The sequence below is a fragment of the Dermacentor andersoni genome, chromosome 3, assembly GCF_023375885.2.
Source record: "Dermacentor andersoni chromosome 3, qqDerAnde1_hic_scaffold, whole genome shotgun sequence".
Classification (NCBI taxonomy): Eukaryota; Metazoa; Arthropoda; class Arachnida; order Ixodida; family Ixodidae; genus Dermacentor; species Dermacentor andersoni.
The window spans coordinates 14,603,983-14,744,266 of NC_092816.1; the positions used below are offsets into that span (position 1 = coordinate 14,603,983).

The 140,284-nt window shown below is 46.3% G+C and overlaps 2 protein-coding genes and 1 pseudogene across 2 annotated transcripts; 2 read left to right on the top strand and 1 right to left on the bottom strand.

The window, feature by feature from the left end:
• The first annotated feature begins 3,692 nt into the window (after positions 1-3,692).
• Positions 3,693-101,320, top strand: LOC126520892 (scoloptoxin SSD14-like). The gene is made up of 12 exons (XM_050169693.2): positions 3,693-4,046; positions 36,157-36,866; positions 55,638-55,859; positions 60,871-60,993; positions 72,522-72,619; positions 79,126-79,318; positions 81,632-81,798; positions 82,800-83,071; positions 83,901-84,055; positions 87,297-87,522; positions 90,906-91,019; positions 92,545-101,320. Exons 2-12 carry the CDS (start codon positions 36,694-36,696, stop codon positions 92,671-92,673), a joined length of 1,872 nt encoding a protein of 623 aa, XP_050025650.1. The 5' UTR covers positions 3,693-4,046; positions 36,157-36,693; the 3' UTR covers positions 92,674-101,320.
• On the bottom strand, positions 43,613-45,024 carry LOC140216263 (uncharacterized; annotated as a pseudogene).
• A 14,101-nt stretch (positions 101,321-115,421) lies between the features above and the next one.
• Positions 115,422-135,782, top strand: myd (stromal cell derived factor mayday). Its single transcript, XM_050169727.3, has 6 exons — positions 115,422-116,156; positions 116,395-116,531; positions 116,853-116,960; positions 125,250-125,405; positions 127,172-127,335; positions 132,945-135,782. The coding sequence occupies exons 1-6, from the start codon at positions 115,825-115,827 to the stop codon at positions 133,119-133,121; spliced, it is 1,074 nt and encodes a 357-aa protein (XP_050025684.1). The 5' UTR covers positions 115,422-115,824; the 3' UTR covers positions 133,122-135,782.
• Positions 135,783-140,284: the final 4,502 nt, after the last annotated feature.

A 140,284-nucleotide genomic window follows, 5' to 3' on the forward strand; every position in this document is an offset into this window, starting at 1 on the left:
GATATTATGAGCGTCCCCTTTGGAACGGGGCGGTGAGTTGCGCCACCAAGCTCTTGCTACTATACTGCCTAATATCCTACCTAGGTAAAACAATGAAAAAAAAAAAAACATGAGCTACCACGCCCAAATTTTCTGATCCCCTATTGCGAACTGTGCTTTTGTACGTCTCCGTCTTTTGTCGTTTCCCTGCTTATCTTCCACTAATCCTCCAGTCGCCTCTTACTAATGTCTATTGCGGACATGTTTGCTTTACCACTGCTCCCACTGAACCCAAGGGCTTAAAGGAGGCCAGTGGTGCCTAAATCGACCGCTGGGTAGACGTCTTCACATTGTAATAAAACATGCTCCGTAGTTTCCCTAGCTTTACCGCAGCAAGCACATGCTTCTTCTTCCTTCTTATATCTCGCTTTATAGGTGCGTGTTCTAAGGCATCCCGATCTCGCGTCGAAAAGTAATGAGCTTCCCTTTGAGTTATCATAAATGGTTTCTTTCCTAATTTCGTTTTTTCCTCTTAAGTAGTTACTCATGGCAGGTTTCTTTTCTATTGCCGCCACCCATGAGATTAATTCAGCCTCTCTGACTTTCCGCTTGACCTTCTTTGTTGCTGTGTTGTCCCCCCTACAGGGCGCATGCTTGCTGGTAAGCTTCCTAGTTCTCTTCCTCCACTGTGAATCAATGTTTTTCCTGTACAGATACCTGAACACTCTCCCAGCCCATTTACTTTCTTCCGTATTCCTCAGCCGTTCTTCATACTCAATTTTACTGCGAGCTTCCCTCACTTCAAAACTAGTCCAGCCCATATCACCCTGCACAGCTTCATTTGTAGTCTTCCCGTGAGCGCCCAATGCGAGGCGACCCACTGACCTTTGGTTCCCGTCGAGTCCTGATTGTACCCCTGATTTATAGCAAACAACCGCATTTCCAAAAGTAAGTCCTGGAACCATTACAGCTTTCCTCATACCTCGGAGGACCTCGTACCTATTGTATCCCCATAGCGCTCTGTGCTTCATTATGGCTGCATTTCTCTTCCCCTTTACTGTTATGGTTTTTTCCTGTGTTTCCATATATCCATTGCCTTCGTTTATCCATATATCAAGGTATTTATAGTCTGTTGCACGAGGTATTTCTTGGCCCTGTATCTCCACTGTCTGTTCACTGTTTTCATTGAATACCATAACACCTGATTTTCTAACACTAAATTTCAAACCTAAATTGTTGCCTTCCTGTCCACAGATATTAGCCAGACGTTGCAAATCACTTTGCTTGTTAGCTAGCAACACAATGTCGTCCGCATAAAATAAACCTGGGAGTTGCTGCTCTATTACTGTACCCGCCTGTTTGTATGAGAGATTAAACCCGATATTACTTCCTTCTAGCGCCCTCTCCATCCTCACCATGTACATCATAAACAGCAGCGGGGATAAAGGGCACCCCTGCCTCAGTCCCTTGTTGATATGAACTTTCTCCTCGCTCCTCATCCCTTCCCATTCAATGCAAACGGTATTTTCTAGGTAAATCTCTCTCAAAAGCTGTAGACAATCGTTACCTAAGCCTCCCCCTTCCAGAATATCCCATAAAATGTTGCGGTCTACGTTGTCATAGGCTCCTGTAATGTCTAAAAAGGCCACATACAACGGTCTGCTTTCTGCTTTTGATATTTCAATACACTGAGTAAGAACAAACAAATTATCATCCAAACGCCTACCTATTCTGAAGCCATTCTGAAGCTCTCCCAAAATGCCATTATTATCTGCCCATGCTTGAAGCTTTAATTTGATTGCCTGCATTGTTAACCTGTATATTACCGATGTAATGGTCAACGAGTGTAATACGAGTGAATTCTGACACCAAGACACAAAGACAAAAGCGCCACCTAGAAAGCGTCAACCCTACATAAATATGCATTCAAAATTCATGACCTAAGATGAACGAGAGCGCATGTGCGACCTCAGAAAAACCAGTTCTTTGTCTTTAATGCAATTGATGGCTTACTAACTGAGTCACCATCGGTAATCGCTGCTGCTTCAACGATAAGTCTGGTACATTCATTAGAATGTACCAGACTGTGCTTGCCCCAAAATGTGGAAGACGCCTTGCGACTTCCACATTTTGGGGCAAATTAGAGAACAGTTTAAGGGCAACAGATTCGTGTCGGACGATGACGTGAAAGAGCCAGTTGCAGATTTGTTGAAGCAGCAACCTAAGGAGTTTTATGAGACGGGAATCACCCGACTCGTTAGTCAATGGGATAAATGTCTAAATGCTTATGGAGACTACATTTAACTTAACTACCCCGTTTGTCATATGTTTGCATTGGCTCACTTTCATTTGACTCGCCCTCGTATATTTTGCAGAAGGGCTTTATATAGGTGCTCTCTGTTGGGACAATCATTTCATTGTAATTACTCACGATACACGACCGGTGCTCCTGCGTAATACATTGGAATAAATGACAGCGTCATTGACATTTTTCACTGGCCGTTGCATATGTACAAAAATGTAAACAAGGTTGTTGAATGACAAAGTTTCATTAATATATTTGTCCTCAACTTGTTCATTTCATGGCCTTTACATTTTTCATATCAGTGGCATGCACTGCTTTGCTGGTTTCGAACTGATATAGTTCGAAGGATCGTGTGATATTTTCTTTACTTGTTAAATAGACAAAAACATGGAAGCATTGATCTCAGTTATTTTGAGCACAATTTATGGCACATACGAGTATATCTTTTTATTAAAAAATACATATATTACTTGTTTTGACAGTGCGTAGAGTTCAAGAACTCGTTTGCAGCATCTTTGGCAATGGCAATGCAATTATTCATGTATTTGATCTCTCGACAAATTGTTTACGAGGAAGCTTTAGCTCGGGCCCAACTCCGACGCGGCCTATTCAAATAAATGTAGAACGCAGAAACGCTTTTCTGAGATAACCCCTGGATCACTTTTAATGGAATTTGTTGAACTTGAGAAAGTTATTTTCTAGTATCTGTTGGGAGCGGAAGTTCAATTTAGGACCTGAATTTTGTTTAAAATATTTTGAAAATTTTGGAAGTTCGAAAAAAAATAGAAGCACAACGTTTACAAACTGAAAGCTCTTCATCAAAAACAGATATCACGGTTCTTCAAACGGCATCTATTATAAGAGTCAAAGAGGACAAATTCGGTATGTCAATTTGTACCTTACGTGAATTAGTTACGTGGTGTACAAGGGTTCTGCAAAAGCCGTATTTCGGTAATGCTAAATTGTTTGAGATTCATTTGTAACATATCAATTTTGTCCGCTGTAGATGTAGTATTTGATGCGATTCACAGAATTGTGATACTATTTTTTATTGTTGAGTTATAGTTTTAAACGTGATAGTTTCGTTTTCTGAAAATTTGAGATTTGTGCCAATTTTTAATAAAAATTGAGAACCTAAATGAGAAATTCGAAACCAGAAGACAGTAGAGTTAAAGTTTTTCTTTTAAATGCAACAAGCCTCATCAAATTTTGTGGAGTGGTTGCCGAGAAAAACTAATTCACCTTCTACGTGTATTTAGATAGGGGCATCCGAGATAAAGCTTCCTCTTAAGGAAGAGGCCAAGCTGCAACGTGAGCCCCCCCCCGAACGAAATTTCTGGCTGCGCCACTGCTGGAGAGGTAACTTCCTGGCGCCTTGGTGTACCCTATCGGGGATCGAGCTGCTGGATGTGGGGTGGTGATTGGCCTAGGCAAAGCATACTGATATCTACTTCTTCTCCGACCAGGCAATGCACCAGGCGACCAGACAAGCCGACACGGCTTGTCTTGCACCTCATGACTATCCCATTGAACTTGCTCAGCAGACTGACCAACCTTCCTGTGGCCCTTGTACCGTCCAATGGAGAGTCAATGTGAATCAAAGACCCCAAAATGCATTCAAGAAGAACTTCAGAAGGCGACACCCCACTACCAACTGATTACCGAAGTACGGCAGTTTGGTCGCGGTGGCATTCTCTGCTCTTCGACAGGCCAGGCCTGTATCACTGGCCTTCTCAAATGTACAGCGTTCGCCTCACATCCGGTGAGCTTCTTCATTCCTGCTCACTTAGCTTGTGTTGAAGGACTAGTTCGTGGGGACGACTCTATTCTTTCCCCTTCAGAAATTTTAGACGTGTTTTCTGTCGCCGGAGCCGTGTCCGTATTTCGTTGCCCTCGCTTATCTAAGAACAAGAAGATCCCCGCAGAATCAGTCATTGTTACGTTCTTTGGAACAACTAGTCCGACAGAGATTAAGGCGTGGCCATTCATTTACCGGATTGAATCGCTATCTCCTCGCCCCCTTCATTGTATTAGGTGTTGGCGATTGGTGTTTTAATGAGGAGAAAATCACGAATTAAAAGTTTGTTCATCACAGGAAGAACGGTGTTGTCTCTGCAGTGGTTCTCACTCAGCTGACCATACTAACTGCCCTGCGAGAGCACAGGAATTACAAATTTTAGAAATAATTTAACAAAAGAGATGCTCAAGACGGAAGCCCGTTCTATCATTGCGGAGCGATCTCGCGGGTATGTCGGTGCAGCAAATCGACTATCTCATGCAATTGACTCATCTGTTCCTGATGTCATAGCTTCGACAGTAGAGAGGGCAATGCAGAAGGCAATGGAAAATCTATTTGTGAGCCTATCGGAGTCGTTAGCACAAATGGTTATCACCCAAATTGCTCAACTCCTTCAGGTGGTTGCCCGCCCTACCATGGCCTCTAAGCTTCCAGTGCCTTCAAATGCGAATGACGCAGAAACATCGAACCCAGACCCTTCTAAAATTCGACCTAACGAGACCTCTCCTCTGCATCATGCAAAACAGGAATCAGATTGGAGCTCAGATTGTGGCTAGCAAGAAACACGCATGGAGATTGACTCCTGTGCTCGTAAACGCCGCGCATCTCTTGTCGCGCAGAGATCTGCAATGACACATAACATGAAGACTAAAAAGGGCCAGAAGGAGAATATTTCCAAAAAATATTTTTTGAAGGGTAGCATCCTCGACAAGGCAGTTTCTGCTGCCGGTCTTAGCACAACATAGGTACGCTAAAAGTTTTACAGTGAAATTGCCGTTCCACCTATTCCGCTGCTATTGATGCCAACACTCACCTGATATCATTGCATTGCGAGAAACCTGGTTATCAGCAGAAAAGGCATTTTATCTAAAAAGTTAGCAGACATTTCGTCTAGACTGTCCCTCTTGTGGTGGCGGCTTAGCTATCTTTATCTCTTCAAAAATTGCGCACCGGGCTAAAATGGCTTACCAGCTTATGACATCAGAAAACGAAATTCTAGCTATAGACATTTGTATTTCAGGCCTCATCCCTCTGACTTTAGTTAATGTTTATTTCCCCGGAGGTATCCTGAATACTAGTGTCCTAGATACAGTAATTACGTCCTGCAGAAAAGAAATCATTTATGCCGGAGACTTTAACTCCCAGCATACTTTGCGGAGGTAGAAGACCGATTCGTGTGGCAAACGTTTTTGGGAATGGGCTGCCAACAATAATTTATCATGCATTAACGCACAAACATCCACATTTATTTGTAATAAGTCACTTCTCGCAATAGACCTCACTTTCGCTAGTTCTAACTTGTCTATCTCCTCTTGGTCTGCTGTAAACTCGGGGCACAAGCAGTGACCATCTTCCTATTCTTTTTGAGCTCGTATGCCCATTGACTCAATTTACTGTGCATTCAAATACTTTTGTTAACTTCAGCACATTCAAAAAAGGTCTTACACATGGCTTTATCGAATCAACAATTGAGTAATGAAGAAGAAAAGGCCTAAATTTGTAGCATGTTTTGAAAGTGTCTGTAAAAAAAATCTCAACTCACCGTGCACTCCACTAAAAGTGGGTCTTCTAACCCTTGGTGGAAGGCAGAGTGCACATGCGATTACAGGATAAAAAAAGCTAGTGTTGTAAAAGCTACTTCATAACCAGCGTCCTAGTAATCGGAAAGACTAAGTTCGCGGCAGCAATATTTAAAAGATCAGTTGCAAATGCGAAAGACAACTTTGATTGTGAGCACTTCGAATTTCTTCCAAAGGCTAACAATAAAAAAAGCACTTTTTTCGATTTCTGAGAAATAAAAAGGTCTTTCCGACACAAATAAACATATACTGTGTACGTTCCAACACCTTGCGAATTGGCCAAAGCACTGGAAGATACTGTTAAAGGTCTAGAATGTCGCTTTAAGTTGATTTTGCCCAATCGCGCTACGCCGCCTACTCATGGTGAAAACTTCGAAGAAGTTACGATTTCGAAGCTTCAAAATGCATTAAGCCAGCTGCCTATTTCGGTGCCAGGCCCCGATGGCATTACTACGGCAATAATACAAACTTTATTTAAGATATCATCGCACGCATTAACCATGGTAAACCATTCTATTAAAAATTCGTGGATTCCCCCAGAATGGAGACTTGAAAAAGTAATCCTATTATCCTTGCCCTCAAGTTTTTGTACAAAAACTATTGGACCCATCAAATGTTCACGTATGCGAGGTCGCCTTACTAAATTCCTCGGTTCAATTTGCTAAAATTGAGTTTGATGATATTTTGCCAAATAATACGAAACATCTTCCCTATCAATATCTGAATAGTGTTTTGGAAGACCACCTGGCACACCTGGACACAAGAACCGTTATAGAAACTGATGCTTCCGTCTGTGAAGAAAAGGCAGATGTGGGCATTGTATAACCGCATCTAAATTGGTCTTTCTTGATTCGGCTAGCTGACTTCACGCCTATCTTTCAGGCGGAATCACAATCTTAGCTTTACGGAAAATACCATCATCTCTGTCATCAGCCGTAATCGTAATTGATTCAGCCTGTCTGTCTGCTCTTCGTTATCCGCACCCAAATTGTCAGATTCATTAGAAACTTTCTATTCCCTTCTCCAAAGACACTTACGTCTCGTTCGTTTAGTGTGTGTGCCAGTCCACAAAGGTCTAGCTTTATACGGATATGCAGATGCACTAGCACCCCACGATGGTCGTATAATCCCCATTTTACTTACCACTGTTTTCATCACTGTGGCGCGATCAAGAAAACATACTACTACAAATAACTTCGCGCAATTATCGTTGGCAAAGTCTGATTTCCCGCATCTTAGTTTTCCTTGGAACATCAAATGGTGCTCCTCTAGAAAAATTGAAGTAACGGTTACAAGATTACGGTGCTGAGTCTCCCCATTGAACTTTTACCTCCGCAGGTCTGGTCTGGCTATATCGCCTTTGTGCTCTTTACGCAATGAGAGTGAATCTCTGGAGCACTTCTTTTTGACATTCCGCGGTTTTATTATTCAATGGAAAGGATTTCTAGAAGAACTCTTCCAAAAGCTTGGCTTGAATTTGACTCTTCCTGTAACTCTTTCCTTTGGGGCTACCGTACGTGGTCACAGTCACATGAACGTTTGTGAAGCCCCCTGCATTTTTCGGCGTGAGACAAAACGAATTGCAGGTTAGAATTCTTCTAAATACTTATTATGCTCACAAAATTTACAAAATATCTAGATAATTGATTATTCATACCTGTAACAGTAGACACCTTAAACCCCAATTGCAAGATACTTATTTCATTTCACCCTAATTTATTAAAAAAGATGCTAACAGTTCCTTCACCGCCCGATTCATGGCTGATCCCCCAGAGTGGGTTGCGCTATTTCACGATGGAACAAGAAGAAGAACGAGAAAGTCACGCTCCAAGTGATTGCACTTCCCAAAACGAGCGATATGCTGCCTCTGTGATGGAAACCGTCCGGTTGATTACTCGAACTGTTCAGTCCGGGCCCAAGAAGAACAGGTACTCGAAGTTATGGCCAAAGTCGTTGCTCTAGAAGAGAAGCTATAAATGTTGTAAAATAAAGAACAGTTGGCTATGTTGCAGTTGCAGCTAGGTCGTCTACAGTACCTGACCTATCTCTTACTGCTGCCATAGGAAATGCTGTTCAAAAGGTCGTGGCTAAGGCATCATCTGTTGGTGAACCTTGGTGAGATCATCGCGTGGGCTATTTCTTCTCAGATTAATACGCTAATGCAAGCTACTGGTCTATGCTTTGTTGCAAATGAGCTCATAGGTTTGGAGCAATAGTGTAGCGTTGGAAAGAAGGAGACAACTATCACTGGTGATGTTAAGCGTTTACTAGTTCCGCTCCCGCTCACTCTGCTTCTGACAATCACATTGTACAAGATTCGGAATTGAAAGACGCAGACCAATAACGCTCGGGCTCAAGAAAGAGCTATGTCGACTATCAATGAGGATTCTTCCTCATTTCGCAATTCGAAATCTAAAAAATGCCAGCCTAAGTTTACTTTGAAGTAAAGTGAATCAAAGACGTCTTTTACGACTGCACCATCATCATAGGATCGTTAAAGTACTTCAGTTGAACTGCCGCTCAATATTATCAGCGTCTATAGATCTGTTTTCTCTTACTAACCAACTTAATCCAGATATAATAATACAGAAAACTTGGTTCACAACGGAAAAAAATTTCCATTTAAGATTATACAGATCTTTTCGGCTAGACCGCCCTACAAGAGGTGGTGGACCAATTAAATTTATTTCTGCTGAATTGTGTCGTAAAGCTAAAATTATAGTTTAACTGATTGATCCTGAGTGCGAAATTCTAGCTATAGAACTCATTCTTCCTGGATGTTGTACACTTTATATCGTAAATACTTATTTTCCTTCCGGCGTGCACGACACTAGCTTTTTTGACAGTGTTCTAGCTAGCTGTGGGCGTGATCTGTTTCTTACTGGGGATTTGAATTCGCATCATTACATGGGGTTTAAATACAGATTCGTGTGGTAACTGCTTGTCGAATTGCAACCGCTTGTGGACCTTGTGAAAATTCTGCATCAACAACAATTGTGCATGGCCAGAATCAGTCTGCAATCGATCTCACATTCCCCAGTCGTAGTTTCTCTGTGTCTTCACGGTCGACTGTTGATTATGCCTCTAATGGTGATCATCTGCCACTATTCTTTGAAATAACCTGCTCTATTACAACTACGGATAACCAAGTTGGAACTTTTGTAAACTACAATCCCTTCAAGGAGTATTCGCGGTCTGTGCTTTCGTACCTGTTAGATGCTTCCAATGAACAAAAAAAAATTATTTGTTCTGCCATTGGAAGTTCTAGCAAGCAGCCGGAATTTGCAGTTCGATCTTGTAACGGTTACTCCTACAGCCCTTGGTGGAATGCCGACTGTTCTCGTGATTATAAAAGAAGGAAAGCAGCCTGGAAAATGTTGTTATATAACCAGTGTTCCAAAAATTTGAGTGATTATAAATTCTACAGAACTGTTTTTAGACATAGTTTCTAAAGTAAAAGACGACTATGATTGCAAACATTTCGATTATTTATCAAAATCTGAAAACAAGAGTGCACTTTTTCAATTTTCTTCGTAGCATAAAGATAGTTCCGCGACAAGTAACATTGACTCGATGGTGTTCACTGGAGAAGAAATGACACAAATGATAGAAGAAATCCAAAATGCTTTAGAAAGTCGATTCACTTCCTTGTTATCCCCCTGTACCAAGTTACGAATCCGTTCAGATGACTTTAGACAGATCACTATGCTGGAACTGGCAACGGCAGTGGAAAGTCTGCCACATTACGCCCCTAGTGCAGATGGAGTAACGAAAAAAATGTCAAAAATTTTATTCAAGGAGTCTCCCGATGACCTTTTAGACATGATAGACTATTATATAAAATTTTTGTGGATACCTTCCAGTTGGAAATTCGCTAAACTTATTCCGGTTCTTAAAAATGATGATGACGGATTCTGCTGGACAATATTGGACTAATTGCCCTAACCTCTAATATAATTAAATTAAAAGAGGATTCTGTATGGTAGTGTTATAAAATTAGCAGAAAACAAAGATGCACTCAGCCCTTGTCCTATTTGGCATGCTCATGTGGACCTGGAAAGCCGGATGAAACTAGCATGAGGCCAGAGACAGATTGCAGCTCTAGTGACTTTAGATACATCAAAAACCTATGACAGTGTAGAAAATGAATTATTATTGGATCGATTAACTAACCTTGCTTTACCAAAATATATAATAAAATGGTTTAATGAATTTCTAACTGACAGATAATTTTATTGCTCTGTGAAAAGATGTTCTTCAAGCAGACATCGACAGTCGCGTGGGGTTCCACAAGGAGCTGTCACTTCACATTTACCAACATATTACTAAGCTTTATACCTTGTAATATTGTCATATACACATATGTATATGCAGATGACATTGCATTCTTTGCATCAGATAATGACATCCACTCTTCATGTAGTCGATTGCAAACATACGTGTGCGCTATAGAAACCTCGTTAGAGAACATTCGTCTCTCTTTAACGTCAGAAATGCTCAATTATAGTTTTTCTTATAATGAATCCAATACATACCATAGGTGGACTCGGTAAAGCACCTTGGAATAATATACCATAAGCTGCTTAGTTGGTGCAAGCACACTGAATATATAAATTAAAAAAGCCGGCAGATCCCACGCCGTGGGAATCGACGTTATGCGAAGCAGTGTGCGGGGAGCCCACCAAGTTAACGAAATGACCATGAGAGCACCAAGACGTAGGATGGATGGATGGATGGGTGGATGGATGGGTGGATGGAGTGATGGATGGACGGACGGACGGACGGACGGATGGACGGATGGACGGATGGATGGATGGATGGATGGATGGATGGATGGATGGATGGATGGCTGACTCGATGGGGGTGTGTGTGGATGAATGTGTGTGTGTGTGTGTGCGCGCGCGTGCGTGTGTGCGGATGGATATGGATGTGTGTGTGTGTGGATGGATGGATGCTGTCAAAGTTGCAAATGTTCGCTAAAAAATGCCTCGCATCTAAGAGGAGTGTGCGCTGTTGGAATGCTAAGTCTTGGCAACAGTCGATCGGAGATACGGAGACACAATCTTGTGACGATTTAGAAAATGTACGTACGGCCGATTTTGGAATTTCGATGCGTTCTATATTCAGGAGCGCTGGCACATGAATTACATCCCCTCGTTTTCTGTAACGCGCAGCTTTACACGTGTACCTTGGTTTACCAAAGTTCGTAGCCAAGAATGTACCCTACCTAGAAGCACGCTTACCATCTCTTTTCTGTAGATTTCGGCTAGTAACTGTCCAAACGTTCTTAAAGATGTATGAATCCCCTATAAAATTACAGATCGTTTTTATATCTCCGCCTGTAATATTTTTTCAATCTTCCTGGCCGTGGTTCCACACTCCTCAGGTCGTCTTCGTACAAGCAATTGTAAGTCCCCTAGATCTACGGTTATGTGAGGTCCCTCCTATTGGCAGCGAGAGAGGGAATCTCCAGATTAATTGACGACAGATATCCAAATAATGCGAAGCACCTTTCTTGCAATATATTAAATGGGCTGTTACAAAATCATTTATTGGAGCTAAAAATGAACGCTGTCATAACGACAGATGCATTGCAACCACAAAAAAAAAAAAAAAAAAAACGGGAATTGGAATTCCCCGGTTTTGGGCTTTTCGACGACTGGATGACATCATCTTCGAGCATTTTCTTGACTTGCTGCTGCATTGCTTCACGCTCTTTTTCAGCCACGCGATAAGGATGCTGCCGGATGGGTATTGCTGTTTCCTTCGTAATGATGCGGTGTTTCGTCAGTGGCGTTTGGCGCACTCGGGACGTTGTAGAGAAGCAGTCCTTAAAATGGTCAAGCAGTTCTCTGAGCCTTTGTTTCTGTTGCGGCGCTAAACCTGGGTCAACGTCAACGACGGGTGTAGGTGTAGGTGGCATCGTATCGGTGGTTGATTCCTCTTTTACAGCAAAGCAGTGTTGGACGTGGTCAATTTCGTCAACGTATGCCACAGCGGTGCCTTTACTGATGTGCCGGCGTTCGCTGGTAAAATTTGTCAGTAGTACCTCTGTGCGACCGCCGGTTAGGCTGACGATAGGACGAGGAAGACCACGAAGTGATCCTGTTGCTGAGTGTTGTTCTCCGTCACCAGCATTTTGTGGTAATTCTCGCTTTCTTCCGGGGAACACTGTTCCCTGCTCGACGGGAATGGAAGTGGAGCCACCCGCACTCCCACCTGATGTTGCGACGCCTGCGTCGACAGCCTCAAGGAAGCGGAACAGCCTCTCGAGCGACAGCGAGGCTACCCTGATAGACTCGACCGAGAGCGACGACAGCTGCGACGACGACTACGTGACTGTCCTGAGTCAGAAAGCAAAGCGGCGGATGCTTAGGGCCTCTGTGGACACATCTACTATGAGGACTCCGCAGAGTTCGCCGAAGTACACCATCCTTTTCTTACCTGTGCTACCCTCCGACAACATGAGGTTCCTCAACAGGCAAGTTGCATCGGTTGAACTCGAGAGACTGTTGCCAAATGGCATTGAAGACGTACGAGTCAACCCTCGGAAGAATGTTGTCGCGGTAGACGTCGCCCATGCGTCGGCGTTAGATTCTCTGCGAGCTGTCACTGTTCTCGGTGGCATGAACGTCCGTACCACCATCCCCATGGGAAAAGAGGCTACTACAGGCGTCATATATGACATTGATGCGGCCATCTCAGGCGAGGATTTACCGCTTTTGATAAAGCCTGCCAATCATGGGACCCACATACTGCAGGTGGCCCGTCTCGGAACTTCCAGATGCGTAAAAATTGTCTTTAAAGGTGACTGCCTTCCATCGCATGTGAAGGTAGGTCATTTCCGACATGCTGTCCGGCCCTTTGTTCCCAAGCCGCTTCAGTGCAGAAACTGCCAGAAATTCGGTCACGTGAGCGCCGTCTGTGGAAAGTCTGCTATATGTTCCCGCTGTGCAGCACAACACTCTGCAGGCAACTGCCAGGCAAAAACTTATAAGTGTCCGAACTGTCAAGGGCTCCACGATGCCTCATCAAAGGAATGTCCTAGAGTTAAGCGAGAACTCTCCATCTTGAAGAAAATGGTGAGGGACCGGTAGACTCATCGTGAAGCAGCTGCTGACGTCAGGCGACGTCGTTCTCGTCGCAGACGCTCATCAAGGAATTCTGCTCTCCGCACAAAGAATACGCGTGCCGCAAAGCCTCTTGCTGTTGAATCTGCTCCAACCCCAGTGCAGAATGTGTCCAAACCGCGTGTAGATAACGGAACAGCTGAAAAGAATGCCGTGGATGAAGAATGGCCACCACTGCCAAGGATAAGCCCTGTGGAAAAGCCCCAACAAGGAGAGGCACCACAATGCTCCACCCCTCACCCAGATGAGCTAACAAAGCATGACCGCCGAATTGTAACAATGCTGAAGTCTTTGATAAATGCGATTCGCACGCTTGTGGGCAACTCGAATACGCCAACAGCTCGAAGCGCAGTGCAAGTGTTGGATGCCCTGAGCCCAGTGCTTGCAAATCTTGCGTAAGCACAATGGCTCTTCCACTGCTTTCACTCCGTGATGAAGTGCGTAGCGCGACGATCTTCCAGTGGAATGCCAAAGGACTTAAATCACGGATTTCATGTTTCCGCCAATACGTTAATTTTTAGGAACCGATTTCCTGTAGTGGTAATATGTGAACCGAACGTGTCAAAAGCGCTAAGACTCTCTGGATACGAAACATTTATGGCGTCGACGTGCGGGCAATCCTGCAAAGTAATTGTTTACATCCGTACAGAACTGACTTACATTCACCACTCGATGCAGCCTCATGATGGAAACCAATACGTGTGTCTCCGCATTACAAAGAATAAAGTGGCCTTCACCCTTATCGGCGCCTACATCTCCCCATATAGTCGGTTCGACGGCGACCGACTGCGAGACATCCTGACGGCGACTTCTGGACCCTGGATTATCACGGGAGACTTTAATGTTCATCACTTGGCTTGGGGAAGCTCCAGAATAGGTTCCAGGGGCCGGAAACTTGTGGAATTTGCTTCCGACCATGAACTCAGCATTATGAACGATGGCAGTCCGACGTACTTGCGTGGTTCGAACTATAGCAGCTGCTTAGATTTAACTTTGGTGTCACGGCAACTTGGTCAAAATGTTCGATGGTTCTCTGACATCGAGACTCATGGCAGTGACCATATTCCCACCTACTTAAGTATCACTGGATTTCGAAGCTTCTCCTTTTCTACTTCCCGACAAGTATATATAAGGTGGTCAACATATAAGACAAAGGTGGAAGAGGCATGCAAAGGAGGATTTACCGGCACCATTGAGAACCTTATTACAAGTTTACTGGAATCGTCTAAGTACACATTTACATCCGCTAAAGAACGTACGGATTTCGACATGGAACTTGAGCGACTTCGAACGATTCGCAGAAGGGCCGAGAGGCGATACAGGCGCACGAAGTCAATTCATGACCTTAGAGTCGCTCGACGTATACAGAAGAAAATCCAACGTCGTATGGACAGGCTGGAGGAACAACGGTGGAAGACTTTCTGCGAATCACTTGACCCCCGCAAGCCACTGTCTATCATATGGAGGACGTTGCGCGACCTTGGCTCGTCTCCACAGCAACGACACCCGTTCTCAGCCCTAGCCCTCCATCAAGGCCGCTCACAGGTCGATATAGCCGAAGATTTCTGTGTAAAGATTGCGGGCAGTGTGGTCACCATCAATAGCGAAATTCTGGGTGAGGTTCCTGCGACACGCTTCCCAGAGTTGAATGTGGCCTTCTCACTTGAGGAATTGGACGCTGCTCTGGCCACATGCAGGCGCTCATCGTCGCCAGGACCAGACGGCATCACCTACGCTGCTTTAGGCCACCTAGGTGAAGATGGCCGAAGCAGACTTCTGGAATGCTATAACCAGTCATGGAATGATGGCGTCGTTCCTGAGCGGAGGAAGTCCAGCCGCTTGATACCACTCCTGAAGCCGGGAAAGTCGCCACTTGACCTAGCGTCCTACCGACCCATTGCGCTGTCCAGCTGTGTTGGGAAGGTCATGGAAAGAATGATTCTCACCCGCCTAGAGTGGTATTTTGAGCGCCACAACGTATACCCCGAGGCCATGGCTGGTTTTAGAAGAGGCCGTTCCTCTACTGACAACGTCATCGACCTCGTCACGTCTGTACAACGAGAAAAACACCAAGCGTATATCGGTTGCACTATTCCTCGACGTGAAAAGCGCCTATGATAATGTAACGCATGGAGCCATCATAGATGCCCTGGAAAATAATGGAATTGGTGGACGCATTTTTCGGTGGATTCGGAGCTATCTATTCCAAAGATCCTTCTTTGTGCACAGTGCAGATGGCCGAACCGCTGACCATTACACTTGCCGTGGCGTCCCTAAGGGTGGGGTTCTTAGCCCCACTTTATTCAACCTTGCAATCCTTGGACTTGCCGACGTTCTACCACATACAGTAAACTGTTCCATATATGCTGACGACATATGCATATGGGCCTCGGCAGTTACGCGTCTCCAGGTGCGTGCACGGCTCCAAAAAGCAGTGTCCCTAACATCATCGTACCTGCGTGCTCAAGGCCTCAACATTTCGACCGAGAAGTGCGCCTTAGTCGCTTTTACCCACAAGCCCATTACCTGGTACCCCATTTCTATTGACCACCAACCAATTTCCTACGCAAAAACTCACCGATTCCTAGGCGTTATTATAGACAGAGACCTTTCATGGAGCCCCCACAGCTCATACTTGAAGAAGAGGCTTACTTCTGTCTCCCATATACTAAGGTTTCCTGCCGGTAAAACGTGGGGCACATCCGTGGCATCTATGCTTCAACTATACAGGACGCTCTTCCTGGGATACTTGCGATACAGCACACCAGTGCTGTCCAATGCTAACAAAACTAATATCCATGTCCTACAGAGCATTCAAGGCCAAGCCCTTCGAACATGTCTGGGGCTACCTTGAAATGCTTCAACTGTGGCAACAATTGCCACCGCGGGAGACTACCCAATATTGACCTATATAGCTATCGACGCACTCCGGGCGCATGTTCGCCATATATCCAGAGTGCCTGACCACCATCTCGCTCGCTTGCCTGAGAAAAGACCCAAGGCAGCGTTCTCCAGATCAATTGCGGCTAACCGGCACTCTTTGTCTTTGAGGCACTCACCCGCAACAAGAACGCCATCCCCTATGTGGTGCTTGAAAAAGCCTCCTGTGTACCTTGCTGTTCCAGGAATAGTGAAGAAAGCTAGCCTGACCACCGCGGCTCTCAAGCAGATCACATTGGAACTTTTGCATCGTTCATACGCTAACCGAATCCATGTTTACACGGATGGTTCCGTCTCGGAAAATTCTACGGGTGCCGTTGTCCTACCATCTCAATCGGTCGTCATCAAGTTTAAGACTTCACACGTAACGACATCTACAGGTTCCGAACTGGCTGCTCTTCGCGCTGCTGTCGAATATATTGAAAAAGAACCACCCAACAAATGGGCTTATTTTGTGACTCGAAAGCAGCCCTCCAGAGCTTGCGAAGTTTACGACGTGGCAATTATGAACAGCTGGTGTCACAAATGGACGAAACCTGCCATTGTGCTTCTGAACGAGGACATGATATCATATTTCAGTGGCTGCCGGGACATTGTGGCATGGTTGGTAATCACCTCGCCGATGACTCTGCCCGACGTGCCCAGGCTGGCTCACCGACACTCCTTATACCTTTATCGAGAGTCGACGCTGCAAGAGAGCTTCGTAGCCTCGCTCGTACCATCACGTTAAGTTACTGGCATACACCACAGAACTCTAAGTGTCGTTTATACAGCCTCGACCCATCACTGAAACCTAAATTACCAGCGAATCTTCCACGACATGACGCAACACTGCTGTGTCGGCTGTGGGTAGGAGTAGCATTCACCAACTCCTGCAGCTATCGTATTGGAATGGCGGATTCACCAATGTGCGCTAAGTGCAAGTGTGAAGAGACCATCAGTCACCTTCTGTGCCACTGTTCTCGCTTCGATAATCAACGTGAGACTCTCCAGTGTGCCTTGAATAGACTGGATGACAGGCCATTTACGGAAGCGAAGATCTTGGGAGCCTTGCCCCAAAGTTCATTAGCGCAGAAAGCAGTTCGAGCGCTTTTTCACTACCTGAAGGCAACAGACTTGAGTGCCCGACTATAGACATCCTACACCTAAGTTCTCTCTCTCTCTCTTTCACTCCCCATTCCCCTCCCCACGTGTAGGGTAGCAAACTGGACTCAATCTAGTTAACCTCCCTGCCTTTCCTTCTTCCCTTCTCTCTATCTCTAGGCTGACGATACCCCGAGCGATGGCAACACCTTGATGAAACAGAAGTGCAGTTAGTTGTTCAGCTACACCGTCCTTGTTAAATTGTTCTCCGCAACTTACGGAGACAAGACTGCATGATAGTGGTGGTATGCAGACGTCGTCGTCGGTGACATGTAACGATGTACGCCGGCGCTCTTCGTCTTGGCTCGTGTCTGTGCTACTTGACAAGGTTATCTCGCCGTCCCGTATGTTAACCACGGCGCCGTACTCCCGCAATAAGTCCATTCCAAGGATGATTGATCTGCAGCACTCTTTTAAAATCATAAAAGTGGCGACAAAAGCTGTATTTCCTATGTGGAGCCGTGCAGTACATTCTCCTGTAGGTATCATTATCTGGCCCCCGGCATTTCGAATATAAGGGCCCGTCCATTGCATTTTGACTTTCTTAAGCCGGTGTGCCAATTAATCACTCATTATCGAAAAGTCTGCGCCAGTATCAACTAAAGCTGTCGCGTCGTGCTTATCAGTCGTTAAGAGTAGATCGGCACTTACAAATTCGTCGGCGTTCCGTTTCTCCGGGTTGCTCTGCTCCTTTCTCAGTAATAATGGGAGATTTTCGGAGGTTCGACGACTTGCAACCTTCCCCCCGGAGGACGCTGATTTCAGTTTCCCCGCCGTGGGCTTGGAGAGCGGCCTCTTACCACGTCGGCGAAACTCCGACGGTTCGGCGAAGAATAACGTAACGGAGATGGCGAGCGCGACCGAAGATTAGCTGAGCTGCCTTTTTCCCGAGTGACCCTGTCGTCAAAGCGTGGATGTCTCTCTGGAAACTGGCGCGGAGTGGCAGGTGACATTTCCTGGATGCCACCCTGGCGATGAGGGCAAAAACGATAAATGTGCCCTGGTTCGCCACAGTGAAAACACAATGGTCGGCGATCAGCAGTGCGCCATACGTCGGTCCTGCGAAGCTGGGGTCGCCTGAAATGCTCCCTCTGTATCCAGGCAGCAACAGGTGGCCGCTGGTAGTGCTGCTGTACTGGCACGGTAGAAAGCGGGCGACGGACAGCGTCTGCGTAGCTATATGCGCGTGGTTCAAAGCGCGGCTCGGGACACGGTTCAGGGAGTGGCTCAGGAGATGTTAATGCTTGCCGAATTTCTTGGCGAACAACTTCAGCGACCGAAGTAACAGTAAACTCCTTCGGTGTCACAGTTTGCTTCGCAATCTCCTCGCGCACAATGTCTCTTATCAGTTGACGCAGCGAGGTCTCGTCTGTCACTGTGAGTACTGCGGCTCCTGCAGGCGCATCGTTAGCCAGGCGTTCGTATTGCCGACAACGCTGCTGGAGCGCCCGCTCGATTGCTGTGGCCTTCTTAATGAATTCTTCCACTGTTGTAGGCGGGTTACGCACGAGACCAGCGAATAGCTGTTCTTTGACGCCGCGCATGAGATGGCTCAGCTTCTTCGAATCCGGCATGTTGGGATCCGCGCGGCGAAAAAAACGACACATGTCCTCGGCAAACATGGAGACACTTTCGTTGGGCTTCTGAATGCGCAACTCGAGAAGGCGTTGTGCATTATCTCGGCGATCAGTGCTTCCGAAGGTGTCGAGTAGCCGACGGCAAAATTCGTCCCACGTTGTCAAATGTGCCTCGCGGTTTTGGAACCACGTCCTTGCGCTACCTTCAAGAGCGAAGTACACATTGGAAAGCTTCTGTTCCGGACGCCACTGACTGACCTTAGCTACGCGTTCGTACTGGTCCAGCCACTCTTCGGCGTCTTCATATGTGTCACCGTGGAAGTTTGTGGGGACTAGATTGTTTTGGACAGTCACCTGTGTTGGACTTGAAAGCGCCATTTCCTGAGCCGGTGAGGTCGCTGACAAAGTTCGTTGCAAGAGACTAAATTCCGGGTATAGACCTTGCAGGCACTGCAAGGTCTGTACGGCACTGCGTTACGCAAGATAAGTGCGAAAACCGACAACCGCTTTTCGCCTCGTCCGAAGGGTCACGAACAGACATCGTGGCCTCAAGGAGGACAACCTGCTTCGGCTCATCAACGCCTTTGTGCTGTGTCACTTCACCTACACGGTGGCCATGCACAACTGGCTTAGAGCCAAGCGAGAAAAGCTTAATTCCCTCATTAGAAAATTTGTCAAGAGAGCCCTCGGGCTGCCCGTCAGAACGCATACCGAGGACCTCCTTCGGCTCGGCATACACAATACAATGGAGGAGATAGCCGAGGCTCAGGAACGGGCCCAGCTAACTCGGCTGTCCACCACGCCGGCCGGCAGGTGTATCCTCGAAGAGATCGGACTCGCACCCACCAAGAACTTGGCTGAAAACACCCAAATCCCCAGAGAAATAGGGAAGATCGTGGTCGCCCCTTTGCCCCGCAACGTTCATCCCGTTAACAACGCACGTCGTCGCAAGGCAAGAGCATTGGATATACTAAAGCAAGTAAACAAGCACAAAATCGCAGCAAGCTTCGTGGATGCAGCTGCATACCGAGACGGCAAGGCTTTTGCGGTTTCCGTCGTGGACACGCTGGGCACAGTCATCAACTGTGCTTCCGTCCGGACGACGAACCTAAAGGTGGCCGAGCAAGTGGCCATTGCCCTCGCCATGCAAGATGGTCGGAGAGACAGGGTGTATAGCGATTCGAAAGCCGCCGTCAGGGCATTTAAGAAAGGCCGGGTAGCCCGGCAGGTAGTTCAAATTCTGAAAGGCGCCAAACACGGCAACACCTCCATACACTCGATCCTTTGGTTCCCTGCACACGTCGGGGCGACGGGGGGGGGGGGGGGGGGGGGGAGGGGGTTCCTCTGAACCTCAACGAGTCTGCCCACGAGGCTGCGCGTGGCTTTACCGACCGCGCTGCCCTCGGATCGGGCGACTCTCTCCCCGGACACAGAGACGCTGCTATCACGCACAACGAAATCGCTAAATTTTTTTTATTTGGAGAGAAGGGTTTTCCCCTCGCCTCACTCCAAGCTAAGCAGGCCGCAGGCGGTCACACTAAGACTCCTGCAAACGAACTCCTACCCAAATCCGGCGTCCCTTAATAGCATATATCCCGAGATTTATCCGAATTGTTGTTGCGTGGCCTGTGGTGAGGTTGCTACTTTGCCTCATGTGCTCTGGGACTGCGGGTCGCTGGGCCCGAAGTTCACCAAGGAAGAGTGGGACGCGCTCCTGCGAAGTCCCGTCTTTGAGGACCAAATCCTGCCCGTCCAGCGCGCCCGCGATCGGGCCGGCAGACTAGATCTGTCAGTCCCGTCGTTGGATTAGCCGGGTGCGCGTTTTATCGCGTTTTGCTGGACCAAATAAAAGTTTATTCACTCACTCACTCACCTTTCAGGCAGCGGCTTGCGCGGTGCACAGGTGTCTCGACGCGTGGATGATGTCTTGCAGGGCTGGATGCAGGGCTACTCGCAGGAGTCGTCCCTATCATTAGGCGATAATGCGACACCCAGCACGTCCACCAGTGTCACGGCTGACTTGCGACAAAAGCGGAGAGTGGTACTTAATCTAGACAATTAGATTTTGGTTTGTTTTGGTGCCTGTAGATATAGCACAACCCACTACGAGGGATTGGCCATGAATCGGGCGGCAGTGGGTCGAAAAAGAATAAATACCTAAATAGGATTTTTTTTTCTGAAAATGAGATATTAAATGAAGTCTGATCGTTAATAACAATTTTCATACTATAGTTTCTTAAAATTAGAAGTTAATATTTTTGGTTTCTTGTTGTGGAAAATAAAACAGTAAAATTAGCATGGAAGTCTCCTTGTTTAAGTTGATGATGATGATGTCCTTGATGAGATTGGCGCTTACCCACTCGCGGGGATTGGCCAAGAGTCGGGCAGACTTTGCTTATGTGTTCAGAAAATGGGGGTAAGGATCTAAAATTTTGTTACATGAATTTAGGCGAGGGAAAGTCGAAACGGTTCAGTAGATTGTCATGCTACGTAGAGGAAAAAAAATTATCTGTAATATATCAATGAGTCAATAGAGGAGGAATGAATAGAATAATATGGTCATCAATGAAATCGGTTTGATTCAATAATAAATTTTTCTAAGGCGAAGCACACATTCCTGTGTGAGTGCCCAAGCACAGACGCTCCGAAAGACAGTAGTACCGGAGTGTTCAATGGCAGGCCAAGCTGTCGCACTGTAATTTCTAGTGTCATTTTTTTCATGGGGGAGAAACGCCGGCATTCCAGTAGGTAGTGCTCAATCGTCTCTAATGCATTACAAAAATGGCACAATGGGGATATTGCCAGACCAGATCGGTGCATGTAAAAATTTAGAGATGGGACTCGACAACGTAGTCTCGTTAATGTAACTTCAGTTTGTCTTGTTTTGCAAAACTTCCTGCTCCAAGGGAATTGTAAGTGGCGTAGTTCCAAGGATGATTTGAGGTTCGATTGAGATGTTAAATGAATGTATCTTCTGAACCTGGCGGACGTGATAAAGCCCATCGTTGGAAGAAGGGGAAGCACTGGACCGCTGATAGAAGCCTTGGCCAAGCTGTCTGCCACCTCATTCATAAATATGCCTTTGTGCCCAGGTACCCATATCAATCGTAAACTTCTCAAATGACTTGGAGCCAGGGAGTACAAAGTTTTCAATATGTGTGTCTCGCCGGGAGCAGTAAGTGTGGTGCACAGCGACAAAGAATCTGTGATTATTACCGCCGTTGACCTGAAAGATTGTAGCTTTCGTAAAGCTAGGACAACAGCTAGGAATTCCGCTAGGTATATTGGAGTGAAGTCGTGAAGCCGAATAGAAAAAGACCAGTCCAATGATGATGAGAAGATTCCAACTCCTGCCTTTTCTTCACTCTGCGAAGCATCCGTTGCTATAATTACGTTAGTGTGGAGTTGATTCAAGTGATCCTGGAGTAAGCCGTTAAGAATATGCGAGGGAAGCTGCTTTGCATTACTTGGGTATAGGTCATCATAAGTAATAACTAGTGAATTCGAGATGCTGTTTTCCGTGATTATATCATTTATATTTACGTCTAACGGATTCAATAACGATTGCGATACAATGACTTGTGGCGTGTGAAACCGTGGCCATCTGACTCCAAAAAATTGGACTCGTTGTTTGATGAAGATGGACTGGGATCTTCTTAGTGGGGATTCATAGAGCCTTATGAATGTTTGAACGGTAAGTATCTTAAATCTCATTTCAAGGGAAGGTAATCGTGCTTCCTTGTAGAGCACAGCGTTGGCTACAAACTTTGGTAACCCCAGACATAAGCGAAGCGCTTCCCGTTCCAGCAAAATTAGTGGGCGTAGCTTGTAAGCCGCGGCGCCGGAGAATAACACACAACCGAACTCTAGTATAGGTCGAATGTACATGCGGTAAATCATTATGAGTGTGTCTCTGCGCATGCCCCATCGATAATTACTTATCCTTCGTAATATCCCCATTGCACGAGAAGCTTTTGAAGTTATATGTTCAATATGCTGACGCCAATCAAGATTACCATCATAAATAATTCCAAGGTACTTGACCTTTTCCACTTGTGGGATAGTGGAGTGACGGTATGAAAGGGATATAGTAACTGGGTCTTGTAGGGGAAAGACAAGAACGGCACTCTTATTCACATTAAGGGACAAGCGAATATTGTCCAGCCATGCTTCTAGCTCGCATAAGTTAAGCGTTAAGTTTAGGCTTCTTCTTCTCTAGCACCCTCGCCTGCACACACGAGGTCGTCTTCTTCGTCGTCAGCGTGCTTGAGCACAGATGGCGTCGCGGCAAAGAGAGAGAGAGAGAGAGAGAGGAAGCAGGGTGCGTGGCTCCCACTTCTGCCGATACTTTCCCTGTACAGGTCTGCTGCCTTATCACCTCTTCTTCTTGGCACTTGACATCGTCTGGTGCAGGTCACTTCGGTTCCAGGTGGTCCAACTTCTCGGGAATCCTGGTTTACAGGCTGCGGCCCAACAGTAGCTGCGCTAGGCTGAACCCTGTAACGCTTGCAGTGTTTCTGTACGACAGAAGAGCCAGAAAAGGATAATCTGCTTTGGAAAACAATACTTCCGGCAGCCTTTCCAGGAGACAGAGAAATGATCCCTCAAGACGAACCCTTACCACGCAGATACCCGGAAATGCTCACACACTGCATACTGGGCAGAAGAATCGATACCAGGCCACACCTGAAGCTCTCGAAAGATGACGCGATAACCTAGAGACAACTACAAACCAACACTTTCCCACGCAGCACCGAAATACCATCTCATTTATAACCCAGTCTTTACGAATACCGACTGCCAATTCTGTCACACGCCAAACACCCAGTACCTCATGTTATGGGAATGTGACCGAAACACCAACATCCCCCCTATCCCCCGCCCCACACCGGAGCAGTGTCACAGCTCACCGGCCTCAACCCTGATGATCAGCGTCAGTTGGTGAATAGGGCACGGCAGGCGGCCAGGTCACATGGCTTCCAGGACTGAGGAGGCCACCCGCAAGGATGGCAACTAAACAACTTCGTCTGCCCCCAATAAATTTCGATCATCATCATCTCTCTACGTAGCGTGCTAGGTATCACGAGGAATGGACTGGGAAACGTGGACCGATTTCGAAGGCGCGGTCGGTAGTGTAGCACAGCGTTCCAAAGCGCTGGCTGCCACGAGGGAAGGTTGGGAGAAATTGGCACGCTTGTTGCTATGCGATGGTATGCACGTGAAAGAGAGCCGGAAAGTTGGCGATTAATCGCGCGTTCTGTTTCTACCTTTGTGAACAAAAAACTGTCGGGCGCGCTCCAGTGCCCTCCCGCGCATCTACTCTGGATGGCAATGTGACGCACGGGCCACCTGCCTCAAAGAGCTAGTTAGCGTTGGCGTGGGAGTGTGCCGGCTAGAGATGGTGACTTGCAGCCGGTGGCCTGCACGTGTATTTTACCAAGGTTAATGGACAGTGAGAGCCTGACGCACTGTTAGCAGGACTGGCGACACTGGCAATGTGGGTCTAACACCCGACATCTGCGGAAGGTAGACATGCATGCGCATTCAGTCGAGCTACATTGTGCAGTGCGAGCTTTTCTCCGATCTTCACATCCCGCGGCGGTGCGCTGCGGCTATGGCGTTCTACTGCTGCGCATGAGGTGGCGTGTCCGGTGCCAAGTTGCTGCGACCGCATTTCGATAGGGGCGAAATCTGCATGTCGAACCTAGCCCGAACCGAAAAACCATACGCGAACCAGAATTCTAGCCGGAACTGAACCCGAACCTATACTCATAAAACGTGCCTGACGAACCGAACCTGTACCGAAAGAAAAAATAACGGGCACCGGTTCGGCGCGAAATGGTTCAAACACATAAAACGGGTGTTCATGCATAAATGATTCTTCGAAATACCTTTCGGTCGGCGCAACCTGAGAACACCGTTACGACTCACCAATTATGTGTGATAATGGGGATAGACTGGATGGCACGCGCTGGTAACTACGGCGCCACGTCCGGGTGCACCGCATATTCGCCGTTTCTGTTGAAGCTCTCACTTCGGCCTTTAAGCAAGCTCGCTACTATTACTACATGAACCGTAAAACGCACACGTCTGGACACGCGGAACGCAATAAGAAAGACGGCATCTTCGAGAAGCGAGAATGGGAAAACCAACTGTCGTTCATCAGCACTGTTTCTCCTATAAAATAACATAACACTGGGTCGCTAATAAATACCGTGACCTTCTCAGTGCGCGGTAACAAATGCTGTAAATGGCACGGGAAATGTGCTTTCCTTTTTGGCTTGCTATAGTTGTGCTTCCAAGCAGAATACAGTGATCTTCGATTTCTGCAAATCAGTTGCAGGGCGCAATACGCGTGGTTTGGACTTTTTTATCAGCGCTTAGTCCACGCAAGACTGCGCCACATGCAATTGCGTAAGAAATATCGTCGCCGCATTTAGCACAAACTGTCTTTGTTCATGGTTCAGAAGCATCAATGTCCTCACCTGCTTCTATGTTAAAAAATCCTGAAAACTGAACAAAATGTAATTTTGTGGCTTCTTTCTTGGCTACAGACCAGAAGTTTGGAATTGTAAATTATGTAATACAACGTGATGTTGCGCGGTTATCATATGCAATAGTTCGCTCACCACCAGTTAAGTAGTAATTACTTGAAACAGAACAAAAATTACCTGACATTGCTTCTATCAAGGCATGAAAATTGAACCTGCCCGTTAAGACAACAGGTATTCTCACTAATTAACTCCATTTTTCATACTCGCATAAATATGTCTCCGGATCTCCGCAATACATTCGTAAACTGCACGTTGCTGAGAAAAACGTCATTGCCCATTCTTATCAGGGTGCACTGCCTCCGCTTCTTTCCTTTAGCTAATTTTCGATGCGCATCGTGCTTCGAGCGACTGTAGAAAGAAATAAATGTGGCAGAACCCATGTTACGATGACTGTCTATAGTAATACGTTAGCATTGAATCGATATAGTAACACGATGTACTGACAACGTCGAAACGAGTAATGTATGAGGCGTATATTGCAGCGGGACTCCTCTTTCGCGCCTCCCTATAGTGTCCATGCATATGCTCCCGCAGGGAGCAGAGTTCCGCATAGGCCTGCCTGATGTTCCAGCTCCACTGTGAAGCCACACCTCGCGCGCGCAGGAGGCAAATGCCACGCGGTGTTCCATTTGCTTTATTGTCTGCTGGTCGCGAGCTGCATGCGGCAATTGTTCGCAAGCGCTCAGAAAGATTATACTTTTTCATGCAGGCTGCGCTCGAACGATTGGCGTAGACGGAGGGGTGCCAACTCCTCGAAATCTTTAGTTTGTATGTACATATATACACGGACATATACGAACACACGCACGAACGTACATACAAGGAGTAGGACCCCTCTCGATCCCTCGAAATAAAATCCTGACTGCGCCCGTGACTTGTACAGCTCAAAACTTCACGTACAAACGCACATTACCTTGCAACAAAAAGCGGTGCAATGTTTTTCAGCATGCATACGAAGTTTTCTCGCGGAGGCCGGAAGGCAACAAATGTTTTAAAGGATGTTTAAAGAAAACTGCACACACGTGTGGTGGACAATTAGGGGAGCACATTTTGACTGCCGAAACTAGACGAATAATGATCGTCGCCAAGAGAACTATCGTGCCTGCAGTTATGTCGGTGACCGTTAACCGTGACCGTCATTCATCACTAGCCGTCGCTCACAGCCGCTGCACGTTTTCGATATATGCGATGCAGACACGTAGATTTAAACGCATTTTAAATGCTCACATGCGCACATTTTATGCAAAGCTTATTTTTACGATTCATACCGCTAACTTAACAGCTGCTTCGTAGCAGCAAATCTGCAAGTGGAAAAAGAATCAAGATTCACGAGCTTCTAGATCAAATTTATTTCGTGCAAGGGAATGGACGAGCAATGGCTGGTGGCAGCAGGGGATGAGTGCTGGTTCTTGGAGTCTTGGGGGGCAAAATTCAAAGCCACTGGAAAGGCAACAATTTATTAACAATAACAACAGGTTATTTTTATTGCACTAATAACATAAGATGGCAAACGTGCAAAGTAATTATTCACACATTGCAGACAGTAATATAACAACACATTTTTTTTTGTCTCTTCATACTGCTCAGGGTAATTTACTATAGCACAGCGCTTATTAAACGCACCAAAAGAATTTTACATTCCTCACGTCGACCAAGGCTGATCGAACAAGCAGCATATTGCGGACGGTAAATGCTGAAGCTATCACAGCTGTCTCATCACCGAGAGCGCCCGATGTGTTCGCTTACTACAAAACAATGAACACCAGCACATCAATCGACTTTACATGAAAATCAGAACGCCGACAAAAAAAAAGACCGACTAGAAAAAAGACAGGGTGCAGCGGGCAAATTGTATCTGCTAGCATTTACTCCTGCTAGAATTTACTCTGTTTTGAATACACTGTTATAGAGCCGCATAGTCAGAACAATCGTACAAGCAACACAGCGAATTGGGCGAGTTTGTAAGTTAACATTATTGGCGCATATGTGCAGCGCGACACAGACCTGTCCTTCATTCTTTGTCCCGCGTTTGTGTCGCGCTGCACGTATACACCAAAAACTGTACAAGTGAACAACCTCTCATGCCAGGCGTACGCATTTCAGCGTTACAGGAGTGTTACTCGAGATAAATACTGCTTTAGTGTAAACAAGCCGCGCTCACCTCTTTAAACGAGGCGAACGCACTTCGCATATCCTGGTCCCTTTCGGAGCCGGCCCGTCTCGTCCGTTCGCACGGCACCGCGTAAAAAGCTTTGCCACTTTTCGTGCGGTTTGCGCGCTTTGGTGCGCTGCACCCCGTCATACTGGAATACTAGTGTCAAAATGATGTGTTTCGTATCACTTTACCAAAGTCATTAAGTTAATATCGTCTAATACCGTACCTGCAACCCGGAGCCGATCGGTGCAACGCACGCTCGACGGTCCGCTGATTGCAATTTCGATGGCACTGACGGAAACGAGTCGGCGCCGCACCCGTAAAGTTGGCTTCGCAGCGGCGCAGTTGAACATTTGACATCATTTTTCACCACGTGATAGCGCTCGGCGAATAGCGATGCGAGCGGCGAAGGAAAAGTTATGCGCGACTCTGCTCTCTGCGGGAGCATATACAGGAACAATACGCGTCCCTGGAGTTACTGTATATGCTAACAAAGATACAGTAACTCTACGCGTTCCTAACACTCGGCGCCATCTAGCGTCGCTGCCGCGAAGCCTGCGCGTGGCGTCCGAGATGCTTGGCGCACCGGTGCGTGCGAACGCTGAGAAACGCGCCATGCGTCAACCGGGCTCTTTCTCGCGTTTCTTTCTGGCCACGTTGCTCCATCTAGTGACACTGCCCAGTAGTCCGCGCCTGGCCTCTCAATCAATCAATCAATCAATCAATCAATCAATCAATCAATCAATCAATCAATCAATCAATCAATCAATCAATCAATCAATCAATCAACCAATCATTCAATCAATCAATCAATCAATCACAATCGCTACAATAAAAGTTTGTATCAGTGGTAGGCTGCCCAGGTTTATTCATTTTGCGCCTGCTCGCTATGCGGCAGGGAGGTGAGGATATATGTAACGATGCAAGGGCGAGTCATGACGTATGTCCGCGAGGTCTTGGACGTGTGCGCCACGTATCCGACGTCGAAAGTCTGGGACTTGTCCTCAGCTAGTGACGAAAATTTGTGCCCACGACGAGGGAAGGGTAGAATGGGAGATAGTCGGAGGCACGGTGATAGAATAGGTGTCCAAACGAGCGCCGCAAGCTCGTCGCCTCACCTCTCGAATTTCTACAGCAGTAGCCAGGTGGCGAAATGGGTCTATGGACTCAAAGGCGCGCATCGGTGAGCTTTCGCTGTGCTGTAAAAGGTTGGTTATTATTGCAGTTGCTCTGGCTTTAAAACGATCTTTATGATTTTAAAAGTTTGTAGAGGCTGTGTGTTGGCCTTGCCCACAAAAATAAGCATGTCAATCTCTATGGAGCTCAAAAATTTAATCGGCGCGGGGAATCTCGACAAGACTTACACGGAACGCCGAACGCAAGGGGCGCGCGTGTATTTTTCTGGAAGCGTGAAAATTCTTACCGGCGTGAGTACAGCGTAAAAAAAAGTTTGGTTTTCCCGTCATTGTCCGTGATTTCCCGTCATGATCGCCTGGCTCTAACTAAATTTCACTGTGCGCTCACCAATTGTTTAATTATTGCTCAGTTCCCCAAGAACAGAAAAAGAGTGCGCAAAATAAAAGTAACAATACATTTTATTGGCATTTAACTTGTGAATACAATTGCGCTATGCTAGAAACTGAATACTTTTTCAAGGTTGCAGTGTAAAATTAAATAAAGGCACCACGACGGCACAGTTGAGCGCAGGAAAGTACGCGAACACGATCCCCTACGCATTTTGTTGCGAAGCACTAGTTCGAGCCCGTTTTGATAGCTTCCTTAGCTTTTTATTTCGTCTTGTCCTGCGCTTTTCGATTTTTTTTCTTTTGCATACTGGCGCATTCTCATTTATACGTAGTAGTGCAGCAAATGAGTCATAATTGTTACCTTGGGATCAGAGCATATATATATATATATATATATATATATATATATATATATATATATATATATATATATATATATATATATTAACGTTAACACGACAACAGTACTTTTGGGAAGACAGTAAATACTCTTTCTGCATAGTCGAACGTGCTTATAAAGAATTTTTTATTAATTTTGTAATAAGGAAGAAGAAACATGTACTTATTGATCGTGAACACATCAAAAATATATTCGTTTCAAACGTGACTCATTTGACAAAGTCGCATTAGTCACCACATAGTTCTCAGAACCAATCTGTATCCAGCAAAATACAGAAATAAAACAATCAAATAAACAAGGAATAAATGACGCGTCTGAAGTCACGCGTAGATCCGCGCGAAAAGTCAGTTTTAAGCGACGATAACTATTCAGTGTGATTGAAGATCTGTCTGGTGTACGGCACTACGATGCAGAGCTCTTTCTCAAACGCCAGAGACGTAAAGATAGTTTCAACGCTCGCGACGCCCGCCGGCTACGTAGTTGCAAGTACGGCGGAGCGGAGAAATGGGCCCAAATAAGGTTACTGTATATGCTACCGCAGGTAGCATATACAGTAGCATATACAGTAGCGTATACAGTAACTCTAGGCCCAGACTACCCATGCTGCCACTTGAGGCAAAGCGGCGGCAACTCGAGAGCCGTCGCGTATTGCGCGGCGCATTTACCGAAGCGGCGCCGTTTGGCCACCTCTCCTGTTCCACCACCGTGGTCGGAGGGTCTTTTAAGTGTTCGCGTAATCCGACAAAGGATGTCTTTGTGAGTGTGTCAGTTGCCTACCTCCTAAGCACAAGAAGCGGGTAAGCAACCGTCGCAGGCTGTCAGGCAGCATCTGCCTCAACAAGCGCAGGTCATTTCACCGACGGGACGAGCGTACTCAACCCGGGCTGTAACATCTCGGCGTGGATTAATTATGTACAGTCTATACACACGTACACTGTTTCAGCAGTGACGCCCTGTATTGTGCACAAAAGCGTGCAGTGACGTTGGAACTTCGGTTTCGTCCTTTCTATGGTAAATGACAAAATTTATGCTCATTAAATGTTAATTCTGCTGGCTTGTGATGCGCTTATCATCCTCATCTGTAGAACTATGCCCACTACAGACAAAGGATGATGCAGATATCACGCACAAATGGCAAGTGACGTCTTTAAAATTTTAATTCATGGATTTTACGTGTCAAAACCACGATATGATTTATGAGGCACACCGTAGTGCAGGCACTCCGGTTTAATTTTGACTGCCTGAGGTTCTTTTACGTATCCCCATTGTAAGAGACACGGGCGTTTTTCCATTTCGCCCCCACTCAGATGTTGCTGCCGCGGCCGGGATTCGATCCCGCGACCTCGTGCTTACCAACGCAACACCATAGCCGTTGAGCCACGACGGCAGGCGAGCGAAGTTTCAAGGCGAAAGCATTAGTTTCAAGGTCGTCTTGTGAGGTACAGAAAACATCACGTGACTCAAGGAACGCCAGAAGTGAACCAAAACATCTCCAGCCGTGTATAACAGATGATTCATTAGTCATTGGATTAAGGTGGATTAGGGTGGACTAAGGCTGATTAAGGTCGAATACGCTGAATTGAAGTGTTTTAAAGTTGATCAAGGTGTATCAGGGTGTATTAAGGTCGATTAAGGTGGATGAGGGAGGATTAAGGAGGATTAGGGCGGATAAAGGTGAATGAAGCAAGATAAGGTGGATTAGTATGAATTAAGATGTGTCAACGTTGATTACGATGGATTAGGGTGGATTAAGGTTTATTTATTTATTTTTTATTTAAAAACCCCCAGCGCCATATGCATTAAAGAGGGGAGTGGTTACAGATCAGTAGTGTAAAGCAAACAAACAAGAGCAGTAAGTTCTGGTAACATAACTATTCACTTGATTATAAAATGTTAGCTAATGTTGCGCGGACACCTTTGTTATCGGCGATGGCTACGATACTTGAGGGATGATGGTTCCATTCCTGAGAGGTACGGGATATGAAAAGGCTGAAAGAAAGACTTAGTGTGACACGAATCAATTCCTGCCTTACTGCGATGATCGATGCTGTTTGAAATGTACTGAGGCCGCAGGATGACGTCGTCATGAAGCGTGGAGTGATTAAACAATTCACAGTTCCGCCGGAAAGGCGAAGCGCCGATTGCGACAATTAATTTGTTAACGAAACGTCGTTTCATCCACTGAAGCACACAAGTAACTGGAGCGCTAATGCATTTCTCCGCAAAGTTCGGGAATTAATATCTCGAAACTGGCGTCGTCCTGAGAATTCGTTCCAAGTGGATCCGCCTTACGAAGTCCACTGCTATAATTGGTAAATTGCACTATGGGTCATAAGATAATTAGCTAGAAAAGTAATTAGTTAATTCTTGTTAATTCGTCGATTTTGTATTTTAATTTCTTGTGCAAGTAGTGCACGCCGCTTCGAGTAGACCGGCTCGTAAACTACACAGGCAACCACAGGCAAGCCACAGGCAACCCTTAAAAAATTTGAAAGTGTTCGCTGAAACACCCAGTATGTCTCAGCTGACCCCGTCCCTTTGCGCACCGCGTACGAAGTCAAGCCCATTCAATTTAGTGAAGACTGTTTGGTAATTGTAGCGTTTGGAAGAAGGCAGGCAAAACGCTGATTGAACTGGAACCTGTGGATGTTTAATGTGGAGTTGCTGGATGACGAATACTTTGTTAGTGCAGTAACGGAAGAATTGGAGAAGCTACTCGCAGCACAGCCAGCCAGCCAGCCTGGCAGCTGAATGGGAAGAATTTAAACAGAGGGCTAAAATAACAGCCATCAAAAAAATTAGCCTCCTGAAGTATAGCCAGAACTAAACTGAAAGAAAACTGCGCGATCAACTGGAATTCTTGATTAGTATAGAAATTGTCTAGCCAGGTATTTTTACCAAGGAATGAAGAGACGTTACAAGTCAACTGGAAGGAATCGATGCCGAGAAGTACAAAGCTGCGATTATACGTGCAAGATCCGAAAAGCTATGGGTTCAGGAAAGGCCAACGAAACGTGCGCTGTCGGACGAAAAAACGATACGCGTGCCAGAAGGAAATCCATCATGTAGCTTACGGGAATGAAATCACGTCCGATAGCAAGGTTATTAACCATGTGATAGCCGATCATTTCAGTAACTTGCTAAGCCACCAAAATGATTTTAACGATGACTTCCATAAACAATTCCTTCCATTTGTGCCGAACTGGACGACGAAGTTAAAGCACGTCTTGAACAAAAGATTACTCAGCGGGAAATGGAGGACGCAACTGACGACTTGGCTTCAGGTAAAGCACCTGGACCTGCGGCCTAGGTGCTGCCTTTTATAAAACGTTTACAAGTCTGGTTGCTCCGATGCTGTTTAGAGTTCTCGTTGGAGCTTATGACCAGAAACGAGTACCCTTATCCTACACAATGTCGCACATTGTGCTCGTAGCAAAAAGTGACGATCCAGGAAATCTTCTGTTGGCGGGATCTTATCACCTGATTAGCCTCGCCAACGTCGACTACAAGATATTTATGAAAGTATTAGCGAAAAGACTTCAAGGTGTTATAACAATGTTGGTATGACCACACCAGATTTGCGGTATCAAAGGCCGCTCTATCACGACAAAAGTGCATGTTGCGCGAAGTGTGCTTGAATGCGGCGACGCGCTTGGTGAGCACGTGGCGATCATGCAGCTTGATCTGGCAAAAGCTTTCGATCACGTCTCGCACCAGATGTTCTTTTGCATTTTAGAGCATGGGCCACGTAATACTAGAGGGCGTTAAGATGGCGCACATGAATTGCGCACCGCGCGTCATTGTCAATGGTGAACTTACTGATATCCTATGCATTTGTTCTTCGGTGAGGCAGGGATGCCCACTTTCGCCCTTGTTGTTGCTTACCTCGAGCCACTCTGGCCATCGCTTACAATGACGATATAACAAGTTTTAAGCTGCAGGGTGCACACGTAAGAATATTGGCTCGCGCAGATGATATTGTCGTCTTTTGCTCAGACAAGGAGAACATTAAACAAGCTGCGAGTGTTGTTGAAACTTTCTCCGAAAGTACCACAGCTCAGGTTGCCTGGAACAAGAGTCGCGGCTTTTGGCATGGCGACTGGGAAGACATTCTCTCAAATACGTAGGTCGACTGCTCCAACGCAATACCTCGGTGTGCCACTTGATTGTAACCGTGATCCTGAAGCGTACTGGACTGATCAGGTGCTAAGTACAAGAGAAAAGACTGCGGGGTGGCAAGGCGGGCAACTGTCCATGTTTTCACGAGCACTGTCTGCAAGCTGTTTCTTATTTCCCAGATATGGTATGTGATGAATGTTATGTGCATCGCAAGTAAGCGTACAAAAATTATGCCGTGCTTTCGCCGTTTTTATTTGGGCGTCGACATAGAAATCGAACGAATTTGTTCCGTCCAGTCGAGAAAGGTGGGCTAGGACTCGTTGACTTGTTTCTGCGACAAATTCTATCGCGGTTCATTTGTTTACGTGACCCAAACGTCCAGTTCTTCGCACCGTCATATAAGTGAGGCTACGGCGACTTCTTCCAGCATTCATCGTGACATAATGTGAAAACATGTACGGAGCAGTAACTGGATATCTGCAAGAAGTGGTGCTCTCGTACAGGTTGGTAAACATGCGGTTTCCACAACAGTACTTATGCAGCGTTAGCAAGAAAAGACTACACAAGGATCTTGTTGAAAACATGCTTCCAGTGCCTTTGTACCATTTGCCACATCGTGGGGCCCAGGACAGGATGTAGCAAAAAGAGTAAAGAAAATGCCAGTATCACCATTCAGTTAAAACCTTCTTATTTCAATTACACACCAACACACTTCACTTTAAGACCTGGCTTAACGATAAAGGCATCTTCGTGCCCTGGACATGCAACTGTTATTTATGCAAGAAAACCGAAACAATCGAATATGTATTCCTAGACTGTTGGGACCCGATATTTACCTGGGATATACTCTAGTGCACAATAAAGATGCAGTTACCCCTTGATCCATATAGTATATCATATTGGCAAGAATCGTATATATACGATTCTTGCCAGTAAGTAAATGATACGATATACCGGCCGTACGACCTAATTATGGTCCTGAGTCTCCACGCTTTGTGCAAAACAAGAACGGGATTTGTGCATGCAAACCCACTTGTTCATCCTGTCCGCGAACACTTAATTGAAAGTGTGGTATGTCTTAGAGAGTTGTATCGTGCGCTCTCCGATCCACCAGAGTGGACATCTGTACTTGATGATTTGGGTCTCGTTGAAAAACTTTTAACTCCGCTGTAGCCAAAGTGTGGGCAACAGGTTTTATGCCTGCAACCCGTGACTTTAAATGTCAATGTCTGCAATAAAGAAAAAAAAACCGACAGTGGCTTAATCGGTTAGCGTGGTGGTCTCGCAACCAGGAGGTCGGTGGTTGGATTGATCCGCAGCCCGACAAGCAATTTTTATTTTCGTGCGGCTTGACTTTTTCGTACGGCAACACCGACACCGACACGACTGAGGTAGTACAAGCTTCGCTTGAAAACTCAGTGCCCTTCCACTCTGTAAAGAAGGATGACCAGCGCAGCTGTGTATGTGGATTCCTTAATGGCGAACTGCACCTCCGCCGTGGGTCGGCCCGGCATTGCACTATCTTTGGGATCGGCCCACGTATGGGGAGTGCTTAACTTCTGCTTCACCTCCGCAGCGGGTCGGCCCGCGGCATTGCACTATCTTCGGCATTTTTTTTTCTACACGCGGACAGAATAGTAGGCAAAGCAGCTCTTAACAGCTTCGCTGTGAATTTTAAGAAATAGCGAAAGACGGGCGATTTTGCGGCGGTTAGCTAGTGGAATAAGTGCTAGGTTCGTTTTTATTACGTTCATACTCGCGGTGCGGTTATAATTAGAATAGATTAAGGTGGATGACGGAAGGGTAAGGTGGATTAAGGTCCTTAAAGTCCATTGAGGTGGATGAAGGAATATTAAGATGGATTAGGGGGATCAAGATGGATTAGGGTGGATTAAGGAGGATTGAGTTGCATCAAGGTGGAATACAGTAGGCTTTACAAGGCTTCCGCCTTCGCGCCTCTTAGGCGATAGCTAAGGACACCTGTGACCTTCTTTTTTGTTGTGAACCGGTTAATTATATGTTATAGAACTAAATGCCATGAGTATAATTGGCTTTATTTTCTTTCGATGCAAAGCGTAATCTCATGCAATGTATGCTTATGCACCGCAGTGGTTGCAATTTGAATGTCACGCAATGTTTATGTTTATGTCTTTACGGCGTTGACAAACTATGCGGAAATGCTAACTGCGAATGCACACTGTCAGACGATGACGTAGTGACGTCACGAGGACGCAGACGATGTGTGATGTTTGTCGAGGGAAGAATGGTGCAGAATAGGTGTATATGCGACGTGGGAGACAGTGAGGTTGACCATTATTCGCCAGTTTAATTCCTGCCTCCTTGGCCTAATGAAAACCAGCGCGTGCTTAACCTTTTGCGTGTAGGGGCTATCGCGCGCACGATTGGGCAAAGCGGCCACAGCAGCCGCCACGGTCAGCAAAGCCTGGAAGGGCTCGTAAAGCACTATAAAAAGTAACCCGTTGCTCCTCCCATCATGCCCGATAATTTCCTGAGCATATTGTTTGCGCACATTGTGTGTCCCTTCTTCATTCGACGTCATGTCATTGTGCGCGCAAAAGTCTCCAACGATTCCTTCACTTGACCTGTCATCCGTCCTGCTCATCTCGCATATCCTGCCGCAACCCAGCTCTAAAATTAACGATTTTTGCTAGAATATTGTCGACTATCTTTTTCGTTCCTGTATAGCATTCGCGGTCTGTTTCCCTTTCAGCCCTCCACGGGTGCCTGAGTGGCGCGTCTCTCGGCACGCTCGCTGCGCTTGCCACGCGCGCTCAGGCGCTGGCGGAGGTCACAAGCGCGCCGTGATCGGCACAGCAGTGTGATGTCCCCAGTCGGCGCCTGATGTGGACGAGTGTACTCGGCCTGGCCACAGAACAGCTGGCAGGATGTGACGCGCACGTCACAGCCAGGCGTCATCCGCTGCGCTCTCTGGGCCGAGCGCGCAGCTGCGTCGCCGCCTCTGCTGCATGGCTTTCGGCGTGCTCTCGTAGCGCCCTTTTAAGAGGGAGGAGAGAGGAAATAAATCTCTTTCCACTTTTCCGTTCCCCGAAAACGCAAGCCAATGCGCCTCAGTCGCCGTCGTTGTCCCTGCGCAGCTTCCTTGCCCATCTGATTTTTCCTGAATCGAGGTTTTGAATTAACCTGTAATTTCAAGCAACTCCGGTACAGTTCTTGTGTCTTCTGCTCACGCGTGTGAGTGGGTCAGTCGACAAACGAAAAAAATTAAAGAAGGCACCGACGAGACACCATGTCCGACAACATGGAGCTCAAGGACGCGGCCACCACGGGCGTATCGTACGGAACAGTCGAGTCCACGCTGGTGAACCGGCGCAAGGGGGCCTTCAAGAGCGTCTGGGACGATGACAGCGACTCAGACTCTGCAGACGAGGACAACGACAAGGATAAGAAGCCGCGCATAAGGTCAGCTCTGTCGTAATGCTATTCCACTGCTCTCTAGTGATGTGAGTCGCAACGTAACGGCCCTCCAGGTATACTGACGTCATCTCACAGGGGCATTTTTTTTTTTCATTCTATAGTGGAAGCGCCTTCACGGGACAACTTGCAGGACCGTCTTAGTTCTGTCTTAAATATACTGCTGTTTTCAAGGGGTTAATGTGATTATTGTCAAATTTCGGCAAATGTTCACCCATGCTGCGGTTAATGTGTCTGTACGGGCGTCTGCAGAATGGTCATAGCGTGGCTAAGTGATACAGTCAGTATTTTTTCCTGTTAACCGCTCAACGGAACGGCGTCCAAAGTGCTTGTTAAATCTGCACACTGTCTCTAACTGTACGTCATGGAGGATTTTAATCGCGGCCAATTCGCACAAGCCTCATTTCTGTTACCATTTCTGTTACCACCAGCTAAAAAACACCGCTAAAGCATTTATTAAGGTCTCCGTTTTGCATGGATGCATTAACTAGCCGCGTTCTTTGTATAAAGAATTATATTTACAATATTCTTCCCTTCGATGGTCAGTGTCATACATTGTTGGGAAAGTTTCAAACACACCTAACCTAAAATAAAGGCGTGTTTGGCACGTTGTGGCATTCATTGCTTTCGTTTTCTTTCTTACTGCAGAACGAACGGAAATAAGGTAACCGAGCTGCGTCACAAGAGGTCAACTCTTCCCACTCGTATAAGGCTAAAACCGAACAGCATATATTTAAACATGTACGGCATAATATGTTGCATAGTTTTTTGCAAACAAGCTTGCCTACATACGTGAGAGTTAGAAGCTGAACTAGTTGGTTTACGTCTAGCATAGCGAACGGCGCATACCATGGGACAGCGGGCGCGATATCGACATGCAGCGCACCTGCGCTGTGCGCACATCTCTTGTCCCGTCGTCCGCATTGTTCGCCATGCTGCCCGCCACCTACTCCAATGTGTGTGCAGGTATACCCTCTCCCCTTAGGAGGGTTAGGTTTATTACCCGTGGTTCATAGCGTTAATTAATTACATAGCTTGTTTGGTGGTTTACACAGAAATATGGCGGATATTTCTGCAGAATAAGAACGAAGCTTTTCGCGTATATTTACTTCGTTGCACCATTTCGATTCCTCTGCAGCACCGGTTCTAGAAAGGCGTTAGGCTTTGCCTGACTCCACTTATATGCCACGTACATCAATATATGTGCGGGTGCGCTCGCTTAAATGTTACAGCAACCTGGGGCTTATATACTGAAACAAAATTTGGCCCTGAGGTTTCGCTTTCTCTTTGTTGTGTTTCTCTCGTGCGATTATTTGTCGCCATGCAAGCCTACTTCTTCCGCCTTTTTGCAAGTGACGTTCACAATCGCATATTCTTTCCGTATTATATTAGAGAGATAACAAAGAGAGGAACGGCAGTGATTAGGATGGCCAACATATCAGCGTGCTCCAGTCATGGATGTCAGAAATCCTTGCGCTCGTTGTGCACCACTTCTCAATATAGCGACCACTGCCTTTCTCTCCAGACAGTGTTAGACCGGCTGCACTTCAGAACATTTTGTGAGGCGAACATTTTTGGACTGTGGCCAGATCTTTTAGAGAGGAGCAGCGGGGGTCTACCTTGCGCAGCTCCAGGCCCGTATTTCAGGAGAACGAATTCTGGGGATTTAGGTGCCAAAACACGGTTTGATCTTGAGGCACGCCGTAGTGAGGGACTGTGGATTAATTTTGACCCCCAGGCGACCTTTAACGTGTCCCCAATGCACGGGACACGGGCGTTCTTGCATTTCGCCCCCACCGATGCGCGGCCGCCGCTGCCGGGCTTTGATCCTGCGACCTCGTCTTAGCAGCGCAGCACCATAGCCGCTAAGCCACCGCGACAGGTCAACGTTAAGGTGGTCATCCTGGGGTAGGCTGAGATGGTGGCGGAGGACTAACTCGATTAGACCCCTCCCCCTCTCTACCCCGCTGCCCCTTTTCGTTTAGAAAATGTAAATAAAGTTGTTACTACTGCCACAACTACTTCGGTGGTGCTGAAAGCAATTGCCGCGCTCCTGCAGTATTTGAGGTGCACCGACCGGATCCAGCGCTCGTGTTTGTCCTTCTATCGCTAACCCATCCTTCTTGTGTTTTTTCTTTTCTTTCCGCACCTGAGTACTTCGCGCTGCAAAAATCACGCCTGATTCATTCTGTCGACTACCTCATCATATTCTACGTTATTTTGTCGTCGTTAGGCAGCGTCGTCAACACACACTCAGCATAGCTATTGGGCAGAAAAAAAAAGAAGGCGTTGCCCGTAGCCACCACCACGACTGGGTTCAGAACCCATGTCTCTGCCGAGATTTGCATTTGGGAGTCGGGTGCACTCGCCACTGCGCTAAATCGCAACAACCGTGACGGCCAAATAGTGTAACGTATTGCGCGCCACACAGAATGTTACAATGGCAGTGTCTGTGCACGTATATCGGAGGACGGAACAAGCAATACTGCAGCGGGCGAAGATGACATTGTGTGCATCGCACAGAAGTTGTTCTTGAGAAGATGGCGATGTGTTGGCGTGTAATTCTTCTTCCTCATGTTCGTGAAAGCTACGTCGGCGGCAGAAAAGTGGTGCAGATGACAATGATGATGACGGACTTAAAGCATGACACATACCCACAATGGGATACGGCAGTTGGTGGAAAACAACGTCGAATGTATCGGTATCGCGTCCCGATGGCCAATTCGGCTCATTTAGATGTGGTTATTTATTTTCTTGCACGCATTGGTTTTGCCTTTCCTCAACACGTGGGTCGCTTCCCGGCCTGTTTATTTCGCTTTTATTTTATGCCATGAATCTGTTTCTGCAGCACCTATACACTCTCGTGAAAAACAAAACCATCACTTTAATTTGGCTTTGGGCCGAAGCAAGTTTCTGGCGCGAAATATAGCTTCGTGCGCACTCTGTCGATGTGGTGCGAGCTAAGCCGGGATTTTGAAACACGCTATGCCTATTACATTGGTTTTCGCATTTCGTGTGTGGTCAGAGCGGCGCTTCGGCCGCGTTATCGAGGGGCTTCTGTTATCAATGTGATAGTAAGTAACGGATAGCGACAGATAATAAGTGATGTAGAGAGGAAGTAATAGCTGCAAAGCCGCGAAACCTGCTGTTGGTGCTCCTTCCGTACCATTATCAAGGTGATGCGCTGTCTCTTCAGGTTTGCGACAGGCAATGAAGTTGCTTTCACTCAGCTTATTTGAGGGCGCTCTTTATGAAAATGCGGGTAGGAGCGCAGCCCTTTTTTGTTTTTTCATATTTCGTGAGGTTTGTTTGACAGTCGGAGAAAATTGCACGCAATTAGTACGTCGCTGAAAACACAGCAGTGAGATGTAATTTGGGTGTGCCTGGAGGTGCCTACAAATGCCTCATTGACACTTGGATAATTAAGACAGTACTTATCGAATTAGATAATTCATTGCAATTGTCTAGTTAAATTTCAGGAACAAAAGAATTACTGGTGGCTACTCCACTATACTGGAAACAAAAAAAAATTGGAGGACGCTTAAGCTTCGCGTTCAAGAGTGGAACGCGATAGCATTATCGCACCCCGTTAGCACAGCCCACTCATTCGCTCGGTATGCTCTTGAGTCACACAAAGACATAGTTTTCATATACAACACTTCTAAGTCCACAGTACAACTTTGGGGCATCCTCGCACCGGTCCCCGCACGGCCCCAATGCGCTCAAACGAAACGAAGGGTAGAAGCGGGCGAGTGGCGCGCCACCTGTCGGGGCAGTGCCGTACATTGCGAGGAGGGGGTCTTCTGTGTTTGCCGCAAGATGGCTCTGCGTGTGCGCAAAGCGCAGAAGAAATGTAGCGGGAACGTACTTTGCTACTGCTTCAATTGAGACTTCTGTAGTTTACATGCTCATAATTACCGATATACACCGCAGTGTAACTTTCTACGGTACGTGTCTAAGGCAACACCGCATTCACGAGAGGCGCTTTTGTCCCGCTTTGAACCATCGAACTCATCGCTGATTGGTAGCGTCTCTGTCTCACACTCCGAAGACCCTGGTTCGATTCCCACCCAGCCCATCTTGCAAGTTGTTTTTATTTATGAATTAACTTCCGGGATTTTTTCGCTCACGGCCAACGCCGCCAACACCGACGACACCGGCTTTTCTGTGACACGAGCTCCTTAACGCTGTCGCGTTAATATGCACTAGGTTTTTTCGAGGATCGCAACTGCTCTTTCTTTAAGTCTTGGTGCATGATAGTTGGAGCACCCTGTATAATTCCCTCAGTAACCGAAATGAGGCCAAGCCGGATTCACTCGAAATCATAATCAACAGCAGTCATGCACAGGAGCGATTATGCTCGGACTCAGAAAAAAAGACAGAGAGAAGCTGCAGTTTCGCCGAAAGGCGAAGCAGTATTAATGATAGCGAAGTATACGACATTTACACGAAGGAAGATTACTCCACCGAGAGGCGCCAGATTCTTGTTGGTGGGAGAAGACTCGAGTTGTTCACTGATGTGACGGCCTTATATGAAGATTTACAAGACCTCATAGTGGGAGACAGTTCAATTTCACAACCTGAGTCACACGATGTTTCTTCAAGTCCAAGATATATATATATATGGGGTTCGGAAAGCTGGTCGGGCCCCAGCCCCCTCCGGAACAATGAAAACTTTCCACCCATGGACGCTCTCTCATACGCCCCCAAGCAATGAGCGGCAACGGAGCCACTGTGGAAGGAGACGACGACGGGCGCGTTCGCACACTTGCGCCGAGGGGCGTCAACGAGCTAGTTCGCGGGCTGTGCGCGGACGGCGGAAATGCCCTAGCTATGTACAGCTTCGCTGTAAAATAAAGTAAGGAACTAACCAACCAAAAGTAACAAATGGTGGGACTAAATAACCTTACGAAGAACCCACACCGAACACATTAACGAAGTCAGAAAGTAATTCAAGAGACTTCCAAGTGTGTGTGGCACTTGGTAGCATCTTCGTGCTCCATGTCAAAATATAAGAATGAGAAAAATAAAAAAAGTTGATCGTGACTTGATTGTCACGCAGGCTTTCGCCTTCATCCTATTTAGCCTACGCTAAATAGAATGAAGGCGAAAGCCTGCGCGCTCACGAGACATTCATTAAATTACTTGACATTCTCATTCGAACGCATTGTTACTTCCTGTTACTTGTTTTCTCCCACCAAAGGTCATGAGTTCGAGTGCTTTAACTAAGTCTACCATAATCAACTGTGTTCGAGTGCCTTAATTAAATATATTTTAATTACCTGTGCCTTCATTTATTTCGCCCTAACTAATAGCATATGGGCGTTGGTTCGACTCCCACCAAAAGTCGAGGGGTTGATTCCTACCAAAGGTCGTGGGTTCGAGTGCATTAATTAACTCTGTCTTAATTAACTGTGCCTTAGTTAACTTTGTTTTATATAAAACCGGAGGTCGAGGGTTCGACTCCCACCAAAGGTCGTGGGTTCCAGTGCCTTAATTAACTCTATCTTAATTAAATGTGCCTTAAGTAACTTTGCTTTAATTTAAAACGAGAGGTCCCCGCAGGGGCGTTTGCGTCAGCAGGCGTTTTGGTGCGTTGCGACACCACGTACCCGAGCACACGAGGGTTGGACCAGCCGTGTCCGGGGAAGAGGGTATCCTGGGGGGTGAGCCAATGCCGGAGGCTTGGACCTGTACTGCCTCTCGGCGGTGGCAACAGACCCCTTTGGCCTCGGCTTCACGTAGACGGCACCCCCCGACTGACCCTTTGCCGTTTCTCCGGCTCCGGTTGCGTGGAGTATACCACTTTTGTCGGCGCCTGTACCTCTGCAGCTTGTATAGGCGCGTCCAGGTGGTCGTTAGCGGGGCCAGTGTATGCTGGAACGGGTGTAGTAGGTTGAGGTCCTACGTATCGGTCTATCAGCTCTTGAAGAACTTGTGCGTCCGTGCCCGGATGGGTGTGAACATGGTGTGAATGATTTTTTGCAAGTTGTGCTGTTGTGTGTTCTTGCTTTTGGCCGGATCGAGGAGGCAACGGAGGATATTCCACGTTTTGGGTAGGTTTGGTTGCCGCTCCATGCTGTCGCATGTGCTGTGCCAATTTTGACGAGTAAGTTGTTGTGCATAGTTTTCGATGTCACGGGTGAGAATGCTAATACGTTTCCTGAGCGTTCGGTTGAGGTTGTTTTTGTATCTGCGTTGCAGACTGGCGAGGGCTCCCCACATATGCACTAACTTGCTATCTGCCTCCTGCAGATTGGTTTCCTCAGGCACCAATTTAGTGGCTTCGCTCGCGTCTTGCAGCAAGGACGCGACCCAATCTTCGAAAGGAGGTTGGGTACCGGAGAAAAAGGTGAGAGGTCTGGTGCCGGAAAGCGTCCCAGTTCGTTATGCGGAGTTGACCGCCCCTAGGCTTTCGCGGGCCCGCTCGAACTGTTGTTTGGATTAAATATCGGTCGCTGCCCAAGTTTTCTTGTGTGTTGATACAGTCTGCATGTGGAATTCGTTTTGCGAATGTCAAGTCCGGAGTAGCGTCTCTGCTAACGCTGTTTCCCGTATACGCGTGGGACAAGTTGGATCCGTGAAAAGGTTGCGTTCTATCCGCTGCTGCAGCTGAGTTAGGGCCTCACAGTTGACATTTCCTTCTGAAGTGTATGCTGGCGTTGCCGCTTTAGAGATTGGTTCGAGGGATTTGCGTTTGTGCGGTGTTGGTTGCTGGGTGGTTTGCGGGCAATCTATTGCAGGGACAGGAAGGATATCTGCATTTGATGGTAAGTGTTTGGGTTGTGTGTCTGCAAGTTATGATTTGAGCTTAGCGTTTTCTGTCTTGAGGTCTTGTATCTCAGCACGTAAGGATCGAAGCTCCTGCATGAAGCTGTGCATGGTAGCGTCACTGTGTTCACTGGGGTTGCTATAGTTTGTGTGGTGTGACCTGTGTGGGAGACAATGCTGGCCCAGCTTACCTTGGGGGGTGCGTCTTGCACTTTGACTGTGGTCGTTCTAAGGCTTGCGTTTCCTTGCTGCTGCGTCGGTGTTGAATCCGGTGCGCTCCGGGAGTGACAGCGTCCCTGTGACTGACTGCGACCTCGGGAGCGGCTGCGTCCTCGTGAGTTGCTGCGTTCGGAAGCCTGCGGTTGTGGCGTCGACTTTGGTGTTGGCAGAGCTGAGTCTCCAGTTGCAGAAGTCGATGGCCCCGTCTCCTGGTCCGCTCCTTGCTTTTCCAGTCGTAGGCGTTCCCATCGTCGTTGGAGTAGGAGGTGTGGTATCTGGAATCGGCGATGGCAGGCCTTATCACCAGTCGGGTGGTCTTTGCCGCAGAGCGCGCAGCAAGGTTGACAGGGGTGATGAGCCGGCGGATTTATTGTGTCACAGCTCTTGCATTTCTTCTGGGTTGGAGTGGGGCATACATCGGCCCTGTGGCCGACGGTCCCGCAGATGTCGCAGACCTCGATGCGCTTCTTATGTAGATAGCATTTGCATTCTGCTCCGCGGTAGTAGACATGGTACGCGGTACTTGCTTTCCGTCGAATACGATGAGCACTGAATTAGTATTACCCATGCGTCGGGCCTGCAGAATCGTAGGGTTCTTCCTGTAAACGAGACTGTTGGTAATGTCTTCTTCCGTGTCATATGAAGGGATGTTATGTATAACTCCTTTGGCTGTGTCCTCCGGCGGTGTGGCGTATGCTGTGGCAGCGAAGCGGACTGCTCAGTTGGGGAGACTGCGGATGCGGCAGTATTTTTCGGCGTTAGACATGATTGGCGTGCTAACTACGATGACGTTATTATCCGCGCATGAGCGGTAAATGTCGTCCTCTGCTTCTTTCGTTGTAATGCCCGTGATCTGTAGTATTGAGTCGCGTATCTGGGCGTCTCCTAGTTTTGACACGCTGAAACCGTCTCTTGAGCGAATGACAATCTTGACATCGTTCTTCGGAAGTCGTGGTTGTCGTGGTGCGCGTGGGCGTACTGCTGACTGCTGGGTACTCTCGGTGCGTGCGCTTGCTGTTGCATGGAGGGATCCGTGTATGAGTAGGGATGATGCCTGTGTAGTCTGTCGTTGCTTACGGTGGCTGACAAGCCACCCTGCTTCATCGGTAACTTCTTCGGGGGCTATTTTCGTGCCTTCAACCTCTACTACCTCCATGGCGAGTGGAGGGGCGGCGCTTACTTGATCTCACGGGGATGCGGGTCATTGGGCGAAGTCCTCGGGAGCCGGGATGGCGACAGCGACGCCGCGCACCTTCGTAGCTGCGGCGCACCTGTTTCTCGGCCAGACGGAGCAGCTGAAGATCACGTTACGGTTAGCAATCTTGTGGTCACAGAAACCCTTGTCTTGGGTCCCTGGTGTCGGGACTGGTCTTGATCGGTAGCTGACCACTTCCGGAAACTGGTTCCGACATTAGTTTAGAACCAGCGGTGGTTGTTTGGCCCCAAGAGTTTGAAATATACGGAGCCTCCCTTAATGGCGAACTGCACCTCCGCCGCGGGTCGGCCCCGCATTGCACTATCTTCGGGAACCTTCGCCGGGGGTCGGCCCCGCATTGCACTATCTTCGGGATCAGCCCACGTATGGGGAGTGCTTAACGCCTGCTTCACCCCTGCTGCTGGTCGGCCCGGCATTGCACTATCTTCGGAATCGGCCCGCGTATGGGGAGTGCTTAACGCCTGCTTCAGCTCCGCTGCGGGTCGGGCCGGTATTTCACTAACTTCGGGATCGGCCTGCGTATAGGGAGTGCTTAAGGCCTGCTTCACCTCCGCCGCGGTTCGGGCCAGCATATCACTATCTTCGGGATCGGCCCACGTATCGGGACTGCTTAACGCCTGCTTCACCTCCGCCGCGGTTCGGCTCGGCATTGCACTATCTTCGGAATCGGCCCGCCTATGGGGAGTGCTTAACGCCTGCTTCACCTCCGCCGCGGGTCGGCCCGGCATTGCACTATATATTGGATCGGTCCACGTATGAGGAGTGCTTAACGCCTGCTTCACCCCCGCCGCGGGTCAGCCCGGCATTGCACTATCTTCGGAATCGGCCCGCGTATGGGGAGTGCTTAACGCCTGCTTCAGCTCCGCCGCCGGTCGGGCCGCTATTTAACTATCTTCGGGATTGGTCCGCGTATGGGGAGTGCTTAACGCCTGCTTCAGCTCCGCTGCGGGTCGGGACGGTATTTCACTAACTTCGGAATCGGTCCGCGTATCATCATCATCATCAGCCTGGTTACGCCCACTGCAGCGCAAAGGCCTCTCCCATACTTCCCCAACTATACCCCGGTCATGTACTAATTGTGGCCATGTTGTCCCTGCAAACTTCTTAATGCCATCCGCCCACCCTAACTTCCTGCGTCCCCCTGCTACGCTTCCCTTTCCTTGGAGTCCAGTTCGTAACCCTTCATGACCATCGGTTATTTTCCCTCCTCATTATATGTCCTGCCCATGCCCATTTCTTTTTCTTGATTTCAACTAAGATGTCATTAACTCGCGTTTGTTCCCTCACCCAATCTGCTCTTTTTTATCCCTTAACGTTACACCCGTCATTCTTATTTCCATAGCTCGTTGCGTCGTCCTCAATTTAAGTAGAACCCTTTTCGTAAGCCTCCAGGTTTCTGCCCCACACGTGAGTACTGGTAAGACACAGCTGTTATATAGATTTCTCTTGAGGGATAGAGGCAACCTGCTGTTCATGATTTCAGAATGCCTGCCAAACGCACCCCAGCCCATTCTTATTCTTCGGTTTATTTCAGTCTCATTGTCCGGATCCGTGGTGTTAGAGTTGTAGGACGATCCCAGCGCTGACATCCAGTTGTTGGATCTGGAGGACAATCCCAATTGCTGTCCCCCAGATATTGGACCTTGCCGTTGGGTGCGGGAGTAGGCCGAGGTTGAGGAGGACTTTGAGATGAAAACTGGAGGTTTATTTACATTATTTACAGTGAGAGTACAAAGAAATTAACAGTCATAAAGTCATTACGGGTCGGCAGCAACTCGGACGCTGCGGCCCGTGGCAAGAAGCTCGAAAGAGATGAATGAAGGAATGCTCTCTTGCTGCTCCCGGTCTCTGGCTTTAAACCCCTTCGGTGTCTCGAAGTCACGTCCCGTTCGGCCTATGGGCGAGCCCGCTCAGGTGGCGTCATTTTCGGCCAATCGGCGAGCCCGCTCAGGTGTCGTCATTTTCGGCCAATGGTAGGCGCCCATGCGAGTGTACGTCACATTCGGCTCAGAGGGTCACTCCTTGGGCTCCAATTGTCCGAGGGATTACTTGTCTGTGGTATTGCCTTCCTGGTCCAACTGCCGTCACAAAGACGGACGGGGGGATTGCCCCCAGGGCTTCACGGTGCATTACGGCCGTTGTTGCCTCGCGGCTTGCAAGCGCCGTCACAATAGGCGGATGGGGGGAGACGGGTTGTCTTCGAGCCGCCTTTCAAAGCTGCAAAGCAGCTTTGCTCGGGACCCACGTTACCTGGAACCGTGCCAGGCTCCCGCTACACTTTCGGGAAGAGTCAAGCAGTGAATAGCTCCACATGCGGCGCACGAGGTGGGGGACGCCAACTTGTTTTGACGTACTACGCCTCGGATACGTGGTAGATGTGCTTCTCCGTTCCTTAATTAGGTGTGACGCGATTCGATGTGGTCTGGTGAACTCGAAGGAGGCTCAGGAAAAGGTCCCGTATTTAACAGTGGTCACTACCTGCCCTAAGTAGATGTATTCCCTTACCACTTCCAGTGCCTCGCTACCTATCGTAAATTGCTGTTCTCTTTCGTGACTGTTACAGATTACTTTAGTTTTCTGCAGATTAATTTTTAGACTCACCCTTCTGCGTTGCCTCTCCAGGTCAGTGAGCATGCATTGCAATTGGTCGCCTGAGTTACTAAGCAAGGCAATATCATCAGCGAATCGCAAGTTACTAAGGTATTCTCCATTAACTTTTATCCCCCATTCCTCCCACTCCAGGTCTCTGAATACCTCCTGTAAGCACGTTGCGAATATATATCATTGGAGAGATCGTATCTCCCTGCCTGATGCCTTTCTTTATTTGGATTTTGTTGCTTTCTTTATGGAGGACTACGGTGGTTGTGGGGCCGCTATAGATATCTTTTAGTATTTTTACACATGGCTCGTCTACACCCTGATTCCGTAATGCCTCCACGACTGCTGAGGTTTCGACTGAATCAAACGCTTTTTCGTAATCAATGAAAGCTATATATAAGGGTTGGTTATATTCCGCACATTTCTCTATCACCTGATTGATAGTGTGAATATGGCCTATTGTTGAGTAGCCTTTACGAAATCCTGCCTGGTTCTTTTGTTGACAGAAGTCTAAGGTGTTCCTGGTTCTATTTGTGATTACCTTAGTAAATACAGTAAGCTGATCGGTCTATAATTGTTCAAGTCTTTGGCGTCCCCTTTCTTATGGATTTGGATTATGTTAGCGTTCTTCCAAGATTCCGGTACGCTCGAGGTCAAGAGGCATTGTGTATATAGGGTGGCCAGTTTTTGTAGAACAATGTGCCCACCATCCTTCAACAAATCTGCTGTTACCTGATCCTCTCCAGCTGCCTTCCCCCTTTGCATAGCTCCCAAGGCGTTCTTTACTTCTTACGGCGTTACTTGTGGGATTTGAAATTCCTCTAGACTATTCTCTCTAACATTGTCGTCGTGGGTGCTACTGGTACCGTATAAATCTCTATTGAACTCCTCAGCCACTTGAACTATCTCAACCATATTAGTAATGATATTGCCGGCTTTGTCTCTTAACGCATACATCTGATTCTTGCCTATTCCTAGTTTCTTCTTCACTCCTTTTAGGCTTCCTCCTTTCCTGAGAGCATGTTCAATTATATCCATGTTATAGTTCCTTATGTCAGCTGTCTTACGCTTGTGGATTAACTTTCGTCTCCTTTCGTCTCTTTCGATAGATCTTTCGTCTCATGCGATAGCTTACTGGTATCCTGTCTAACGGAGTTACCACCGACTTCTATTGCACACTCCTTAATGATGCCCATAAGATTGTCGTTCCTTGCTTCAACACTAAGGTCCTCTTCCTGAGTTAAAGCCGAATACCTTTTCTGTAGCTTGATCAGGAATTCCTCTAGTTTCCCGCTTACCGCTAACTGATTGATTGGCTTCTTATGTACCAGTTTCTTCCGTTCCCTCCTCAAGCCTAGGCTAATTCGAGTTCTTACCATCCTATGGCACTGCAGCGCACCTTGCCGAGCACGTCCACATCTTGTATGATGCCAGGGTTAGCGCAGAGTATGAAGTCTATTTCATTTCTAGTCTCGCCATTCGGGCTCCTCCACGTCCACTTTCGGCTAACCCGCTTGCGGAAGAAGGTATTCATTATCCGCATATTATTCTGTTCTGCAAATTCTACTAACAGTTCTCCCCTGCTATTCCTAGAGCCAATGTCATATTCCCCCACTGACTTGTCTCCAGTCTGCTTCTTGCTTACCCTGGCATTGAAGTCGCCCATCAATATAGTGTATTTTGTTTTGACTTTACCTATCGCAGATTCCACGTGTTCATAAAAGCTTTCGACTTCCTGGTCATCATGACTGGACGTAGAGGCGTAGGCCTGTACGACCTTCAATTTGTACATCTTATTAAGTTTCACAACAAGACCTGCCACCCTCTCGTTAATGCTATAGAATTCCTGTATGTTACCAGCTATGTTCTTATTAATCAGGAATCCGACTCCTAGTTCTCGTCTCTCCGCTAAGCCCCGGTAGCACAGGACGTGCCCGCTTTTTAGCCCTGTATATGCTTCTTTTGTCCTCCTAACCTCACTGAGCCCTATTATACCCCATTTACTACCCTCTAGTTCCTCCAATAACACTGCTAAACTCACCTCACTAGATAACGTTCTAACGTTAAACGTTGCCAGGTTCAGATTCCAATGGCGGCCTGTCCAGAGCCAGGCATTCTTAGCACCCTCTGCTGCGTCACAGGTCTGACCACCGCCGTGGTCAGTTGTTTCGCGGCTGCTGGGGACTGAGGGCCGGGGTTTGATTATTGTATTCATATAGGAGGTTGTGGCCAAGTACTGCACCAGGGTGGCCAATCCTGTTCTGGTGAGAGAGTGCGTTACCGGTTCTGGTCACCGGGATCAGGCCGCAGCCCACGCCTGTTTATGCAATTTTATCAACGCGCGGATTTTTTTTTTATCCGGTGGAAAATTGCGCGGCACCGGGATTCGAACCACGGTCCTCTCCCACGGTTCTCGAACCACGGCCCGCGTATGGGGAGTGCTTAACAATTGTTTCAGCTCCACCGCGGGTCGGGCCTGTATTTGACTATCTTCGGGACCGGCCCACGTATGAGGAGTGCTTATCGCCTGCTTCACCTCCACCGTAGGTCGGCCCGGCATTGCTCTATCTTCGGGAACGGCCCACGTATGGGGAGTGCTTAACGCTTGCTTTAGTTTGGCTTTATGGGTCTCACGATTTTTAAGCGACAGCAGCAGCAAAGAGTCAGAGGATTGTGTCAGGTTGCCTGAATTTCAGCTGCGACTGCTATGCTCAAACTACGACACATGCGTTGGATGCGCGCTGTTTTGATCTTTCTGTTTCAGTAATGTCGAGTGGAATATAATTTTAGATGCTGTCAGTTTACTTTAATTCGCCACAGGGTTTCAAGAACTCATGCACAAGAAAGTATTGAAATACTTCTTTTAAGATTAGTAGAAGACAACAAGTGGCAACAGGGTGCAGTGGTTAATATGCTCCTAGTTTTCTTTATGCGCGGATCACTTCACAGCAACATCTCTGAATATATATATATATATATATATATTGCGTTTTTCCATGCTCTGTTGTAACTTCGTAACCAAATGTTCAAAATATTCGTTTCCAATTACCTCTGTTTTGATGCCACACAAACCAATGAACTAAGCTTTCGTTATTTATATCACGTAATATATATGGAAATTATTCAAAGATCAAGAAATCGCCGCAACGAACTGCTGCAATATTAAAGGCCAACTGCAAATAAATTTCACATTGGTAAATTGGTTACAAATGAGAAATATTTATCGCTGAAGCGTCCTTGGCAAAGGTGCACAGGGCTCGTAAATGCGTAATTTTCTTTTTAGAAGACTCTTAACAGCGCCTAAGCAGACAACTCATGCACCCGTGATTACCGGCTATGACGTAAGTTTCGGCCGCTGAGATTTTTCGACGAGTTGGGGGCAACCGCGAGTGCGGCCTGAGGTCATGCGAAAAGCCGCGCGGTCTAGCTCATGCGTGTCTTCCGGTGGGCGGTAAGTCGACGTTTGTTTTTGTTTTTTCAGTCACGGTATGAAAAACGACTATTTCTGCGAGATTTTCGTGACCCTGCCAGTCTAATTTCAATCGTAAAGTTTTGTGCGGTGGTTCCTCTATACACTATCAGATGTTCCGCGGTCGATAGGTACCAGGTCTTATGCGTCATCTAAGATTGCTCGACAATGCGGCAACAGACCCGACAGGATGAGTGGATCGACTGGAGCTTAGGTCAAGAAACTCAGACGTCATTCTGTGTGACCTTCTTTACGGCCTGCTGTCCAAACAGCACCGGCCTATTGTGACACTGCGGGTCCGTCTACGGCACAGCTGCTTGCCAGTGTCTTTCGCAGCTGTTCGAGCGCCGCTGTCTGCCTTTCCGGAGACAAATAATGGGCGAGACATGAAAGGCTATTGCCTCCGGAAGCTCTCGTGTCTTAAGAATTCGGATCAAGCTAGCATCAAATAGTCTGAATTGCCGCATAGAGCGATGTTATAAAATTGCTGTGCAATGCGAACATTGTCTTACGAAGTGCGCTGACCACCGCCAGTCACCTCTGTAGCACAACTTTTCTTCTGTGCTTTGTATTCAAAATGCAGGACGGTTTCCTTCTTTTTTTTTTCTTTCAGAAAAGGTGTATGGAATGAGGGACAAGAGGAAGAAAAATGAGGGGACGCTGCGCACGCGTCCTGTTAGGCTTATTCGACTTGTCCAGCTCGTGTCAACGTATATACTATAAAATGAATCAACATCAACTCGCCCGAATCGCGACTATTTTCAAATTTGCACGAGGTACAAAAGTAATCTTTCTAGCTGATATAGGGAGGACGTCATTGTACATCAGAAAAGCCAGCCATTGTATCAAATACATTCCACTTACTCGGCCTTCCCGGAATTCATCGAACGCAAAGTACGCCTCGGTAAGATATTTATTGTCGTGGTTGATATTTATGTACAATCTTTCAAGTTGTGTTTATTAGGAAGCGTTCGTAGATATTGTCACAGTTGAGCGATGATGACGACAACTATAACGGCATGACTGAACGCTCGAGCTAGGCGGAAGCCTATGTTTTCGTGCTGTGTAGCTTGACGAGTATCAGCTAGTTACTGTCGATTAAATATACTACTCGTAACAATATCTTCAAACCTGAACAAGCTCCGACTAATTCATTCATCATCAAAAAATTCATCGGCCCTTTCACTCTCTGAGGAAGGACGACCAGCGAAGCATTAATGTGTCCTTCTAAACTGACAAATATATACCAGAAAAAAAGCAGTTCTGGGTCCGGGTAAATATTCACAGTGAAGCAGACGCGCGTATGAAGCGGTTTATTGACGTTTCGGTCGGGGTCCGGCCTTCATCAGAATACTACGATATATATATATATATGCAGTTAGCGCATCAAGACAAAGAGACAGCCGGCGCTCACGTGCCCGGTTTCGTTCGTGTGCCCGCTCGTCACGGGCACGCTGCGGATCGTGGTAAGGGATAGCTACGACAGATTTAGCGGCGCCCCGCCGCCGGCGCTGACGTTCCCGGTTCTTCCCACGCCGCCGTTCTTGACGGCCATGCTGCGGGTCTTCGTCGGCCGGCACACACGACCGGCAAGGCTCATCGACGAACGTACGATCGCTCCCGTCGTCGTTGTAGGACACGTTGCTCCTCTTCCGTGTGCACGATACGCGTTCCCCCCATGGAACTGCTCAAGAACAACTGCCGATAAGGTCGCTAGGCGACACTGACGTCACTCTATAGACGAACACACATTGGACGATACATACGTGTACGTTTATTACGGCCTTTACACGGACACGGTTGCTATCGGGGGCGAGCTCCACCACTGGAAAAGCTGGCGCCACCGTCGGCGTGACGTGGCATGAGGGATCACGTGGACACAGAGGCCGCGCCGGCTGCTTCGGAAGCGCCGAAGCTAGCTGAAAACTAAAGTTTAAAGTCCCAGCTGCGCTGCGGTTCTGATTAAGTGGTGAGGCTTTACCGCCTTGGATGTCTGCTTGACAACATTTGAAAGAACTATAATAGGTACGGTAGTGGCTACCTTTGGAGGTGTGCAGCATGCTATAGGCTACTGCTTGGTGCCGCAGTGCCGGACGTACGCAACGGAGCCCTGTGTCAGCCTTAATCACACGTAGCCGCAGGACAAGGAGCTGCGTGAAGCTTGGCTCGCGAAACTATGTTCCGGAACCGCCCATCTCAGCAAAACCCCCGTTTCGGATTACAGTGAGAGTGCTGCAGTAGGGTCACATTAGTGAAATGAATTTTCTGAAGTACACAACTGATCTCCGAAGCTGACTGTAGGCTCAAATACGCGCGCCCACATCGCACTCGGTGCTCTGTCCGCCTCAACGCCAGCAGAAACTGCGGCCATGCCGACTTATGCCACACCAGTAGATCCCATAGAACCATTTACCGTTTAGATGTCGCCATGTCATACTAAGTAGATCGTGCGATGCCAAAAACAACCAGCAGAAACTACCGCTGAGCGTACTTAACATACAATACGGAGCGCTCGCCCAAGCCAGCATGCCAACTGCCCATTGATGGCGCCAATGCAATATGGTGGTGCCCGTGAAAAATAAAACGGCCTATAAAAGGGACCCGGAAGAGATGGGACGTAATGCTAACACATTTATCTCGCATTTACCGGTAATTCACCACTGAATCTCTCTTTTTTTTTTTAATTACACCTAAATCTAAGTGCACGAACGTTCTTGTCTTTAGTCCCTATAAAAAGTGGCCGCAGCGACAAGGATCGAAACAACACCCTCGAGCTCTTGAGCCCGACCGCACTTAAGTTACCGTGGTAGGTCATCATCATTGCGATCGTCACATTTTTATGTCTACTTCCAGAGCTAAGGCTTGTCCCAACGAGTTTCAGTTACTCCTGTCTCACGGCAGCCAACACCATCCTTCACCTGCAAATTTCCTCGTCTCATCGCACTGCCCAAACTACATGTTATCACCTGCATTTCCTTTCCTTGGCGCCTCGTTCGGTTACCCTAATAAACGATCACCGCGATTTATCTGCCCTATGCGCCTCACATGAACTGTCCGACTGCACCTCATTCTTTTAATCTCAGCTAAAGTATCAGCGGCACCCATTTCCTCTAAGATGCACGCTGTTGTATTGCTGTTTTTTAAAGTTACGTCTAGCATTTTTCGTTTCATCGCTCGTTGCACGGCCATCAACTTCTTACCGAGTTGCTTTCTTATCCTACCAATTTCAGCACTTCGGTTATAGCACTGGTCACCTGAGCGTGTACGGATCGTATACGTTTCGTTTCTACCATATCGATAAACGTCAATTCATAATATGAGTGCGCCTGCCCTCTAAAATCATGAACGGCAGCTTACTGTGCAAGATGTCGGTGCACGTGTGACGTTTGCGGAAATGTCGTTATTCAGCGCGCTATAAAGGTAACAACGCTGTTCTAAAAAAAACAACTGATGGCTTAATTCTGCCAACATATTTTACATGACTGTACATTCAAATCATACAGGTATACAATAATTACGCTGTCCTACCACAATCTAGTGGTTTATGCTAAATGTGCAACACGGGCGTGAAAACTATTGAAAACGATCGTTCTATCGTTCTTGCGCAATGATGAATCTAGGTGGTACGGCAGATTTACGAACTGTATGGTAGGCCTTTCGCCAACATCTAAAAAAATGAGATTAGTGAATACACAAAAACAGAAAACTTCTCATCCCTTTTGCAGGGTAACAGAAACATATATGCACAGATAACTCGTTCCTAAATATTTTGCTGCATTGGCAAATAGTATGTACGTATACATGAGCGGGGCCATACGATGGCGATTAGAAGAGACATGTCGGAGCAGCAAATATTTAGGTGTAATGCATAGAAGACCACAATAGGAGTGTTTGAAAATGTAGCTATAAGGTGTTCAAGAATTGAGTCCCACAGGCATGCCGTGGCTGGTTCTTCGTTGGATCTGTGTCGTGTTTCCGCGAATAGATTCAGTAGCAGTTCATTCATGCAGAGAATTTTCTAAACTTATTTCGTTTGCGCATGCGTTGATAAATCCTTTAACAATGACGGTATTTTTTTTCCATATAGCTGGCAGTTTATTTCAAGCGTGGGTGAGGGGGACGCCTAGGCTAATGCGTACATCCGGGAGCTACCGACACGTATTTGCAAATGTGGCCTGAAAGAGCCCAGTGTAGATGAACTGTATACCTGTACAAGAGTGATAAGTATAGGGCTATTTGGCTGCAGGGAAACATTTCTTTTCCGTGTAATGTAGTTTGCACTGCTTTTTTATTTGTATTTATTTATTTATTTATTATGAAGGTGCGCGGCAGACTAGCCCAGTTTCAGACCCTTGTATAGTGAAGCGAAAAGGTGTAGAAATGAAGAGCACTTTTCATTCTTACACGTTCTAGTTTGATATTCTTAGCGGCGCCTGAACCGAACGTCAGTCTCGGCCAGTGCTGCAGTGAAGTCTGTGCGACGCAGGTTCGTGTTCCGGTGGAGCGACCTCATCATCATCCTGGTGTACCTGGCGGTGTCGGCAATCGGGCTGTACTTCGCTCTGAGCCGCATGCTTCCGCAGGCGGAGAAGCTGCGGCTCGCCTTCTACAACACCACCATCCCCGAGGGACCCACGCCGCTGGTGCGCGTCCAAGCGCCGCCCATGGTGCTCGCGTGGGACGACCCACCCTGCAGGCAGCTCGCCCGGTGCGTATACGGCTTCGTCTCTGGCTGCGTACACGTACGGCGAACACTGGGAAGCGCGGTAGCCGAGCGGGCATGCACGCGCAGCGCTCCTTCTTGACGCCCGAGCGGAGCGGCAGGACCGCGCCAGCACGCTCAGGGCCGGGATTAGTAACGATTATATTCTAATAATATTACTTGCCGTGGTTGTTCAGTTGTCCGTGTGGTGCTCTTCCCACGTGATCACCGGGATCGATCGGCCGTGAGAGGTGAGCGATAGAAAAGGAATAGAATCGATCGAAAGGAATCCTTACATTGCAATGGTCTTGCTAGGCTGACAGATTATGGCTGAAACCCACCACGTATAGTCGCCCCGGGCACTGTTGTTTTTGCATTGACAACTGTTGCGAACGCATAAATAGCAGTACTCGCGAGATGAAAGAATAGAGAAAATTACGGACCCCGTCCGCCACCTGCGAGCCAAGTGCACGCGCGTGCCTCGGGGCCGTGCCGGGTTTGCAGAGGTTGTCCGAACAGGTCGTGCCCTGCGGGCGATGCGCTGCCGTGGGCCGGCCGGCTCGTAGTGCCTGTGAATATGGCAAATCACTTCTGCGGAATCCCCCAAGCTGGAGGAAATATCATGACAGGGAAAAATTGTCATCCACACGAATGTATCACGAAGCTACAAAGGAAACCCATACGGGTTTCTCTGATACGTGTTTCTATGATACTTGACCCACCTAGAGGAATTCCGCAGAAGTGATTCGCCATATTCTGTGTCCCTGTGCTCCGAGTTGTCGATTAATTCGCCCTCGCGCCTGCGACATACTAGACTCCTGGTTAGCTCAAATGGTAGAGCGACCGCCGCGGAAAGGCGGTGGTCTGGGGTTCTTGTCTCGGACCAGGACGAACTTTTCCTCAACTGCGAATCGCTCTTTCTGAGAAACCCGTATGGATTCCCTTTGTAGCTTTGTGCTACATTCTGGTAGATGACAATATTTCCCCTTCAAGTATATGTGAAGTAGTTAATAAATCACGGATGATTACTATACTCTCTAATGCAAAATTTGAACGCAGCTATATACGTGTTTTCATTTCGCGTGTCAATATTTTGTATTATGATTATATAGGTACACGGTTTGTATTAGGAACAGATCACTGTGAGTAGCGTAGCTGGCGCGGACAATCTGTCTCGTGCGGCACATTGCAAACGGAGCGAAATGTGACGCGACTGCCTCGCTAATCCGGAGATCGCGTCAGACAGCGCGTGGGTGTCGCGTGGGCGCAATTCACAGCAGTCGCCGCAGACAGACCTCCGCTTATGCAGTACTTTGTTTCTATACCGATTACGCGCGCTATACTCTGAAATATTGTAAGACATCCGTCCTACTTGCCATCAGAATTTACGCCCGCTACACGATTGTCAGGTCCATTGTGGTGTCTGCACCGGCCGCAAGTGCAACTGACAATTCCAGGAATCAGAAAGGAAGTTGGAGCGCCATTACAAGCTTTGAAACAAGCAACTTTGGCGCACATTCACAACGTGCACAGATTCCGGCAACGTATACACAGATAGTTCAGTAAAACTCAACAGCTCTGCTGCTGCAGTCATCATTCCGGCAAAATATGAGGAAATCAAATTAAGAACTTCATGTGTGACCACATCGACGGGTGCAGAACTCGCGGCGCTCCGTGCTGCACTTGATTTCATTAAGCAGAAGCCACCGCAACAATGGACGGTCTTTAGTGACTCCAAGGCAGCCCTTCAGTGCATACGAAGCCCAATGCGCCACGGACCCAATGAACAACTGGCCTCAGAAATTCGGCACATATATCATCAAAGCCATGACAAGGGACACAACATAATCTTTCAGTGGCTTCCAGGACATTGTAACATCAGCGGGAACGACCACGCCGACGAAGCCGCCCGATCTGCACATGAAAGTGGTCAACGAGTCTTCATTCCGCTTTCGCGAACAGACGCTGCGGCTGAGCTGCGATTGATGTCCCGTGAGTGTACTTTGCCCCTGTGGGACTCAAATGTTTTCACCATGTGTCGGTTGCGTTAGTTGTCTCCGGACATACGGATGCACCTCCCGCCTGTGTTACCACGACGTGAACAGACCATGCTCTGCCGTCTGTGGCTAGGCGTTGCCTTTACGAACTCATATGCTTTCCTCATTGGAATGGCCAACAGCCCCACGTGCGACACATGTAACATCGACGAGACGCTCGCACATATTATCTGTGTCTGCCCGCGATACAGCGTTCAGAGACAAGTGATGTGCAGAGTACTGGACCAGTTGGACAATCGCCCACTTTCAGAACTAAAAGCTTTAGGCCAATGCTCCGAAAGAACATCCGCGTTGAAAGCCTTACTCGCGCTATTAAGGTTCTTGCGGTCTAGGGGGCTTCACAACAGACTCTAAGAATTCCGCCCCCTACCGCTCTGTACCCAGCGCGCTTTGTTCGTGCTTGTCTCCGTTTCTTTCTATCTCCCCCTTCCACTCTGTTTCTCTTTTTACACCTCTCAACCTTCCCCCTGCGCAGGGTAGCCAACAAGAACTACCTCTGGTTAACCTCCCTGCCTTTCTCTGCATTATTTTCTCTCTCTCTCTCTCTGGCGACATATCGTATATCGTCACCCCCCCGTCCGTCTTGCGCGACACATTTTTTCTTCCCACGCTTTCGTTCCACCAACGACAAGAGCGGCCCTTCGTTGCAGGGAAATCGTGCCACCAGTGTCAGCGGTGACAACACCCAAGGGAGCGTGACATCGAACCTTACTCGTAGCCGCTCGCCATCGCCCCTTGTAGGAGCAGTGATCCCCGTCACACACGCTGGTACCGCGGTCAGACCTCAGCAGCTGACGCCACGGACAAGCGTAGCCCTCCCCACCTCACACCACCCTGCCCCACCCCCCTCGGAGGTGCACATGAGATCGCCCACGCGGCTGTGGATGTCGTGGCCGCCGGCAGAGACGCGTCATGTATGAGGCATGCACGCTGTCGGGCTGCTTTCTCGCGATTCCATCTGGACTAGCAGCGTCACCTAGCGCCGCCACCGCGCGTGGCGCGTGTGTGAAATTCAGACAAGAATATCTGAGTTTACGAAGTGCTACCCAACAGTTCGGGAAATTTCTTTCGCTCCTGCGAGCTGGTTGTTATGCGCTCTCCAATATGCTAGATGTGGCGAGCAATATTTCTTGTGTAATAGTATGGTGACAGCCGGGCAGCTAGGAGGAAGTATTATTTTGCTGAATGTGGTTTTTCAACGCTGTGTTTTATTCATTCGGTGTATTTCTTGTAAGCGAATATGACAGAATTTAAAGAACAAATAATCGGCATCAAGCTTTCTATCAACTTGAACAATACTGCTGCGGAAGCCGCAGTATTGGATTGGATGCCATGACGAAAGACAAGACGTTTATGAAGTGTAAACGCTTCAAAGATGGCCAAACGTCTGTTAATGACGATGAGCGTCGTAGACGCCCGAAACAAGCACGACATCGGAAACGACAGCAGAAGTTCGCGCGGATATCTTTGCAAATCACAAGCTAACTATATAGGATGTTTGTGATATTCTAGGACAGTCATACGGCACAGTTCAACGAATCTTATAGGACGTTTTGAACATGAGATGCATTTCTGCCAAATTTGTGCCATGACTGCTCAGCGACGAACAGCAGCTCCACCGTGTCTTCACGGAACTGATGCAACGAGTCAGAGACGACCTCAGGTCAATGTCATAACCAGCGATTAAACATGGCTTAACGGCGATGCACCTGAAACCGAACACCAGTCTTAGCAGTTGAACTCGCCCAATTTACCACGACCGAAAAAGAAAATACGTCGTGGCCATGTGAAGGCCATGCTGATTGTTTTCTTTGAACTTGACAGAATTATCCACAAGAAATTTGTACATACTGGACAAGCCATCAATAGTAAGTTTTACTGTCAGGTTTGAAGCGCTTAAAGGAGAACATTATTTGACGCAAACGTCTGGAGAAATAGAAGAACAACTAGCTTCTTCACCACGACAACACGTCCGCTCGCGCATCACTCGTTGTTCTATAGTTCCTGACTTCCAAACACATCGCAGTGCTTCCGCATCCGCCCAATTCACCTGACCTTGCCCCCTGTGGCATTTTCTTGTTCTCGAAAATTAAGCTGAGGCTGAATGGGAGTCGGTATAGCATAGCTGAAGAGATCCAGTCAGAATCGCAGGAGCTCCTCAATGCATTCGCACCTGAAGGCTTCCATGCACGCATGCATGGAATCGTAAGAGAAACGCTGGGATCGAAGAATACATGCTCAAGGTGACTACTTCGAAGCAAACCGTGCAAATTAGGAGTTAATGTAAGCAGATTATTTTTACGACCTAATTCCCTAAGCTTGTGGGTAGCACTCTATATGACGCAGGCTCGATTCCACCCGGCACCAGAGAAGCTTTCAAGGATATCTGTTTGTCATTGAAGGGCGGCACATACCCGGTGGCACACCCAGCGAGCCAAGTTGGTCCGGCAGCTTGTTTCGAAGCCTGTTCTCTCAGCACAGCAGCCTAACGCTCAATCCATCAGACCATTGGAGACTACCCAGTCATTCAAGTTGTTAGAAAAACGCTTGGAGACATCGGAAAGTGCGTGAAGTATCCTAAGAACGACAATCGCATTAAGTAATCGTAATAGTAAGTAAACCTACGACTCAGGTAACGACGCCATCCCTGTCTGGGTCTACTGCTTCGGTGCAAATTGTGAAAAGAATGTTCAACCTTATATGGCGACGTTCTCCACTCAGAAAAAATTTTTCGGCCGAATAAAAATGTAATGAATTTTAATTAATGTGCCGATTTGTTTTAATTTTATTACAGCTTTAATTTTAACAAAATGGAAAGTGATAGCGGATCTAGCGGGAGGGGGGGGGGGGGGGGAGCCCGGCCTCATCCCAAGTTGGAGGCCGGCTGGCAGTATTGAGCATGCAGTGTGCTTCCTTGCATTGTAGCGAGTACTTTGCATCGATGCTTATGTTGGCCGCAGAGACCTACTGGACACAGGGGGCAACGCCATGGATGCCGCCATTGCGCTGAGTGTGTGCAACGTGGCGCTGAGGCCGCAGGCGTGGAGCTTGGGCGGCGGACTTGTCATGCTCATCTACAACAGGTAACGCGCCGATCACATATATTCACCAACAGTGCATGGCTTCGGCCCTGTCGCGCAATCATTTATTTTGCACATGGTTCCATTGTCAGCACTGCACGTGTCCTTTGCACTGCAGCTGATACTCGGAAAAGCAAGGTTGGCTACATTTCTAGTATTTTCGGTCAATCTGTGATATTGGTGTAGCCAGGGGGAAGGGGGGGGGGGGCGGACATACCATGTAGCCGCCCCACCTTACGAAATGTTTGTGTTAGTGTAAGTGGCGGAAAAAAATGAGAGAATTGGGCTGTAAGTATATACAGGCCAGAGTGCAAGCAGTGGGACGAGAAGGCGCAGAAAGCTTGGAGCGGATATGTCTTGCCCCTACCATTGGCGAGTGAAACAGGGATCCCGAACAAGAACAAGCTTTATTCGGATCGACCGCCATCGGTCGTATTACAGCCGTATTACAAAGTGTATGCTGTGTTACACGTATACGTATAGAAAGGGCACGGGGCGGGATTCCTGCAAGCTCAGTGTTGCAGGCGGAGTGCGAGCATTATAGAATACAAAAATAATGTATATCCGATGCTTGACGCTTGTCATGGGAAGAATGGTGTGAGCAGGTGTATGCAGAGAGAACTACTACACACAAGTAAATGCATGTAAGGCTTCTATACCCCTTGGTTCACTTTTGGGAACTGGCCAAGTATTGGTTAATATCCAGTGGTACGTGCCCAGTGGCCCAAGAATCCGGAACGAGAAATATAGGAAATACAACAAATTCAAAGGAGGCGCTGTAAACCATGCGCTATTTCACATTTCACCGAGAGATCTGTGTGGAGAATCCCCCAGCCCACGACACCCTACAATAGAGATTCTCCCACCACGTACAACGAGGTCACGCAACACCTTTACCTTAGTATGAGGGTCTATCCGCTCCCACACAAGGAGCTGACCAAAGCGCAATCACCCCCAGACTTTTGCAGACGGGGATATACCCCAACCCATTTTTGTTTCACTCAATATATCCAGACACATATACTACTCGTAGCATTACCTGCCTTCAGTGCGGCGATTCAGCCAACATATCCTCTGGCGATGCCCCTCGTTACGAGGCACAGATCAAGCATACTAGTCAAGATGGTATATCTCACTGCGAAATCCCGACTACGGGGACCAAATCTGGGCAGTTCAGAGAGCCCACGATGCGGCGGCCAGGCTCGGCCTGTACTTCCGAACGTGGGAACAGCCCACTGCGCAATATTCTCGTATCTCAGGACCGTCAATAAAGTTTTTTTCATCCATCCATCCATCTGTGTGGTTTAGCAACACCTATCAGCCGACATTATACTTAAAGTTCGTGTAGTGAACTATAGTTTGATTAAAAAAAGATCATGCGAGAATGCGTTGATAGTCAAATAGGCTAAAGTCTCTCGCTTCTGCGTGTATTCTGGGCACACGCAAAATATATATGCGCTAGTGTCTTTCGTATACATGACAGCGGTTGCAATCCGGACAGCGGTCGCAATTGCATTTACGTGACGCTATGCGCACCTCATCGGTCGTGAATAAAAGAGGTGTGCGTAAAAAAAGCCTCGTCATCGGTACAAGTTGTGCGAAAACGTCACAGTTATATTTTAAGGTAAAATGACCATACTTCGGTACGAAATGTTCGGCTGGATATTAAGCAGTGTCCAACAGCACTCCACAGCCACCGGTTGTAACGACAGCTGGTTTCGTTTGTTCAGTGACTCATGACAGAAGCGTTGTGACGTTACGCAATGAATCTCTATACTTTGGACGTCTGTACAATATGGCATGCATATGGTGCACAAAAAGAAGATACGTGACAAATACGCCCGATACTTGAAGAAAGCATGATGTCGAAATGGATACAAAGCACCCGCAGCCTTTACGCGGTAAAACTCTGACAAATTAGCGCGATGTGAGTTCAACGTTCTTGAATCGAATTGTTAAACCTGAGCAGCTCAAGACTACGTGGCTTAAGTTTTCATTTGCAGCCACGAATACAATCTGTATCGTAAAATCAAGAAAACTGGAGCAAATAAATATGGATGCATAGACACTTTAATTTTTCTTAAAGCGTTAATTTAAATTAAATAACTTCGGGTAATCACAATTAATCTGGAACTCTTCACCACAGCACCTCGCAGAGGAAAACGCATTTTATTGTTATCTATATATTTGTACGCATAAACAAGGATCACAAAGACAACAGAGAAAAAGAGCTAGCTGGCAACTGCTACCAAGAAATGCACCATGTCTGCCTGCACATCCGCCGTCCTTCGTTTCTTGTCGAGAAAATGTCGGTGACGTTTATCCGTATTACTGGTGAGCTTGATTCGTCAGTTGTTGTCTAATCAAATGGCTAAATCAAATGTCTAAATGGCTAAATAAAAGAAAGTAAAAAAAAATTGAAATATATTTAACCACTCTATTCCCAAATCGATGTGCTTTAGCTATATCTCTGAGGCGACATGAAATGTTCAGGTCTTGTGTAGGAATCGCGGTAGGACATGCCCATTCTGGAGAATTGGTCAAGAACAGTCTTAAGCACATACTTAGTGGCTAAATCAATGGAAATAAAGTAAATTAAAGAATCCGTTAAATATAATTCATCATTCAATTAACATATCGGTGCGCTTTAGAGATGCCTGTGAGTCGACATTATATGTAATGGTTTTATGTAGAGATCAACCTAATGTAATAGTTCATAGGTAGTTACTATAATTATCATTTGCATGCTTGGCCAGCAGACAAGGTTGGTATAAGTCATTTCCCTTTTAATGTCATATAACCTTCGCATATATATCCAGAAATATATCCGCCGAGATAGCGACCGACCCAACAGCACACTGCACAAAGCAGCCAGAAAGTCATGCGAAACCCGGGAAAGCAGGCAAAGAAAGCTTCGCTTTAATAAAACCGAAGAATTTATGTAGCAGCACTAAGAGTAAAAGTCTATATCAAGAAGTTCTCGTTGTAACAAAGTCCGGGAATGTCTGGGGCACACAATTTCCAGGTGCAAGAATGAGGCACACACGATGCACTGGACTCAACATCAGTCACAAAATACAGCGTCCTTAAAGAACCGTTGAAACAATTTCATTTCCTTGCGATGCAGTACATTTGATGGCCATGGGCCTAACATTTTGGCAAACGAAAAATTTTCAAATGAGTCAAGTAAACGGAGTTTTTGTTTGAGGCACTGTCTAGTGTAATGTGCCTGGGTACAGTCCAGGAGTAATAGGTATGCATCCTCGTCGTCGTGGCTGCACGAAAATAACGTAGAAGTCTCACGCTTAATTCCAAATAACAGGTGCTTTTTGTAAGCACTTCCGAGGCAGATACGGTGTAAGAGGGTGTCGATGTGTCGTGGATCCTGAGGGTCTAGCTGGTACTCAAGATGTGGATCAGGTGTATATGAGATTGATTCTTTTGTGCTCTCTGTGAACGAATTAAACACACAGTTCGCGCTTGAGGTCTCGTAAAATGAATTCTTCTGACCAAAAATAACAGCACATGTAGACAGTATACTGTACTCTGCATGTTTGGGATATCAATTAGATCGATCGATCGATCGATCGATCAATCAATCAAGCAAGCAAGCAATCAATCAAGCAATCAATCGATCAATCTATCGATCGATCGATTTTTTTTTGCTGTAAACAATACGACGTTACTGCGAAAATAGGCAGCCAGAGGAAAAATGTGCGCCTGCATGGTTTTACTAAGCTCTAGCCACCCCTGCAGCAGCGATGACACGACGATTTGCATTATAGTTCCATTGTGCAAGCAAATTAACAGTTGTAAAACCAATCATGCAATACCATTGGGTAGTTACAAAAACAGTTACAAGATCAATGTACAATTACAGATATGAGACGTGGCAGGAATAATTGACCGAATGGGTAGAACATTAACATCATTCCTGTCTAGCTTATTTAGTGTGGTGGCCAGTTCGTATTCAAATCTTTTCGATAATGGGTGCGCGATAAAGGAACGCAGTATGTCGGTTGATGCGCCAAATAATAAAAAATATTTCTGAGACTTCTAGGACACCAATAAGTATTCTGTGTAAATGATTTGCTAGCTATTTATCAATTGTTTAAGTATTAGCCTTTCAAATTATTTGTTTTCATTAAAATATATGTTCTATTTCATACATATAAAGCTGGTCAGTGAAACAAAGCGCGTCCATCTAAAATAGTAATCCAGAGACTACGACCGTTTCCGAGATAGCCGTCCCCAAAATAAGCGGTGAAATGCTTGTTGTTCAACATATAGTTTTGTGGTGCAGGGCATAATGGATGCTTTATGAGAAACAGCAAAGGGAATGCCAATGCACTTCGTCACACGATTGCTGCGACAGGTATATCAAAAGTTGTGCTGTTGTCTCCGCGATCCTCCTAAGTGGTTATGTCTTGAGCAGCAACCAGTTTCAGTCATTGTGTGGTAATATATTAAGCATCACAACGGGTACCTATGATGGCTAGAGAATTTTAGCAATAAAGCGATTATCTCGATCATTAATGTATAATCAGTCATTACTGCAAGCTTTCTCATGCCAGCCACCAGGCCGTCGAAAGAATGACTTCTGGATAGAGTACATGTCTGTAAACGGGGGGGGGGGACCACTATACTGTATTTAAGAATTGTTCAAGCTCTTCGCTGCTAAGCCCTAGATACGGGCCTTGATTCCAAGATCTGAATGTCTCTTCGCTACTAATAACCGCAAAGCATAGCGTGTCACGTTATAAGGTTCTATAATTATACCACACTAGGAGCATATTCATAAAAATAACCGTAATCCTGCTATCTTTAAACTGTTTGCCGCATTGTCCTATGGCACGTTTTAAGTGACTCACGCTCCAGTCACTGTTCTGACGTTTGGGCATCATTTCAGATACCCACTTGTGGTTTCCAGCTTGCACAAGAAAGAGCAGCGTGTATTGATTTGCTTATATTGTGGCTCGGAAGTGCGTTCGCTACCCACATTTTTCGAAGACTGGTGGCACGGTACAAAAAAAAAAAAAATATTACTCACGAATAAGCGGGTTTCAATGAAAATAGAACTTCTTGGAATTGAATAACAAGTTTCAGCCAGTGTCCGTGCTGTTACGTTTCGCCTACGACGCGCGGTATAGCCGGCGCGGATGCAACGGACGCCGGGGCTTCGTTCAAAGCGGCGGACATTTTGGCCCGTTCGGAGCTGCCGCGAAGCCTCCCCGCCAAGCGCGTCCAGGCGTGTTTCAGTGCCACGTGTCTTCGTGTGTGCGTGTGTGTGTGTGTGCCCACGCTTGTCAAAGCGCGGCAGCCGGGGAGAGGAGCTTCCCAAGTGTGAAGCGAGGAGGTCTGTCCGGCGCCGGCAAGGCGGATGCGTCACTACACTCGTCTCAACTTGTCTCTCAGCTCGTCCGTGCCCCGCCGTCACGTGGTCTCGTCACGAGGCCTTCCTCTTGCCCTCAACTCCGAGAGTATAAGAGCAGCTGCCCCCGGACGCCGGGAGAGAGGCTCCGATTTCTTCTGTTGAGTAACGTGCTCTCCCGTCTCTCCACTTCGGTCGACCTGACCGCCCGCTCTTTTGCGATGTTAGAATAAACAAGTTGTTCTGTTACCAGTCGACTCATGCTTTGCCGGGACCTTCGGATGCTTCCAGTTGTGCCCCAGGCCGCCAGGCCAACGCTACCCTTGGGGCTTGCGACCCAGATTCTAACAGCGCTTTCCCTGCACTTCCATCACAAATGATAACTTACAACGAGAGAAAGTTGAGCTAGTTGGTAGCGTTTCATGTTAAAGGGTGCATACCGAGTGACAGGGAAACGGACAACAAAACGCCTGTGTTTGTGTTGTCCGTTTCCCTATTCTTGTGTTCGCGCGTGCACGCCTAGCTTTTCTAACAGATGATAACGCTGAGAGAGCACAAAAGCATTTCCCGTTGCGCCGGAAGGCTGGGAAAATGTGTACACAAACGGAGAAATTGTATCTTCTGAAATTTGGTCAAGACGAGCAAACAGGAAATCACTTAAGCTCATGCTTGATGTCGGACAGACGCCTTGCTCAACTTGGACAGCTCAGGCAACTTGCCCCCAATTGCCCAACAAAACGAATAACGGCGGCTTTGTTGCAAATCACCGCAGAAAGCTCTGAGCAAGCACGAGGGCACCATGCCGCGAGGAGCGAAAACGAGAGAAGAGTCGACTGCGCAGAGCAGATGCGAAGCTGCTTGAAAGCTGTCAGGTCGAGAGCTGGGAGCCTGCGGTGACTAGTTTTTAATTGCTTTGGCGCTTTATGGACTTGTAGCTCCTGCCCCGTAAAACTTCCTCAATTAACCTCAACGCTCTCACAGAAACACCAAGTCTTGTGCAATACGCGCAACTTCGCGCGGCGCCGGCGCTTCTTTTCAAACTCCTTTGTTGACACGCTTGGGTGCTACAGCTTTACGCTCGGCGTCTTCGGCCGACGTGTTCGGTGGAAACACGGTGGAATGATAACTGCCGCAGCGTTACGAGGAGGCTCCACACGAGGCCCTGATGTTCATGACCGATCATATGAGCGGAAAGCCCAATAGTATCCACCGGGAAGCCGCGCCATATCGCAGTAACGCTTGTGATAGATTGCGATTATAGTTATTATACTTCCTTAGATCGTTGCTCAGTTTCGTGTCGCGCCAGAAGGCGCTTTCACTATTGAGAGAGGATAGTTCGGTCACGATTCCCTGCAAGAGATAGTATTACTGGTATTTCTCTTTCCCGCTCCCCTCGTCATCTAATCTTCATCTTATATGAAGCGCCACTAGCGTTCCCAAAGGTTTCAAGCCTCTCAACACGGGTGCTATAAAAAGTAGGTTGTTGTTAGTGTCGTGCTTATCATCAATACTCGCTCTGAAACTGTATTCTATGCAGTAGATATTCCTTCAATCATATGGAGGTGTAAATCACGCTGCGTGAAAAAAACCTTGCAACATGTTTGGATGTGCTGGTGAAAGTGCCGCGTGACCGCGCACTAAGCCAATCATGCACGGGCAATGCCGGAAGCAGGTCCTGCAGGATGAGAGGGGAACGGCGGCTAGATAAAAGAACGGCGCTATTTTGAAACTTGTTTATCTAGAGACCGTGCGCATCACCAAAGCCTCGCATCATGGGCGGCGGAACCGACTGATTGAGGCTGCAGTATATCGCAGAAGTTGTTCCGTGGCGCGGTCACGCCTTGCTTTTCCTTTCGTGAGTCGGTGGCCGCGTCGCGCCCAGCTGCGCCAGTGTATATGCTTAAAAGCCGGCGAGCCTTTACACTGAATCTTTTACATTAAATTGTCATTGAGACAGCACCGAGGGGCTTCAGACCGCCGAGCTATACGGCAAGCTAGGGAGCGAAAACGCCTAGCCCACACTGCAGCTAACGCTTAAACATTCGCGTTACGCACGTCATGGGAGCTCTTAAAAGCCAAGCTTTTCTTTGCGAACCTCGCCCGGTTTCGTGATCGTGGGTGCTGCGGCCTGGCTGTTCTTTTGCCAAATAGGCTAACCAATCACAGCGGAGTAAGCGCGCCTTGCTCGTATTCCGCTGTGACCACCAGATGGCGCTCGCCTCCGCGCATCCGCGGCATGGCAGTGGCGGCCCCTGCCGTGTGGGGGAAAGAAAAAAAAGAACGAGAAAGCTGGCCTTCGCGCATCCGCGGCAGCGGCGGCGCCATTGCATCAATAGCATCTCTACAGTGCCTGGATAAAGCCTTACGTGTCCCTTTGCGCGGACATTCAATAATCACAAACTCGTGTCCCGACGTTTTATGCACTCACACAAAGCTTCGCTATATAGAGATCCCAAGATATGCTGCATCTTTTGTAATTCCATGGGGCTTACTAATAAAAATATTAACTTCACGTCACAGATTCAAATACAACAGTTTCTACTTCCATAAATATGTAAATCTGTGCCGCAGAGCAGTTGGTTCGTAAAGACTATAATAACCGTAAACTGGGTCCACTCACATACGTCGACCTTCCATCGGCGAGAACCGTGGTTGAGAACGCACACGTACACGGTAAAGCCCCTTCAGTGCACATAGCGATGCACGCCATACACAAAATAAAACGAGAATTCAGTCATAGAACGAAAGAAGAACGATATTTTGATAACAGACGATAAGCAACGACATTCTTGCATATTAACGCATCGTCACTGAAACAAAAAAAAAGAACATTTCCATTCACGCGTTATGGCTGCGTGAACATGGGTCATTAGAACCATAGTGACTGATCTTTGTTCCTGTACGAAGTGTGAACAGCGTCGAGTGCGCAAATGTTGCCTTACTTCAGTAGGTGTTCTGAGACGCTCGTTAGAAAGCATGAACATAAACACACCGACATTATTTCCGTCTTTAAACGCAGCATAAAAGCCACCCATTGGTTCTAGACATAATGAAACGAGATAAAGGTTATGTTTATAAAGAAATTCGAGAAAATCTCTATATATTGCCAAGAAATAAGTTTTAGAACTCAGACGTCGAATATCCTCCATGGATGCTTACACTTCCAGAAATTGAATTGTCAGTAGACGGAATATTCAGAAAGAGAGACGTGTTCGTTCAAGCTGCTCAACAACTAACACTTTACCAGATATATATGCGGTATTCAGAATACAGACACGTCTATACAAATGGCTCCAGTACAGCAACCTCTTCAACTTCAGTATTCATTACACCGCTCCTCAATAAACCAGAATCATTTATGTTATCTCGTGTGGCTTCGTCCACAACGGCTGAACTATTAGCACTCCTATGTGCGATAAAATTTGTAACGTCAGTAAGAGGTACGCAATAATGGGTAATCTTCAGCGATTTACAGGCGGCTCTAACATCGCTCTTCAGCACAAAAGGAAAAACAATAAGTGATAGTATATTATACGAACCACTTCAAAACCTCATAAAGGCAAGCCAAGCCAAGCCAAGCATAAAATAGCGTTCCCACTAGTGGATACCATGGCATTGTAACATTCCTGGCAACGCAGCAGCCGATGAAGCAGCACGGCAAGCACAACTCAAACATGATGTGGTTCCGCTCCCAATATCAAATATTGAATTACTCTGCATTATAAGGGCCACGTCTTTCAACATGTATTGAAATACGTGGTTTGACCGAAATTCAAAGAGCTAGGATTTGTATCATATTGACCCGTTTATTGAATTCAAGTTTCTATTGTCATTAGACAGAAATATGGAAACCCTTATTTATCAATTAAGGCTAGGCACTGCCTACACAAAACATTTCTTACATAGAATTGGCCGTGCGGAAACCCCGAGTGTGATTGTAGATTTGTAGATGAGAATATACATCACCTCCTTCTAGATTGCCCACATCACGACACACCAAGACGCCGACTTAAATCGACCTTAATTACATTAGATGGCAGACCTTTCTGTTCAAAGAAATTTTCGGGTCCTTGGCCAACAACAGTCTTGCAGAAGAGCGCTTTAAAAACATTAAAAGCTTTTCTCGAAGACAGCAGCATTGTAGGCCGTTATTAACGCTTTTAATGTTCCTTTCATTTCAATGTTTCTGTATATATTTATGTGTTTGTGGATAATGTTATGTTGACTGTTCTATCGTGACTATATGTGACAATGTATTTACATGATGTATGCACCACCCACTGACTAGAGACTGTATTATTAGGTGACAGTATCATTTGTATTTTTGAGACTTTCTTCTACAGAACGGTGGAGTCATTTAACTTGTATATCGTATGTACCGTGTATTTCTTACGTGAAAACGTTACTTGAAAAATTCTGGTGCTTTATGAAAATGTTATTTGATATGTAATCTTGAACCCTATTTGTTATAGGCTAGACCCATTCAAGAGCTAAGTAGTAACCGGCACCTTAAATTGTGCGTGGACATCTCCTTATATCATATCGATAAAAAAAAGATAAACGTGTGATTCATGCAAGGTTGTCGTATTCAACCTCATCCGCCAAAATAGCAAGAAGCCTTAAACTTTCTACTTTTTTAGCTGATTGTTGCTTTCTTCTTGTTAAAGCACAACGACTTGCGCGTTGTCAACATTTTACTTAATCGAGTGCCATCCGCCCTTCGGTCTATCTATTTACCACACAACAAACTTGTCGTATGATTTCTGCTCTGCTCAATGTGTACTATACTCTTCATATTGTACAGCCTCGTGTTTTATCAAGTTCCGTTGAACTACTTTACTTATAAGGAAATCAAAAGAAAATAAGATTTTTTAAGTTCAAATGTAGAATTCCTTATCAGTGAGGACTATAAGTTTAGCGATAAGCTTGACATTGTCTGCGGCGTGGAAGAGAACATCGAACATTTATTGTGTCATTGTCATCGATTTCAATTGGAAAGGCAGACATTATCTATCGCACTGCGACGACTGGATGATCGGCCGTTGTCTGTGAAGGTGCTCCTTGAAGACCGTCGTTCGTCGGCCCACAAAGTTATGAAGGCACCTTTGTCTTTCTTGAGCGCGACATGCCTATGTGAACGTCTTTGAGTCGCTCAGGCCCTCCGCGTGCATGCGCGAGCTCACCGCGGCTTTCCTCCCCCTCCCTTTCCCTACCTTATATTTCTATTCCCTCTTTCCCATCCCCCAAAGTAGGGTAGCCAACCAGACGCATTTCTGGTTAACGTCCCTGCCTTCTCTCTTTATTTCCTACTACTACTACTACTACTCCCTTCACATTCTTAATAAGTAAAAGAAAAATGAAAGCATAATAAGAGATAACTTGCTGCAGCGGTAGCCGGATCCCCAACGCTAAAAGAAAGAACGTGATTTGAAGCATATTGGAAATTTTGACCGTCTTTTCTAATCAATTCTAAATTCCAATAAATACATTAATTTTCCTTCGGTTTCATTTGCTTCACTGTCTTTTGGCTTCATATATTTATTAGTGTGAGGAATGAGAGCGCTTAACTTAAATCTGGGGTTCTATAACGAGTACTATATTTAAGTGTAATACCAATTACATTGAATCCAGTTTATTTGTTCATATACCGGCACTGCACTGTCTCTGCGATTGACCTGTACACCTTACAAAAGAGAGACAGAAAGAAAGCCTAAACTGTCAAAATGCAATCTAAATTATCAGAAAGTGCTTTGTGCTCATCAACAACACCGTAAAACATCACTATGCCTCGTAATTAAGCAACGGCGCTGCGGTTCGTCTCGGTAGGGCACTGACTCCCGGATTGGCCGATTCAGCTTGGAGCATTGTCCTTGACAGCTGCAGTGGTGGGTGGTGGTTCCGCGTCGTTTTCAGGGGCCGTTACAGGTTCGCGCCGCACTTACCACATGAATAAACCAACCACATGAATCAATCAATCAAACAATTAAATAATAATTGCGCAGTGTGCACGTCAGTTCTAGTTTATCTAACCAGTGAATTTCGTTGTGTGCAGGCTCATAAGACATACTTAATCTGCCTATGACATCCTCTTGAATAATTTTTTTTTTTTGAGGTTCGCAACCATCTGCCGAAAAGCGAATGAACTTTGTTCTCCATGTAGGACCACCAGGCAGGCTCACGTGATCGACGCGCTGTCTTCCTCCCCCAAGAACTTCTCCGCGGAAGAGTTCCAGAAGAAGCAAAGCAGCGGTTGGAAAGGTTGTGCCTTTCACTTTCTGTGCTTTGACCCACGTATCAACTGCCGCAAGCGCATCTCAGAGCTGACTCGATCTGGCCAAAATGCGCAATAGACATGTGCTGCGCGCGTGCTCTTGCGGTGAGCTCACAACGCCGCTTAACGAGCAGCGTTGACGCACACAATTACAGTCTGGGGCCGATGAATGGCGACTTCAGTTTCTATGCATTGCGCACGGCCTATAACGGGCAGCTGTAAGCGCAGCGGCAGGCACAAAAAAGGAAACGACTTAGTGGCAAAACACGAATTGCATAAATTTGCGTACGGGATACGAAATATCAGGACGTCGATGTGACAAAGGTACGAAGAAACAAATTAAAGAGCAAAGAATCAAAACCAAACAAGAAAAAAACTGCAGGTATTCGTGGTTTGTGCACTCATTATCTTACCGATGGAAATGCTTAATGGAATAAAATTATGCATGAAAAAATTTACTCTACAGGCTGCTTGTCTGAAGTCCTCGGGAACACTCTTGGTTCAGTTTAAGGGAAAAGCACCGTGTTGTTACTAAAGTTGCATTGTAGATGAAGCGATGAGGGCATGCACCAGCACTTGACAAAAATTCGCAGTTCCGCCGGAAAGGCGTAGCACCGATTGCGATAGCAAATTAGTAAATAGCTGTACGAAGTAAGGATAGTAGTTTTAGCGGCCGTATAAACTCGTAAACATTCGCTTAATAACATAATTAACAATGATAGAATATGTAAGCGTAACTCAACGAGGACGTAGAAAGAAACAGACACATGGAGACAGCGCTGTCATTGTGCGTCTGTTTCTTTACGTCCTTGTTCAGTCGCGCATACACGTTCTATCATGGATTCAGACCAACTAGCCCGTCAACGTGTTTTAACTAAATTAACCAGCACGTTGTCACGCGTGCACAGGTAAATATGACTACACATCACTTGATCACAGCGGAGACTGTCTTTGAAAACGCCGAAGCTAGGAATCGCGGCACCATCATCATCATCATCATCATCATCATCATCATCATCATCAGCCTGGTTACGCCCACTGCAGGGCAAAGGCCTCTCCCATACTTCTCCAACTGCCCCGGTCATGTGCTAATTGTGGCCATGTTGACCCTCCAAACTTCTTAATCTCATCTGCCCACCTAACTTTCTGTCGCCCCCTGCTACGCTTCCCTTCCCTCGGAATCCAGTCCGTAGCCCTTAATGACCATCGGTTATCTTCCCTCCTCATTACATGTCCTGCCCATGCCCATTTCTTTTTCTTGATTTCAACTAAGATGTCATTAACGCGCGTTTGTTCCCTCACCCAATCTGTTCTTTTCTAATCCCTTAATGTTACACCTATCATTCTTCTTTCCATAGCCCGTTGCGTCGTCCTCAATTTAAGTAGAACCCTTTTCGTAAGCCTCCAGGTTTCTGCCCCGTACGTGAGTACTGGTAAGACACAGCTGTTATAAACTTTTCTCTTGAGGGATAATGGCAACCTGCTGTTCATGATCTCAGAATGCCTGCCAAACGCACCCCAGCCCATTCTTATTCTTCTGATTATTTCACTCTCATGATCCGGATCAGCAGTCACTACCTGTCCTAAGTAGATGTATTCCCTTACCACTTCCAGTGCATCGCTACCTATCGTAAACTGCGGTTCCCTTCCGAGACTGTTAAACATTACTTTAGTTTTCTCCAGATTAATTTTTAGTCCCACCCTTCTGCTCTGCCTCTCCAGGTCAGTGAGCATGCATTGCAGTTGGTCCCCTGAGTTACTAAGCAAGGCAATATCATCAGCGAAGCGCAAGTTACTAAGGTATTCTCCATTTACTCTTCTCCCCAATTCTTCCCAATCCAGGTCTCTGAATACCTCCTGTAAACATGCTGTGAATAGCATTGGAGAGATCGTATCTCCCTGCCTGACGCCTTTCTTTATAGGGATTTTGTTGCTTTCTTTATGGAGGACTACAGTGGCTGTGGAGCCGCTATAGATACCTTTCAGTATTTTTACGTACGGCTCGTCTACACCCTGATTCCGCAATGCCTCCATGACTGCTGAGGTTTCGACTGAATCAAACGCTTTCTCATAATCAATGAAAGCTACATATAATGGTTGGTTATATTCCGCACATTTCTCTATCACCTGATTGATAGTGTGAATATGATCTATTGTTGAGTAGCCTTTACGGAATCCTGCCTGGTCCTTTGGTTGACGGAAGTCTAAGGTGTTCATGATTCTATTTGCAATTACCTTAGTAAATACTTTGTAGGCAACGGACAGTAAGCTGATCGGTCTATAATTTTTCAAGTCTTTGGCGTCCCCTTTCTTATGGATTAGGATTATGTTAGCGTTCTTCCAAGATTCCGGTACGCTCGAGGTCATGAGGCATTGTGTATACAGGGTGGCCAGTTTTTCTAGAACAATCTGCCCACCGTCCTTCAACAAATCTGCTGTTACCTGATCCTCCCCAGCTGCCTTCCCCCTTTGCATAGCTCCCAAGGCTTTCCTTACTTCTTCGCGGCAGCAGCCGTGAGCCAATTGACCGCCGTGCATGTCGCTTCAACGCGTACGAAACGTGGAAAGCACAGCGCATTCGAAGTTACCGGCACTACGCGCACTCTGCAAACATCGCAGATCGCTTTGAAGATGAGGCCCGCGCGGGCGCACAACTTTGGCCACGTCGCAGATTGCTTTCAAGACACACGAGCGCTGGCAACGCGTCCGTACGGCGTCCGCCCAAGGCGTCTACTGCAGCGTCCGCGATTCGCGTGGCCAACGCCGTTACAGACGCCGCGGTTGCCTCCACTAGCCTGCACTCTGTACGGAGGACAAGCGGACATGGTTTTGGCACGTAAAACCCCATAATTTTTTTTCACGGCGACGGCGACGCCGACGGTAAAATGCAGCTGTAGTCTCCACATAATTGCTGTCGCAATAAAAACATCAAGCGTTCAGCGTCTTTCACCAGAACCGTTGCAGGGCCGCGCATTTGACGCCACTGTGGAACTTACGATGCTCCGAGGAACCAGGGATTGAGAGGGACACGTGTCTTCGGTGCCATGGAGCGCTGCACCTCTATCACGCGCGCCATGCCGTGCACGGATTCGTCGAAACCTGCATCCTATAACTGAATAGATAGCGGGTATTTCTTATTTCTGGACCAGCGCCGGCTGCCTCCATGGCCGCCGGCGCGTGCGATGCCCCCTTTTTTTACGGGGCGCCGGGCACGGGCTCAAACCTCGCAGCTTCGCCTGAATGGGGAAGCACCGACAGCGATAGCGAGGTGTTGGAATATTAGGCTAGTTTTATTAACAGTATGAGTCGGAGTAAATATGCATGCACCCTGAATACAATAAAGCAAGGCGAAAAGCACGCGCACAACATACTAGAACAATGTATGAAAATAATCCCACGTCCAACACAATATACACGGACGCAGCAGCGTATTCGAACGTACACTCGAACGCCAGTGATGCCCAAAAGAACATAAGGAAGTACGCAGTGGCAATCGTCGACACGAAAGCACAGCAACAATTTACGGCATCCGTCAAGGCAGGTACTCCGGCGGCTGCCGAAACTTTCGCCGTGGCAATGGCCCTCGCTCACGCGGAACGCATGCAAAAGAGCGTCACCATAATAACAGACTCACAAGAAGCATGTCGCCTTTTTCTCAGGGGCCACGTGACCAAAACATGTCACTCAATAATACCGACGAAATTCGCCCATCATCAGCGGATCCTATGGTGTCCAGGTCATACAGGCCTTGAGGGGAACAAACTGGCCGATTCGCTAGCCCGAGGTATTATTAACCGGGCCGACTCGACTGGGACGGTCCCAGGTAGCCACTGTAATGACCCCAATCCAACGAATGCCCGGGAGATTCTCGCTCATCAGCGTGCAACTAGAAAAAATACCCTCCCCCTCACCCACAACTCAGTGGAGAGGAAGCCGCCAGCTGGCGCAAAATTCAGACTGGGGTATTCCCCCACCTTAAATTACAGAATGCCATGTTCCCCACTCGCTACAGGCTCGACTGCCCGTGGTGCGGGTGCATACCAACACTACAACACATTACTTGGGATTGTGAATCACACCCGTTTGATAAAACACACCACACAATGGAGCAATGGGAGGCACAGCTAACCAGCTCAGACCTGGCGGGACAACAGTCCTTCATAAGACAGGTCAAGCCTTGGACTAAAGGGTCTCCGACCACTGCACGTAAACCGTTTGTCAATAAAAGTTTCTCTCTCTCTCGCTAACACGAGGGGCGTTAGATGAACTAGAGGCAGTATGACGTCACGCAGCCGCCTTTCGCATGCGAACGGTTCCTTGCTGCCACTTCCTTTACCATTTCACTGTGCCGCGTCTCGTAACGTCAGCAGATCACGTGATGACACCCGACACTGAGGCGCGGGGAAAGAGAGCGCGCATCAAGGTCCTCCCGCCTCAACTGCGCGCGTTGTTGGATCTGGAGGACAATCCCAATTGCTGTCCCCCAGATTTTGGACCTTGCCGTTGAGTGCGGGAGTTGGCCGAAATTGAGGAGGACTTTGAGATGAAAACAGGAGGTTTATTTACATTATTTACAGTGAGAGTACAAACAGTCATAAAGTCATTACGGACCGGCAGCAACTCGGACGCTGCGGCCCGTGGCAAGGAGCTCGAAAGAGATGAATGAAGGAAGGCTCCCTTGCTGCTCCCGGTCTCTGGCTTTTAAGCCCTTCGGTGTCTCGAAGTCACGTCACGTTCGGCCAATCGGCGAGCCCGCTCAGGTGACGCCATTTTCGGCCAATCGGCGAGCCCGCTCAGGTGTCGTCATTTTCGGCCAATGGTAGGCGCCCGTGCGATTGTGTCACACCCGGCGCAGAGGGTCGCTCCTTGGGCTCCAATTGTCCGAGGGCTTACTTCTCTCTGCGGTATTGCCTTGCTGGCTTGCAACCGCCGTCACAATAGGCGGAAGGGGGCGACGTTTCAGTGCTGCAAATCAGCTTTTCTCGGGACCTGCGTTACCTGGAACCGTGCCAGGCTCCGGCTACACTTTCGGGAAAAGTCAAGCAGTGAATAGCTCCACCTGCGGCGCACGAGGTGGGGGACGCCAACTCGTTTGCACGTGCCGCGCCTCGGGAACGGGGTCGATAGATGTGCTTCTGCGCTCCTTAATTAGCTGTGGTGAGATTCGATGGGGTCTGGTGAACTCGAAGGAGGCTCAGGAAAAGGTCCCGTATCTAACAGCGTTCAGCAGCTACGGGGAAGAGCGCTCCACTTGGCGTGCGCTGCTCCTGTCGCTGGCGCTACCGCAAGCGCTCTTCCTCAGCAACGTATACCAAGTGTTTCTGCGAACGCTTTACGTAATTTTTGAAAATCGCCTGTGGGATATAGCACAGTTTTAGTCCTTCAGCGGATCTTCTCGAAGAGGCGGGCATTACTCGAACGAGAAATCGAACAGCATGTAATAGACTGTTTAAGAAAATGTCACTAAAATTTTTAACTAGTTACCTTACGGCACGTATTGCAATTCACAAATTGTAGTCCATGAGCCTGAAAGAAATATCCACTTGAAAATTATTCTGTGAATGACATCATATTGACAATATGATACATACATCAAACTTGCAGCAAAAATGCGCTGCCGTGTCACCTATTTTTTAAACAAAACACCGTTTTATGCGTTAAAGCACGAAAGTAAACTGACCGCAAATGTATTTCTTCGCGAAGTTCTGAAAATAATATCCCCAAACTGGCCTCATCCCGAGAATTGGTTACACTTGAAACCGCCTTGCGATCTCCTTGGCTACAATTTCATAAATTGCAATATGTGCCGTAAGGTAGTTAGATAAAAACTTTATTAGTGAATTTTTATTAATTAGCTGACTATGCATCTCGATTTCTCGTGAAGATAATGTCCACTTGTCGGAGCAATACACCTCAAGGATTAGAATTGTACTATCCGGCACATGTGATTTTTAAAAATTACTTAATGTATGCGGCGAAACACGCGGTATAAACACGGTGGCTAAGTGGGACGACAGATGGTGCGGTATACGCTGCAACAGCAACTGCCGCCACGTTTCAACACGTTTCACGCTTCGTGCAGCGGCATCGTTGATGAAGTCCAGTTGCGTGAACCAGCACGGTGTCCTCCATATACTACATGCATCGTGCAAAAATGTTAGGTAATGTTATCTCTGGGTCTGAGGAGCCCTTCGCAACGTCGTTTTCAATCTGGAGTTTACATGTAAAGCCACGGTTAGATTATGGCCTCTGCAGTTTAGTTCTTAACGTTGCGAGATTCTCTAACATAACTGATTTTGATAAAGCTTGATTTTAATCGTTTGGGACTCTTGAAAATTACGATTCTGTATCATAGTTAAGTGCTTATATCTACTATGCGTGTTTCAGCTTTTTAAGTAAATTTCGTGGAACAATCTGGAGACGGATATATCGAATCTCGCTTGCGAGGCAGAAAAGCGATAGAAATAAGTGGGACAGTAATTGTCGCGAGCAGAGGCGGAGACGCTGGGAGTGCCAGGAGCCCTGGCAGGACTAGAGCTGGCCAACAAGAGGTTCGGGCGGCTTGCCTGGCACTACAAGCTGGACCCGGTGGCTGACCTCTGCGAGCGGGGCTTCAACGTCACCGAGTCCCTGGGACGCGTCCTGTCCGGAAAGAGCGGGGACCTCTGGAACCACCCAGACCTGAGGTAGGGCACGACCGCAGCACGTTGACGGTCCTCGGTCGATACAGCTATAGAAAGGCTGAGCAAGTATGGAGTGACTCTGCGTGAAAAAAAAAATTAAGTTCATTAAGCATTTTGAAGCGCATGCTGCAGGTATGTATACAACAGTCACGGAGGCGCGGCTAAAGGCCTGAGTCGAGTTTACACATTTGCGGATCACAGCAGACAACAGAAGGTTAAATACAATCTTAAAGTAAGCGTGTATAAATTCGAGTGTATTTGTCTATCACTGGTAGCAATATTTAAGAATAAAAATGTGTAATAAACGCTTCTATATCATTAAGGCGTATCAAAGGCAGCCAAAGAAATTAGTGCCCTTTTGAAGTCAGGAGCTTTTTCTTTTCTGACCAGAAGCCAGAATCCCTTATAAAGAATTAGAAAAGTAAGCTGGGCTACTTGGTGCATAATCCCGAATTTGGACATTGTTAACTAGCGCTAAAAAGACGCGGAAAGAGAAGAAGCCCACATGACACACTTCAACTGAATTTTCACTACGCTAAAGCATGTACAGAACCTCGAAACAGAATCTGAAACAGAGAAGTAACCTTAGTTTCTGTTACCCCTCCCCCCCGCTTTAACACAGAAGCTATCGGAACAGATCGATGCGCAGGTTATTATCCATATAGGAACACTGTTTCTTGGTAAGATAAAGCGATGGGCTGCTTGCATGCCTATCACCCGCTTTTTTGTACCAAACGCTTCGAATATATACCTGTCAACCTGCCTCTGGAGCCGTCTGAGCTAGGCCGCCTGAAGCGTCTTTCGGCGCGCCCGGGCAGGACTCGAGCCCGCTCATTGAGGGGCCTAAGTCGTACCTTCGAGCACACGCGAACATTATGCATAGCATGGTCCAAGGCATCCTGTGCCAAGCTGAAGTGACACCTGCAAAGAGCTGGCTCTTCGTATACTTTAGCAAAGAAAATAGAAAACAGATGAAATTCTCTCGTTTTTTTTTTTTTTTTTTACAAATACGAGCACTGTTTCCGCTTAAGGAAAAATGAATTATACAAAAAACCGCTCTTGAAAAGATTTCCCTGTTACCGCTTTTGCAATTGCACCATTACCAATCTTGATATTATATTATATTAGCGCTACCGCAAGGTGTGTCTCTTTCTACTTGTTCCTTTATTTTATGCTGTATGCACGAACTCCTACCCAAATCCGGCGTCCCTTAACAGCAACACTGTGTGTCATTTTACTTGCATTGTATCTCGGTTGATTGTAAATGAGTTTCCTGTGCATAGAATATGTGGAGTTTTTGTCCAATAACGTCCAGTGATAGTAGATGCGTAACTTCATGCGAATGTCAGATGTAGATATTTTGTGGCTGTATTTCTTTTGTGTTTGTGAGTGCGCTCTTCCACTGTTGTGATCAGCTGCTGGGCTATACACCGCGGCAGAGGGCGCAGAGTGGCTCTCAAGCTGCAACAACGCATCTTTTTGCCTAGCGTCCTCTCTCCTTGGCTGCTATATATATATATATATATATATATATATATATAGTGTATTGTATTGAACATGAAGTCGTCCACTGTGCTTTTCACGCAGTAATAGTAGCGTGGCCTGTTGGAGGGCTAAAAGTGACAACCCTTTTTTGATGCCAGAATGGTGCGCATTGAAGAGAGAGAGAAGAAGATTTAATGAAGGGAAAAGTGGGGAGGTGAAGGCTTGGAGTGGATGTAGGCAGCACAAAAGTAATGGTTGTCTTGTTGCAGGCATGATGTTCGGCGGTAAAGCTGCACGGTGGACGGTGCATGGTAATACCACTGAGCACTCAACGTGGCTTATCCACAGTAAATTGAGTGAGATATTAGGCAATATACGTTGAGATTGGGTGCTCGTGCGTCGCATGCAGCCACAGTTGCCGCCTTGGATACACACCTGGGAAGGCAGGTTTTCAGTTTGAGGGCGCGAATGTTTGTCCTGCAGGTCTCACCCAGCACAGGCAGACTGTAGCGTACGAAACCAGGAAAAGCGCGTTGTGGAATTGTATCACCGCTCGCATAGGCGTACACCATGGCCTTCCAGCGAGAAATTTTCAGACTTGGGTAATCGTAGTAAGGGCTCTTGGAAAAGTCGCGATCTCCTAGAAAGTCGTCGCAATCTAGTTATATGGGCAATACTTTTATTCTTTATTTCACAATTTAACAACAGCTGTTGTTATTCACCACGCTTGTGTAATGAAAGTGTGCATTGACTCTAGTTTACATAATCATTCATTCGGTCATATTTAGCACAAACCAGGTGGCTGCAGTGTCATCAATGCAATGTGCCCAGGGTGGAGTTCGTGCGCGAAGGAAGTAAGGACGAGCTGCTGCGTGAAGGAGAGACTCTGAAGCGACCGTCGCTGTCCGAGACGCTGCGCCGCGTGGCCAAACTGGGTGCCAAGGAGTTCTACGCAGGCGTCATCTCCAAGCTTGTGCTGCGGGACATCGCAGCCGCAGGTGCCGTCTCCATTTGGATGTGTCTGTCGGCAAACGTGGTTAGCTGTCAAATATAGGCTGCCGGAAACAACGCATTTATTTCCTTACGTCCTTGCGCATTTATTAAACTGCTGCCGGCATAGCTCGCAGCAAACAGTAAAATTAAGAACGCGTCTTTCTGAACAAAGTTCAAGTGACAAGCAGACCAAGTGGTTCGTTATACTTATTTGCACTTCGTTTAAACGGAACAAATAGGACCGCAGTACTCTGCGATGTGATGCATAGAGAGCACAATGGACTGCGCCAGATCGCGTTACAGTACTGCGGTGTGGTGACGCTACTTGCAAACTATCAAAATAGAGACCTCGCCCAGGCAGAATTAAGGTATATAGCGTTACCGCGGGGTCCAGGACCTCAAAGTATTTTACTGTATTCGGGTCATTCTGGAGCAGGAAAAGTTCTCGAAACTTGCTCGTTTTAGTTTTTGGTTCCATTAGAATGCATTTTATAATCGTTCTTTATCTTTCTATAGATTTAACTAGACAAGAGTAGACGCTGTCAAAATCCATCAAGTCACAACGAGCAGGTGTGCGAACTTAAAGGCAGTGTCAGTACCGGTATGTCTTAAGGCGTGAAAAGAATGGAGACGAAGGGACACATAAGCAGGACAATCCTCAACTGATTTTATTCCTTCAGGAAGACAGCAGCATGCGCACTGACGTCACCAGTGGCACAACAGAAACCGTAGTTGGCGGTCGCCCTGTTTTTGTGCGTCTGTTCGTCTCCGTTTCTTCGCGCCTTAATACTTACACTAGTATGCCTGACCAACTAGCTCAAACAAAAGCTATGGTATCAGTATAGCAGTCTTTCATTTTTGCGTCTGTTCTGGTACACCGACCCTCCTGTTCCAGTGAGAGTTTCGCTGTTTCAGAACTTTGATTTACTCGTAGAACCAAACTCCATGTTTAGCATGCCTCCAAAACGGCTGTACAGCACTCTGTGACAATTGTTCGTGGTCACAGGAGGCTTGCTGACCGCCGACGACCTGGCTTCGTACGAGGCTCACGAGTACGGCGCCGCGAACGTGTCGTGCGGCAGCGGCTCGTGGCTGCTCACTTCGGCCGCGCCCAGCGGAGGGCCCGCCTTGGCCATGGCCGGATCCCTGCTGCGCACCCTGGGCCCTCTGATGCGCGCACAGGAGCTGCCCGCGCAGTTCCGCACGCTCGTCGAGGTGTTCAAGCAGAGCCTGGGCCGCCGGCTGGACGCCACGGTCGCCTACTACGAAGGTGCCCAGGTATGCGTCAATTGCAGCACGCGCGCAGTCTCGGCCCGCTCGTCCAGCCGGACACGTACCGTAGGTTTATCGCAGCCTGCGATGCCCAACCCAACCCAACCTAATTCCTAACCGCGCATACCCAGCCACTCTTCTACCACCAAAGTTGCTCATGCGTTCTCTTTCGTTCTTGACAAAGTTATACCTCGGAATTTTGAGAACGGCAGCTCACAGGCAAATGTAATGAAAAAAAAAAAAAAAAAAAACCCGACAGCGTACATCTTTTTATGTTAGGTCCTCTCAGACTGAAATATTAAAAGTGCGAAACAATAACAGGACATTGACCCACGCAAGAGGCCACGTTTCTATCAGAAAGCTTGCCTTCGTGCATACCGTTCGCCGCCAGCGTTTCCCGGCAAACGTTGCAATTACATAAGCTGTTTCCGGGAAGCATGAAAAGCAGTCAGGGGTCTTTGAATACTATCGCGTTCCACTCTTAAAGGCGAAGCTTAAGCGTCCTCCAAATTTTGAACTCCTAATGGCGGAGACAAACTCAATGCGTCATTTCTCACCACTTGAAGCCTCAGAGCGCTCTTCTCTGCACCTCCTGCACTTCGCAGTAGCCAGCTTTGTCTCCGTCACAGTGTATTATGTCGTTGTGTCGCTGTGTCTCTGGTACTTGCTCCGTATACTTGAGACATTGAATGTAGCCCTCGGAAAAACATAATTATTATGTTTTTAATAATAATTATTATTATACTTGTTATCACTTGTTACGCACACACAGCAGCACGAAAAATGAAGATGTGATTAATATTTTGGCATCCTACGCTGTTGGGCGTTTCTGAAGGGTGGAGTGGCGAGCAGCATAATCGATGGCGAGGTGCTACAACCCCTACCCGTTGACGTCAGCCATGCACTCGGCGACCCTGGCGTGCCTGAAGCAGTGGCTGTGGTCGACAACGCGGGGGACATCGTCGTCGTCTCCAGTGAACTTCACGGAGTGTAAGTGCCGCAACTGCTGCTTACGTGCCCTGTCCACTGATCACAGCCGACCCGAAACTCAGACTCGATGCCTCCCTCGGGGAAGGCTCGACGACTTGCGAACATTTTCTGCGCAACGCTTTTAGTCTGCCCTCATGTGTTACATCGCAGCCGAATTTCTGCTTTCTTAGCATTGGTAAGGCGATGCGAAGGACCCACAAATTCCTTCCTCTTACGCAAGGACATCGTTGCTGTGCTACTTCCACCAGTCAGGAGATCTTTAGTCACGCAGACGCTAGTTGGACAAAGTCCAGTTTGGTGTCGACGCGTGCTCTGTTCTACAAAGTTTACTCTCTCTCTCCACATGCGAATGCCTGCGCTGCCATGAAACGAGCTGCCATAAGCGAACTGCTATAAAGAAAACGTAAGGCACCTGCTCACAAATCCAAACACGATAGTGATACACAGGTATATATAATAAAGATGACGATGAAGTTTAGTTTTTGACGGAAACTCGTCTGGTCGGCATGAAACAGGGTGAAAAGGCAGACAAAACACGGGTCACTACGCCGACCAAAGTAAATTTAAAAGAAAAGAAGACGTTTAGGCTCTCACACTGGAGCATTATTCATAGGTAAAAGGAACATATGTGTTCGAGCAATGTGTTAGTCCTATTTAAGCGAACGGCTCGAACACATTCTTTTTTCTTTTACCTTTGAACAAGGCTCCCATGTGGGAGCCGAAACGTCTTCTTTTCTTTTAAATTTGCTTTGGTCGACGCAGTGTCCCGTTTTGTCTGCCTTTTCACCCTATAGATGGTGACTTGAAACGGTGAGCAGTGGTCGAACAATGGATGTCTCTGGAGTTTAGACGTGGAGCTTCGTCTTCGTCGGGACAATGACTGCGTTCCTTGACACCCCGTATGGGCTTACTGTTCCCCATCCACACTGATGGTGGATAATAAGAGGATGCGACAGAAGGGTGAGGGAAGTAAATTTTTTTTGTTCTTTAAGTTGTGCAGATCCCACGCACTAGGGGAATTTGTTATGTGAATTATTTTGCAGGTACTTGGGGGGCTTGCGCACAGCTCAGCTCTTCCCTTCTGTGACTGAAGCTTCCCCCCTGGCTTTTTGCTCTGGCAGTCATTTCCATGCTGAACATTGGAATAAATAAGGTTATTTGATTGTTTTCAAAAAAGGTTATTTTTTTATTTTTTTCACATTCGTTTTAAAACGGCACAACAGGACGAGTGGACGAGGACGGCGTAGAAACACAAAGAACCCATAGCATTAGGTGAATTCGCTTAAAGAAATTGGAGTAATGTACACCGAAAAGCTTAATTGGAGTCCACATATAGAGCATACTACTTCAAAGGGAGCACGCGCAGTAGGAATGCTGCGTAGACTCAGCAGCAATCGATCAGGGTTGCGTCGGCATGTTCTCATGATGATCTATTGCATGTATGTTAGTCCGATAATAGAGTTTGGCTGCGCTTTGCTTTCTGGCATACCTGCATGCAAAATTCGACTTCTGGTTCTATTGGAAAGAGAAGCATTACGATTATGTATTGGGCTTCCTAAGTTTGTCGCTAACAATATCTTATATCAAGAAGAACGCCTGCCTTCTCTTCTCATGCGATTTCATATCCTAACAGTACAAACTTCTCTAAACATGTATGCATCACCACAGAGGAGATCACAATATGTTTTCGTTAATGAAGCACCCTCATTTTTTAACTATCAGTGGTATCGCTCAGGTTGCCGTCAAGTTGTTATCGCTCAAAAACTATTGGACCCATTAAACGTTTACCTATGCGACGTGGTCGTTCTAAATTCCTCGGTTTCAGATGCTAAAATTCAATTTGATGTTATTTTTTCCAAATAATGCTAAACATCTTCCCTATCAATATCTAAATAGTATTCTGGAAGACCACCTTGCACACCTGGATACAAAGAACGTTATAGATACTGATGCTTCCTTCTGTGAAGAAAATACAGGTGTGGGCATTGTATCACTGCATCTAAATTGGTCTTTCTTGATTCGGCTAGCTGACTTCACGCCTATCTTTCAGGTGGAATCACAATCTTAGCTTTACGGAAAATACCATCATCTCTGTCATCAGCCGTAATCGTAATTGATTCAGCCTGTCTGTCTGCTCTTCGTTATCCGCACCCAAATTGTCAGATTCATTAGAAACTTTCTATTCCCTTCTCCAAAGACACTTACGTCTCGTTCGTTTAGTGTGTGTGCCAGTCCACAAAGGTCTAGCTTTAAACGGATATGCAGATGCACTAGTACCCCACGATGGTCGTATAATCCCCATTTTACTTACCTCTGCTTTCATCACTGTGGCACGATTAAGAAAACATGCTACTACAAATAACTGCGCGCAATCACCGTTGGCAAAGACTGATTTCCCGCATCTCAGTTTTCCTTGGAACAACAAATGGTGCTCCTCTAGAAAAAATGAAGTAACGGTTACAAGACTACGGTGCCGAGTCTCCCCATTGAACTTTTACCTCCGCAGGTCTTGTCTGGCTATATCGCCTTTGTGCCCTTTACGCAATGAGAGTGAATCTCTGGAGCACTTCTTTTTGACATGCCACGGTTTTATTATTCAATGGAAAGGATTTCTAGAACAACCCTTCCAAAAGCTTGGCTTGAATTTGACTCTTCCTGTAACTCTTTCCTTTGGGGCTACCGTACAGGGTCACAGCCACAGGAACGTTTGTGAAGCAGCCCTATGCATTTTTCTGTGTGAGACAAAACGAATTGCATGTTAGAATACTTCTCAATACTTATAATGTTCACAAAATTAACAAAATATCTAGATAATTGATTATTCATACCTGTAACAGTAGCCACTGTAAATCCCATTTGCAAGATACTTATTTCATTTCCGCCTAATTTATTCAACAAAAAATGCTAACAGTTCATTCACCGCCCGATTCATGGCCGGTCCCCCAGAGTGGGTTGCGCCATTTCACTAGAAAACAAGAACAAGCTATGATCATGGTGTGATAACCGCAGCGCAGAGCACGGAAGTGCGGAAAGACAAACGTGAGGTTAGCCCAACTCGCCCGCATCGCCATTCTAGTTCATTAGTCATGAACCGACTAAAGCAGACAATTAAGCATTCTCACAGACGTTTAATCCCTGTTGTCGCTTTCGTTTCGCGCTTCTGGTTATTATGCTTTGTTCGGCAGCACGTAGTTTACTGACAGAGCCGGCTCGTGGGCGGCCGACTGCCGCCGTCGAACAGGTTCGGCTCGCACTTCCTGTCCAACTCGACGGGTGTGATATTCAACGGCGCCCTGAGGGAGTTCCCCACGGCCAGCGGTGGCGAGGAGGAGAGCGCCCTGTTCCGGCCTGGGGCGAGAGTGCCCAGTCCGGCGGCGCCCGCGCTGGTTGTCGACGACGCCGGTGACATCCGACTGCTCTTCACCGCTGACGGGCCGGGCAACCAGACTCTCACGGCCGCCATGCAGGTCGGTGGAACATCATACGGGCGTCCTTCACGTATTCGTCGTCGTCGTCATCATCATCGTCAGTAGTAATAAATAGTACAGATAACGACATCCTATACATAATTTGACTTTAAAAGTGTGACTTGCAATTTGAATGTCTACAGCCTGTCAGCCCTGCTCCGGTAGTACTACTGCCTTCTTCATTGTGTTCTTATATCGCTTTTCGCAGTGTACGTCATGTTGTCAGCCATTCATCATTGACTGTTAAAAGCGTCATAGCAGTGTGCCAGACAACGGCCAAATGCCTTTTCCTGGGCACTTGGATAATCGCGGATTCATGTTTTTTATTCATATGATATAAGGAGATGACGCACAATTGAGGCGCCGGCTACTACTTAGCTCTTGAATGGGTCTAACCCACAGCATACAAGCTTCAAGGTTACATGTCAAACAACCTTCTCATGCGAGTACCAGAACTTGTCAAGCGACATTTTCACAGTAACACTATGACGTACAAAATACAGGGTACATACAATATACAATTAAATAGCGACACACTACTTTAGAAGAATGTCTCAAAAATACATATGTTACTGTGGCCTAATGATACAGTCTCTAGTCCGCGGGTCGTGCATACATCGTGTAAGTGCAAATAATACTGTCACCTAACAATGCTGTCTCTAGTCAGTGGGTGGTGCATGCATTCTGTAAATGCATTATCACATAGTCAGAATAGTACAGTCAGCATAACATAATCCACAAACACATACATATATACAACAACATTGAAATAAAAGGAACATTAAAAACGTTAATAACGGCCAACAATTCCGCTGTCATCAGTTCATGCTTTCAAAGCGCTCTTCCGCAGGGCCGTTGTCGGCCAAGGACCCAAAACTTTCTTTAAACTGAAAGGTCTGCGATCTAATGTAATTAGGGTTGATTTAAATCGGCGTCTTGGTGTGTCGTGATGTGGGCAATCTAGAAGGAGGTGATGTGCAGCTTCATCTACAAATCCACAATCACATTCGGGGGTTCCCACACGGCCAATTCTGTGTAAGAAATGTTTTGTGTAGGCAGTGCCTAGCCTTAATCGATGAATAAAAGCTTCATATTTCTGTCTAATGACAATGGAAATTTGAATTCGATAAACGGGCCGATATGATACAAATCAGAGCTCTTAGAATTCTGGTCAAACCTAGTATTTGTACACTTTTGAAAGACGTTGCCCTTATAATGCAGCGTAATTCATTCTTTGATATTGGGAGCTGAACCACATCATCTTTGAGGTGTGCTTGTCGTGCTGCTTCATCGGCTGCTGTGTTGCCAGGAATGTTGCAATGTCCTGCTATCCACTGGAACGCTATTTCATGCTTCGCTTGGCTTGCCTTTGTAAGGTCTTTAAGTGTTTCGTATATCGCTGATTGTTTTTCCTTTTGTGCTGCAGAGTGATGAAATTTTGTTGCACATAGGATTGCGAATAGTTCAACAGTTGTGGACGAAGTCGCACGAGATAACTTAAATGATTCTTGTTTATAGAAGTAATTGAGGTGTGGTATAGAACGAAAGCTGAAGTTGAAGAGGTTGCTGCACTGGAGCCATCTGTATACAAGTAGACGTGTCTGTATCCTGAACGCCACATATATGTCTGGTAAAGTGCAAGCTGTTGAGCAGCTTGAATGTACATGTCTCTTATTCTGACTATCCTCTCTACTGACAATTCGATTTTTGGAAATGTAAGCAGCCATGGAAGATATTCGACGTCGGTGTTCCAAATTCATTTCTTGGCAATATGTGAAGATTTTCTCGAATTTCTTTATGAACATAACTTCTATCTCGTTTCATTATGTCTAGAAACAATGGGTGGCTTTTATGCTGTGTTTGAAGACGAAAATAATGTCTGCATGTTTCTGTAGTTCTCATAACCGGAAACGGTGGTTGGCGAGCCTCAGCTATTACAAGACAGCTAGAAGTCGCTCGTGGTACTCCTAGACATATGCGTAGTCCTCTAGTTAAGTCTTTGATGTCGCTCTTCTGACGTGTGGGAAAGTCCGTGTACGATGGGCGCGGAACACGAATTTTTTTGTCGTATTAATGCATTGTAAACAGTCAGCATGGACGATACTGAACCGCCCCATGATGTTCCTGCAAGTCTGCGAAGTAGTCACTATCGCATTAACCTTCTTATCGAGTTTTTTATGGGAATAGCTGCCTATTAAGTATTATACCAAGAAATCGATGGCGTGCGGTAAACATTAGACGCTGTCCTTCTAGATTAAGAGTGAAACTCTATAACTGCCTCCGAATGAAGGGCAATACAGCTGTCTTTGCATATGATAGAACCATTCCTCTCTCTCTCTCTCTCTCTCTCTCTCTCTCTCTCTCTCTCTCTCTCTCTCTCTCTCTCTATCTATCTATCTATCTATCTATCTATCTATCTATCTATCTATCTATCTATCTATCTATCTATCTATCTATCTATCTCTCAAAAATTGGTTAATGTCATTTACGCCGTGTTGCAATGGCATTTGAAGTAATTGAATATTAGGCTCAGATGTCCAAATGCACACATCATCTGCATACAGTGAGAATCTAATCTGTGATGGCAGTCTTGTTATATCAGCCATGACGCAGTTAAAAAGAAAAGGGCTAGTACGCTTCCCTGTGGTACTCCCTGTTTGAAATCTTTAGCACTCTTTCCCTCACCCGTCTGAACAAATATTTTGCGACCTGATATAAATTCAGAAATCCATCGCAACTACCTGCTTGACATTCCGATTTCTGTCATACTTAGCAGAACATGAACGTGACTAACAGTGTCAAATGCCCTCTTGATGTCTAGGGATACTGCTATCGTCAAGTTTCCACATGTATGTTCGTGTTTCACACAGGTTACTATATCCAGAATTGCATCAATTGTGCAGCACTGTTTTCTAAAACCTGCTAAGTAGTTTGACAACACATCCATGTCATTACACCACCATTGAAGTCGCGCGTCATTCATTTTCTCCATTACTTTGCATAAACAACTTGTCAAACTAACTGGGCGGAAGGGTTCAAGATATAAGGATGTCTTATCCGGTTTTAAAATTGGGATGATTCGAGCCACTTTCCAAGAATCAGGTACAGTTTCTTCCATCCATAGATTATTATAGATCTCTAAGAGCGCATTTGTATCTGTCGGCCCGGTTTCTTAGCGTATTGTACGTAATGCCTTGCGGCCCAACAGCAGACTTTTGGCGACATGATGCAATTGCACACTTAACCTCGCAAGATCTAATGGAGAATGTTGTGCCCAATAGCAAGCACTAATTTTCTGCTTAGCTAGCACTACTGGATTATCAAATTCTGCACATTAATTGTGATGAAAAAGCAGGATTCATTCATTCATTCTCTGCGTGCAGTTCCTGTGGCGGGCGCTGCACACTAACGTGACCCTAAAGCAGGCCATCGACGCCCCTAGGCTTCACCACCCTCTCGTGCCGGACGTTCTGTACGCCGAGTACCAATTCCCAGGGGTACGTGTCAGCTCCACATTCGCACGGCGCTGCATTCGTCTGACTGCGCTCAGCGCTCTGCTCAGAAAAGGCAATGTGTGATGAAGAAACCGTCCCTGGGCTTGAATCCCTTAGCAGCTAGACGCATGTATAGGATCTGAAGAGACACTAAAGAAAAATGCTGAGACGTATTATTCAGGGTATCCAACTGGAACTGAATCGAAAACCGAACAAAAAGAAAACATTTATTTTTGCGCGAACCGGAAATAAACCGGAACGTTGATGTGTTTTTTTTTTTTTTTTTTTCACTCCGCAACCAAAGCGAAAACGAAAATATAACTGTTTTCGGTTCAGGTTCACCACTTTCGCTGGAGCACTGGTGCTTTTCATCCATGCATTGCCTGTACTTGTAGCTCAACTATGCTCTAGCATTTGTAAATGCAGGCAGACTTGTCATATTAGAATGTACAATGCCATTGTTGCGGTTTTCAACATGGATCATCGGGAGGCAGGCATTTTAGCAATATCCTCGCGAGCGTTTGAATTTGGTGAACGTCAAGGAGTTACTCCGTGGTGGGAGACCTATACCATCGCTGAAATGAAGGAGCGCTAGGCGATCGCTTTGGTCACACTAGAAGAAAATCTGAATAGGTACTTAAGTGTTTCCACAGCGGGATTTTTTATAACTGCTTGCGACAATAAAAAACATGCATAACTATTTCTTTTTTCATTCAGTCTTCCCTTTAAGTTAAGGAGTGGCGTCGTGTTGTTGCACAAGACAAATTTATGCTCTCTTTCTGCAATTATTCTTAGATTTGTAGTAATCTTAGGCACCAAACGAACGTGAACCGGTCTAACCAGACTGAACCGTTATTTTTACGATCCGGAATTGAACCGGAAAAAGAAGTCACAGCGCCATCATGAATTTTCCGCACCAGCTCTCAGTGGCGTCACAGATTTTGACTAAGTCTACTCGGGTCTAGTTATTGTTTATCAATAAACAAGAACTGCATTGACATTCTGAGAAGAAAAATAAAACAAGTAATAATTCTAGCAAGTGTCGAGAACTATTGGTGAGCCTAGACATCCGAAATGCAAAATAAAAGATTATTTGAAACTCCCAACTGCATTTCCGAAATCAATTTCTTTGTACTAATCAACCGTTTTGAATTGAATGAACAAAGATAGAGTCGCGAAACAATAATATACCAATCTAAACAAATTTAGCATATCTATTTTGTATCCCTCCTAAGAAACGCGCATGGCAAGCCGCTTTCAGCAAAATACACCGGTGTGGCTTAGTGCAACTTGTTGCACGTTGGCTTGACAGTAATACGCGCTCATCAGCTCAAGCGTTAAATTGGCGATTTCTCCTGCAGCATGAAAGGCACGCACTTCCTGGAGCGATTTCTAGCGTTAATTTGGTTGCATCCTTGATTGAAACATGAATCGTGTTCGCTAGCACGTGTGTTGGTTTTCTCGGTATTATATGGCGTCCCGCAATGCTAGACGTTCGGTTTCCATTTATGTCATTCATCAATTTCAGGTGATCCTCCAGAAGCTGCACACCATGGGCTACCAGCTGGAGACGCTGCGCACCAACTCGTCGATCAGGGGCGTGCAGCGAGACAATGGCACTTATTTGCTCAATCAGGACTACAGAATAGTCTTCTGAACGCGTAGCTTCACGGGTGCTCGCTGGAGAGAAAGCTGGCGCTGCAACAGGCAGTGTTTGGAAGTGCCTATAGCTTTCGGATTGAGGCTTCATTGACTCGCGCACTGTGCTAGGAATCCGAGCCTCCTGCTCAATGTGTTCGGCATGTTTCTTTTTTTTTTTTCTCGCTGTATGCTTCGCATTCGTTGTATACCTTTCTTGGTTTTGCGCTGTCGCCTAGCGGTTGTGCATACATTTTATGACTGCAAGTATCCTTTCACACAATGACTGCTTGGTGGCGCTGCTATCACTACCAAAAAAATCTGCGATTAACACGTTAGTTCGTATTCACTTCTGTAAGAAACGGCGCTGCGTAACACAATGAACAATGAAAGGAGTAAGGAGGCAAGGTGCCAAGCTCTACAGTACATTCAGCTTTCGGACTTAAGGCGCTCGGAATGCACCACTCATCGCTTATGCCGTTGTTTTCTCACTTTCCTTGGTCATTGCATGGTACATACGCTGTCGCCATTATTGTGTAAGGAAATCTGTGAGCGTATAGCCAATCCCTTTTTAACTTTCTCAAGCTAACAGAGTTGAATGAGCAAATGCGCACGGCCTGCAGACGCCGCGCCTTTATGATTACGCCGTTAAGTGTGCGATTTTGGGGGTAATTTCTACCCAAGAAGAAAAGAAAAGCTGTTTCATTAAGATTTTGTTTCTTTCCTCCCTTACTTTTTTTTTTGGGGGGGGGGGGGGGTAGTGATGTTATCAAGAAAGTAACGTTTACCCAGTCATAGGAAATTACGGGCAAAGCCATAAGTCAAGCCCGATGTCACTCGTGTTTTAGATCGTCTCTGTACAAAGCGAGCGGCTATTGAAGAGCCCCTTTGTAACCCAACGTTAGCATGAGAATGTCTTGAGCGATGCACAACACTGCGCAAATTGCTGTCACCGTGTTGTTACAAAGCTTGTGTCGGGCGTGCGTTTAAGCTGTGTAGTGTTCGGCTGTTGGAGGTAAGCCTCAGCACAAAAAGTCGAGATTCTCATCGCAAAGCGCAAACCTCTTCCTTATAGGCTGGTCCTCTTCGTATGCACCAGTTAGAAAGATCAGCACGTGTGACGACTTGTGCCAGTGGCAGCGCGCGCGGTGCTGCAGAGAAGCCGACAAGCGGGAGTGCCGAATCGCTCTCGGATTGGCTTGGTTGGTTGGCGATATGCTCACCGCCAGTGGACTAATTTTATTTGTCGGCAGAGGGTTCGTTGATCCGGGGCAACAGCTTCAGACAGCGCATGTTCCGTTCTTTCGAGTGGTAGTTAACTTTCCACCGAGCTATTCCGAGACCGAACAGAGGCAACAACCCGGCACTTGCGCCTTGGTGAAACTGGGACGCCGCGAGCGGCGATTCGTACCTTGAGGTGCCATTCAGGACGCTGTGAAAATCGCCACCTGTTCGGCTCTGATAGGTTCACCATGTGGTTACGCCCTGCCTGTTTTGCTCAACGCACAAACATGGCAAAATTGGATAACAAGACGGAAACTGACCCAGCGTCCACAATAGCAACCATGGTCACGTGGTGTTAATTGGGCCGCCTTTCAATATTATACTTCTTTGGCGGTTGGAAGAGGACAGGGAGGAGGGCACGGCGACTGTACTGCGCCTCGACGCGTCGGAGGCGCTTACACGCCTATTGCACGTAACGAGCACGGCCAAGCTATGCGCTCCAGGCTATAGCGCGAGTGCACAGTGAATAAGTTTTTGGGCGTCGTTAGTGTTTTTTTATGTTTTGCGACAGAGTTGAAAAGCAGGCTCTGTATGATAGTCAAGCTTTGGCCTACCACGGGGAAGCGCAGCGAAGCTGAAATTACCAGTTAAAAATGCTTATGAGTACTTTGTGAATTTAGGCCGTCTTATTTTCATTTCCATGCAACATTGTCCTTCCTTTGTGAGTTTGCTCACTGAACGCAATGTAAAGAAGTATTGGTGTGTTGATATGTATTCATGTACTTATCATATATAATCATCATTTGCTGTCCAGCTCATGTTGTAACTGCGCATTTATTAACGCTGTAGGCGTTGATAATTTGCTGCTGCACCCAGCAATAACACGCGCCTTAAATATGTGATACGAATTTCTTACTTTTGCAAAATGTTACTTTTGCAAAATACAATGATGGCGCTATCGTGTCGACCTGCTGTATACGTAGGCACACTATAAGGAGAAATCTCGGTTATTATACCTCTCACTTCACACGGCCATTTGACGTCGCATACCTTCCGTTCGCCGATGTGGTCATTTGAGCACCACTATTTTCGTTTCGGAAAAGCCTAGTCGTCCGGTAAGCATTGAGGGAAAGTTCGATGGATAAACTATACGGTGCTTGGACGAAAGTTAAAAGGAGAAAACATCCGATATGTCTCTGATTAAATGTTTAGGCGACATTTCTTTTTATCGTTTCAAAAAACGGGAACTTACGCTAATGCAGATGCGCGTGGAGCACTACATTTCACAACGGGCGAACTATTTCAACCGGCTCTGTCCCCGACGGAGTCCTGTCGCTGATTGTTTGCCTTTCCTTCCGACACGAAATTGCTGCCACGAAAACGAGGCGTGCAATAAGCACACGTCCGTCGTGTATTCGCTGCTCGCATCTGTGCATGTCGCAGGTGCATGGCGCCACTTCCGAGTTTGATTATATGGGCCAGTGCTCCCGACTTGAAGCCGTCGGTAGCCTTTGCTGTTTCCACTTTGGCGTCTCGAGGGAAACCTCTCATTCAGTGAAGTTCGCATATCCGACATAACTTCACGCCTAGCGGGTGTTTCAAATTAAAAATTGTCCCGCCTACAAGCGACACCGGCACGTTACTGAACATCCTTATGCATGCTCTTGCGATAACACAATCGCGTGGCCGCTATGACATGACAGCATTGTCACACGAACGATGGTACTACAGCGGAATAACGTTGTGAGGCAGTGGCACATACCTACTCTGGGGGATTGGCCAAGGACAAGAACAAAGAAGTGTCATATTCATAGGGGTGTTCAAATAGTGAAACTCTGAAATCGAGTCGAATACGAATATCGAATACTTCCTCATTTCTAAATCCAGTGAAATATAAAGCTTGCGTGGAGCCCGTTCGATAAAAAAAAAAAGCTTTTTGCACTATTTGATTGACGCATGTAATACATACGCAACTAGGAGCCCGGTGAACTGATGAGTTTTCAAGGGATAAGTAAATTTTTTCAGTTACCTGACGCTCCATGAAACAGTAATGAAGATAGTAATGAAGTAAGGAAACGGCATGTCACCCGATGCAGCTATAGTGGGTTGCATGCAGAATCACTGCACATGTCCGTAAAAGGAATGCAAACACGATGACAGTGCACCACACAATAAATCGTTTTGCCTAAATTGAAACAACAAATCGGCATATTATGCTGCCAAATATTAGGCATTCTTATTGAACGACTTGAAATTATTGAAATAAAATCATCTGCCCCAGGCATTTGATTAGAAAGTGGAGCCTTCGCTCGACAACGGCATTTCTGCAGAATAATAATATGGAACAGTTTCCCCAAGCATCGGTTTCTCTTCCTGCGAACTTCCCACAGTTCTCGCTGGATTCAAAAAGAAACGAGCATTCGAGAACTTCAAATAGTTAGTTGTCCAATCCAATGCGAATCGAAGAGTAACTATTGTTGAATTCGTATTCGAAATTTCGAAGATTCGCACACCCCTAGTCAAGTTCCTTTTCCTTCGTTTTGGATGGATAGATGGATGGATGCTATGAGCGTCCCCTTCGGAACGGGGGGTGGGTTGCACCACCAAGCTCTTGTTATTTTATTGCCTAATGTCCTACCTATAGATGTTAAAAAGAAATAAAAGAAGAAAACCTACGATGAATTCCCATAACCAAAGTTTCTGAAACCCTATTGTGAACTTTATTTTTGTAAGCCTCCGTTGTTTGTCATTTCCCTACTTCCACCAATCTTCCAATCGCCGCTTACTAATCTTTATTGCGGGCATGTTTACTTTCCCCCTGCTCTCGCTGTACCCAAAGGCTTCAAAGAGGTCAATGATTCCTAAATCGACCGCTGGGCAGATGTCTTAACATTCTAATAAAACATGCTCAATCGTTTCCCTAGCCTTACCGCAGCCAAGCACATGCTTCTTCTTCCTTCTTATATCTCGCTTGATAAGTGCGTGTTCTAAGGCATCCTGATCTCACTTCAAAAAGTAATGGGCTTCCCTTTGAGTTATCATAAATTGTTTCTTTACTGATTTCGTTTTTTCCTCTTAAGTAGATACTCACGGCAGGATTTTCTTTTTTCACTGTCGGCACCCATGATATTATCTCAGCCTCTCTGACTTACCGCTTGATGTTCTTTGTTGCTGTGTTGCTCACCATACAGGCCTAATACTTGCTGGTAAGCTTCCTAGTTCTTTTCCTCCACTGTGAATCAATGATATTCCTGTACAAATACCTGAACACTCTCCCAGACCATTTACTTTCTTCCATATTCCTCAGTCATTCTTCATAATTAATTTTACTGTGAGCTGCACTCACTTGAAAACTTGTCCAGCCCATGTCACCCTGCACGGCTTCATTTGTAGTCCTCCCGTGAGCGCCCAATGCGAGGCGTCCCACTGACCTTTGGTTGCCATCGAGTCCTGATTGTACCCTTGATTTCAAGCAAACAACCGCATTTCCAAATGTAAGTCCGGGAACCATTACACCGTCCCACATACACCAGAGCACCTCGTACCTATTGTATTCGCATAGCGCTCTGTGTTTCATTGTGGCCACATTTATCTTCCCCATTATTGGTATTGTATTTTCCTGTGTTTCCATATATATGTTGCCTTCGCTTATCCATATACCAAGGTATTTATATTCTTTCACGTGGGGTATTTCGTCGCCCTGAATTGACCCTGTCTGTTTACTGTTTTCATTGAATATTATAACACCTGATTTTACAACGCTAAATTTCAGACCTAACTCATCGCCTTACTGTCCACAGTAAGCCAGACGTTGCATATCACTTTGCTTGTTAGCTAGCAACACAATGTCGTCCGCAAAAACAAACCTGGAAGCTGCTGCTCTGCTACTATACCCGGCTGTTTGTATGAGAGATTAAACCCGATATTACTTCCCTCTAGCGCCCTTTCCATCCTCACCATGTATATCATAAACAGCAGTGGGGATAAAGGGAACCCCTGCCTCAGTCACTTGATATCAACTTTCTCCTCGCTCCTCATCCCTTCCCATTCAACACAAATGCTACTTTCAAGGTAAACCTCTCTCAAAAGCTGTAGACAATCGTCGCCTAAGCCTTCCCTTTCCAGAATATTCCACAAAATGTTGCGGTCTACATTGTCATAAGCTCCTGTAATGTCTAAAAAGGCCACATACAACGGTCTCCTTTCTACTCCTGATATTTGAATACACTGAGTAAGGACAAATAAGTTATAATCCAAACGCCTACCTATTCTGAATTCATCCTGAAGTTCTCCCAAAATGCCATTATTCTCTGCCCATGCAGCTTTAACTTAACTTCCTGCATTGCTAACCTGTATATTACCGATGTAATGGTCAACGGTCTATACGAATGAATTCTATCTTTCTCCGCCTTACCTTTATAAATTAAATTCATTCTATTTTGGTGCCAACTGTCTGGTATTCCTCTACCTTTTAGACTTTTTCTACTGCTTTCAACAAAGCTTCCTTACTTTTTGGACCTAGTTCATTTATCAGCCTAACGGGAACCTCGTCTAGTCCTGTGGCTGTACGCTTCGGAATTTTCTCTTCGGCTTTCTTCCAGTTGAAATTTGTCAGCACCAGCTCCTTTTCCATCTGATTCTCTTTCATGCTATTTTTTTTCCTCAATACAACCTCGTCATTGCCTTGGAAAGTTTCGGCTGTTATTTTTCTGGTGTAATTTAATGCCACACGTTCCCTTCCAGTTCGTTTCCGGCTTCGTCTAGGATATGTTGTATTGTTCCACACTTCCTACCTAATAATTTTATATGGTTCCAAAATATTCTAGGTGCGGCCTTCTTTTTCTCACGCATTTCAAACAAACAACGTTCACTTCCAACTTTTACCTTTGCTTGCACCATTATTTAAACCATAGATTTTTTCTCCCGGTATATTTCCCATTTTCTGGCTACTTCACCCTGTGGTAACTGCGCTCTTTTTTTTTTTTTGCCTGCCTGCCTGCCTGCCTGTGCTTTCGATATGGTTTCTGTCGTCCGGCGACCGCTTCTCGTATCTCCCTGTTCCGCCATCTTTTCGGTTTCTTTTTTCCTTTCCAGCGAACATGTTGCTTCTCTTTCCGTATTTCTGTCGTTATTACACTTAGAAGCTCACTATATTTCCACTTTTTGCTTGGCCATTTGCCAAGTTCTTCCTCAATTCTTGTGACTATATTTCTTATTTGTTCAGTGTTCAAATTTGGACTGGCCATTTTGCACTCCTTGCTCTCTTTCCCAAGCGCATATCCCATGTTCAAAATGATGCGTTTATGGCCACTCCCTATGCTGCTATACCCTTCCTCGTCAATGACCATTTCTCTCAACTTATCATGTATTCCTTCTGTCATCAGACAGTGGTCGATTGCTGGTTCCCCGGTTTCCGGTTTTCTTAGTCCACGTGAAGCGTCCCCACGCGGAAACAGACGTCAGCAGTAGACGTGAGTGCCGTGTGTGCGCTGTTTCACATATTTTTTTTTATTCTAAGCACTAAATAGCCTCAAGTTTCGCATTCTGAGTCGTCGCAGTGTCCTATAAAAGCGACCCCTGCCGCTCATAGATAATAACGATGCGTCTGTAGTACATATAAAAGCTATACAAAGGCACTAGCGACGAGTGCACTGAACGAGATTTGGCATTTTGTTCCTGCTGACACACTCCATTCATTTTCACTGCTTTACTTTAGTCTTGAAGCATGGTCATATTGCTTTTTCTTTCCTCTTTACTTCTTATCTTCAACTTACATTTCTACCTCTCCTTCATAAAGTAGGCGTTGTGCTGCAGAATGGAGCGACGACAAGGTCAATTCACGCAATGACAGCGCTAATTTTCTTGTCCCATCTTATTGTTGCGAAATTACCGCGCGTTATTTCCCACCTTGCAACGCGGTGACTTAGACTCGGTGTTCACATTCGAAACAAATCATCGTGGTACTTCTGTTTAACTGACAGGGAGATAAAAAGAGTAATTTCCCAAATGCTACAATACTGCTGCTAATAATATTAGGAGGAAGAAAAGTCGGGATCAGACAACACGCCATTTGTTATTTTCTCTTTATTTTAGAAAATTATTTCATTTTCTTTCTACAACCGTCCGATACATGACCCATCCCCCGCAGTGGGTTGCGCCGTAACACGTACGATTAACCAACCAATCAAAGCTGCAAACGGAATACTGAAAGATATGTGACGTGAGTGCACATATGGATGAGGGATCGACGTTGGGCTAGTTGGTGTTGCATATTTGGACGGGTTAAACAGCGCGTAAGACGACGACAAGTGAAAGAACGACAACACAAGCGCTGGCTTGTTGCCTTGTTGCAATGAAGACAACGTTGTTAGTCGGCGCTTGTGTTGTCGTTCATTCACTTGTCCTCGTCTTACCCGCTGTTTAGCCCGTCCAAATAGGCACATATGGAGTCACTTTAGAAGTTGTAAGCTGGGCGCTTCGAGGGAGGCGTTGTTAGAGGTAAAGGCCGTCTTTATTTGCGAGTAGATATCGTACAAGAACTGTGCGCGCCATGTTCCACGCTGACAACGGCTTTCCTGTTGTTACGAGCCTGTGTCGCACATGTTTGTGTCAAAGCACATTCGGGAAGGAAAGGCAGAACAAAGTCGGTGCTACCGTCTGACAGTGACGGATGCAGTAGTACACACTTTCATACCATTATTGTAACGGCGTTGTAATCAATATGGCATTTGTTGGTACATCTGACGTCATGAGGGTGGGAGGGGGTGTTGTTTTTACAAAGTTATTCTAGCATACATGAGCTGTATTTAGAGTAGCGTAATGTACGAAACGTTGCAACGGTGTGAGTTGCTCCGAAATACCAGCAAGCGCTACGGCGCATGCGCGGATAGCTACTGAAGTCGGCGCATCAGCGCAACGAAGCAGTGAATTACGCATTACACTAAGGTAAAGCGTCCTAATTAATGCCAGAGCGCACTGAATGTCATTTAGGCAAACACTGAAGTACGCCTGGGAGCAGTGACACTACTCTACTTAAGGACATTACAATAACTAAGGCAGCTATCGCCAAAGAGCGCCTGCTAGAGCATATCTAGAACCTTGTGGACTGAGAGATCCGTGCAAGCCAACGAACAAAAAAGTATAAGAAAAAAATTTAAATCATGGCCCCAGATTGGTAGAAGCATGTACGTGATATTATTTAAGCCTAAAGTACACTTAAATAACTATAGATTAGAGTATAAGTGCTGTCTTTATGAAATCAAAATGGAATCATGTATAATACGTACTGAAAGTATTAGTTTGCCGAATTTGCTGATAATTATATGTTAACGTGTACTGCGCCAGCTAGGAACATATATGTAACCAGATTTTCAGTTTACTATCTAAGTATTGCATATTCTTGTTTATTTGCGCAAAGTTATTAATAAATGGTTATATGACCACTCTTGCTTTTTGTTTGTTTAATCCAGTCTCACGCCCCTCTAGTAGCGGGCTGTCAATTACGATCCATGTGGAGCTCGATTGAGAAAGGAGGAAAAGGAAAAAGCACCATGCCATCATCATCATTAATTGGTTGAGCCAGGCATCGGATCGTTCAATGCTATTTTTGTTTCATATTTGTAAAATACCTTACAATTAAGGCCCCTACATGGGGCATTGCATGAGTAAGGGGGGCATAGGACCAAGTAAGCACATATAGGTGAACGCATCAGGTGAACATTGGTCAGACCAGTCCCAATCGTAGCAGTGCCCCTCTTCGACACGGACTGTGCAATGGACCTTTCGACATCTTAAGAGGTCACAACGCAGATGGAAAAAAAATTCTGTTTGACCCGAAACGCGTCTTGCCAATTTGGTCACCATCGGCCACCTATCGCGAGCAGATGACCGACTCGCAACGTTGCGTGAACGCGGCTATCAGATTCTAACCCGAAAGCTGAACTTAGCTCTAGCACACCGAGTGTATTTGTTTCGTAGTCTTCTTTAGCTGTGCCATATTAAAAAGAAATTATGCAGATCCAAGACACATTTGAAATCTATGTGAATTGAAGCTTTCGTGAAGCGGTTGACTGATGGATGGATATTGCTGGATGGATGGATGGATGGATGGATGGATGGATGGATGGATGGATGGATGGATGGATGGATGGATGGCCGGACGGACGGACGGACGGATGAATGGATGGATGCAGCCACGTACGCAGGATATTTTTTTCGGGGGGGAGGGGGCACCTCAATGTAACTTTCCTAGGCAAATGAGGGGGGTACTTTTACTAGTACAAATGTGAATAATGCCCACCATTCGCCATAAGGACGCGTAAACCCGCAAAAGGGAATTGAAATAACGTGTATCTCACAGGTACGCCTGTGAGATACACCTCTCCTTTACTTGGCAAACAAAGAACCACACCAAATGGACTCGCGCATGAAAGATGCGCAGGAAGAACCTTGCCAAGAACAAGTTAACAAGCGAAAGTGCAAAATAAGTATTTCTAGCAGCGTTTTCAAGCGAAAGTTTTACTGGCAACGAACTTGTGATTTCGCCGTGGCGGTGCTCCGTGGAGGCACATGACGTCACAACGTGCGCCTCGCCGCGGATATTTCTCTCTCTCTCGCTCCCTAGTCACTACTGCGCATGCGCCACTAGTAGCACCGAGCCACAGGTGTTCCGCCGCTGCGCAGCGCCGCGTCTTTCCGCCGCCGCCGTTTCGTATGACGTCACACCGCATTCCTCGTCGTTGCGCTCGCCTCCGCTCGCTTCGCCAGCTGCGTCGCATGCCTGATAACATGTCGGAGGATTGAAAAGGAGAGCTTGCGTGCGCCGCAACCACAGTTGAGGTGGCAGTATGGACGGCGACAATTCTGATAAGCAGGAGGAGGCCTGGAATTGACATCGGAACGAGATGAAGAGGAAACGAATCGCCCAGGAAACAGACAAACGACTGGCTAAACGCCGCAACATAGCTAGACAACCAGACTAACCTGGAATTGCAATCGAGATTAACCAAGGCTAACCATGCTATGCCTTAGCTCTCGCTACGTATATCCTGGCATAGCCGGGCTAAGCCACTGCCAATTTTTTGAATCAGCTCTGGGAGAACTATAGAGAAATATATATTTGTGAAACAATAACGTGTTGTTATTTGGGAAGTTGGGTAACGATGGGTGGTCACCAGTCCTGTACAACCACGTAGAGCGCAGGACGTTGCGCTTCTATGCATACTGCGCCCACCGGGGAAGGTTAGAAAAACGCCCACATTAGCACAGCAGAGAAGTGGCTACGTCAGGCGGGTCGATTGATAACTAAGCGTCATTCAAGACACGCGGAATTATTCTCCATTTGCGGCGGCGTTTTCACTACTTCCTTTTTAAAGAAAAGATGTTGATCCATAAATATTCTCACGAACAATTTTCGCTTTTCCTTCCTGTTTGACTGTTGCCTTGGCTCTCTCCCTCCGTAGATCGCTTAATTTCTCAACTCCTTGCCACCCTTCTTTCCAGCTTCCAATTTTGCACGAAAAGGGCTGTACAATTAGAGAAAAGCCACACGAGGTAACGGGTGACAGTCATATTGCTTATGAGTTTAACGGCTATTGCAAGGTCTGATGATGGACGCTGTTTCGCATTATCTTATTTTACACCTTATCTAACCGATATCGCGGGTATATGTTTCCGAGGATCTGCCAGCGTCGCGGCGAGCTGTCACTCGAGGAAATAATGAAGCAAAAGGAAATGTTAAACGCAACTGGCGTTTTTTCCGGCCACAACTCGTTCCACGAGCATACAGACCGGCTGACTATGAACCGAATCCCTTTTCTGGCCCATGGATCAGTCTAAACAAAGAAGGTTGAACTAAAGAAGCAACGGCGATGCGCGTGATTGTTGAATAGATGGTGGTATAAAAATTGTATTGGGCATTATAAATAAAATGAAATATCATAATTAAAACAATAAACTACGCCCTGCCTGCTGCAATACATGGTGACAACTGAAATTATCTTGAGTTAATCGCGCGGGCACCGAATCGATGAGAAAACTGGAGACGCCGATAACTACCGCCATCCAAAGGGGTGAAACAACTGACAACCATTCCACTCTATGAAGATGGAATGGTAGCAAGAGCTGACGACAGCCAAAGCTCTCAAACGAAAAGCAAAGTGTTTCACCTCCGCCGCGGGTCGGCCTGAAGATAGTGCAATATCGGGCCGACCTGTGGCGGAGGTGAAGCAGGCGTTAAGCACCGCCCATACGTGGGCCGCTCCCGAAGTTAGTGCAATACCGGGCTCACCCGCAGAGGAGGTTAAGCAGGTGTTAAGCGCTCCCCGTTAAGCGCCCATCCCCAAGATCCCGAAGGGCGCACTATAGGTTCCCGAGTCCTAGTGGAAGAAAAAATGGAAGAGAAAATTCCTAAGCGCACAGCCACAGGACTAGACGAGGTTCCCATTAGGCTGATAAATGAACTAGGACCAAAAAGTAAGGAAGCTCTGGTGAAAGTAGTGGAAAAAACTTTAAAAGATAGACGAATACCAGACAGTTAATTGGCGACAAAGCAGAATGCATTTAATTTATAAAGGTAAGGGGGATAAAGACAGAATTCACTCGTATACGGACCGTTGACCATTACATCGGTAATATACAGGCTTGCAATGCAGGCAATCGAATTAAAGCTTCAAGCATGGACAGAGAATAATGGCATTTTGGGAGAGCTTCAGAATGGCTTCAGAATAGGTAGGCGTTTGGATGATAACTTGTTTGTTCTTACTCAGTGTATTGAAATATCAAAAGCAGAAAGCAAATCGATCGTTGTATGTGGCCTTTTTAGACATTACAGGAGCCTACGACAACGTAGACCGCAACATATTGTGGGATATTCTGGAAGGGGAAGGCTTAGGTAACGATTGTCTACAGCTTTTGAGAGAGATTTACCTAGAAAATGCCGTTTGCGTTGAATGGGAAGGGATACGAGAAGCGAGGAGAAAGTTCATATCAACAAGGGAAGGCACGGGGTGCCCTTTATCCCCGCTGCTGTTTATGATGTACACGGTGAGGATGGAGAGGGCGCTAGAAGGATATCAGGTTTAATCTCTCATACAAACAGGCGGGTACGTAGTAGAGCAGCGTCTCCCAGGTTTATTTTATGCAGACGACATTATGTTGCTAGCTAAACGTACGTCTGGCTAATATCTGTGGACAGGAAGGCAACAATTTAGGTTTGAAATTTAGTGTTAGAAAATCAGATATTATGATATTTATTGAAAACAGTGAACAGACAGTGCAGATACAGGGCCAAGAAATACCTCGGGTAACAGAATATAAATACCTTGGTATATGGATAAACGAAGGCAATGTATATATGGAAACACAGGAAAAAAACCATCTCTCATACAAACAGCCGGGTATAGTAGCAGAGCAGCAGCTTCCAGGTTTGTTTTTGCGGACGACATTGTGTTGCTAGCTAACAATCAAAGTGATCTGCAACGTCTGGCTTACTGTGGACAGTAAGGCGATGAGTTAGGTCTGAAATTTAGCGTTGTAAAATCAGGTGTTATAATATTCAATGAAAACAGTAAACAGACAGGGTCAATTCAGGGCGACGAAATACCCCAGGTGAAAGAATATAAATACCTTGGTATATGGATAAGCGAAGGCAACATATATATGGAAACACAGGAAAATACAATACCAATAATGGGGAAGAGAAATGTGGCCACAATGAAACACAGAGCGCTATGCGAATACAATAGGTACGAGGTCCTCCGAGGTATGTGGAAAGGTGTAATGGTTCCAGGACTTACTTTTGGAAATGCGGTTGTTTGCTTTAAATCAGGGGTACAATCAGGACTCGACGGGAACCAGAGGTCAGTGGGTCGCCTCGCATTGGGCGCTCACGGGAAGACTACAAATGAAGATGTGCAGGGTGATATGGGCTGGACTAGTTTTGAAGTGAATTGAATTGAATCATGGGGTTTTACGTGCCAAAACCACTTTCTGATTATGAGGCACGCCGTAGTGGAGGACTCCGGAAATTTCGACCACCTGGGGTTCTTTAACGTGCACCTAAATCTAAGTACACGGGTGTTTTCGCATTTCGCCCCCATCGAAATGCGGCCGCCGTGGCCGGGATTCGATCCCGCGACCTCGTGCTCAGCAGCCCGCCACCATAGCCACTGAGCAACCACGGCGGGTTAGTTTTGAAGTGAGGGAAGCTCGCAGTAAAATTGAGCATGAAGAACGGCCCAGGAATATGGAAGAAAGTAAATGGGCTGGGAGAGTGTTCAGGTATCTGTACAGAAAAAACATTGATTCACAGTGGAGGAAAAGAACTAGGAAGCTTAGCAGCAAGTATGCGGCCTGTAGGGTGGGCAACACAGCAACAAAGAAGGTCAAGCGGAAAGTCAGAGAGGCTGAAATAATCTCATGGGTGGCGGCAATGGAGAAGAAACCTGCCATGAGTAACTACTTAAGAGGAAAAAACGAAATCAGGAAAGAAACCATTTATGATAACTCAAAGGGAAGCGCATTACTTTTCGAAGCGAGATCGGGGTGCCTTAGAACACACACACGGTGAGATATAAGAAGGAAGAGGAAGCAGGTGCTTGCTGCGGTAAAGCTAGGGAAACGACGGAGCATGTTTTATTAGAATGTGAAGACGTCTACCCAGCGGTCGATTTAGGCACCACTGGCCTCCTTGAAGCCCTTGGGTTCAGCGGGAGCAGCACAAAAATCCTTCATGTGACCTGATCCTAGGTGCCTAGGGACAGCATCGTTTAGGGATTTTTGAGAAGGCGCGATGCTGGCGCCGAGCGACGCCGTGGCGTGCGTGTTCGTCCTCGGCGTGATCGTTCTCTGGACCGCGCGTTGTTCAACATTGCTAGTGTGATTGTACTACGTGCGTTGCTTGTGTGTTGGTTGTAAGTTCTGTGTTACTTGGCGGAAAGCCGTGGGTGGTAGCGGTGCGGCTTTGGCCTCGGTGAGCTCTGGCAGTACAGAACCTGCGTTGTGTGACCCGTGCTTTCTTGAGAACCCGGCGGTGGTGACAATTGAAATATCGAAGTGGCCTAGCGCCTCGGCAGCGAAGTTCTGCTAACCGCGATGTGTCGTCGCCGTGTCCGACTTTGCTTAACGCACATCGAGGGATGTGCTGCTCGCTGCAAGTCATGTAAATGCAACTGCGTCGACCGCCCACTGTTCAGCGCTGAATGTGTGTTTGGTGTGCTGTGCTTGAAACGAGTGGTGCAGCCGTGCAGCGGGGGTGGCGGAGGAGCAGAGTGGCCTAGGGGCTCCGTTTGCGCGTTCACAGACATGTGCTCCCGTCTTGGTCTCATTAGCGGCTGTCGCGGGATTGTGGTGTGCTAGCTCCTTGCCTAGTATGAAGTTTACGACGCTAACACACATCATGTTCACGTTTTTCCGCGCTATATGTCATTTGCATGACGGCCGAATTGAAAACGAGACATATGTCTGTGTTCTTTGTGTTTGTGTGTTGTAAATTACGTTCTATTGTGGAAGTTCTGGGTGACTTATTACACAAGGAGTGCGAACGTAAACATGAACACATATGTGTGTCTGAAATTTTGAATTACCCGTAATACCCTTTACGACTAATAAGTTGGCTACACGGGCAGTGTGAATCAGCTACCGTATGTTGCGACGTTCTTCCGTGTGGTAGACCGATGCATGGTGCGCGTTTATTGCTGTACTGTTGTAAAAACCGTTTGTTTATTCACTCAATACAAATGGACGGCTTCTTCGCCGCAGTACATTTTAGTTACGTGGTGAAGCGTACTAAAAGTGGGAGGGGGCCGCTATGGGCCAGCATAGCATGTCCACTTAGGTGACCTGAGAGGCGGCGGGTGCGCGAGTGTATAATTAAAGAACTGTTATTATGTCTAGTGACAGTGGCCCCTTTTCACTTTTAGTATGCTTCACCGCAGTATATTGCTTAGGCTTCACCGCTAAATATTGGTGTGTTGCGAGAAAGATAATCGTAAAAAGCCTAATTATGCAACGTTTCTTTTGTAGCTTGCTACACCGCAATACAGGGGTGTAAATAAGCATCGTGCAGTAAAGCATGCGAAGAGTGGAAGGGGCACATAGGTTTACACTGTGCTCATTATTTTCAATTGTGACACAATTTCCAAGTGCATCTGTGCTCATGGTAAGCTTCATTGACAAGTCTTCGTACATTACAAATTCATATTGCAGGGAAGCTTACTAAAGCACATTCGCCATTATGGTACGTGTTAATGCAGGAGCACAATGCCGACTCTTACCCCAGCTTTTGGCTGGACTGCACATGCTCTTTGAGAATTGATTCATGTCATTGATTCATTCTTTGATTAAGTGCAAGAGCTAGCAATGGGTAGCCCGAATATAGATTTGAGAAAACCAAAACAAATTCAGCAGTAAGAAGTTAAAGGGTTGTTTTGGTGTAGACCAGTGGACAAGTCCGGATATGAAAGAGGAGGAAGAAAAGCCAAGTCTTTACACTTCAACCACGGTGTAACTTCAACACAAGAGTCGTGCAAAGTCTGCCCGACTCTTGGCCAATTCCCGTGAGTGGGTGAGCGCCAAACTCATCAAGGACATCATCATCATCATCAACACTGGGAGGCACAACTCCCACAAATAAATAAGACTGTTATTTTACTTTTTTAAGGAGATTACCGACTTGCATTGGCAAGTGTTCACTTCAACAAACACTGCATGAGGTAAGCTTCCTGTGCATATTTCACCAGCTACTGAATCATTGTTTCACATTATGAGTGAAACTGCAATTTTCTTTATGCCACAACTTGCCCAATTTTGTGGTTTGCAGTAGGATGTTAGCAGTGCTATTAAGGCACTTAAATACTCATGAATAGTAGTAGAGAGAAAAAAAAAAGTAAGAAAGCAGTGGCTTTTCGTGCGTAGACTATGCATACACCTGGTGCTCTCATGGTCACTTTTTCCCTATCTGCCAAACTATTCTAAACAAGAAAAGTTTATACATAGACCACAACTAAACCACAGGTATCATTGGTAAGTAAAGTATATTTATTCGGTGACATTTTCTGCAGCCCTGCTATTGGGCTTTCCTTCCTTTTCAGCTGTGCAGGTTCATTAAGAAGTGATGAGACAGTTTGACAATTTTAATTGTTGAAAGACTTAGCGAAACCTCTTTCGGGATGTTTTTTCTTGGTTTCAGACTCTGCTCATTGCATTTTAAGGCGTGTTTTCTGTGTTTGTTGCCTTTTCTTTATGGGTAGGGCATGTCAACATTTTTTACACCATGTCAAGTATGTGGTGCCATAGACTGTTCTTAGATGGAGTCTTGCCCTTTCATTGTGTACAATATGATGTCGGTTTTTTGTGTCCAAGGCCGTTTTACAGCGTGATTGTAGTATTTTCCCAAGTTTTGCCTCTGTCACCCAAGCTTGAAAGATTGCTACCCACTGGTGGTGGCATGACACATGTGACATTTCTTTTTCAATAAAAGGACGTCTATCACTTATCCTGTGCACTGGTTGTCTTTTGTCTCTTTGAATTGCAATTTGTTGCCTATATTTGCTCTTTTGTTGCATTTCAGATTAGGAATGGCTATCATAATTGACATTTAACCATATTGCACACAATGTGGATGATATGTAATTGCAATATATGGCCACCATAAATATAATAGATGTTAATGATTCAAGAATAGTGCCTTTGCATGGTGGTGCAGCCATGAATTGTGGCTATAAGGTACCAGTGCTGCAGGTAGCACTGCTTGTGCAGAATATAGTTCAACTCTACTACTTTCAAACATCATTGTTTTTATCTACATTTGCATAGCTCCAGTTTCTGTGTACAACACGCATCTGGTAGAAGAGTGGCTTGCACCTGCAGTTGGCTCCAATGAATAGCCGCATTTTTGCCCGTTTTCATGTTATTAGCATGTTAGTAAAGGCAGTCGTTTTTATAGTAGCCTGTTTGCTCAATGTAGAAGCCGCTGCAGGGTGTCAGGATCTCATACACATCTTCAGCTTTGCAGGGGACACAGCATCTGGCAGATAGTTTGTCAGAGGCCATGTATTCGGGGCAAGTTGAGTTTACTCACTAGCAAAGGGAGAACCAAGCTTGTTGGATATGAAGTAAACTGCCTGTATACTCAGTGGCCTTCTTCATTTCATGTGACATATGTGGTTATAGCGATCCTTGTTTTAAGCACTTCTTGTCCTGCAGCGGTCATTTGCTTTTGAAACACTCAGGATAGATTTCGGCAAGCTGGACAGGAATAACACTGAAAAACCAGCAGATGTTAATTGTCGCACTTATCATGCGAAGCTTCGTACAGTATGATGAGGGCATAAATAAATGAGGGTGTTCCTCAAGGCCTTGTAGCACATGTCACGAGTTTGGAGGAACATGATGTATAGCACTTTTTTGATTGCATGCTATAGGTTTAGCAGGTGTGGCCATGGTTGAAGTGCCGTGCAAGGTCAAGAAAACAGATATTTATGAGCAGCACCCTGGTAAAGGAGACTCTGGGAAAACTAGTGGGAAGCCTGTTGAACATCTGGTTGACCCACTTGCTGGCTTCATCAGGCAAAGTGTGATAAAGAGAAGGAAGTCGTCAACACATCAGAAGGTTTTTACATATAAACACTGTGCTAAGGTCATAACATGCCAACAAGTCTTAGTGCGCAGGCTATGCACGACCAACTACATATGCCTTCTGTTCGGACATTGCTCATTGTAACTAACAAGGATGGAGTGGACAAAAAAAGAACAGCAGCTCCATTAATTTGGTTTCACTGGTATTAACAGTGTTTTGTAAGTGTACATTGTCATACTCCCCAATGCCTTCTTGGGTGAATCAGCAAGGACCAGCTTGAGGCAAGGGGTAATAGACGTCCTTACAAGCTAAAAATGCATGCATGCATGGAGAGCACATTGTGTCCAAAAAGTAGGCACTTCACAGGGGCACTGGCGAAGGAACAGATTATTAACAGTGGGCAAAGACAAGCTACTAAACACCCAACACTGTTGCCATGTAACAACCTCTGAAACAATCCCTCTTAAAGAGGAAATCATCTTTGTGTATCCATAAAGAGGGCAGATGGGCAAAGCCCCTTCAGTAATGCTGCCAGCTTCAAAAGCCCACTTTGCACATCCTGAATGCTTCCTTCTTACGACTTTGCTGGGTGCAAGCATTCTACTGTCCAAAAGCTGTCATTGAGAGCACTGTTGGTTTGGTGGCAATACAGTTCAGAAGCGATTGCAACAAACCTCCCTTCCTAGTTAGACTGGATACTCACGGTGCTTATGAAGCAGCACCATGAGGCAAGCAAGGTTAACGGATGCCTCGAAGCCCTTGTTCGTTTAACACACTGTTCTGTTAGTAACAACCATGAGACTTGAAACCAACAAGCTCAAGTTCGGCACTCCCATAGTTACTGCGGAGGATCCATAAAAAGCACAAAAACAGAAAACTCAAGGGAAAGGATAAAGCACCATTTAACACTAGTATTGCTGCAGCCCACCCCCTTCTTTTATTTTGTCTCGTCGTACTACATCTTTTTACTATATATAGGCATGAACTTAGGCGATGTTCCCAATCAGTGTCCAATTTTTATATACACTATGTGCTGGTTCAAAGAGGCTCGAAACACTGCAATGGAAGCTTTAAGTAAAAAAGGTGCATGGAAGAAAAAAAAAAGCTCTGCTGCAACCATCTCAGCAACATCTTGTCCCCTTAATAAAAATTGTGCTTTCATATCAACTTGAGCCCTCCAGTTTAGAGTAAAGTACCAGTGCACTTATGAACAATGAACCAATTCTCAAAGAGCATGTGCAGTCCAGCCAAAAGTAGGGGCAAGAATCCGCATTGTGCTCCTGCATTGAAGGTGAATAACACGTACCATAATGGCGAATGTGCTTTAGTAAGCTTCCCTGCAATATGAATTTGTAATGTATGAAGAATTGTCAATGAAGCTTACCATGAGCACAGATGCACTTGCAAATTATGTCACAATTGAAAATAATGAGCACAGTGTAAACCTATCTGCCCTTTCCACTCTTAGTATGCTTTACTGCACGATGCTTATTTACACCCCTGTATTGCGGTGTAGCAAGCTACAAAAGAAACGTTGCATAATTAGGCTTTTTACGATTATTTTTCTCGCAATACACTAATATTTCGTGGTGAAGCCTAAGCAATGTACTGCGGTTAAACACACTAAAAGTGAAAAGGGGCCACTGTCACTGGACATAATAAGAGCTCTTTAATTATACACTTGCGCACTCGCCGCCTCTCAGGTCACCTAAGTGGACATACTATGCTGGCCCATAGCGGCCCCCTCCCACTTTTAGTATGCTTCACCACGTAGCTAAAATATACTGTGGCGAAGAAGCCGTACATTTGTAATGAGTGAATAAACAAATGGTTTTTACAACAGTACAGAAATAAACGCGCACCATGCATCAGTCTACCACACGGAAGAACGTCGCAACATACTGTAGCTGATTCACACAGGCCGTGTAGCCAACTTATTAGTCGTGAAGAGTATTACGGGTAATTCAAAATTTCAGACACACATATGTGTTTATAGAGAGCTTTAGTTTAGGGGACGCAAGGCGTTGGGGCCCCTAGCACTTGGGTGCGTTTGTGTACGCAAGCAGAAACACGTTATAGGTTAGCGGCCCCAAACGCAGGCCACAGTGACGTCGCATGCGCTCGCAGCGCCATCAACGTCTGTTCTTTGCTGTGCTATCATTTTTTAAAACATGAAATCAAGCATATGAAGTAAAGCACATAAGACTATTCTTATTAAAAACAGTTAATAGAGAGGTTTAGAGCGTCCGGTAATCGGGTAAACGCAGGCGGGGGGAGCCATGAACTAGAGCGGCCTGCATGGTGCTGCCACCTGGTGGCGCAATGCTCAAACAGACAAAAACAGCTAATATTGCAGTAACCAAGTGTATTTTACATTGCTGCGAGTATAAATTTTTGGCAGCAACACAATTATTCCAGTGCCGAAAATTTACACCAGCAGCGAAGTAGAATAGACTTGGTTACAGTAATATTAGCTGATTTTGTCGAGCTTTGCGCCACCAGGTGGCAGCACCATGCAGGACGCTCCCGTTTATGGCTTTGCCCCAACTACGTTTATCCGAATACCGGACATGCTAAACCTCTCTAATATATATAAAAACGACGTCTGTGGACACTTAGCGAAAGATTTATAAAATTATTTACCCGCTAGCTACTCGTAAGTTCTCCTACACCGCGAGAGTCACGTGGGTAACCACTTAGGGGCAGCGATGTTTTCGGCCGGCCAAACAACCCAAGGACGCAAGTAGACGTAGCGGTCTGCGCATGCGCAGTACCGTCGCCCCTAGTACTTGCGTACGCAAGCCGCTTGCATCCCCTAAACTAAAACTCTCTTATGTTACGTTCACACTCCTTGCGTAATAAGACTCCCAGAACTTCCACAATAGAAAGCAATTTACAACACACAAACGCAAAGAACACAGACATATGTCTCAGAACACAGACATATGTCTCGTTTTCAACTTGGCCGTCATGCAAATGACATATAGCGCGGAAAAACGTGAACATGCTGTGTGTTAGCGTCGTACACTTCATACTAGGCAAGGAGCTAGCACACCACAATCCCGCGACAGCCGCTAATGAGACCGAGACGGGAGCACATGTCTGTGAACGCGCAAACGGAGCCCCTAAGCCACTCTGCTCCTCCGCCACCCCTGCTGCACCACTCGTTACAAGCACAGCACACCAAACACACATTCAGCGCTGAACAGTGGGCGATCGACGCAGTTGCATTTACATGACTTGCAGCGAGCAGCACATCCCTCGATTTGCGTTAAGCAAAGTCGGACACGGCGACGACACATCGCGGTTAGCAGAACGTCGCTGCCGAGGTGCTAGGCCACTTCGATATTTCAATTGTCACCACCGCTGGGTTCTCAAGAAAGCACGCGTCACACAACGCAGATTCTGTACTGCCAGAGCTCGCCGAGGCCAAAGCCGCACCGCTACCACCCACGGCTTTCCGCCAAGTAACACAGAACTTACAACCAACACACAAGCAACGCACGTACAATCACACGAGCAATGTTGAACAACGCGCGGTCCAAGAACGATCACGCCGAGGACGAACACGCCACGGCGTCGCTCGGCGCCAGCATCGCGCCTTCTCAAAAATCCCTAAACGATGCTGTTCCTAGGGTCGTAGGCTACCTAGGATCAGGTCACGTGAAGGATTTTTGTACGACAAATAGACGCACGCTGGTAATGCAAACATGTCCGCAAGAGGTGATTGGACACGGAGGAAGGAAACTAATAGCGTCCTCGATCACCTTGCCCCGGGGTTGCCCCGAAACCAGAATGGTGCGCTTTGCCCCGCCGTGGTGCCGCACTGCGGAGGGTCAACATCGAGGACAAAACTGCACCCTGTGCAGGGTGCTTGCATGCAGCGCTACTTTGCCCCTGGCGCGGAAAACGTGCGCAAACACGCGCGCGCGCATATTTTATTGTTTGCAGATGCTGAGCATCTGCGGCAAGCGCTCGAACCTTGTCAAACTGCGTGCTCCGACATACCTGGTTGCAAGCAAACACCAATGGATTTTATAATTAATCCTGACGACCCGTTCAATGAACCTGTCCACTTTCGGCCGCTCTTCACCACACTGTTTTTGGACGAGGTCGAGCAGCATGTCGTCTTCGCTGTCAGACGAACTTGAATAATGCTTATCGATTGCGGCAACTAGCAGCGCTTCCTTTCTCATTGCCGACAAATCCACTGGCTAACTCCGTCAACTCCGTTGCAACCGCAGCTACCGGGCCAGAGCGTCCGCGGTTCTGCAGTCGGCAGTGCGCGCGCGCGTCCCGCATTGCTTGCTGGGATTGCACCCCGGCGCACCGCCGATTTTCTCGGTGCGAGGCGGGGCAGCAGAAAACCGCTCCAACAGGGTGCGCTTCCGGTGATCGAGGATGGTCGGTGCGCACCGGTGCGGTTGATCGAGGATGAAAGTGCGCACCAAGGCGCCCCGGTGCGCACCGGTGCGGGTGATCGAGGACGCTATAAGGAGAGGCCCTGACGTCACTCTTTGTGAAGCAAAAGTGAAGCCGGAATTTGGCGTTGCTCATGGCGATGCTCCGCCTTTTGGGCCACCCTCCTCGCTTGTTTACATCTTTCGCGAAACCACGCCGCGCTGCGCGTGGTGTCGCGCGCGGAGCGCGCGCGCTCGCGCAACATCTGGCAGAGCACGGTGCAGGTAACACAGCGCAACAAGACACGGTGACTAACGCAAACCCGCCCACTCAGCGCCTTTGCCACGGCCCGAAACCTACCAGAGCAACACGTGTGAGCGCTCATAAACCATAACAACGCCGCCATTGTGGCCCAAAAGGCGTGGCCATACAACAGAAAAAATAAAAAAGCAGCAAAAAAATGAGAACCTACTACGTCATTTCCGCCACACTTTTCTCCTAGCGCGCGGAGGGGGTAGGGCATCTCCTTAGTTTCCTTCCTCCGTGTGATTGGAGGATTGGTGAAAGAAAAGTATAGAGAAACGACAAAAGACGGAAATGTAAAAAAAGCCCAGATCAGATCAGAAAATTTGGGCGTGGTAGTTCATACTGTTTTTTTTTTTTTTTCATTGTTTAACCTGGGTAGGACATTAAGCAGTATAATAGCAAGAGCTTGGTGACGCAACCCACCGCCCCGTTCCAAAGGGGACGCTCATAACATCCATCCATCCATCCGAGAGTGTCATGACCGTGGTCATAGCAACGTGTGACAGCAACATGACAACGTAACCTAGTTAACCTGTCTACAGCATCGCGAACGCGATGTGTACCGCGCGGTTGTTCGCTTTCCAGGCAACTTCTTTGCTCTATAAGTTTTAAGAGCTTCCATAGCAGTGCGCGGACGTCTTGACGGAGAAGAAGACGTGCTTGATGATGCGTTACGTTATAAGCATAGCTGTACTCTTTTGCCTTGTTACTTTCGTTCGGACCATTCCTGTGACATCAAACGGAAGTCGCGCTCTTCCTGGATTAACCGGAGAAAGTGTTCGCGAGAAGGTTACTGACTACAACAAGAGTAGGTTTGCCAATATTAAACTTGCTCACCTCAATGCAAGCCTAATCAAGCCTCCGGACCACCTCGAAGGACTGCCTATGCAAAGGAACGGTAACCTGAATCCACAGTACCGAAAAGAAGTCTTACTGGGCACCGAGAGTTCAAAACAAGAAGGCGATGAATCCCTCTTACGAACCGTGTTTGCAAAGTTCGTACTTGCTGCTCATAGCTCAACTTCAAACTTTTTTCTGAATGCCCTAGTGCTGATTATGCGTTCGAATATCCTGCTATGTTTCTTTAGCAGCCATTTCAAGTGCACCAAAAACTGGTTTTCGCAGCATGTTCCAGCTGCGTTCTTGAGCTAGAAACTGCAGCAAGCTTCATGCTTCATAAAAGGAATACTGACAACAGCACGCGACTTTTCTTCTTTTTTGTTTTTCTTTCAGGGTTGACATCAATCATGATCGACAGGTGACCATTGCAGAACTGGAAAACTGGATTGCAGCGAAAGTTAAAGAGCATTACACTCAGGCTGTCAGGGACAACTTTTGGATATTCTCTGCACTTGACAAAAACCACGATGGTATATCTCCAGTGCATTTTCACTCTTATATCTTGATGATTACATTTTATCCGCATACTTTTCAGTGTTCCTTATTCCACTCATGCTCCCAGAGATATAAATATGTCACAAGGTTGGACTGGTTGCGAATACATCCAAAAACGCAGGTGGCGTAACTGTAGCAAGAATTAAGGTGGACCATCCTCAATACAGCTTCGTTCTGTCATTTGCAATGTTAAAAAAAAAAAAAGAAGGAAAACATACGTTCCCTGCACGATCCAAAAGTATGCAGCCGTAGTTTTACACAACTCAGCTGGTGTCACTTCAATTCTACTCTTTCAGGGCTAGTGTCTTGGGAGGAGTACCATGTGAACTTTATGATAGAAAAAGGCTTCGATGACAAATATGCCAAGAACCATCCAGAGGATCACAGGACTCTTGACAGAGATTGTAAGTACATACGTTTACCGTCTTCATTATTGTACTGTTTGTGCAGACGTCACTTGATGGGATTTATAACCACTTGATGCAATGTGGAAACCAGTGCAAGAATAAAATCCTGAAGATGACTCTTTGGTCTGTTTGTGCCCCGAAATGCATGACTTATCCTTGTAGCTGGACATGTCATTATACTGTATAATCCTTGGGATGGCACTCAAACTGGTGTTTACTGATGTTGTTTCCAGCATTAATTTTCATTGGAAGTTGTTCAGTGTATCTGTGTTTGATACTCTTTAGTCATTAATAATGAACAAAAAAGCGAGATTGAGCTTCTGCATGTCTCCCATGTTACACAAGACCAAAAGTCTAGGTTCCTCATTTCTTTGTACCATTTGCTGCATTATATTAATGTCATTTCTCGCATGTGATGTGTTAATGATGACTTTTCCCACACGTTAATATATATACCATGCAAGGACTTTATTACTTTGAGTGTGTAACGAAATTGGGAAGCACCCAACCTTTCTTTAGGTGAGAATATTGTTACGCGCTATTCCCGCGCACTGAAGCACACATCCTGCCAAGCATGGAAGAATGCGCCAGAAAGGTGGTGAAAGACGACGATCAGAGTAGCGCTCGTGTTGTTCTGCCATCTAGCCTGCAGCAGTCTCTCTCTGTATATATTTTGTAAATACAATTTCCTATCCCTTTTGGCTACTCTCATCCTCGTGACATTTTGGTGGAGGTGTGGGGTACCCACACGGTACAACGGAGCTCCGCAGCAGCCGACGCTTGGCTTTCTCCACGATGGCGGAAGAGGGGTCGGCGCCCACCGAGGTGACTGCAACGACAACAGTCGTCCTGGCTCAGCAAAAAGACCCAGGCACATTCTGCGGGACTGACAATGTCGACATTAAGGAGTGGCTGCCCCTGTACAAGCGTGCAAGTAAGAATAATCACTGGTAAGAGACGATCATGTTGGCAAACATATTATTTTACCTCAAAGGAACAGCAAAGGTGTTTGAAATAACAAAGACGAAATTGGGAGCTGGGATGCATGCAAGGAAAAGATGCATTCCTTGTTCAGCAATCTGCGGGTAGAAAGGCAGGAGCAAAGAAGGAGCTGGCATCTCGTGCGCAGACAGCGAGAGTCATACCTGACTTATATATAGGACATGCTTTCCCTTTGCCGCAAAGCCGACGACGGCATGACGGAGTCTGAGAAAGTGGGCCATGTGTTAAAGGGCATAGCAGATGATGCCTTCACTCTGCTAATCTGAAAAGACTGCGACACCATCGATGCCATCATACAAGAGTGCAAGCGTTTTGAGGCAACCAAAAGTCGGTGCATTGCCCATCATTTCGCTCGTCTTCTGAACACGGTATTAACGTGGTCATGCGAAGGCGTACCTGAGCCATCGGCGCCACTCACCGTAGAACATGTAAAGAAGATCATCCGATGTGAACTTGATGCTGTGTCTCCTGCTTCTACTTGTGGCCGTACCTGTAACCATAGCTCCCAGATGGTGCCACTAGTCCAAGCTGTTGTTCATCAGGAGCTCTCCAATGCTGGCCTGGACACTGTGTGCGCCGCAGTTCCTTACCAGCCGATTGTCCGCCGTCCTTCACTTTCGCACGCCCAAGGTCAAAGGCCACCATTCCGTACTCATAATCCAGCCGAGTGGAGGACTGCTGATGACCGTCCCATTTGCTTCAACTGCCATCGTATTGGACACATGGCCCGCCATTGTAACAGCCGGTGGCATTGGTATCAGGCACCCCATGGATACAACTGTCGCCCCGACATGGATCATAGCTGATTTCAGCCCTACCGTGCGCCTCCTCAAACCACCGGTGACGACGCTCCCTCCATGCCGTATCGTCGTTCACCATCCCCACGTGGTCACCAGTCCGTTCGCTGTTGTCTCGTCGCCAGTCATTTTGCTCGCCCCAATTCCGCCGCCCTGCGTCACCGATTGAACGACTCCCTTGGGAAAACTAGACGATGCAGCTCCCAGAAGTGATGATGCATCGACGACTCGCCTGCCAAATCCTCTGACCACACTGTAGACCAGAAGGAACCTGGTAGACGTTAAACTGGATGATGCAAATGTTGTTGCTCTAGTGGATACTGGGGCTTAGATATCAGTGATGAATTCGGAGCTTCGTCGCTGCCTTAAGAAGGTCCTAACACCACCCACAGTACCGTTCATTCGCGTCGCCGATGGTGAACGTTTCCTGTGCTAGGGATGTGCTGCGCTCGAATAAGTGGTGCTGATTGATCCACAAGCATACTACTTGCCGTGCTTAAGAAATGCTCCCATGAATTCATCCTCGGTATGAAATTTCAGTCTGCTCATTCTGCCCTTATTGACTGTGGAACCGGCTTGCTTCAGCTAGACCTACCATGCTACCATGACGCTCCTACTGCACGCCTACCGCACTTGTGCTCAGTGGATTACGTTCGTCTATCTGCTCAAGCCGTTATATATGTGAACTTGCGGTCTTTTTCTGCCATTCCCGATGGCGATTACATCTTGACCCCGATTGTTGACGTCTTATTTGCCAAAAATGTAGCTCTTCCTCACCCTTATTAGAGTTACTGATAATCGAATGTATCTACCCATATTGAACTTTAGCTGGTGCACGCAACTTATCTCAGGCGGCATGACCCTAGCCTACATCTCTTCTGTCGATGAGTGTGCCATTTTTGCATTCATCACTGACGCTTCTTTGTCCTCTGCCCCTTCCCCTTCCTCACACAATCTCGTCGACGGTAATATTGACAAGATGATTGCATCTGACCTCATTCCTGCTTAGACAGCCGATATATGGCAGATATTGAAGTCCTACCATGACATCTTTGACTTTAATGACCGTCCTTTGGGACAGACATCTGTGGTTACTCATAAGGTCAATACTGGGGATGCCAGGCTAATCAGACAACGTCCTTATTGCATGTCCTATGCCGAGCAAGAAGTGATACAGCATGAAGTCAACAAGATGCTCACCAAGGACGTCATTGAACCTTCATGCAGTCCATGGGCATCACTGGTCGTCCTAATCAAGAAGAAATATGGCAGCTGGCGCTTCTGCGTATACTACCGCCACTTAAACAAAGTAATGCACAAGGATGTCTACCCTCTGCCAGCGGATCGATGACACTGTCGACTGTCTACACGACTTTGCCTACTTCTCTTCTATCGACCTGAGGTCAGGATACTGGCAGAAATCCGTTGATGATCAAGACCATGAAAGCACCGCATTTGTTATGCCCTATGGACTTTACCAGCTTAAGGCAATCCCCTTTGGACTGTGTAATGCCCCAGCCACATTTGAAATGATGATGGACTCCCTCCTTCGTGGATACAAATGGTCAACATGCCTCTGTTACCTTGACAATGTCATCGTCTTCTCACTGACATTTGAAAACCACCTTAGCCGCTTGTCGGCAGTTCTTGGTTTTGCAGCAAGCAGGCCTTCAGCTCAACTCTGCCAAATGCCGTTTTGGCCGCCGCGAAATCACTGTGCTTGGCGACCTTGTGAGTGCTGAAGGCGTGCAACCTGACCTAGAAAAAATTGGCGTTGTCAAAGACTTCCCTATGCCACGTTCCACTAAAGACGTCCGGAGCTTGACGTCCGTAGCGCGAGTGCCTCGCACTGGTTTGGGCTGTCTGCAAGTTTCGGCCATACTTGTTTGGCCACACATTTTTGGTCATCACAGACCACCATGCGCTTTGCTGGTTGTCTTCCCTCAAAGGTCCCACTCAACGACTTGGTCACTGGGCACTGAAACTGCAAAAATACAGCTTTGATGTCACTTACAAGTCTGGCAGACTGCACCAGGATGCGGACTGCCTGTACCGTCATCCCGTGGATCCTCCTGACTTGTCAGCGCACGATTCGGACACCTATGTCTGGTATATCCGATTTAACCGACATACACAGCGAACAGCTATGCGACGCCAATTTGCGGTCAATTATCCACCCTCTGCGCTCTCATCACTCTGCCTCGTCCTTACAATTATTCGTGCTGCGTGACAGAATCTTATACAGTTGCAACACCAGCTCCGATGGCCCAGAGCCTCTACTGGTTGTTCCCGAAACACTCCGTTCCACTGTTCTTGAACAGCTTTATGATGCCCCAACCACTGGACATCTCAGAGCAACTCGCACGTACGATCGCGTTCGGCGTCTGTTCTTCTGGCCAGGCCTCCACCGCTCTGTGTGCCGATACGTTGCTGCTTGTGGGTCCTGCCAGCGCCACAAACATCCATCCTTGTCGCCAGCTGGTCCTCTTCAGCCCATAGACATTCCTGGTGTCCCATTCTACCGTGTCGGCCTTGATCTCATCGGGCCATTCCCAACATCTCTGACTGGGAACAAAGGGATTGCTGTAGCTACAGACTATGCGACATGATACGATATCACGCGGGCACTGCTGACAAGCTGTGCCACTGACATTGCAGAATTTCTGCTTTACGACGTTATTCTTCACCAGGGCGCTCCTTGACAGCTGCTGACCAACTGTGATCACTCATTTCTGTCCCAAATCGTCGATGACATTCTTCGTTCGTGTTTCGTACGTCACAAGCTAACCACTGCCTACCATCCGCAAACCAATGGGCTTACTGAGTGCCTCAACCGCACGCTGACCACAATGTTCTCCATGTACGTTTCCTCAGACCACCCTGATTGGGACAGCACCTTGCTTTATGTGACATTCGCCTATACAACTGGTCACGCCATGACACCGCCGGCTTTTCCCCCTTTTATCTCTTGTTTGGCCACCATCTCACATTGCCCTTCGAGACTCTTTTACCATCACCTGTGTACCCTGTTGCAGACTACGCCTGCGATGCAGCTTCTCGGGCCGCAATGGCTTGCCAGATTGCAAGGGATCGTCTTTATACCTCCCAGCTGTCCCAGAAGGCCCGCTCCGATCGCCATCACAGAGTAGTTAATTACTTTCCAGGCTCCTTGGTCCTCCTCTGGACGCCTTGCCGCCACGTTGGCTTGTCGTCCAAGCTTCTTTCCCACTACTCCAGGCCTTACAAGGTCCTATGCCAGATCACTGACATCACATACGAGATCGCTCCATTGGACAGTCGATCATCTGCCGCGTCCGCCACTGACATCGTGCACGTCTCCCGGCTTAAGCCCTATGTTGCCGAACACAATCCTACTGCTCCTTAAGTGCCAACACGGCACTCTCGCCGGCGGGGGTTCTATGTTACGTGCTATTCCCGTGCACTGAAGCACACATCCTGCCAAGCATGGAAGAATGTGCCAGAAAGATGGTGAAGTCGATGATGAGAGTAGCGCTCGTGTTGTTCTGCCATCTAGCCTACAGCCGTCTCTCTCTGTATCTATTTTGTAAATACAATTTCCTATCCCTTTTGGCTACTCATCCCCGTGGCAATATTTTAAGTGGCCTTAAATGATGAGCATCATATTAACTAGGTTGGTCGAGTACAATTTTGTAATTGCAATATGTCAGTCTCTTCATGAATGGAGACTTGATGTGCCAGAAAGTATGCAGAAACAAAAACCCAGTGTTGATATTGCCTTAATTCTGTCAACTCTCCGTGGTTTCATGGATTTTGGCAGCATTTGCTTGCATCTAGTTGTTTGTAGGTAATGAAAAATGACTACATTGTAATGTATGACTACAAATAGATGACTACAAAAAAGTCAGCTAAAAATTTGGTGAGCTATTTCTGCCCAAAGAGGGCCTAATATGGTAAAAATTCGCCAAATATATGCCATGGCAAGAATGCATAGGTTGGCAGTGTGGGAGAATACTCACTCACACTCACTCACTATAATTTTTCCAGGCCCCGTACTCACTCACGTTCACGCTCACACTCACAAGCACCCACTCATGCTCGCACTCACCTCCACTCACTTTCACTGGCACTCACTCGCACTCACACTCGCTTGCACTCACACTTACTGGTACTCATTTGCACTCGCACTCACCTCCACTCGCACTCACTGGCACTCACTCGAACTCGCACTCACCTCCACTCACACTCACTGGTACTCACTTGCACTCGTACTCACGCCTTTGAAATGAGTGTGAGTGAGTGCACTCATGAGTGAGTGCGCCGACCTATGCAAGAATGTCATCAAGTGTTGCTTGTACACATATTCAAAAGGAAAGATTGGCCCACATTTTCTGTACAGATAATTAGTATTTTATGCCTGTTAATAAATGCTAATAGGGTCCTTAAAAAGCACAGCCAAACAATTTTCATTGATTTAGTGCTTCTCTTTTGTCTCCCTTTAATGTGGTGGCTCTTTAGTTAGTGTCCCTTCAAATGAGCAAGAGTAAGACAGGAAAAAAAATCTGAGAACACTTATGTACTTCTTATGAGTTGTGAATGCTAAAGTATTAATGTCCAATTGAACGCCGCTGGGCAGTCCTAGTTATAAACTCCTTGCGGGCAAGCGAGCATGTTGAGATGCTTGGCGCATTTTGATTTGGCCTTACCGAGCCCCAGTTAGAACACAGGCGAGAGCTTGCGCAAACAAGGAACGCGTGGAAAACACTGGCTTTTGAGGGCGAGAGCAAGGGTGATTTGGCGTCACGGCGATGCCTCCTCCTCTCGCACAACACCTGGTGCACTACTGCGACAGCAGCTTTTGCCATTTGCCCGCTCTGCTTCGTTGAGGCACGCTTGTGCCGTGACGTCGCATCCAATGGGAACTCGTCAAGACATGCTCGTGACGTGACATCACAACCAATGGGAATTTAGGTGCCATTTTGCTGTTACAACCACCGAACGCCGGCTTTCTCGCTCAATGAGCCATTTGATGCTTTTGCATCAAAACAGTGCAGAATAGTGTTTAGTGTGTTAAAGCATTATTTCCAAATACTTCCCAGTTGTGCATACTATGTACAGTGCTTAGCATGCTCAACTGTACTTTATTCTGTCAAGAGTACAGCAACGATATTGCATAACTCAAGCGCATGCACTTCAAAAATTTTCTACAATATTAAGTATTTCAATTAGTAATTGCTGTAACCAGGTGCCTATATGTAAACTAAGTTACCCCTGAATGTCAATTAACATTGTATCACCTTGCATCTGTGATGGAAAAACCCGAAAGTATTTCCATGGCAGTAAACAGAAACAATGTCTTCTACATGTGTTTATATGGGCATGCCTAGACTCGTTGGAGAGCTTATTTTTCTTTTTTTCTTTTAATTTCAACAGGTTGCCATGTGGCCTCTGAGAGCAGATAAATGAAAGTGCCAGTGTGTTTCCGTAATCTAGTATGCCTAACTCTTCAGTTCAGCCAGTCCATAGATTCACTGCTCTTAGAATCTTGTCTCGCGTGGTTGTCATTCCTAGGCATAGCATGGCCCATGTTGAATGTCTGCAGTAGATACTTATGCAGACAGAACACTTAGGAAAACTCACAGGGTCATGAGTATTGGACCACTGGACCAGGTTATAGAAGTTGTAGGAGCTGCCAAAGCCTTAAGTAAGAGACTTCTTTCACCTATGAAAGTTTAAAGATAAGGAAGCAGACAGATTGAGGGATGAAAGTGCATGTGCCGCGTCAGGTCTTTAGTAAACTGGTAATTCTTGGCGTCTTAGAGCAGGGTTCTCAAACACAGTCTGCATGCAACCCGTGTGGCCATCTCAAGCCTTCAGCCTCCTTGCCATCAGCTGGGCATGCCACGTTGCATGCAGTCTGCGATGGTTAGTGTATAATATCTGTGGCCTACTGACTGCCTTGAATTTGAGACCCCTGTCCTAGAACAGTGCCCAGCTATTAGGTGCAATGTAATAGGGCCTCCAGGTCAGTTTTGACCTGCTGGTGTTACTTTGTTGTTCTTCACCAGAATATTAGCATGTGGGTATCGTTTTACTTCTCTCATTAGAATGTGCCTGCTGTGGCTGGTAATTTGAAATGGCAACTTCTTGCTTATTAGCAAAGCATTGTAGCTTCTGAGCCACTGTGACAAAAATTATTTGGAAGCTAAGAGTAATTAGAAAACTTGTGCACAACAGATAAATGGCGTTTCTTTACTACCAGTTTGTGCAGCACCAAAAAAGAAAAAGAAAAGCAAGGATCTCACAAAAGCTTTAGCTGTGGAGCAAATTTTTCCAAATGATTGTGAAAAAGAAAGTGCTCTTGAGTTAAATCCGTGAGGTAGTCTGCTTGCATAAACTTACAAATGATTGGCAAGCAGCATGTAGAACATTGAGTGTGCATGCACTGCACATATTTGATGTTCAAACATCATGTGATGATATATTTCTCTATACTCTATGGCTGCAGTGAAGGAGAAGATTCTACTTGACAAAGCTATGTGGTTTGAAGCAGCTAACTCTCACCCGGATGCATTGAACATTGATGAATTCCTTACCTTCCGGCACCCTGAGCACAGTCATATCTCACTAATCAAAATGGTGAATGACATCATCAGCAGCCTTGGTAAGCATTCGTTTCCAGATTGTGCATAATATTGCTGTGAAATTTGCTTTTCCTTTTCTGTATCTTGGCCATATAACTTTTCCACTGTTGTCATCTCATGCACGATGCAAAAGTATATAATTTCAGCGTGAAAACCTTTCATGCTGTCTGCCAAACAAAAAGGACCTTTCTAAGATCCAGAAAGATGCTGCCTTGCTTCTTTAAGAGGAAGCTTTAGCTTGGGTGCTGCTATTTAAATACATGTAAAAGGAGAATTCGTTTTTCTCGGTAACCACTGCACCAAATTTGACAAGGTTTGTTACATTTAAAATAAAAACTTCAAATCTAGTGACTGTTCATTTCGAATTTTTGATTTGGGTTGTCAATTTTTTATTAAACATTTGCAAAAATAGAAAATTTTCAGAAAACGAAATTATCAAGTTTACAACTGTGCAACTCAACAAGGAAAAATGATATCACAATTCTCTGAATTGCATCTGATAGTGCATCTAAAGCGGACAAAATTGATGTGTTACACATGAATCTAAAAAGTGTGGTAATATGTAAATACAGCTTTTGCAGAACCCTTGTAAATGACATAATAAATGCACATCAGATATAAATTGACAAATCAAATTTGTCTGCTTTGAATTATCAAATGAATGCCGTTTACAGAACCGCGATATCTGTACTTGATGCAGAGGTATTAACTTATAAACTTCGTTCATCTATTATTTTTGAATTTTTTAAAATCCCTTTCACAAGATTTAGGCCCTAAATCAAAATTCGGCATCCAACAGTCACTAGAATTTAACTTTCTCTCTCAAATGCAACAAATTTCATTAAAGTCGGTCCAGGGGTTATCTCGGAAAAGCGTTTTTTGTGTTTTACATGTATTTGAATAGGCCGCACCAGAGTTTGGCCCGAGCTAAAGCTTCCTCTTAAAGCATATTTCTATTTATTCTTAATTTTCTTTTTTTCTCTAGCAGCTTTCACTAAGCATTTTATTCCATGAAAACTTGTGTTCTGGATAGGGTCTACTTTAAGCACCTAGCAACATGAATAAAGTTTTTGCATTTGTGCTCAGAACTTCTTTCAATGCGAGATTGGCAGTTACCACATATATAATTGAAGTGGTAGCTGCATGGAATGTTTCTAACAAAAATTGACAGCTAATAAAGTATGTAGCTCTACTTACTGGGCCTTTTCTAGGCAGCACAAGGATCTTAAATGCAGACAAAAAATTCTAGCACGTCCATGCATTTTATTACTCTTTCGTTGTTACAAAATAGTTGTTGTTTGTGTGCATGTGCATGTGTGTATGGGTGGTTATAGCTTTGGTTGGCGACATCACAGGAATATACGAAATGGGTGCATCTTGATAACCCACCTTCAAGATGTTGCATAACTAAGAAATTTAGACATGCATACAGTAGCTTCTTCCCCTAACAGCATTGAGATTTCCCTGTGTTCACATAAAACCTGCATGTGCATCTGTAGAAAGCCTCTTTTTCACGATCACCTTTCTTCCTTAGATTTGTAGTTGAGGTGAACTTTACATAAGTAAATGGGCAAGCCACATTTGTGATGTTATTTTTTAAAATAATGAAGTGTGAGAAATTTGGCTGAATAAAAAATTGTACAGATGTTTCTCTTTCCATAAGAAAGAAGTTAAAGGGTTAATGTGTCTCCAAGGCACTGTGTAGTGCAGGTGCTATTTATTTGGAGGAGCTTTGGGAAGTGGACAACAGTCTCTTCTTGACAGGCCATGTTCATTGGCCTTCCAGATGAAAATGGAGATGAACAGCTTTCCGAGGAGGAGTTTTCTCAACTTGGACCTGATGAGATGAAACGCACCACAAAGGAAGAGTGGAAAAAGGAACGAATCCAGGAGTTTCGCCAGAATATCGACCTCAATGGAGATGGACAGGCCAGTCGACAAGAGTTGCTGGTATATTGGCGCATATTTCTCACACCAGATGTTTTAATGTAGCTTACGTAACAGTAAAGCACAACTGTTGAGTTTATGTGAAGTACAGTTAAACCTCGATATAACGAACTTTAATATAACGAAATTCTCAATATGACGAAGTATCTAACTTTTCATTACCTCTTGTTCACAGAACACCATGTAATTAGAACCTCAATATAACGAAGTGTGTTTGTATGCAATATTAATATAGCGAAATTTCGCTTCCGCAGCAAAGGAATGCCGAGACAGTAAACGGAAACTTCCGCGGCCACAGATGGTCAAATGATAGAATTGCAAGCAGCTGCTTGCAAACGCACCACTCAAATTGCACCCTGTGCGACAAGAGCGACCTCCGAAGTGAAGCCACATCATGTTCCATGTAAAGTCCAAGTGCGATAACATCCTATCGCGCCCCGCGCACTTTGTGCTTTAGGTGTGAGTGAAAGTGTGCGAGGATGAGAAAGAAAGATGGTGGTTTCATGCATGAGTGCCGCCTCCCCACGCGAGCAAAGGGAAAGAGGGGAGGGGAGCGAGCTGAGCTCGTGGTAATGCGATCAAGCGCGCGCGAGAGGCAGGGCGGAGATAAGTTGGCGCGTGTCGCGATTTCTGGCGCGCGTCTCGACCGCGCGTGGCCGTAAGCACGACTGAGCGTATACGCAGGTGCATACCCTGCTTTAGAGGTCATCCGCCGTGTGTGCAAAGAGGGCATGCCGAGACGGCGTGGCATCGTGTAAGCTGACTTCCCACGCGTTTACTATGGAAGGTTGCCCAGGGTGTCTACCAACCGGGAAAACCGGGAAAACCGGTAATTCTCAGGGATTTTCAGTAGTCTGGAAAAACTCAGGGAAAACTCAGGGAATTTGTGCCTCTATCAGGGAAAATTAGGTGTAATTTTATTGAAAGGGTCGAAAGTCGTGGTAATGCTGGCTCGAGTAACAGACAGGAATCGTAATGAATCGTCTTTGACGTCCTGTCGTCGGCTGGAGGTGCTACCAGTGTACAGTCCACGGGCGACTTTCCGGATTCCCGATAATTTGGACGGCTTCGCGGCACCACCACGTGCTGCATAGAGTCAATTTGTATCAGAACGTCTGAAATTTCGGATGCAACAACTCTTCGCCGTCCGATTTTCCGGATGTTTTGCCGTGACGGCAGGTCCGAAACGGCATTAACGCCACCACTGCTGCCATTTTGATTACCTCGCCGCCTCAAATCGGCGCTCTCGCACGCAGATCCACTGGCAGCCGTAGCCACCACTACGGCAACGCTAGGCCTAGCTCCTTCGACGTTCGCTATGAAGCTTCTTGACGTTGGGTGCCGTGTTTTTTATTCAAAGAATTCACTGCTGTCAGCAATGGCACGCACTCCGCCTTTGCGGTCTTCGCGATTGGCTTAGAAGTTTGGAAAGCACGGTGCGTTGCATAATGTCAGATCCCGAAAGTTAGCTTCTCCTTTGTACAGATATGTTACTTGGTGAAGCATACGCAAACGTATTGCAGTGAAGCATAACAAGCGTGCGAATGGGCTATTGCCGCGGGACACAGTATGTATTCCTTAATTAGACACGCGTGCACCCGGTATTTCCTGTCAGAGCACGAGCACCGATATGCCTAATACGTGTACAGACAGGCCTTCAGAGCGTTTTCGAATGTGCCTGTGGCGGTTTGAGCCTTTAAGGGCAGTAATGGACGTGCATTTATTTTTTTCCAACTGGGCAAGTTTTCGGACGTTTTCGCGGTCCCTAAGGAGTTCGAAAACTCGGACGTGGACTGTGACTTTGACCAAGAAGATGCTTCAAATGGTCCGTGGGGCGAACGAGTAGTGGAAGGAGTACAAGTACAGAAAGGGCCAACGCATTGAGGCATGAACGGGAACGGAAGCATGCTGCCGCCATTTTGAAGGAGCTTTAGCTCAAAAACAAAGTGTTAGCTGATGCCGAGATGCAAGTGTCCCTCATCCAAGCCAAAATAAACTCTTTAAATAGGTGAAACACAACACTGAGGCGTGGTGCGCGAGCTGAGAGTATGTCAGAACAGTTGAGGTTGACTTACGAGCTGTTGAGAGAGAATCTCAATTGTGACAAAGTTCGGGCCTCATACCACTGAGCTTGCTATCAGTTGATGCAAATAGCCCATATTCGAAAATATTTGCTTTTGTATGCATGTCCTTTTTTATTCGTATTTGAAAATGTCCGACTCGATTTGCAATTTTTTTCGAAGAGATTTTATTTGCTGTGCATTTTACTAACTTCTCCCTTCTCTTCTCTTTTCGAATAACATAAATCCTTAGTATTCAAATTGGATTAAGTCGTTCTTTAAAATTTTTTATTTCATATGCTTACTAGAGAGTGACAGCACCGGGCGATATGGTTTCAGCTTGGCTTGACAAAAAACATAGCTGTGCATCACTCAGGGAATTTTGCAAAGGCACTCAGGGAAAACCTGGAAAACTCAGGGAACTTGGAAATGTTAACTTGGTAGACACCCTGGTTGCGTAATCTTGAATTTCAGTGACCCGTTGGAGTGAGAGGCAGATGGGGCAGCGCTTTTCATGATAGTGTCATCCCAGTACCGACGACTCTATCAGCCGCGGGGGCAGAGTGCATGCGAAAACGTGGCTGGCTTCGCTTAATTCGTACCGCCTATGCGAAGATATTGTCGACGTGGCATGAAACTATGGCCCTTTAAAGGCGCCCTGAAACACTTTTCTATCTACTCGTAGAATAACATCACTATTAAATTACGTCGCCTCATGAATCTCCTGCCACAAAAAATTTCTGAATCCTTCAAGCACAAGCGAAGACGTAGTTATCGGAGCTATCAGCGACTTTCTGTCGCCTTCATTTGCACTACTGCTCTGGAAGCTACACAGGGAGACTGCCAAAGGGAGCAAGGGAGCAATGCCCCCCTGGCCCCACCCAAAGGCTGAATGCGAGATGGCTCATGGCGGCACCCTGTGGTGGCTGCGATATCTATGCTACGCTTTTCATCTTGGAGGCCATGCATAGCAGATGCACCAACACGCAACTGTCGTGTTCAGACTGGCAGTACAAAGATGAAATGGTAGAATGCACACATATTTTTCATTTAACTCAAGTGAGCAGTAATTTTATTACTGAGAATGTTCTCACGATCCCGAAATCAGCCAATAGCTGTTGTGGGTTCAGGGGGACGACGCTGCAGGCGGACAGCATGCAGCTGTCTCCACAGCTGAGTTGAATTGCAGCCAGTTGCAAGCTTGTCAGCCAAAAGACAAGAATGCATTGGGAGAACCATAGTTTAACTACAGCTGTAGACGGGCTAGATGGTGCATTACAGATCGACGGAAAATAAGCGACATGAGTTGGCGCCTGTCCTGTGTCTTTCTCAGCTGTTCATGTGTGTCTTCCTGTGTGCTTATTTTCCGTCAATCTTGGAGAACCATGCTTCTCGCAAGCGGTGAAGGTATAATGGTTTGAGAGGAAACAGGAAGAGTTGGCGCTATGACCAAAGAAAGGAGAAAGGAGGGAAAGGGGTGCCCCCACCACTACACAGCAAGGCTCGAAAGGCAGCGGGAGTGGTGAAAGGTGCCTTCTCCATGCTACCCTCCGTAGCGCACGCGTGATTATCACATGATAACCGCGCACGGCTGCTCCAAAAATATCAGAATGTGTGTTCATTTCCACATGCTGCATGACAACATTGCGAAAGAGAGAGCACGCGATTTTTCACTGCTTTCGACACAATATTATATTCCCTGCTGCATGCAGTGCAATAATATTTGGCTCACATGTTCATAAGAGCCTCGTTAACAGATTGGCAACATTCTTTTTTACTATGTTCAAAAGGTTTTCAGCACCCCTTTAATAGTAACAGCAGGCTTTTGTCTGCCTTGATTGAGAAACCTGTACAGCTCCTTAAAGCGCTGCTCACAAGGCCACATTGGAAATTTGTGGTTACTCATTGGAAGTTGCGAGGTGCTGTTGAGGGGCATTGTACCACTAGAATTTTTTTCAAATTGGTTCTTTATTAGACAAGATAAAAGATAATGGAATGTTGCATTACTATGCAGCCAGAAGGCAAGCTTCACTGCCAACATAGACACTCTCACCTTATGCCGATTAGCGTCCGCAAGCAACATTTCTTCTTTTCATTCTGTCACACCATAGCCAAGGGACCCCATCATATCTGCATCACGAGCCTTGCTGTCTTTTCTTTCTTTCTTCCTTTCTTTTTTGCTGTGTGGCCCACTTTCAGTGGCAGTAGTGTTGTGTATTCTGTATTGAATGATTTACTAAAGTCAAGTGCCATAATCGATGACATTGCAGACGGTGCGTCTTATGTAGAGGCATTGGCACATGTGACCATTACTCTCTGACTGAAGCAGAGCTCTCTTAAGAGGATGGGTGTGCTGACCCTCACGTCTTATGTAGAGGCATTGGTGCATGTGACCATTACTCTCTGACTGAAGCATAGCTCTCTTAAGAGGATGGGTTTGCTGACCTTCACTTGAAATTTCAGTGGCTTTCATGCCGCACAGCCATTTGATACTTCGTATACGTGACAACTACTGCATGATCTATGCACTGCTCTTGTCTGTTACCAGAGGCCAAACCTAGAGTGGGTCCTTTTAACCATTTGGTATTAAAACCCCGGATTTCTTCAATTCGCCTACGTCACTGTGAACCAGTTCATGACAGGGCTTCAGCGGTGCAAGCACAATGAGACACTCAAAACAAATGCTGATGTGCAGACGCAGTGCAGGCATTGTGTTTGTACCCCTAATGTGCACCATCTGCATAAGTGTAAGAAGCCCCAAAACGGCAGGTATATATATCGACTTCTGAGGTTTGATTTTAAGAATACCAGAAAGCAGTATAGATCATACAATGATCGGGCAAGGAGTGCCATGCAACATTTTTAAACTTGTGCCTTTGCTGGCCGCATACGCAGGCAATTTTTTTCACTCATTTGATCTCTCAGCAAGGGCAATAAAAATGCCAGAAAACTACCCGTGCTGAAAATTGACAGACTGTTTAATCTGAAATAGTACATGGTTTGATCAGCACAAATGGTTGAATTGAGGGCAATGGTGTGCGACATAACACATCTCACATTGCATAGAGGGAGCGGACATGTACAGTTAGGGTTTCAAAAGCACTTATGGCCATGACCTGCTTGTCTGCTGCGCAGTCGGTATCGGGAAAGTGCAGAAAAATCATGAACCAACCTAGCACCTTTTGAAGCTAACAGCGTGGTTCAGAGTACACCATTGCTGCACTGGTTAAACGAATGCTAGGGTGCAGCATTTCTTGATTCAGTTCAAGCGGTGCAGGCATATCGGAACAGACCTCCCTCGACTTGGCCGAGTGCCATATTTACTTTACCTTACAAATGTGATCGTTTGAATGTTTGAATGTGAATGTTTATTATACTTTTGCCCACAAGAACACTATACTCAAAGCTGTGTAAATATGAAAATAACACTTCACAGCATGCATTTTTTGTGTGTGTCGTCTCAGGTGAGTGTCTCACTTTTGAATGCAAACATGATGGAAGTGGCCATCGGTATAATGAGCCAAGTTTCAGAGTCTTTTTTTTCCTCTGCAGATGTACAATGATCCTGAGAACCCTATTCATGCAAGAAGTGAAGCACGAGAACTGGTTCAGCAGGCTGACAGCAACGGGGACAACCAGTTAAGCCTGGAAGAGGTTCTTTCCCAAAAGGATGTGTTTCTTGGAAGCAAGATGGTGAATACAGCCAAGAATATCCACGACGAATTTTGATGACTGCTGCCTCAATTCTTCAGGCTTCCAACGCCAAAAGCTACACTTCTGAAAACTGGGGGCATATGGTCACCACACACATGTGCCGAGGGGATTGTTCCTTTTGTTCGGTGCATAGAATGTACGACGCTGTCTGGTCGTGAATTTTATTATCAGCAGTGCACAAATGTTTTTGGCACTGTGGCATCTGGGGCTCTTGATAGAAGTGTGGCCTTTCAGCATTATTTCAACTTCATAGAAATATCGAGTGCATTCACCAGTATGTGCAAATTTGTAAGTAATAAGTGGTGAAGAGTGGTAATTGTATGCTTGTCGGAAATTGTATGTATTTCACCTTTGGTGGTCAGTAGTGCACCTCATGTGCTCTCCTGGCCTTTGACTTTCAGTTATGTATGTACAGGGACTGTGTGACATCTGCAAAGACATCTGCAAAGCCTGTAACCATAGATAATTATGGCTGTCAGTGATACATTAAATAGGAGGTTAAGTACAGATATAAGAAATTATGGTTGCCATTCCATTAAAACAATATTCAACATCCACTAGTGTCCACTAAGTCCTCTTGCAAAAATCTACTAAAAGATGAGCTCGGAAAATTGTTCAAAATTTTGCAATATCTCCTAAATGTGCATGCTTTCTGCCAAACGGGCTAAAACTGTACTATGGCTAGTGGAATATCACTAAAATGGCAGCATTGCATGGGCATGACCTCATTGCATACAAAAAGGGCTCCATACCCTCCACTCTAAATTGTATCCGCATACTGCACTGCAAATGCAACTGAGCCTCATTTCAATTTGAGAATGCCATTGTTATGTCCAATACTCATTATAATCATACATGCATTGCATGCTAACATCTGCAAAATCATACTTGACTTACTTCGTTGTATTCATTTTCTATCTAACTTCTCTGTTCTAAAATGCCTGCACTTTGGACACAATTGTGGTAAAATTTAAATAAAGTGATGATTTGGGTTAAGTGATTACATTGTAATGAAGGTTTACAGTAAGGGAGTCTGAACAAACAAACAAAATGAAAGTAATGTGTTAGTTTGTAACACCGTGGTTATGCCCTTCAGTGCTAGTGCCACCTTCACACTATTTAAAAGTGCAGTTATGATGGCAAACGAGTGATTTTCGTAATTAAAATATTTTGCAGAATAGATAATAAGCAGTTTTGTGCATTGTCTGTGATTGGGGCACAAGGTTTTTTTCACACAGTCCCTGTGTCAGGGAAGTCATATTGAACAGCGACAAAGATTGCACAAACTGTCGTGCGATAGCAAAGCCGTCAGATGCATTATGCCACATTCGGTGGCTTGAAGTGAATGTGTGCATACTTCGTAGTTCTGCATATTTCTATGTAATATTTTTTAAGGATTGCTTTTTCTCGCTTGAGAAAATTTTATTTTTCGCATTTAACCTCCAACTGAACTGTTGGTGGTCATTCTTGTTGCAATGTTATTACAGCTGTAGTGCTTTCTTCTACTTAATCCACAATTTATTTTCTTATGAAAGCTCACCTTCAGTTATACTAGAACAAATGCGTACTAATTGTTAGTACTTAAGCCTACGAATTGTGCATAAGTGAAACTGCTAGCATAAATGTTTTTTGTTTGGTCAGAATGTCAGCCCAATTTGCTACTGATGCTAGGTCAGTTTATGAAAAATAAACACAAAAGACTGCGTGAGCTGAAGGCAGAGCAAAAATATTTGCTCAGTTGTGCTGCAGTATCTTACTAATTGCACAAGGTGTGCATTGCTGCATGTTGCAATACTGCTTCCAAAATCTTCCTGAATTGACAAAATAATATATATATATATAATCTTTTACTTTTTGGAAGTGTCTGTCAAGATTGTAGCATTTGAATGTGTAGTTCCAAAACAGATATCCTATAGATTGAATAAGAGCAATATGTAATGCCATAATGTTTTTTACTGTGATACCTGTACAGAAAAGCACATGAATCTGTGATAGTAGCAACAAAGCAGACACCCCAACGTAGCACCATATGGTTTTCAGGTGCAACGCTTTCTTTTTCTACAGTAGCACATTTAAAGTGTGCTTGCATTATTACTTCCTTTTCACAATATTTGATGTTGGTTGTCACTCATAGTTATTGCATGTACATTTTTACAGGTTTTATGCACCAGCTCTGCTGCCTCTAACACTTATGCTGTACTAGCCACAAATTTGTACTGTACGAGTTTTGTTATTCATTGAATTCAGCAAGTGGTGTTTTACTGAAGTTTCTATTGTATTTGCAGTAACATGTCACCTGCTACAGCTGCAATCAGCTTTTGCAGGAGAGTCAAACACTCTTCTGCAAAAAAGAAATAACAAAATAAAATAAATAAATGAAATTCGCAAATGCAAATGAAAGTAAGCATTGGCTAATTCGTTCCCCTTTACAACTCTGAATGGGCTCAAATGTCAAGACATCTAGTATGCTGTCTATTGTTTGTTGCATGAATAACTGACACTGCAATCGTTCAATGCCACAGGAATGATGGGAAGTACAGGCCTCAGATTGGCTCTTGATTTGTGTGCTGTGATATGCATTCTTCAAGTTTTATTGTCTTCTTCCTATTTTCGAAGATTTGTTTTTAAGCTTTATAGTTCTGTGCTATCGCCATAAAGTTATTCAGATCTTGTGTATTCCAATTTGCATACCTACTTTCTCACCCAAATGCAACGATGCAATATACATATGGAGTAGTGCTACCATTGGGAGCGGACATTATTTACTGAGCAGATTATCAGTTTAGTAAACTTACAACCTTGCAGCTTTATGGTGGCTTAATCATGCTTTCTGGTGAATTTCGTATAAAAAGTATAATATACAGTTTTAGTAATGCATCATGTTTTTGTTGCCAAATAGGGCATTTATGCTGACATCAACTGAGCAGGGCTTTAATTTCTCGTTTTCATGGTGACCAGTGAAAATTGGAACACTTAAAACACATTTGCCTTGTCCATTCAGATCATCATGCTCCAGAACACAGTGCTTACAGATGATCTTACCTTTGTTCTGGCAGTGTAACCGAGTGTGATTCCAGCAGCTACAACAAATTCTATTATGAATGCAACGTCTGCTTCAAATGTGCTGTGGGCTTTTCATGTTCAGGAGGGAAGCAGTGCTACTGCGTTCGCTTTAAACCTTCGACTGCTCTGGCAAGCTACTGAATGTTTGGCTGAATGTTCCAACCAAAGGTGAAGCGTGGCAAGCACCACTCAAATGTATCATTACAAGTTGTATGGCCCATGCTGTTTGACCCTTCTTTTAAATCAAACCAATTTTACATGCTCTGCAGGCTTAAATTTAATAGAAGTTGACCATGTATGAACATAGCGCTTTCTTTAACTTTGCTTATAGCTGCTACTAGTAGGGATCCTGGCTGTGCAGTGTGGCTGCGTTTTCCACTCTCATCAGTGTCCTTCCATCTCCGTGCTTGTACGGTTCATCTGGATCCTAATCCTAAAAGAACCAGAAACATGCAGCTTTCGAACATGTTCAATGAGGAGATGAACATGTAAGCCACCTTTCATGCTATTGTTACTGTCAATAGTTTTCCGCCACAACTGCTGCAGAAAACCCGAGGGAAACCCCTCGCATCTCAATACACTGCTCTATTAGCAAGGGATGCAGCAGATGGTCACAAAGGGCTTCTTGAATGGACAAGAAACGCATTGTTGTAGAGCTCAGTTATAGAAAAAAATAGTATAATAATGTCCTATATTGTTCCACTGGAATTGCCGTGAACATTACCAATGTGAAATGTATTGCACATATTGAACTCTGGGCACTTTTGCAGCCGCCAGTTGTGCTTTCACACTTCCCTGCAGCATTAGCAGTGCATGCGACTGCTTTGGAGGGCCAATAGACAATATCAGGGTGTCTACCAACCGGGAAAACCGGGAATACTCAGGGATTTTGAGTAGTCTGGAAAAAGTCGGGGAAAACTCTGGGAATTTGGGCCTCTATCTGGGAAAATTAGCGGCAATTTTATTGAAACGGTCGAAAGTCGCGGTAATGCTGGCTCGAGTAGCAGACAGGAATCGTAATGAATCGTCTTTGACGCCCTGTCATGGGCAGGAGGAGTTGCCAGTGTACAGTCAACGAGCGACTTTCCGGATTCCCGATAATTTGGACGGCTTCGCGGCACCGTATCAACGTATCAGAACGTATCAGAAGTCAACGTATCAGAACGTGTGAAATTTCCGACGCAAGAACTCTTTGCCGTCCGATTTTCCGGACGTTTTGCCGTGACCACAGGTTCGAAACGGCAATAATCAAAGACACCACCGCTGCCGTTTTGATTACTTCGCCACCTCGAACCGGCACTCTCGCACGCAGTTCCGCTGGCACCCGTTGTCACCACTGCGGCAACGCTAGGCCTAGCTGCTTCGACGTTCGCTATGAAGCTTCTTGCCGTTGGGTGCCGAGTTTTTCATTGAAAGAATTAGCTGCTGTCAGCAATGGCACGGACTCCACCTTTGTGGTCCTCGCGATTGGCTTAGAAACTTGGAAAACACGATGCGTTACATAATGCCGGTTCCTGAAAGTCAGCTTCGCCTCTGTACAGGAATGTTACTCGGTAAAGCTTACGGAAAAGTATTGCAGTGAAGCATAACAAGCGTGGGAAGGGGCTATTGCCACGGAACACAGTATGTATTCCTTAATTATACACCCGGGCACCCGGTATTTCCCGTCAGAGTATGAGCTCCGGTATGCCTAATATGTGTACCGACAGGCCTTCAGAGCGTTTTCGAACGTGCCTGTGGCGGTTTGAGCCCCTTAGGGCAGTAAATGACACACATTTTTTTCCAACTGGCCGATTTTTCGGACGTTTTCGCGGCCCCTAGGGAGTTCGAAAAATCGGTCGTGGCCTGTACAACTGATCAAGATGCTTTAAATGGTCCTTGGGGCGAACGAGTGGCGGAAGGCGGACAAGAACAGAAGTGACCTACGCATTGAGGAATAAACGAGAAAAGAAGCTTGCTGCCGCTGTTTTGAAGGAGCTTGAGCTCAAAACAAAGTTTTGGCTGATGCCGAGATGCAGGTGTCCCTCATCCAAACCAAAATAAACTCTGTGAAGCAGTGAAACACAACACTGGGGCGTCGTGCGCGGGCCGAGAGTATGTCAGGACTGTTGAGGTTGACTTACGAGCTGTTGAGAGAGAATCTCAATTGTGACAGAGTTCGGGCCTCATCCCACTGAGGTTGCTATCAGTTGATAGAAATAGCTCATATTAGAAAATATTTGATTCTATATGCATCCCTTTTTTATTCGTATTTGATAATATCCGACCCCATTTGCAATTTTTTTCGAAGACGCTTTATTTGCTGCGCATTTTACTAACCCTTGCCTTCTATTCTGTTTTTGAATAACATAAACACTGCTCCTTAGTATTCAAATTGGATTAAGTCGCTTTTTGATTTTTTTCATGTGCTTACTAGAGAGTGACAGCATCAGCAGTGACGCCTCGCCGCTCCGATCATGTCTGTTTTTTTTTTTCTCCCTGGTCGAAACGAAGACCTCTTTCGCCGGTGACGGCGGCACATAAATAAGCTGCAATTTGTTTCTGACACGAAATAACTTACAGAATAAAGTGGCCTCGAAAGAGTGCATGTTATAAAACGTTGTGCGATATAGTAAATAGTTGGCGTGATTTCTAATCGGACGCGGTCAGCGCAGATGCGCCAGCAATCGTCTATACGAAGCGGCTCGCCTGACTGGCGTGTTTACTCATCGCTACTAACGGCACCGAGAAAACTAACCGTATTTTCACTTAAGAGAAACATAAATGTTCAGGCATTGATTGTGCTGATGAATTTAGGCGCTTTATTACGACCTGCGGACGCATCGGCATGGGCCCTCGTCCTCGTATAGACGGCCGGCGAGCTAGGCCTACACAGTCTCCCAGCGATCGCAAGCTCGCCTGGCATGCTCGTTCGCTTCCGTCGGCGCCAATGAAATCAAATGTGCTGCAAATTAAGCGTACGATAACTGTGTACACGTTGTGCCGACTAACATAGACGCTTCGTTATACGAGCTGCAAGCGATCGTGTCACAAGCGCCACCGGTGTCGGATTCGATGGCCGAGCGAGCTGTGCCTGCCGGCTCCTGGCCGTTAAAACACGTCTACAGTGCTTGCATAGGCGTGTTTATATTGTCATCGTTTGTTTCAAACAAGAGAGCTGTGCAAATACGTTTGCTTTCACTTTCTGTTCGAAGTTACGCAGCATTCCGAGCTTCCACGCAGGGGCGCCGGTTCTGGGCGGAGCTACCCGCCGCTCGGTCATTCGTACCATGTGTCCCGAATCGCCGCATGCGGCAAGTCGTACACGACGCGCCGTACGACAGATCGCACGGAAAATCGCACCATGTGTCTCCCGCTTTAATGCTCTTTTGTGCTAAACTGGCAGGCTGGTATCTCTCTGGGCTAAAGAAAGCAATCTGTGAGACTAATTTTATTTGGGGACACGTCATGTGCAACAAAAATAAAATTTATATTTTTGTGTTCTTTTTCCAGAATAGTTATGTTACCAATGTGGTATAATATGTCTTTAAAGAATACTAGTTGGCTGCACAAGTGCAAGAGCAACAAGACTCGCTTTAAGACGTAGTTGTAATGCTACAATAATTGTGCTTATTTCTAGTAGCTGCTGCTCAGGCATGATGCTGTGGGTTCGACTCCCTGCAACAGCAGCCACGGCATTCTGTGTATTATGTGTACAATGAAATCGCAATGAACAAAACTACACAGTGGTTCAATGCAAGCGAGTTATATTGCAACATAGGTCCAGAATTACAGTGGTTTAAGCGTTAGAGTCAATGTCCAGCTCAGCAGCATGCAAGGCAAGGCTAGAATCAGTGGAGCATTCATTCATTTGGTGTTTGCAAAGCCAATTTATCTGTCCTTAACGTTTTAGTACCATGCTGCGCTCAAGGAAATTATAGGTGCAAGTTCCAGCATAGACAACAAATCTAGGTCTACCATATTCTACTAGAGTAGGAAGCAAATGCTCACAACAGATGATAGGCATCCCGTTAGAGCAAAGCAGTATCGTAGAGTACTAAGGGAAAGCAGCACATAACTTGCAATGATGAAATGGTTGGTGCAGCATTGCAAGATATTTAGGCTGGCGACGGTTG

Bases quoted from the DNA above. Each gene is read 5' to 3' on its own strand.
- myd (XM_050169727.3), top strand. From the start codon at position 115,825: ATGATGCGTTACGTTATAAGCATAGCTGTACTCTTTTGCCTTGTTACT. The intron at 116,532-116,852 runs GTATATCTCCAG...CTACTCTTTCAG, and splicing joins ACTTGACAAAAACCACGATG to GGCTAGTGTCTTGGGAGGAG. The intron at 125,406-127,171 runs GTAAGCATTCGT...TTGGCCTTCCAG, and splicing joins TGACATCATCAGCAGCCTTG to ATGAAAATGGAGATGAACAG.
- LOC126520892 (XM_050169693.2), top strand. From the start codon at position 36,694: ATGTCCGACAACATGGAGCTCAAGGACGCGGCCACCACGGGCGTATCG. The intron at 79,319-81,631 runs GTAGGGCACGAC...CAATGTGCCCAG, and splicing joins TGGAACCACCCAGACCTGAG to GGTGGAGTTCGTGCGCGAAG. The intron at 83,072-83,900 runs GTATGCGTCAAT...GCGTTTCTGAAG, and splicing joins CCTACTACGAAGGTGCCCAG to GGTGGAGTGGCGAGCAGCAT.